Below are 144,179 nucleotides of genomic sequence, written 5' to 3' on the forward strand. Positions count from 1 at the left end.
AAAAATTATTGTCTGGCTGGGCGCAGCGACCGATGCCTGTAATCCCAGCACTCTGGGAGGCCAAGGTGGGAGGATAACTTAAGACCAGGTTGGCTGGGCGCGGTGGCTCAAGCCTGTAATCCTAGCACTTTGGGAGGCCGAGACAGGCGGATCACGAGATCAGGAGATCGAGACCATCCTGGCTAACACGGTGAAACCCCGTCTCTACTAAAAAAAATAAAAAATAAAAAATAAAAAAAACTAGCCGGGCGAAGTGGCGGGTGCCTGTAGTCCCAGCTACTCGGAAGGCTGAGGTAGGAGAATGGCCTGAACCCGAGAGGAGGAGCTTGCAGTGAGCTGAGATCCGGCCACTGCACTCCAGCCTGGGTGACAGAGCAAGACTCCGTCTCAAAAAAAAAAAAAAAAGACCAGGCGTTCGAGACCAGCCTGAGCAACATCATGAAACTCTGTCTTTATTATTTTTTAAAAAGTATATTTAAAATTTTTTTAAATCATTGTTTCCTTGTTCCCACCTTACAAAAATAAACTGTTCTGTCATGCCCAGCAGAGTGCCTTTTCTAAATTGTTAAATGAGATGCTCTCTTATTTGTGAATTGCTAATAAAAGCCAATTTGATCTTTAAACTAAATGTGTTGTAACTTTGTCTTTTGGCAGAGGTGATGAGAGTTTAGATGATGTCATGATAGTGGGGCCCTCATAATGGGATTAGTGCCCTTCTGAGAGAACAGCAGAGAACTTGCTTCCTCCCCACCACACCCCAGGCCCCATGTAAGGGAACAGGGAGAAGGTGGCTTTGCACTAGACAGGGAAAGAGCCCTCACCAGGGAACCAAATCACCTGCCTCCTTGATAGCTTGGATATCCCAGCCTCCAGAACTGTGAGAAACAAATTCCTATTGTCTAAGTCACCAAGTCTGTGGTATTTCGTTATGGCATCCCTAGCTGACTAAGCCAGAACCATACACCTAAAATCCCAATACAGAGATCTCTGGCTAATAGGCCCAAGTACACAGTTCAGGCTCTAAATGGGTTCTCTCCCTCCCCTTAAGCCCAAGCCCTGTTTTGGCATCTTCCTACACTAGTTAGCTTCTTGGGATAAGAGAAGAAAGTAAAAAATAGGCCGGGCGCGGTGGCTCAAGCCTGTAATCCCAGCACTTTGGGAGGCCGAGGCGGGCGGATCACGAGGTCAGGAGATCAAGACCATCCTGGCTAACACGGTGAAACCCCGTCTCTACTAAAAAAATACAAAGAATTAGCCGGGCGTGGCGGCGGGCGCCTGTAGTCCCAGCTACTCGGGAGGCTGAGGCAGGAGAATGGCGTAAACCCGGGAGGCGGAGTTTGCAGTGAGCTGAGATCCGGCCACTGCACTCCAGCCTTGGCGACAGAGCGAGACTCCATCTTAAAAAAAAAAAAAGAAAGTAAATAATAGCTAAACTGTGACCTGAAATATGACCTGGCAAAGCCTGAGAAAGAAGCTGAAAAGGGTGCAGTGGTGGCCTAAAAAAGAGTGATTTAATGATTACATCACCAACACTTTATTATAACATAGTTGATGATGAGTTCTCAAAATGTGATTTTAGGGAGCCACTACAGAAAGCAGGTGAAGAAAATATCAGAAAACCAAAAGTAATGTGGGATAAATCAATACAGTATTCCAATACCAGAACCCAAAAGGAACAAAAATGTTAGCAAGAACTTAAATATTAACATTGCTTTCTGGTCCATAAAATATAGAGGAGCAGCATTTTTTCTGGAACAAATCCATTTCTATAATTACTTAACTGACTAATCCAATAAGGTTAAATTTACTAAACTCCAAGTTTACAACCAAGAGTTTTTCTTTCTTCTGATGTATTTTAGAACATTTTAAAGTACTTTAAACTGTCATTTTATATAGTTATTATAATGCTAGTGGTATGTGATGTAGTAGTTTTAATTTATGTAGTATATGTAATGTTATAGTTTTAACAAATAAAATTAATGCAGTCTCTTAAATAGTGATGTAAAATGATTTATTGTTCTCCAAATTATAATATTCACTATGTATGTTAACTTGGAAAAAAGGAAAATATCCAACTGGGGCATGGTTTTCAAACTTTTTTGTACCCATGAAACCTTTTTCAAAAGCTGTGCTTGGCTGGGTGTGGTGTCTCATGTCTGTAATCCCAGCACTTTGGGAGCCCAAGCCGGTGGATCACTTGACATCAGGAGCATGAGACCAGCCTGGCCAACATGGTGAAACCCCATCTCTACTAAAAATACAAAAATTAGCCTGGCATGGTGGTACATGCCTGTAATCCCAGATACTCAGGAGGCTGAGGCAGGAGAATCACTTGAACCCAGGAGGCAGAGGTTGCAGTGAGCTGAGATTGCTCACTGCTGGACTGCCACTGCACTCCAGCCTGGGCAAGAGAAAGAGACTCCGTCTCAAAAAAAAAAAAAAAAAAAAAAAAAAAAAAAAAGCTATGCTTTACACAGACATTCCCTAGAAATACAAATAAAAGCAGATCTGGTAATAATTGCCTAGGAATAATAATTCCCTAGAAATAACAAATAAAAGCATCAGTTATGCTGGTAAATGTTTAACAAGGAGCTCTCTAAGAGAAATTGATTTGGAGGTTTGCTGCTTTCTATGGTGTAAATGCTCCCACCATGACCATCACACAGTGCAGAGTCAGGAAAGGAAGCATACATTCTAGTCTTGTAATCAGCACACCTCCACGCAGACCAGCAACCTCGGAATTCTTTCCCCCTGCTATCTTAATGCCCCAAGGGGCACAGTTTGAAAACTCATGGTAAGATAATTTTGTGCCGGGCGGGGTGGGGGGGACCTCTTTGATGGTTATCTCTAAAACTGATAAATTGCTGCTTATCAATAGTTGAAAATCCTGTTTTTCTAGTCTTACGATTTTAATGAAGATCTTATAAAATACGCAGTAGGAATTTAGTACGCCAATAGATTTTTCACGCTTATTTAAATAACCTTTTGACTTTCATGCCATGACATTCCCAATGTATACTTTAGACATATTTTTCCTCAAATTTAATGTAGTATGGAATTCTAAAAAGGGCACAGAAACTAATTCTTAGAAATTTGCTTTTAAAATTATACAGGGGCACACAGACATCTTAGTCCCTCCCCTCTTCTTCTGTCTCCTTTTCCTTTTCTCTCATCTTTCTCCCTCCCTTTCCTTCACTGTTTCTCTCTGAAAGTTATAATAAATTTGGAGAAGTTCAGCCTTGTTGAATGAGGAAGCAGAGTGAGTTTCAAGCCTTTACCATTCCCAGCCTTAGAATTGAAAGATACAGGCCTTTTGACTTGGGGGAGTCTAGAGAGAAGGCCAGAAGCAAGTGACCCTCCTTCTACTGTTTGTGTCTGAGAAAGCCCCGGGAGACGGAATGGTCTGCTATGGTCACATGACAGACAAATGCCCAGTCTGAGAATGCTGAGGAAAAGCGTGACAGTCACATATGGGAATAATCCTCAAAAGGATAAAAGGAGGAACTGATTAGGAAACTCAGCCTTTGCCACTTCTTGGCAATAGCTATGGTTTTTTTCCCTCTTTTTATGTGTTTGCTTTCTTGTTAGCAAATAACCACTCTGTTGGGGTTTTTTTTTTCTTCTTTTCAGGACTCTCTGTAGCCAACTTCTCGTTTTTTGGGTTTTGTTTTTGTTTTTGTTTTTGTAATATTATAGATTATGCAGTCAGTGAATTGGAAATTAACATTTCCTCACACCTGCTATGAATCCACAGTGAAATACTTGCAGGTCAGATCGTGCTAACCAAGCTAACCAAAGGTGGGAAGCCCAAACCGCAGTTAAGAGTAGAGCCCTAGGCTGTCCTTCCTAGCCTGCAGCCCCAGGCTGCCCTCGGTTTACAGAGTTTGTTTGTTTGTTTGTTTTTGTGAGAGCAAGAAGCCAAATGATCTATTCTCATTCCAGACAATATTTAGATACCACGCCCTGGCCGGGCATGGTGGCTCGTGCCTGTAATCCCAGCATTTTGGGAGGCCGAGGTAGGTGGATCACCTGAGGTCAGGAGTTCAAGACCAGCCTGGCCAACATGATGAAACCCCGTCTCTACTAAAAATACAAAAATTAGCCAGGTGTCATGGTGGGTGCCTGTAATCTCAGCTACTCGGGAGGCTGAGGCAGGAGAATCGCTTGAACCCAGGAGGCGGAGGTTGCAGTGAACCGAGATCGCACCATTGCACTGCAGCCTAGGTGCCAAGAGCAAAACTCCATCTTAAAAAAAAAAATACCACACCCTGCCTTCACCAAGCAGTGACTTATCTGACAATGTGCCCTCTGCTTGGGGGGCAGCTAGTGGCTCCAGGAAGAGAAGGCAGACAAGGGAGGAAGTGGAATGTGTCCTCTGAATCAGGCTGGGTATATTGAGGACTTGGGGAGAGGGGCTTCTGAAGGGCTTAAGATTTCAAGAGGAACCATAGGAGAGGTTCTAGAATGTACTAATTTAGGAAAGGAAGGTTCCAACAAAGAGCAAGCATAGGAGAGGACAGAAAGCCCAGGATACGCCGGTGTGCCAGTCAGGTGGCTGGGCAAAGAGTAGTGTCAATACTGGAAGGGAAATCTGGTGCAGTAGAGCACTCAGGCAAAAGCCCACTTAACCAGGAACAACAGAGCCAAAAGAGCCAATTCATCCTAAACCTGGGAATAGAAGAATGCTGGAATAACCAGCAGGGGAGGCTAAGGGGACAGGCTGGAAGAGCTAACATTCACACCATGTGCCAGGTACGATTCTAAACACTTTCATGTGTTTGCATGTTTAACCACCAGCAACAGCTCCGTGGCATGGAGGTTATTAGCATCCCCATTTTACAGAAAAAAAAAAAAAAAAAAAACTGAGAAACCAAGTGTATAGCTGGTAAGTAACATAATCTGGGTGCAAAACCACGAAGCCCATGCGCTTAGGAAGCATCCTATCACATAACCCAAAGAAGCAGCATACAGAACAAAACTGGGAAGAACAAGTTAATGTTTTCTAGTGAGTAACATGAGATTGTATTCTTACAATTTACCTCATCCATCAGTAGATTGTACTCTGAGATTCTTTCATATATAGCAAAGGCATTTGTTCACACGACAGATTTTGAGCACACTGTACAACAACCAACACATACATTGATTTGGCAAATATTTACTGGTCACCTCCTATTCCAGGCCTTAGGCTAGACAATAGGAATTCCTGGAATTTACAGTTAAATGCAAGAACTTCATGGTCACAAATTATTACTGGAGAATGCAAAATAAATAAGAACCCTCAAGTTTTAGCCAGGCATGGTGGTGCACACCTGTAATCCCAGCTACTTGGGAGGCAGAGGCACAAAAATCGCTTGAACCCAGGAGGTGAAGGTTGCAATAAGCCAAGATTGCACCACTGCACTGCAGCCTGGGTGACAGAGTGAGATCCTGTCTCAAAACAAAACAAAACAAAACCTCAGGTTTAAAAAAAAAAAATACTTTAAAACTTTAATTTTAAACACTATTACTGATTACTCATCATGTACCAAAAACTTCACATGTAATTACAATGTTGCTATACTAACCCTGCACCTATTTTAAGATGAAGAAAAGTAGGCACTGAAAAGTTAAATAAATTAGCTGTGGTCAGAGTAAATAAGTGGCAGAGATTTAAATCTAGATCCCACTGACAGGAAGGTTCATGCTCCCTTGTGGCTCTACACTGAAATACAGAAATCCTGTAAAAAGAATGAAAGTCAGTGATAGTGAACTAAAGCTCCATGGGCTTTCTAAATCATAATCACAATTTTTCTTATAGTTAGAATATGCAAATTTTTACAAAAAGTTCATATGTGTATTGGGCAGGGAGTGGATTTGGGAGCAGGGCCATGTTGGATCAAAGGCCTGCTAGTTCTGAAGTAGTCTTTAAAGAAAATACGTGGCCCAGTGTGGTGGCTCACGCCTGTAATCCCAGTACTTTGGGAGGCCCAGGTGGGCAGATCATCTGAGGTCAGGAGTTCGAGACCAGCCTGGCCAATACAGTGAAACCCCATCTCCACTAAAAATACAAAAAAAAAATTATCCATACGTGGTGGCAGATGCCTGTAATCCCAGCTACTGGGGAGGCTGAGGCAGGAGAATCACTTGAACCAGGACACCAAGGTTGCAGTGAGCTGAGATCACGCCACTGCACTCCAGCCTGGGCAACAAGAGCGAAACTCTGTCACAAAAACAAAAAACAAAAAACAAAAAAAAGTCCTGATGCCCAGGTCCCACCCACAAAGATTCTGATTTAATCTGATTTAATTGGTCTGGGATGTGGCCTAGACATCAGGACTTTTAAAAGCTCTCCAGTTGGTTCTAATGTGTAGTCAAGGTTGAAAATTGTTAATTTTAGAAACATAAGATGTTGTTTGGTTTTCATCTAACTATTTAAAAATACTTGGTGAATTGCTTGTGTCTAGGCAGGCCAGTCCCAGAATTCCTGCCCATCCAAGGGTTCAGAGTCTGAACTATAGCCCATTGACTGCATTAGATGGGGTCTCTGTTGGCCATCTCTTTCAGACTAAGGCAACAGGACACACCCTTGGGCTGTGTACTTCTGCTGCCCTGCGAAGCCCAAGTGTCAGAACTGCTACTGCCAAGCTGAGGGAAGTCACAGTTTACAGAGACCAGAACGGCCCTCCCACAACCCACTCCATGTCTGCTTTCATGTGCATACACCCTGCCTGGAAGGTTGAGAAACACTAATATTTAACTCTGGAGGGTCAGCCTCCTGGCTGGAAAGTCAAACTTGATTTTAACGCTGTTACACTCTAGTGTGGAAAGAGAGGCTGCCTACCCTTACTTGTGAAAATAGAACTTTTCTATAATGGCTACAGTTCCAAAGTTCCGTCCTTTCAAATATATCATCACCTTATCCATATGTTTTTGTATTACATTCTAAAAATGTTCTGTAAATTTTTTATCAGGAGAGGTTAACATCTTTTATTTTATTCAAAACATTTTCAAATGATTATACATTGTTCTAAGGGTGAATGCAAAAACCTTGGGAAAATTTTCTTCCTTGAATAAAGTTCACTGTACTTATTTCCACTCTCCAGATACACTGTACCTGTGGCATTTCTCTGTGTACCAGTTTTATTACTGTTGTACTTAATATGTGGGAAATGATTTGTTGTCTAGGAGACACCAATAAAAGCAAAAGAACTTAAGGCATGTATATTTTTAAATCAAAAAAAGTCAACAGGTTTTATACATATAGTGTCATAAATATATGTAACATTCATCAATTTCAAAGGCTTCAAGTTATTTGACTTATGTTGTTTGGTTAACGCCTACATTACTAGAAATGATCTCAGGATCATGAAAGCCTTTAAAAAGAGTGTTAGTATGTTAATATGACCTGAGGCTTGAAAAAGCATTTCCATTATGACTCAAAATAGAACATAAAAGAACGCTACAACACCAACGCTATATTATACAATTCAGGAGAATGAAGTCAGTGAGACCTAAGTTCCACAAAGGCAGGGACCACATGTGTTCTCCTCAATGTTGCATGTGCAGCACTTAGCACTACTGACTGACACAAGGTGAGTAATCAGTCAGTAAGGGTTTGTTTAGTGAGAATACATAGAAGGGGATATGTTATGGAAAGTGAATGGGTGAGCACTTCACAAATTCTAGTATGAATCCCTTTTTACAGTTTTGACCAAATTTATTACTCTTGCTATACTCTTTGCATAGCAAATAAAATATTTTAAAATAATGATGATTATTAAGACTGTGTAGTCATGTGTATATTGTCAGGACTCTTGGTTGCAAATGACAGAAACCCCACTCCACTTATTTTAGGCAAATAAGGAAAAGGTTTTTTGCTCACAAAACTATATACATATAAAATTCCAGTTTCTGGCCAGGCACAGTGACTCAGGCCCATAATCCTAGCACTTTGGGAGGCTAAGGCGGGCAAATTGCTTGAGTCCAGGAGTTCAAGACCAGCCTGGGCAACATGGCGAAACCCCATCTCTACAAAAAATACAAAAATTAGCTAGGTGTGGTGGCACACACCTATAGTCCCAGCTACTCCGGAGGCTGAGGTGGGAAGATCACTTGAGCCTGGGAGGCAGAGGTGGTAGTGAGCCCAGATTGTGCTACTGCACTCCAGCCTGGATAATGGAGACCCTATTTCAAAAACATAATAATAAAATAAAATTCCAGTTTCCAAGCTGGTTTTAGTATAGCTATTTCCAGATGCTCAAATGATGCCCTCAGGAATACTTTCTCTCTCTCCCTTTCTCTCTCTCTCTCTCTCTCTCTCTCTTGCTTCCCTTCCTGCATGCTTTCCTTATTAGTTTTATTCTCAGGCAGGTTTTCTGTGTATGATGGGAAATATGGCCCCTGCAGTTCACAGAGCTCTTATAGGGTCCCTCTTTGAATATCTGTATCAGCTGCTGAAAACATGGTTGGCCCTGTCCATGGTCACAAACTCATTCTTAGATCAATTTCTGTTTCCAAAAGAGTAGGGTACCATGACTGGCCATCCATAATCACTCAGAGCAAGGGAGAGGCAGTTCTCAAAATATAGGCTATGGAATAAACAACTAACATATCTATGAAGCTGTGCAAAGGACTTCAAATATAACACTAAGTTGTTTTAAAGGATGGAGAATCATGTATTTGTTAGGATGACATTTTTATTGATTCATAGCTTACCCAAGTTCAAAATTAAAGTCTTAACTTGCCAAAAAATATTATTCTACTTCCAAAATTATATGTTTTGTAATAAATCTAATTTTCCCAAATTTAAATAAGGAAATCAGAAAATTTCCAGGTCAGAAAAAAGAAGAAATCATCAATTGCTTGAAAATCAGATCAGGTCTTTAGAGGCCGGGTGCAGTGGCTCACACCTGTAATCCCAGCACTCTGGGAGGCTGAGGCATGTGGATCACGAGGTCAGGAGATCGAGACCATCCTGGCTAACACAGTGAAACCCCGTCTCTACTAAAAAATACAAAAGAAGTATCCGGGCATGGGGGCGGGTGCCTGTAGTCCCAGCCACTCGGGAGGCTGAGGCAGGAGAATGGTGTGAACCTGGGAGGCGGAGCTTGCAGTGAGCGGAGATCGTGCCACTGTACTCCAGCCTGGGCAACAAAAGCGAGAGACTCCATCTCAAAACAAAAAAAAAGGAAATTAGATGTTTAGAAAGACAGCTTAAAAGCAGGCAGATTAGGAGAGTGTGAAGAGAAAAAAAATTAAAGGGTAATCAATGCTAAAGATCTATGATTTTTATATAAATTCTCGGCAAAGGTCAATAGGACAATTAGTTAAACATGATTTGTGAGCATTTCCAAAAACATTGCTCATTCGCTCAGAATTATTATTGAGGCAAGAATTGCTGTGAAGTCTGATCCATATACCCACCTTGTTAACTCAGAGAAGGAACTCAATAAATACTTGTTTGATTGATCCATACCTTATAGTAGATCATGTACAAAATTGCTCTTTTATCCCACAGATCATCTACATTTCTCCTTTAAAAGTTTATCTTCAAACGTCCCAGTATCTTGGCTCATTAAAAAGAAAAAAGTTAAGGCATAAAATAGAATAAAATGGGCCGGGCGCAGTGGTTCACACCTATAATCCCAGCACTTTGGGAGGCCAAGGCGGGAGGATCACAAGGTCAGGAGATCGAGACCATCCTGGCGAACACGGTGAAACCCCGTTTCTACTAAAAATACAAAAAATTAGCCAGGCGTGGTGGCGGGTGCCTATAGTCCCAGCTACCGAGAGGCTGAGGCAGGAGAATGGTGTGAACCCGGGAGGCGGAGGTTGCAGTGAGCAGAGATCACGCCACTGCACTCCAGCCTGAGCGACAGAGCCAGACTTTGTCTCAAAAAAAAAAGACAAAAATAGAATAAAATGTAACTTGATTTGTTCTGTTTTGCTTCCTGATTATTTTATAATTAAATTTTATAGTAACTCAAAATGTCAGTAGAGTAATGCATATCTTACATTGGTATGTATTATTTGTGCCAAAGATAATGATTGTTTTAGGATCTGCCCTAGGTAAGATCCTAGGTACGCTTGTCTTCGGTACCCCCTTTTTTCCCTTTAGCATCCCTTTCCACCAGAGTTCCCTTTCCCCAAGCTTCTACTTGATGTTCAGGAATTGTCCTACCCTGGTTTGTCATTCCAACTTTATCCCTGGTACTGTCACCTAGAGGATTCCACCCTCACCAAAACTGTCTTGTACTCTGTTTCCTTATGTGTAGGTGAGTTGATGGTCTCTGCTTGTTTCTCCTAATTTCACTTCTTGCCTGTGCCCAACCTAACCCCCAAAGAAAAATGCTGATGATTGTTCTAAGCCAGAGACATTGAATTAGGCCCAGTTTGCTGTCAAGCAGATTCACTGTGTGGTTAAAGATCATGCTCCTCTCTCTCTTTCCCATGACACGAGATCAATCAGGAGCCTGATTCAGGTTCCCAGGCATCTCTCTCTCATCATCTTCTTTCATGTGGCCAATTAGATAAGGTCTCAAAGCCAGAACTGTCCACAACCTCAAAAGAATCTAAACTTCCTTAGCTTTAATTGAACCCTTAACCAGTGGTGTCTAAACAACTGCCAAAGTGGGGAAAACAAAAGAGCTATCTTTATTTTAGCAGTGATCTCTTTAGGGCAGCAGTAAAGTAACTTGTGGAAAACCCAGTAAAAACTAAAAAAAGCCAAATCAACCTGAAAGTAAAATTTTCTATTCTACCTAGAAATAACAAAGCAAATATTCACAAAAATCTTTCTCTGTAAGGAAGGCAGAAAAGGTACCTGGTTAGTGCTGGCAATTTGTCCTGAGAATGGAGAGGAAGCCACCATACATATATAGATAAATAAAAATAATCTACTGAAATTCCTTCATTTAACCTGCAAGATGATGGAGTGAACTGAAGGGAAATAAGCAGAGATGGACATTCTGTTACTGGAAAAATTCCATGAAGGTACATGGGAAGAGTAGGGACGGCTGAGCTCTGTCACTTGGAACTTAACTGAGAAACACTATGTGCAAGAATATGCTGCTTTCATTGATAGTTTATTATTTTGCAACAGCAGTGGAGATTTTTTGAAAGATAAAGCAAAGGCCGGGCGCGGTGGCTCAAGCCTGTAATCCCAGCACTTTGGGAGGCCGAGACGGGCGGATCACGAGGTCAGGAGATCGAGACCATCCTGGTTGACACGGTGAAACCCCGTCTCTACTAAAAAAAAAAAATACAAAAAACTAGCCGGGCGAGGTGGCGGCGCCTGTAGTCCCAGCTACTCGGGAGGCTGAGGCAGGAGAATGGCGAGAACCCGGGAGGCGGAGCTTGCACTGAGCTGAGATCCGGCCACTGCACTCCAGCCTGGGCGGCAGAGCGAGACTCCGTCTCAAAAAAAAAAAGATAAAGCAAATGGGATAAGGAATCAACATGCGGAGTTTTAACTTGGACTTTGCCTGTATTTAGCAGCTAGCATTTGGTCAAATTACTCAATCCACAACAAGGACAGTAATTATGACTGAGTTGGGAGGAAATGATAATAAACGGTTGTAAAGCACCCTGTTGCCAGATACCAATGTGATCAAGGCTTAGTAGTTTTAATTTTTGTTTTTGTGGTTATATGTAAATGAAATGTTTCTTAATCCTAAAAAGTTAACGTTTCCTCAGCAACATGATGTTAGCCAGGGTTCCCTGAGTCTTTCTGAGGCGGTCCATGGGAAGACTGTGCACACAAACCCATTTAAAGGAAGGACATCTTCTTATTCCTACATTCTCATCTGTTAATGGCGCCATTATCCACTCAGTTGCAGAAACTTCAACTCTTACCTCTCTTTATGCAATCAGTGGTTGACTCCTGTGAACTCTCTCTCTAGAAGCTTCTGTTTCTTATTTTTCCCTACATCTAAGGACTCTGCCCCCATCAGTCCTCCTACCAAATCTATCACTATCCCACTCCCCACCCCCAATAATGGCGCATGTATAGCCAAAATGAAATGATTAATATATATTTATAAACTTCTTGATGAAAACAGATTTATTTATTTATTTATTTATTTATTTTTGAGACAGGGTCTGTCTGTCTTGTCCAGGTTGGAGTGCAGTGGCACAATGTCAGCAAACTGTGGCCTTGATCTCCTGGACTCAAGTGATCCTCCCAACTCAGCCTGTGAAGTGTCTGGGACTACAGGCACTTGCCACCACGTAGGGCTAATTTCTTGTCTTTTTTGTAGAGATGGGGTCTTGCCATATTGCCCAGAATGGTACTGAATTCCTGGACTCAAGCCATCTGCCTTCCTCGACTTCCCAAAGTACTAGGATTACAGTCATGTGCCACTGCACCCAGCCAAAACCAGAAACTTTAGACCTGATTTATCAGTTATCATCTACAGAAACAATGTAGGATTTTATAAGAATTTTATATTATAAAAAATTCAGGCCGGGCGCGGTGGCTCAAGCCTGTAATCCCAGCACTTTGGGAGGCCGAGACGGGCGGATCACGAGGTCAGGAGATCGAGACCATCCTGGCTAACACGGTGAAACCCCGTCTCTACTAAAAAATACAAAAACTAGCCGGGCGAAGTGGCGGGCGCCTGTGGTCCCAGCTACTCGGGAGGCTGAGGCAGGAGAATGGCGTGAACCCGGGAGGCGGAGCTTGCAGTGAGCTGAGATCCGGCCACCGCACTCCAGCCTGGGCGACAGAGCCAGACTCAGTCTCAAAAAAAAAAAAAAAAAAAAAAAAAAAAAAAAAAAAATTCAAGTATGTACAAAAAAAAAAGAGAGTAATGAACCTCTATGACCTATCCCTTATATTCCTTCTCCTGACCGCTCCTTTCTCAGCTTTTTTTCTCGGAGTATATTGAGGCAAATTCTTCCATCCAGTACCTACCTCGTACACTGAATTTTTGAAATTTTCGTTGCATTCAGGAAAAGAGAGGAGAAGTTTGTAGCTGATAGTCTGGGAACACAATCTACCCCCTTAACAATAAGTTGTTCATGGAATCTTTAGGACTTTTTTTAAATGTTCTATTTTCCTTCCCTTCATTAATTGCTCTTTTAAGTTTCACAATTGTACTGAAATCAATGATTTAAATTCAAGTAAAACTTTTTTTTTTTTTTTTGAGACGGAGTCTCGCTCTGCTGCCCAGGCTGGAGTGCCTTGGTGCGATCTCGGCTCACTGCAAGCTCCGCCTCCCGGGTTCACGCCATTCTCCTGCCTCAGCCTCCTGAGTAGCTGAGACTAGAGGCGCCCGCCATCACGCCCAGTCAATTTTTTTTATTTTTAGTAGAGCTGGAGTCTCACCGTGTTAGCCAGGATGGTGTCGATCTCCTGACCTCGTGATCCGCCCGCCTCGGGCTCCCAAAGCGCTGGGATTACAGGCGTGAGTCACCGCACCTGGCCAAGTAAAACTTTTTATGCTGAATTGGGCGTTCTCAAATAAGCTGTCCTCAAATAAAAGTTAAAAAAATTTTTTTGAGACGGGGTCTTGCTTTGTCATCCAGGCTGGAGTGCAGTTATACAATCTCAGCTCACTGCAGCCTCAACCTCCCTGCCTCAAGGGATCCTCCCACCTCAGCATCCTGAGTGACTGGGACTACAGGCATGCAGGACCACAACCAGCTAATTTTTGTATTTTTTTGTGGAGACAGGGCTTTGCCATGTTGCCCAGGCTTGTCTCAAACTCCTAAACTCACGCGATCTGCCCACCTCTATCTCCCAAAATGCTGGGATCACAGGTGTGAGCCATCATGCCCCGCCAAAATTAAATTCTCTAATTTTACTCCCAAACTGTATTAGTCTCTTTTTACACTGCTACTAAGGACATACCCAAGTCTGGGCAATTTACAAAAGAAAGAGGTTTAATGGACTTACAGTTCCACGTGGCTGGGGAGGCCTCACAATCATGGCAGGAGGTGAAAAGCATGTCTCACATGGCAGCAGATAAGAGAGTTTGTGCAGGGAAACTTCCCTTTTTAAAACCATCAGATCTCGTGAGACTTATTCACTATCACGAGACCAGCATGGGAAAAACCTTCCCCCATGATTCAATTACCTCCCACAGGGTCTGTCCCACAACACGTGGGAAATCAAGATGAGATTTGGGTGGGGACACAGCCAAACCATATCACAGACCAACAAAACTTCATAGGTCATATACTGGAACATTGTTACTGTTTTAAGAAAATGATCAGATTGTGGCTTGGAGCCGTGGCTCATGCCTGTAATCCCAGCACTTTGGGAAGCCCAGGCCGGCAGATCACCTGAAGTCAGGCATTTGAGATCAGCCTGACCAACATGGTGAAACCCCGTCTCTACTAAAAATACAAAAAATTAGCCGGGCCTGGTGGCATGTGCCTGTAATCTCAGCTACTTGGGAGGCTGAGGCAGGAGAATCACCGGAAACTAAAAGGCTGAGGTTGCAATGGGCCGAGATTGTGCCACGACACTACAGCCTGGGTGACAGAGTAAGACTCTGTCTGAAAAAAAAAAAAGAAAAAGGAAATGATCATGAATCTTCCTTATATCATATAGATTAACCTAGATTCTACAGATGAGATTTAGGGGATCTGCAGCCCTCTGGGATGCTGTTACAAACAACCCAGAAATAGTGAGTCCGTCGCAAGTACCATATGCAATTTCATCTTCACATCTTCACGTGGACTTGAAACTCACCAGGAGCGCACCTTTCTGTTTCCCCTCTACCAATTCAGGTATTATTCATCCTTTAAAATTCCCTTTGAAAGTTTCATCTCCATCATGAAGTCTTCCTATATACTTGAGACCTTCATTTATTTCCCCATTTCTCTCTGCATCTCAGCACTTTAATGTAGACCATGCAAGTCATTACTTGTATGTGGTCTCTCTATAATAACTATATTATGAGGACAGGGGACAGAGAAAACGTCATAACCCCTTTTAGTGTTTTCAAGGCTTTGCATAGTGCTGCACCTATACTAAATTCTCAGTAAATTCTTGATTAATTATTATATAGGGGAGAGTCTTAGGAGTCAAAGGGAAAAGAAATGAAATTTATATCCAAGCACTATAGTGCCTCCAAAATAATATTGAAACAATTTTTATTATACATGCCACTTGAAGATACTGATTCAAAAATAGGTCTTTATCAGTTATGCCTAAGTCTACTTGAGTTTGTACTTTACACAGTCTCAGAATTTTATCTTTCTCAATTCATGTAGTAAGCCTTTTTGCCCAGTTTACTAGAAAACAAATTCTGAGGGAGATTGGGTGCTACTGCTTTATTTGTTTAGGGGTAAGCCCAGGAATGTGAGAGTGAGAAAAAGGGAGATGTGGCAGGAAAGGATGGGAAGCAATGCAGGGGTAGGCTACATGAAAAAACTGTTAACGAGAAGGCAGTCAATCAACAAGGAGGAAGTGAGGTGATGGATCTGTCATACTCCCAGCATCTCCTATTTCTATAGGCCAAAGTTCATCCCAAGTGTGGTTAACACCCAGCTTTCTGCATTGCATCATCGGGATCCCTCAGCAGTCATTTGGGAAGCCAGATACCATGCTCTTTAGTGTGGAGTTTCCTCCAAGTTTCAAGTGATGAAAGGAGCCAGAAACTCGAAATGCCTGACTGGCTCAGCAGCAGCCAAGAAGAGCCAATATCCTGGATAAGCAACTGGTCAGCCCCTCACAGCAAAACCATACAGGTCCCAAAGTGGTCAGATAGCTGAGCGTATGGCTGAGACAGCAGCTAGTCCTGTGAGGCCAGAGGGAATCTCAGGAAATGTAGATGATGTCTCTGATAAATATATGCCTGTCATAAAGTTCAGAGGACAGAAAGGCCATCTCCCATTTTCTCTGAGGAGAGTGCTTTCCTTGAATTTTCAAAGCAGTGTGATATGTTAATTATAGTAATCAAATGGAACACCCCAGCTTTCATTCTGTGCGTGTATAACAAGAATCTTTGCTCACTAAAATGGAATTACATTATAGTATGTCTGAGATAGAAAGCCATTCAGTCTGTCCATCTATATCTATAGGGGTAACAGTTGGAAATAGCTTTTCTAAATTCTATGTAAGACACGATATATAAATAACCTATGGTTTAAATAAAAATTTATTCTATGGCAATTGTATAAATTTACCAGAAGATTCAAATATGCCGTTTCACAAGGAAGTAGGCTAGTGGCAAACTGATCCTTACATGAACCCTAAAAAAGAACAACACATTTCAGTTTCTCTATGCAGTGACAACTTTCTATTCTAGGCCTAGCCCCTTGTGGGATGGAGTAAGCCCACTCCACTTCCATCCAGGGAAACAGGTAACATTTACGGGACCTGGGGCATGAGTACAAAAGGAAGCCACTGCCTACAGGTTGGCTCCACCTTCTCTTTTGACCTCCAGCTCACCCACACACCAGAAGGGGCCTCTCAAGTATTTGTGAGGACACTCCAGCACATCCATCTAAGGGGCGCACACAATGGGAGTGGTGCACCTTAGGGAGGACAGATATTGAGAAGGGATACTGAAGATTCTGATGCACGTTACACGTTGTTTGGGCAAAGAATTCGGGAGTCCCAAAAAGCCACAACAATGTCTACAAGGGGATTATCCTAATAAAAATCACAGAATTGCATATCTTGCTGTAGGTAGTTGAGGGCAATGGACTGACTATACTCCGTTTAGGCCTGGAGGCCTTTCCATGAGTTTCTAGGGACATTGTCAGTATTGCTTGTAGTTTGCTGATGACATACTGACGTTTGGAAGTGAGTGGCTGCATATATTTCTTATGAGAGATCAAAGGCTTTGTTTGTTGTAGAGCAATTTTTGTTTTGTTATTCTATCATGTAATCTTGCCAAGGAATTTATTGACATTCAACAGCTTATACTGCAGTGCTTATTTTGAGCAGAGAAAAGATAAAATCAAATGGTGTAAAGATGTTAGAAATTGGCCAGGCACAGTGGCTCACGCCTGTAATTCCAGCACTTTGGGAGGCTGAGGCAGGTGGATCATAAGGTCAGGAGTTTGAGACTAGCCTGGCCAAGATGGTGAAACCCTGTCTCTAATAAAAATATAAAAATTAGCCAGGAGTGGTAGTAGGTGCCTGTAATCCCAGCTACTTGGGGTGGGGGCGCTGAGGCAGAGAACCGCTTGAACTCGGGAGGTGGAGGTTGCAGTGAGCCGAGATTGCACCACTGCACTCCAGCCTGGGTGACAGAGTGGGACTCCATCTTGGGGGGGGGGGGGGGGGAAGATGTTATGAATTATACAGTGAGAGATTACTAGTTAATCATTATGGCTTCACCTTAAATTGTGTATTGTAAGATACCTGCTTAGCTTTTCTTGTGGAGGCACAGGTAGGATCTGAGGATTTAGCCAATCTCCCAATCTAATTTCTCAGGAGAGCCGTTGGAAATAATGTAATATATTCTTCTGGCATCATGACATGATATATATTATTTTGATTACAACTGATGCTATTTTGCTCTTCAATCTGATAGATTTATTGTATCTTGTAAGAAAGTAGCTAGTGGCTTATTTTATATTCCTTAACTCACACATCTAATTAGATGAGCAAAACACAATTAACATCTAAATTTCACACCAATTTTTTTTTTTTTTTTTTTTTTTTTTGACGGAGTTTCACTCTTCTTGCCCAGGCTACAGTGCAATGGTGTGATCTTGGCTCACCACAACCTCCGCCTCCTGGATTCACACGATTCTCCTGCCTCAGCCTCCCAAGTAGCTGGGATTACAGGCATGCACCAACATGCCCGGCTAATTTTGTATTTTTAGTAGAGATGGGGTTTCTCCCAGTTGGTCAGGCTGGTCTCGAACTCCCAACCTCAAGTGATCTGCCCGCCTCGGCCTCCCAAAGTACTGGGATTACAGGCGTGAACCACTGCGCCCAGCCTATTTCACACCAATTTGGAAAGAAAAAAATCTTTGCTTAAAGCCAGTTCTCAGTCTTTTTTTTTTTTTTTTTTTTTTTTTGAGACAGTGTCTTGCCCTGTTGCCCAGGCTGGAGTGCAGTGGCATGATCTCAGCTCACTGTAACCTCTGCTTCCCTGATTCAAGCAATTGTCATGCCTCAGTCTCCTGAGTAGGTGGGATTACAGGCGCTCACCACCATGCCCAGCTAATTTTTTGTATTTTTAGTAGAGACAGGATTTCACTATGTTGCCCAGGCTGGTCTCAAACTCCTGAGCTTAGGCAATCCGCCCACCTCAGCCTCCCAAAGTGGTGTGATTACAGGCATGAGCCAAGGTGCCTGGCTTTCAGTTCTGAGTCTTAAAAGAATTGTCCATTAACTGAAAGAACCAAATAGGAAAAGGGCACAATAATAAACCTATAAGATTTATTCAAGGTCACCAGAAGAGAAAGCAGCTCTTGTACAGGTGCCCAGCATTGCCATCTTAAGCAGTGGTAACTCCATTTGAAGAATTTTACTAAAAATTAAATAGAAAATAAAAGAAGACCAGGTGTGGCGGCAGGCACCTACAGTCCCAGCTGAGGCTGAGGTAGGAGGATCCGTGAGTCCAGGAGTTCAAGACTGCAGTGAGCTGTGCTCACATCACTGTACTCCAGCCTGGGCAACATAGTAAGACCCCATCTCTCTATTAAAAAAAAAAAAAGAAGAAGAAAAAGAAGAAGATGGACAAGGCCAGAAGGGGAAGAGATTGGTCAACAGGTACAAAGCTGCAGTTAGATATGAGGAATAAGTTCTGGTATCCTGATACATAGTAGGGAGACTAGCATTAACAATAATGTATGTTTGAGAATAGCTAGAAGAGAGGTTTTTGAATGTTCTCATCACAAAAAAATGGTAAATGTTTAAGGTGAAAGATATCTTAAGTACACAGATTTGATCATTATACAAGATATACATCGATCAAAACATCACATTATACCTCATAAATATGAATAATTAATATGTATCAGTAATAAATAAATAAAAAATACCACAGGTTAGTTGCTTACAGAGTGAGATATCTATCTCCCACAATCTCTATCTCTGGCCAGACCTAGCATTCTCTGCCAGTCTTTTATTAGCCATATGATCTTAGGCAAATTACTTAACTTCTCTTAACCAGCGCATCCTGGTCTCTTAGTGGAGATAATAAGCCTACCTATGGTCTATAAAGTAATGAATTGAAACAATGTAAACACTTCTGGCAGCTAGTGGGCTCTTAATCTATCTAAGTTTCCACACCACCTCTTATCTTCTTTTTTTTTTTCTTCGAGAGAGAATCTTGCTCTGTAGCCCAGGCTGCAGTGCAGTAGCATCACCTTGGCTCACTGCAAGCTCTGCCTCCCGGGTTCACACCATTCTCCTGCCTCAGCCTCCTGAGTAGTTGGGACTACAGGCGTCTGCCACCACACCCGGCTAATTTTTTCTATTTTTCAGTAGAGACAGGGTTTCACCTTGTTAGCCAGGATGGTCTCGATCTCCTGACCTCATGATCCACCCACCTCAGCCTCCCAAAGTGTTGGGATTACAGGCGTGAGCCACCGCGCCAGGCCTAATTTTTGTGTTTTCAGTAGAGAAAGGGTTTCACCACGTTGGCCAGGCTACGCTTTAACTCCTGACCTCGTGATCCACCTGCCTCGGCCTCCCAAAGTGCTGGGATTACTTTATTTATTAAATTTTTTTTGAGACAGAGTTTTACTCTTGTCACCCAGTCTGGAGTGCAATGGCACTATCTCGGCTCACTGCAACCTCCGCCTCCCGGGTTCAAGCGATTCTCCTGCTTCAGCCTTCTGAGTAGCTGGGATTACAGGCGCCTGCCACCACGCCCGGCTAATTTTTTGTTTTTTTAGAAGAGACGGGGTTTTGCCATGTTGTCCAGGCTGGTCTCAAACTCCTGACCTCAGGTGATCCACCTACCTCGGCCTCCCAAAGTGCTGGGATTACAGGCATGAGCCACTGCGCATGGCCTCACCTCCTACCTTTTAAATATAGATGAAAATGGGAAGACATACTATTCCTACCTTGTTCATCTTTGCTGCTTAGAAATTCAAACTAACAGCACAGGAAATAGCACAGAATCTAGTACTGGAATTGACAGAGAGCCAGGAATGGGAAGAAGGCTGTGCTGTTCTTACCTGAAAAATAGAAATAGGTTTTTAAAGGAATGAGAAAGAATTTTTTAAATTTTAGATACCTACTTTTAAAATTTTTTACTATTTAGGAATTTGGCTATTTGAATAATTTTTAGAAACAATCTTTGCTCCACACATTAAGGGATACTTTAATGACACCTGGGACTTGGCTCACACTATCATTTAAAAAAATGTATTGGCTAGAATGTGATGTTCTTGGCAAGTAAAAATAGCCTAGTTTCTGTCCTTTTCATCATTATGCTGTAAAGCTCCTTTCAGTTCTTAAAGTGTGTTGTCACTAAAACATAAACAAAACGGAAATGTTTGACAGAGAACTTTAGGCTTGAGGACTTCAGAACACCTATTCCTTATATCTGAGATGGTGCTTTGTTCATGAGAGCACTGTAAATATTTAATGAATATATTATAGAGAATGTTCAAAATGTATCATAAAACTTAAGATTTTTCTATGAGATTTTCTACAAGAGATTTTCTCTTGTAGAAAAACCTTAACATTAATGACATATTTAATGTCCATGTATATTTTATGCTCTACTAATTATCAATATAAGAGAATGACCTAGAACTTGGTTTTATTTCCTGCAATAAAAATCATAAACATGGTCACTTTCTTATTTTATATCTGTGAATATTACGATTTGGTTAATGCAAGTTAAAAATCTATTCTGTACGAATAGTCAAGAAATAATTATAGTGTAAGTAAATAAAGCTTCATTGACAAAGATGAGGCCTCATTTGAGTTTCATTTTCTCTACAGAGGTCAAAAGTAGTCATCCTGAAAGTGCTTCATATTCATAGTCTCAGATTCTTATTCCTTTTTGCCACCTCAGTAGTTTATCAATAATTAGAAGAATAAAATAAAATATGGTATAAGTCAATGAGGGAGTTTTGGACTATGTAATTCCTAAGGTTTCCTCCAGGTCTAATATTTTAAATTCTATTATAGTAAAATTTCATAAATAATATAGAGAGAGGAGAAAAATATAATCACAGTAACAACGAACTAATTGAAACACCTGAGGGGTAGAATCCTTTCTGGTAATCCAATCGGGCATGGAACTTCATTATTGTAAAGGGAATTATAGTAAATCAAAAGAACTGGAGATCCCTAGATAATAAGCAAAACACTCAAGGTTACATGTCAATCTAGTACGAATTTGTTAAAATGATCCCATATCAAGAGAGAGAAACCTTTAATAACCTTATTAGATTTTAATCATCCCTTCTCTTAATGTGAATTGTTTGCCAAGTAGTATTTTTTAATTAGAAGCATAATGACGGTGAATTTAGAAACATAATGACAGAAAGTGGAGTCCAGCTCCATCTCCAGTGAGCTGTGTGGCCTTGCATCACTTACTTCCCTTGCCTGTTCTTCCATTTATTTGTTTGTAAAATTATGGAATTGAACTAAATGAAGCTATAAAGCCCATATGAGCTTTAAAATACTCTCATCACCACTAATGAGGTTTTGATCCTTTTGAAAGTTCTAAATATTTTCAAAAGTTTTGGTTTATCAAATGCCTCTCTAGCAGATCTAGGATTATAATTAGAAATTCAGTGCTTATATTTGATTTAGTGAAAATAAAGGAAAAGATACACATAGAAACAGGTACATAGTATGAGAAAGTGATAGTCTATTTCTAAACTCTATCCACACTGCAATATTGCTCCACCAAATTGTTTATTTTAAGCTCTTGCCAACTGAATATCATAAAATCCAGCTAACCTTCTAAGAGAAAATGTCAAGGAGCGTAAAAATGTAATGATTGTTTTTTATCTTTCATTTCTTTGTTGTTGATGAACAAGATTGATCTTTAACATTTAACAGCTCTACAACCAAGGTTGACTGAATCATAGATACTTGAAGTAAAACGAAGTCCATCACTGGCTTTCCCACATGAAATCATATTCTCTCCTTCTTCCTCCACTCTCCCAGTCTCCATCTCTTGCTCTCCCTATTTCTCAAGATTTTAAACAGATGCCTAAAGCCTGAAGGTAATTATGCTAAAGGGTCACATAGACTTGCAGTCTGTTTGCCATTTTAAAAACAGTGCATCAATCTGCCAACTAAATGAAAAAGGAAAATGGAGTAAATGTGCTAAGAGAAAGGAAAAGGAGACACCAGTTGGCCCCAGGAAGACAAAAAAAAGGGAGAATACAGATTTCTTGGTCCCTGACAACTTCAGTGTACAGCCTTATTTCTCATGAAGGCTGACAATATTTGATTTTAATTACCAAAATTATTGCATATCCCCATCTCCTTTATTTGAACTAACGTGGGTAGATTTCTGTTCCTTATTCACAAAAAGAGCTGAGGCTGGTACAAAGAAGTGATTTATCTCAACTGATGGGTCACAGTCAGTTACAGATCAACTTCCTTGTTCTACTCTTTCCCCTCATCTCACTATTACATTTGACTAGTCTTTAAAAAAATAAAAAAATAAAAATAAAAAAAAAGAGCCGAGACTAAAATGGCTGGAAATACACTCCAAAGATTTCCTGTAGAGCTGCAATGATCTACGACAGCCAGCGAGTAGAAAGCAGCACTTGAAAAGACTTCATGGAAATGTCTAAGGTCTTGGTTTACAAGGCTCTATGTTGCTAGATTACTGGGAACAATGGTATTAGTGCCTATCCTGGAATTAATCAACCTAAAATGCTTCATGAGAGGCAAATGGGAAACCTAGGGGCATTGAAGGCTCTGATTCAGTGCAGTAGTAGGCACCCACCTGCAGGAGGTGTGCTAACCCACACCATTAACTACACCATGTAACTTCTATTTTACCCTTCAGTAAATAGTAGTACTCATTGAGAGAGAGTCAGTTTTCTAAATTTTAGAAACTTAACTCAGATTAACTAATAATATGGTATCTGTTATATGATACAGTCCTAATTTCAACAGTTATACCATGTGGTCAGTTTGTTACTTATTAGCTCTAGATTAAGGAATGTGTAATTTCAAAACTGAAAAAGTCATTTTTCAGCCAAAAGGAGAAAAAACTCAGTTTCCATTTGAGGCTGGCACAGTGGCTGACGCCTATAATCCTAGCACTTTGGGAGGCCGAGGTGGGTAGATCACTTGAGGTCAGGCATCCGAGAACAGCCTGGCCAATATGGTGAAATCCTGTCTCTACTAAAAATATAAAAATTAGCCAGGTATGGTGGCATGCACCTGTAGTCCCAGCTACTCAGGAGGCTAAGGCAGCAGAATTGCTTGAACCTGGGAGGTGGAGGTTGCAGTGAGCCAAGATCGCACCACTGCACTCCAGCCTGGGCAACAGAGTGAGACTCTGTCTCAAAAAAAAATTAAAAAATTATTTCAATTTGGAGGATCAAAATGTGTGATAACTCTCCCTCAGATACATGGAATCAAGTGTTTTGAATGTTCTGAACATGTAAGCACACTCTGAAAGACTCGATGCCAAATGATTTTTTATTAGGATGCTTGGGTCGCTGACTAGGTGTATTTGAACTTTCCTTCTCCTCTCCCCCCAACAAAAAACATTTTTATTGCTTTATTATTTAATAATAATATTTTCAGCTTTCACAATTGTCCTGTACCTAATAGTTAATGCTTAAGTTCAAATTTAAAATAATATGAATAAAGTAATACATATTTCCAGAACTAAAATTGCTTTAAATCTAAATCAGTACACCTACTACGTACCCACATTTTTAACAAATAAATAACTCCATATTAGAATATTTATAATGATTATTTTCACATGGTTCATATCTGATTTAAGGGACATTTCACCAAGAAATAATCTGCTGGAAAAAGTATTGCAGAAATATAGTTACAACATGTAGATAATTAAAATAATAAAAATTAATCCCAGCACTTTGAGAGGCCAAGGCGGGAGGATTGCCTGAGCTCAGGAGCTCGAGACTACTAAAACACAAAAAACGCCAGACACGGTGGCTCACGCCTGTAATCCCAACACTTTAGGAGGCCGAGGTGGGCGGATCGTGAGGTCAGGAGTCTGAGACCAGTCTGGCCAACATAGTAAAAGCCCATCTCTACTAAAATACAAAAAATTAGTCGGGTGTGGTGGTGTGCACCTATAATCCCAGCTACTCGAGAGGCTGAGGCAGGAGAACAGTGTTAACTTGGGAGGCAGAGGTTGCAGTGAGCCAAGATTGCGCCATTGCACTCTAGCCCGGTCGACAGTGCAAGACTCCGTCTCAAAAAAGAAAAAAAAAAAGGAAAAAAGAATTAGCCGGGTGTGGTGGTGGGTGCCTGTAGTCCCAGCTACTTTGGAGGTTTAGGCATGAGAATTGCTTGAACCGGGAAGCAGCGATTTCAGTGAGCTGAGATCATGCCGCGGCACGCTAGCCTGGGACATAGAGTGAGACTCCATCTAAAAAAAAAAAAAAAAAAAAAAAATTGTAGAAATTTGGAACATTTACTGAAAAGAATTACTCTGGCTTCATTCCTATACCCGATAATGTTTAAAATAATATATCTTTATATCTTTAAAAGACTATGACAGTCTTGAACTGAACAAAATTCACAGCTGATATTATCAGCTTGAAGTAAACACACAACATATGCTAGGTAGTATGCTCTACAAATAAGCTACAGGATGTAAACAAGGCCAGAAATGTGTTATTGTAAATTCAGCATGGTTAATCCTACCAAATGAAGATTGTCTGCCTATATTTTTCAAAAAGGAAAACAAGCTGGGTACGGTGGCTCACACCTGTAATCCCAGCACTTTGGGAGGCTGGGGCAGGCAGATCACTGGAGGTCAGGAGTTCGAGACCAGCCTGGCCAACATGGTGAAACCCCATCTCTACTAAAAATACAAAAAAAGGCTGGGCACAGTGGCTTACACCTGTAATCCCAGCACTTCAGGAGGCCGAGGCGGGCAGAACACCTGAGGTCAGGAGTTTGAGACGAGCCTGGCCAACATGGTAAAACACCATCTCTACTAAAAATATAAAAATTAGCTGGGCATGGTAGCGTGTGCCTGTAATCCCAGCTACTCAGGAGGCTGAGACAGGAGAATCACTTGAACCTAGGAGGTGGAGGGTGCAGTGAGCTGAGATTACACCACTGCACTCCAGCCTGTGCGGCAGAGCAAGACTCCGTCTCAAAAAAAATGTATATATATATATATCCAGCGTGGCGGCAGGTGCCTGTAATCTCTGCTACTTGGGAGGCTGAGGCAAGAGAATCACTTGAATCCAGGAGGTGGAGGTTGTAGTGAGCTGAAATTGCACCACTGCACTCCAGCCTGGGCTACAGAGGGATACTCCATCTCAAAAAAAAAAAAAAAGGAAAACAAAAAGACACTTAAGAGTTTTATCTGTTCTGTCCCTACAACCCTTTATATTGTTTCTCTTTGATATAATGGTACTGTTTTGGTCACATATATTTACTCCCAAGAAAATCTGAATTGAACTTTGCTTTTTACTTGGAGTTTTGTGATTTTCATAATTGCTGCAAGGGACTAACCAAAAGCATAGATCTGTTATATAAGCAACAGAGTAACATTTTTGGATTTAATACTGCTCAACTGTAAAAATAATTCATTAACTCAGTCTTTACCCCATTTGTGTCTGTCATTTCCTATAGATTTAAGGTTATTTCCATTGTATGAACTGATAACACAACTGAAAACCACCTATATTTATTCATCTATTAACTTCTAAAAGGATTATAGGTCATCACCATCTATCTATTTTCTGAACCTAAGTAGACTCCTTATAGTTTCATTTTTTCAGCCATTTTCTCTATTTTGTTCTATGGGCCCTAATATAATATTAATATATAATGGCTAACTTTGATTTTTTACTATGTATTGTGTTGCAATTAATTTAATACTTATAAGAACCTTATTAATAAGAAGAAGCTTCTCCACTTCTTCTGGAATCTCCACCTGGTTGTCTGCCTACTTCTACTCCTGCCTCCACCATGTCCATCAGGATGACCCAGAAGTCCTACAAGGTGTCTACCTCTGGTCCCCGGGCCTTCAGCAGCCATTCCTACGCTAGTGGGTCTGGTGCCCGCATCAGCTCCTCAAGCTTCTCCTGAGTGGGCAACAGCAGCTTCTGGGGTGGCCTGGGTAGAGGCTATGGTGGGGCCAGCAGCGTGGGAGGCATCACCACCGTCACAGTCAACCAGAGCCTGCTGAGCTCCCTTAACCTGGAGGTGGACCCCAACATCCAGGCCTTGTGCACCCAAGAGAAGGAGCAGATCAAGACTCTCAACAACAAGTTCGCCTCCTTCATAGACAAGGTATGGTTCCTGGAGCAGCAGAACAAGATGCCGGAGACCAAGTGGAGCCTCCTGCAGGAACAGAAGATGGCTCGGAGCAACACGGACAACATGTTTGAGAGTTACACCAACAACCTTAGGCGGCATAGACACTCTGGGTCAGAAGAAGCTGAAGCTGGAGGCAGAGCTTGGCAACATGCAAGACCTGGCGGAGGACTTTAAGTATAAGGATGAGATCAATAAGCACTCAGAGATGGAGAATGAATTTGTTCTCAAGAAGAATGTGGATAAAGCTTACATGAACAAGGTAGAGCTGGAGTCTTGCCTGGAAGGGCTGACTGACGAAATCAACTTCCTCAGGCAGCTGTATAAAGAGATCAGGAGCTGCAGTCCCAGATCTCAGACACGTCTGTGGTGCTGTCCATGGACAGCAGCCACTCCCTGGACATGGACAGCATCATCGCTGAGGTCAAGGCACAGTACAAGGAGATTGCCAACCACAGCCAGGCTGAGGCCAAGAGCATGTACCAGATCAAGTATGAGGAGCTGCAGATGCTGGCTGGGAAGCACAGGGATGACCTGCGGCATACAAAGACTGAGATTTCTGAGATGAACCCAAACACCAGCCAGCTCCAGGCTGAGACTGAGGGTCTCAAAGGCCAGAGGGCTTCCCTGGAGGCCGCCACTGAGATGCCGAGCAGTGTGGGGAGCTGGCCATTAAGGATGCCAACACCAAGCTGTCCGAGCTGTAGGCTGCCCTGCAGCGGGCCAAGCAGGACATGTGCAGCAGTTGCATGAGTACCAGGAGCTGATGAACGTCAAGCTGGCCCTAGACATGGAGATCGCCACCTACAGGAAGCTGCTGGAGGGCGAGGAGAGCTGGCTGGAGTCTGGGATGCAGAACATGAGTAACCATACGAAGACCATCAGCAGCTATGCAGGTGGTCTGAGCTTGGCCTATGGGGGCCTCACAAGCCCCGGCCTCAGCTATGGCCTGGGCTCCAGCTTTGGCTCCGGCGTGGGCTCCAGCTCCTTCAGCCGCACCAGCTCCACCAGGGCCGTGGTTGTGAAGAAGATAAAGAACCGCAATGGGAAGCTGGTGTCCGAGTCCTCTGACGTCCTGCCCATTGAACAGCTGCAGCAGTCCCTCCCAGCCTGCCCCACCTGCAGCTGCCCCAGAGCCCAGGAGGGAGGCCACTGTGCAGGGGAGCACAGGAAACAGGTGACCCACCTGAGGCTCAGCCCTAACCCTCAGCCCACCCACGGGAGGAGTTTACTGCCTGGGCACCCCCTTTACTCCATGCCTCCCGCTACAAAACAATTCAATTGCTTTTTTGGGGGGGTCCAAAATAAAACCTCAGCTAGCTCTGCCAAAAAAAAAAAAAAACCTTATTAAAACTTCGTAAAAAAAAACAAAATAGAACCACCAGTTAGAAATCTGACATAAGAGAAACAATATATAAGACTATAGGGACAAAGTAGATAAGAATCCCAAATAGCTATTTTTTTTTATTTTTGGAAGATACAAGTGAAAAATTTTCATTTGGTTTTACATTGTTTTTACAGTGCTTATATATTTCTGGTCTTGATTACATCTTGCAGTCTTGTAGTATGAGGAAAGTACTAGTATTATTATCTCTTTTCATGCATAGTAACTAAGTTACTTGTTCCAAGTTTCAGAGATATCAAGGAATAGTGCTGGAGTTCAAATCTGGCCAGTCTGGTTCCCAAATCCTTGCTGTAAACCACTATGTTATGTAGCCCCTGTGCCTATGTGGCATAAATTAAAGGCCAGAGGGAAGCAGAGTCCTTTCTAAAATGGAAGGCATCAGAGCCGCACATATCCCAGATTATATACCTCTACCTGCTACTACTCACCAGAGCCAAGTTCTTCCAAAGGCAACAGGGCCAGCTTGAGTATTAGAGCCTGCTTAAGGCCTTGCTTGACTCCCCTTATTCCTACTTCCTGGCTCTTCAAGGCAACATGGAGAGAGATGGTCATCAGGCTCCCTTCTCTTTAGGGACTCATTTTCTGAAGGAAAGTCATTTCCCACATAGTTTATGGCAAAGGCAGGACAGGACCAGTCTTAGCCACAGTTACAGAAAAGAGAAATTTTCTTTGTTACTTTCTTAGCCAGCAAAACCCATTTCCCAGCCTCTTGATGTACTCAGAGCCTAACCTGCTTTTTTTTTTTTTTTTTTTCGTGATAGAGTCTCACTCTGTTACCCAGGCTAGAGTGCAGTGGCACAATCTCGGCTCACTGCAGCCTTGGCCTCTCGGGTTCCAGCGATTATCCTGCCTCAGCCTCCCGGGTAGCTGGGATTATAGGCATGCACCACCACTCCTGGCTAATTTTTGTATTTTTAGTAGAGACGGGGTTTCACCATGTTGGCCAGGCTGGTCTCAAACTCCTGACCTCAGATGATCCCCCTGCCTCGGTCTCCCAAAGTGCTAGGATTATAGGCATGAGCCACTGTGCCCGACCCCTAACCTACTCTTGATACTCACTGCCCTCACGATGATTGCCTTTAACCTGTTCAGAAGCCTCCATTGTAGCCCTCCACTCCATAGTGCCATCTTGCAGTCTCATTCTTTAAACCACCTCCCCTTCTGTGGAAAAAGTGCTAGTTACTCTTTAGTATCTGTATGCCCCTTCTTCCATAATGATAGAGCACCTACTGTCTGGCTGCCTTGCAGTTAGTTATGGCCATATAACTAAGTTTTACCCAATGGGATGTAAACATACTGATGGGGTTCAGGATATGCTACCCTGAAATATGGCACGCTGACATTTGAGAAAACAGCGGAAGCAGGAAGTCACTCTCATTTTCCCTGACCTGTCTCCCCTGAAGCAGGTTATAAGACCCCCATTTGAGAGGTACTCCTCCTATACCTGAAGGAAAGGGAACATACTGAACCTGAACAAACAGGCCTTTCAAATTCCCATAAGGTCATCATCATCATATCCTACCCTCTCTGTTCAATCATACTTCTCTAAAATTGTCCACTTCTTCGTCAAACCTAAGCATAAAAAAAACCACACAAGCTTACCTGTTTCTTTGGTCTTCATTTCCTTAGGAAGGCTCCTATGTCACATAAAAGTCTTACTGAATAAATTTGTATGTTTTTCTTATTTGTTATTATAGAAGCCTCAGCCATGAACCTAGCAATGAGTTAGGAAAGAAATCTCTTCTCCCCAGCCCGGCACGGTGGCTTACAGTTGTAATTCCAGCACTTTGGGAAGCCAAGGCAGGAGGATCACTTTAGGTCAGGAGTTCAAGACCAGCCTGGTCAACATGGTGAAACCCCGTGTCTACTAAAAATTCAAAAAAAATTAGCCTGGCATGGTGTGCCTGCCTGTAGTACCAGCTAATCGGGAGGTTGAGGCAGGAGAATTGCTTGAACCCAGAAGACGGAGGTTGCACTGAGCCAAGGTTGCACGACTGCACTCCAGCCTGGGTGATACAGCAAGACCCTGTCTCAAAAAAAAGAAGAAATCTCTTCTTCTCTACCACACATTGTATATTTACGGGAAGTATGCTTAAGGAAAGGTGATATGCTCTCCTTTCTCCGTGTGTCTTCCTGCTGGCTGGAATGTAGATTTTATCTCTTCTGTGAGGCACAGCAGATAGCAAGATAGAAGGAACCTAAGTCCCCAACACGATGGAATGCCATAACAGACTTGGTCTGACAACCTGGTAGACTTCAGTTATTTTATTTTGTTATTATTATTATTTTTGAAATGGAGTCTCGCTGTGTCACCCAGGCTGGAGTGCAGTGGCACGATCTCGGCTCATTGCAGCCACTGCCTCCCGGGTTCCAGCAATTCTCCTGCCTCAGCCTCCCTGGTAGCTGGGATTACACGCATGTGCCACACCTGGCTAATTTTTGTATTTTTAGCAGAGACAGGGTTTCACCATGTTGGCCATGCTAGTCTCAAACTCCTGATCTCAGGTTATCCACCCGCCTCAGCATCCCAAAGTGCCAGGATTACAGGCGTGAGCCACTGCACCTGGTCAACTTCAGTTATTTTAATGAATTCTGGAATATAGCAGAGAAACAAACTTGTACCTTGAGGCTACTATTATCCTGTAGTATTTTTGTTACTGGCAGGCAAATTTAACGTGCCCAGCCGACCTCAGTTATTTTAATGAATTCCGGAATATGGCAAAGAAACAAACTCTTACCTTGAGGCTACTATTATCTGCAGTTATTTCTGTTACTTGCAGGCAAACTTAACCTATTTGCCCTCTAGTGTGTGTGTGTGTGTGTGTGTGTGTGGCAGGGTCTTGCTTTGTCACCCAGGCTGGGGTGCAGTGGTGCCATAACGGCTTGCTGCAACCTTGATCTCCTGGGCTCAAGGGATCCTCCCACCTCAGCCTCTGGAGTAGCTGGGACTACAGGCGTGCACCACCCACATCTGTAGTTCCAGATGGTGGGAGAATCGTTTGACCCCAGGAGGTCAAGGCTGCAGTGAGCTGTGATTGTAGTTTTTGTAGAGATTGAATTTCATCATGTTGCCCAGGCTGATCTCGAATTCCTGGGCTCAAGTGATCCTCCTGCCTTGGCCTCCCTAATATATAATGAAATAATTACATAAATTATTATGCTTAGATTCCAGGTGTGAGCCACCATGTCAGGCCTCTTTCTACCATTGATTAGCAAGACTTGTGGCTTTGCTAACATAAACAGAAGAATATCCTTTCAATAACATGAAACTTTGAGTTGGTCTCTCCTGATTCAGCAAGTGATATATTAAAGGGGGAAAAGGAATTTAGAAAAACCATCTCTTAAGATAAAAACTCAGCTTGTGGCCCGGTGAGGTGGCTCATGCCTATAATTCCAGCACTTTGGGAGGCTGAAGAGAGAGGATTGCTTGAGTCCAGGAATCCAAGATCAGCCTGGGCAATATAGTGAGACCTCATATCTGCAAATAATAATTTTTAAAAATTAGCTGGGTATGGTGGTGCGCATCTGTAGTCCCAGTTACTTAGGAGGTTGAGGTGGGAGAATAGCTTGACCACAGGAGGTCAAGGCTGCAGTGAGCTATGATTGGGCCACTGGGCTGCAGCCTGGGCAACACAGGCTGCAGCCTGGGTAACATGGTGAGACCTCAAAAGAAAAAAAAAAAGAAAAGAAAAAAAGGAAAACTCAGCTTGCTTGCAAGGCTACTGACATGCATAATACTATTTTGTTTTCAAAAGTTGAATACCATGTAGCATTTTCTTTTTGTACCCTTTCCATATCCCAGTTCTGCCAGCCTGATCATCATCTCTGCCAACTAGAGCAAAGATTGGGTTCTGAGAAAAGCAAAAAAGAAACTAACAAGAATAGTTTTCAAAACATTATGTTGTTACAATTACCTGAAGGAAAAGAGCTAAGTTTCATTCCTTTGCATTCCTTAGGCCAACAGTCCCCAATCATTTTGGCACCAGGGATGGGTTTCATCATAAGACAATCTTTCCATGGACTGGGACGGTGGTTGGGGAGATGGTTATCAGGATGATTCAAGCACACTACATTTATTGTGCACCTTATTTCTATTATTATATTGTACTATATAATGAAATAATTACATAAATCACCTTAATGTAGAATCAGTGGGAGCCCTGAGCTTGTTTTCCTACAACTAGATCATACCATATGGGAGTGATGGGAGACAGTGACAGATCATCAGGCATTAGATTCTCATAAGGAGCATGCAACCTAGGTCCCTTGCATGTGCAGTTCACAGTAAGGTTCAGGCTCCTGTGAGAATCTGCCGCCACTTCTGCTGCTGCTGATCTGACAGGAGGCGGAGCTCCAGCGGTAATGCACGCAATGGGGAGCAGCTGTAAATATAGATGAAGCTCCACTCTCGCTCTCAGAAATAATAATTCAGTCAAATACAGATGAACCTCCTGCTGTGCAGCTTGGTTCCTAACATGCCATGGACCAATACTGGTTTGTGGCATAGGGGTTGGGGACCCTGCCTTAGGCCATTTCCCATCCACACAGCTGCCAAAGCTCATCTTTTTAAAACGGCTGACAAATTTATAGAAACAGAAAGCAGAATAGAGGTTACTAGGGCTGGGAGAAAAAGAATGGAGAATTATTACTTAGTGGGTACAGAGTTTCTGTTTGTAGTGATGGAAAGGTTTTAGAAATAGAGAGTAGTGATAGTCACACAATATTGTGACTACAATTAATGACACTTAATTGTAATTCTAAAATACTGAAAATGGCACACTTAATATTACATATTTTTACCACAAAATAAATAAAAGCTAGAAAAAAAGTATGTTAAAAGAATACAGGAAAAGATGCCTACCCCAAAACCTTTCAATCATCTCTATTTCTATACCGACTTCTTATTCTAATTTTTATGAAAGCTTTTGGAGGCTGCAGAATGTGTCTAATATGTAACCAGCATATTTGTCTGCTTAGCTGAATAATTACAAATAAAAGCACTTTACTTGGAGACCGGGGGCAGTGGCTCAATCCTGTAATCTCAGCACTTTGGGAGGCCAAGGCAGGAGGATCACTTGAGGCCAGGAGGTCGGGACCACCCTGGCCAACATGGTGAAACCCAGTTCTCTACTAAAAAGGCAAAAATTAGCTGGGTGTAGTGGTGGGCGCCTGTAATCCCAGTTACTTGGGAGGCTGAGGCACGAGAAGCACTTGAACCTGGGAGGCAGAGTTTGCAGTAAGCCAAGAGCATGCCACTACACTGCAGCCTGGGCGACAGAGTGAGACCCCATCTCAAAAAAATAAAAAATAGTCGGGCGCAGTGACTCACACCTGTAATCCCAGCACTTTGGGAGGCTGAGGCGGGCGGATAACCTGAGGTCAGGAGTTTGAGACCATCCTGGCTAACACAGTGAAACCCCATCTGTACTAAAAATACAAAAAATTAGCTGGGCGTGGTGATAGGCGCCTGTAATCGTAGCTACTCGGGAGGCTGAGGCAGGAGAATCACTTGAACCCAGGAGGCGGAGGTTGCAGTGAGCCGAGATGGTGCCACTGCACTCCAGCCTGAGAGACAAGAGCGAAACTCTGTCTCAAATAAATAAAAAATAATAAATAAATAAAATAGCACTTTACTTGGTATACGTTTTTTTCCATTTAATGATGTGGGGGCAGAAGTAACTCCTTAGCAGCTCATACCCAGATTCCTTGTACAGAGAGAGAGAGATACCGTTTACTTGAGCAGAGCTCTAAGGTAAACAACAGTAACAAAAAGAATCTCAGCTAGGGAAGGACTCTGCTTAGATTAATCCAGGGGAGGAGGAATACCTGAATCACACTTAAGCTTGGCAAATCTAGATCCTTGATTAATTTTCAAATTATTTGCCATCTAAGATTGTGTATAATTTTGTATAAGATACAGGCTTAGCAGTGTCCCCTTCATATTTACTTAGTAAAGAAAACCAAAAGTTTATTGATTACAAAAACTGAAGTATATATTTAAAAAGTTGTTGGTGGGAAGAAAAATGATGCCAGAGCCCAAGAAATTAATTAAGTCAGTAATAGCAAGAGGACTAGATGAACCAGAAGAAAGGAAAATACAAAGAAATTAAAAACAGCAAATAAAGCAAAAGTATTCTAAAATCTAAATGGGAATTTAAGTAAACAGAATGAAACGGGGTTGAGAGGTTACTGAAAACATAGGCAACCTTAAATGTCTTGCATTCTTTAAGCCTTTACAGAGTGTTATTTTATTATTATTATTATGAGATAGAGTCTCGCTGTGTCACCCAGGCTGGAGTGCGGTGGCACAATCTCGGCTCACTGTAACCTCCGCCTTCCGGGTTCAAGCAATTCTCCTGCCTCAGCCTCCCAAGTAGCTGGGACTATAGATGCATGCCATCACACCCAGCTAATTTTTGTGTTTTTAGTAGAGATGGGGTTTCACTCTGTTGGCCAGGCTGGTCTCAAACTCCTGACCGCAGGTGATCCTCTCACCTCGGCCTCCCAAAATGCTGCGATTACAGGTATGAGCCACTGCGCCCAGCCCAGAGTGTTATTTAAATTTTGCACATTAAATATCTCTTGAGCATTACTATACTCACAGCAATATGAAAGCATTTGTCCTTGCTTCCACCAGAAAGGAGATTTCCTGTCATTCGGGTAATTTAATCTCCACGTTCTACCTTGTTTACAGCCATATAGCTGTTAAGATTGTAGCCTGGGCCAGAGATCAGTATAGCAGAATTGGAAGGAGCTATTATGGTGTGACTTGTTGAAAGAGTTTCTGTCTAAAATCAAATTCTTCCACTGACTTGCTTCACTGACTCTTATTCCCACCATTTGAAAATGTTTGCTTTGGGTTAAGGTATTATTGTCACAAGAAATTTTCTTAAGACATAGATCTCCCAGGGAGAGCTAAGATAACCCAAAGCTCTGGGCTTCATTTGTTTTTGTTTGTGTGTTTTTTTTTTGAGACAGAGTCTCACTCTGTCGCCCAGGCTGCAGTGCAGTGGTGTGATCTCGGCTCACTGCAAGCTCCACCTCCCGGGTTCACGCCATTCTCCTGCCTCAGCCTCCTGAGTAGCTGGGGCTACAGGCAACCGCCACCGCGCCCGGCTAATTTTTTGTAGTTTTTAGTACAGACAGGGTTTTACCGTGTTAGCCAGGATGGTCTCGATCTCCTCACCTTGTGATCTGCCTGCCTCGACCTCCCAAAGTGCTGGAATTACAAGCATGAGCCACTGTGCCTGGCCTGGGATTCATTTGTTAATGTGAACTCAGCAGGACACGAAGGAACAAGGCGCAGAACAGCTAAGTTTGTGTGTGTGGAAGGTCCCGTGGATCTGTTTTCTCTCAGACATCTCAGTCAGAAGTCTCATGTCACTACATACTAACATATTTTCCTCATTTAATATCCGATATTGCTACTGATGAGTATTTCCCTTTAATGAATTACATTTGGGTTATAGTTATCTTCACCATTCCTACATAGGTAAGCAGGCAGTTCTTAATTTACAAATGAGCCAAACATTCATACAGCAATTTTGGTCTCCCATTGCCAATTAATTATGGAAAACGATGCAGCTTTTTTGTAAATCTGGGGCTTAAATGTGAAGGAAGAAAAGACTCCCAGGTCGAGATGTGCTTACACTGGCTGACTCCAAGGACAATCTTGCTGGCAGTGATACCCTACCTATTTAGAAGCCACTCTCTCCCTTTCCTCTTCCCCAAATCTCTTCCAAATGTTGCCTAAATTCCACCATATAGAGTTTGTTTTGATTAATAAAATTCAAATGCACCTGAGAATTCAAAAGGACACAGAGGCCAAATTTGGGGCAATTTAAATTTCAAAAGGAATAATGACTGCAATTGATTATAAAACAGTGATAAGTAAAAACCCATGAATCTATAGTGATACTCAGAGAGAAAAAAGATAATTTGCCACCTTTGAAGGTGACTGTTATACTAACTTCTTATTCTGAAAATTGGTAATTAAAGCACCTACCCCATCTTTTAAGGAGGAATTGTAGTTCATTCCCAGCTGAAGAAACGTTGTGTGTGTGCGTGTGTGTGTGTATTTATAAATGCTAGCTAATAAATGTAGAAGAAATGATATAATTAGAAAAGTCATCATTCTGTCATCCCTAATGAAATAATTCAGTCAAGGGTGATCAAGAATGCTAACACATAATGGGAAAGGTTGTTTTGGGGTCCGATATTTGCATGGGACTAAAGTACCACCTCACAGATGACCTTCTAATTACAAAGGAGGGCTTTACCACTTTGATGACATTTAACATCACAAATAGCGGGACAATCTGATATTGTGTGCCGCCTGATGTGACACAACAATCTAAAGTACACATCATTACCTCTGATATATTCTTGCTCAACCTGATTAATTTGAAGTTAATAAGAGTTTGAATTTAACCTTCCAATTTATAGGAAATGAAGGAGATAGAGAATCAAGTTAAATCGCACCTGGAGAAAACAATCAAATAAACCCAAAATGTAAAGCATCCTACAAATTAATTTGTCCTGATCTCTTCAAAAGGTCAATTTTATGGGGAAAAAAGTGGAGGTGTGACACCTTTCCTTACCCATTGTAAAGGTCATGGCCAACACTCTTATAACAGAAGACAAGTTAGTAAAAGTGTAACTAATTTATTTAATCAAAGTTTTATGTGAAAGTCTTTTGTAAAGCACCTACCAAAAAGATTTCAGCCTTTTCAGACTTCCAAATTGGGATTTGTCTGAAAGAGAACATAGTCCCTGTGAATGACTCCTTGATACTTCTTGTATCAAATTACCTCCTCAGTCTCTAAATCACTCAACTGTGGGGGGTGTGTTGGGGGGGGGAGGTGAGTGTGTGTTGGGAGAAGGAAGTGATATATCTTGTCATCTTAACACACTAATCAGGCCTAACCTCTTCTTTAGCTTCCCACTAGGCATGTACAAATTCCCTGAGAGTTCTCACGCACTTACACCACCTCATACTTTTCCCAGGGAAAGTGGTCACTCCTAGGAGAACAATGGGTGCATTTCACAAAGTTTCTCAGGAAGTTCCATACCTCAGTGTGACAAAACCTTATGGAAACAAGAGGAGAGAGAAAATGAAAAAGGGAAGGATCCAGAAGGAAGCAATGATGAACTAAAGGGAAGAATCAATGTCCTTAATAAAGACAAAAAATGAAAACATCGAAAAGAAGGAACAGGGCCGGGTGTGGTGGCTCACACCTGTAATCCCTGCACTTTGGGAGGCCAAGGCAGGTGGATCACCTGAGGTCAGGTGTTTGAGACTAACCTGGCCCACATGATGAAACCCTGTCTCTACTAAAAATACAAAAAATTAGCTGGGCATGGTGGGATTACGCGCCTGTAATCCCAGCTACTCAGGAGGCTGAGGCAGGAGAATCACTTGAACCTGGCAGGCGGAGGTTGTAGTGAGCCGAGATCGTGCCACTGCAATCCAGCCTGGGCAACGAAAGCAAAACTCCAACTCAAAAAATGAAAAATAAAAATAAATAAAACTTAGCCAGGTATGCTGGTACATGCCTGTAATCCCAGCTACTTGGGATGTCGACGCAGGAGAATCGCTTAAATCCAGTAGGTAGAGGTTGCAGTGAGCCAAGATCATGCTGCTGCACTTCAGCCTGAGCAGCAGAGCGAGATTCTGTCTAAAAAAAAAAAAAAAAAAAGAAAAAGAATAAAAAGGAGGAACAGGCAGTAATGTTAATCCCTAGGTCAGGGAGGATTAACATTTAAGAACAGGGAAATTAATTTGACAGTTAGATAATCGCTTGTGACCTTGGAAAAACAATTTCTATAGCCTGTGGCAGAAACTAGGAGCACTTAAGAAATGAGTGGCAGCCTGAGGCAGAAACTAGATTATGAACACTTAAGAAATGAGTGGCTGATGAGAAAGCGGAAGTAAATACAAGATGGCAAGTGAATAAATTTCTGGAAAGAGATCAGGTACCTGCTCTAGACAGGGCACTATGCAGACTTCACGGGCATATGACCTTTGCAGTTGCACAGAGTCCAGTACTTATAAGGGTCCTGGCTTGGCTTAATACTTTGATGTCATGTCTTGAAATTCTTAATAAGTTTTGAACATGGCACCCTGCATTTTCATTTTGCACAAGTCTCCACAAATCATGCAGTAGGTCTGTATTAGTCCGTTCTCATGCTGCTATGAATACCCAAGACTGGGCAATTTACAAAGAAAAAGGTTTAATTAGCTCACAGTTCCACAAGGCAGGGGAGGCCTCAGGAAACTTACAATCAAGGCAGAAGGCACCTCTTCATAGGGTGGAAGGAGAGAGAATGAGTGCAAGCAGGGGAAATGCCAGATGCTTCTAAAACCATCAGGTCTCCTGAGACTCACAAATTATCATGAGAACAGCATGGGGGAAACTACCCCCCATGATTCGATTACCTCAACCTGGTCCCATCCTTGACATGTGGGGACTACGGGGATTACAATTCAAGGTGAGATTTGGATGGGAACACAGAGCCAAACCATATCAAGGTCCAACAGGGCATTGAAGGGGACCCAAAATATGTCATCCATCATTCATTCATCTAATGTTGAATGTTTACTCCACAAATAAGTGAATTGCCTACTACAGAGCCAATCTCTGTAGTGGTCTCTGGAAACATAAGAAACATAGTGAACAACACAAATGTATGAATACATTTTTAAAGAAAAGGTTGTTAACTTCAAGAATATTAAAATGTAAATACAGTGATTATATGACATTCTCATTCAGCACTTTAGTTGTAGAACCTATATAATTTTAGTCAATGTATTCAACTTCCCTACATCCCAGATTAGGGAGAATTTACCCTCCTAAGTTTATTAGGGGAATGAGACCAGGAACATAAAGTACTTGGCCCATTACAAGGTATACAGTAGTATTCAATAATGTGAGTGACTATGATGAATTTCCAGCACCTAGCATTGCCTGGCACATAGTAAGAGTTTGGTAAATAACTTTGTTAAGCGGGAAAGAAAGGAAATTTCAAATCAATCTGGATAGTTAGACATACATTTGCAAAAATAAAACAAAATACGTTTGTTTCATATATATAAGCATTGATTAGGCCAAGAAGAAAATGTGAGAGGATATATAATAAGTTGTTGATCATGGTCAAATCTATGTAATAGGATTTTGTGGAGAAAGATTTTTTTGTGTGTGTTTTACTTCATAAACTCCTTATTTAAAAATCAAGATTTTAGAAAATAAAGCTTTGGTATATTCTGAATATAACGGCAGATAACAAAGCTTATAGTTTATTACAATTCCTCCCTTTTAAGAGTTACCTTCTTCCTTCACGCCTGTAATCCCAGCACTTTGGGAGGCTGAGGTGGGTGGATCACGAGGTCAAGAGATGGAGACCATCCTGGCCAACATGGTGAAACCCCGTCTCTACTAAAAATACAAAAAATTAGCCAGGCATGGTGGCGGGTGCCTGTAGTTCCAGCTACTTGAGAGGCTGAGGTAGGGGACTCACTTGAACCCGGTGAGGCAGAGGTTGCAGTGAGCCGAAATTGCGCCACTGCACTCCAGCATGGTGACAGAGCGAGACTCCGTCTCAAAAATAAATAAATAAATAAAAAATAAACAAACAAAAAGAATGAGTTACCTTCTTCCAGCTGGGCACAGTGGCTCACGCCTATAATCCCAGCACCTTGGGATGCCAAGGCGGGCGGATCACTTAAAATCAGGAATTCCAGACTGGCCTAGCCAACATGGTGAAATCCCGACTCCACTAAAAATACAAAAATTAGCCAGGCATGGTGGTGCACGCTTGTAGTCCTAACTACTTGAGAGGCTAAGGCAGGAGAATCGCTTGAACCCAGGAGGCAGAGGTTGCAGTGAGCAGAGATCGTGCCACTGCACTCCAGCCTGGGCAACAGAGCGAGACTCTGTAACAAAATTAGCTGGGCATGGTAGCATGGGTCTGTAATCTCAGTTACTTGGGTGGCTGAGGCACAAGAATTGTTTGAACTCAGGAGTGGTAGGTTGCAATGAGCTGAGATCATGCCACTGCACTCCAGCCCGGGTGACAGAGTGAGACTGTCTCAAGAAAAAAAAAAGTCTAGATCAGAAACTGCATAAAGCCACTTCAACCATAAAATCTAATATCAAAATATATTCACAGGAGTTGATCACTAAAAAACATGGGAAATTTTAATTTGAAAGTTTTTTGCAAATTTAATATTTAATATCATTCCTAATACTTTGTATTTTATCAAAATTAGATACTTAGAAGAAAACATTACCACCATTTAGATGCCTCCAAATATTTTCTATTTTACCCCAGTACGCTGCACAACAATGATCATTTTCTGTATGTCATGATATAAAGGAGAGGGTCTGATACAGATTATAAAGTTTGTCTGCCACCCATCTAACCCTAGGACCCTCACTCCCTCCTCCCATCCTATACACTCCCTTTCTCATTTCAAAGAATCAGGGCTGCAAGTGTAGACCATTGCCAAGTTTCAAGTCTGTGCCCTACAGGGTCAAGGACTTTCGGAAAAGTGCTTTTTGTACCTGAGACACAACTGGACCTTAAGTTTGTTTATTTTTTGAGATGGAGTCACCCAGGCAGGAGTGCAATGGTGTGATCTCAGCTCACTGCAACCTCCGCTTCCCGGGTTCAAGCAATTCTCCAGCCTCCACCTCCAGAGTAGCTGGGACTACAGGCACCCACTACCACACCCGACCAATTCTGTATTTTAAGACGGGGTTTCACAATGTTGGCCAGGCTGTTCTCGAACTCCTGACCTCAGATGATCCGCCCGCCTTGGCCTCCCAAAGTACTGGGATTACAGGCTTGAACCACTGCGCCCGGCCTTTGTTTTGGTGGGGGAGGGGGCGGAGTCTCGCTCTGTCACCCAGGCTGGAGTGCACCGGGGCAATTTCCGCTCACTGCAACCTCCGCCTTCTGAGTTCAAGTGATTCTCGTGCCACAGCCTCCCAAGCAGCTGGGATTACAGACGTGTGCCTCCATGCCCGGCTAACTTTTGTATTTTTTAAAAGTAGAGATGGTGTTTTACCATGTTGGCAAAGCTGATCTCAAACTCTCCACCTCAGGTGACCCGCCTGCCTCGGTCTACCAAAATCCTGGGATTACAGGTGTGAGCCATGGCGCCCGGCCAGAGCTTAAGTTTAGACAAAAGCATAAAAAATAACGTCTAAAAACAGCACACAGTCAGGATGAACAACAAATCTGGACCAATACAATGGGGAGGACAAAAAGATGTGAATAAATGGACTGACATTTCATGTTCCTGGAGAGAACTTAGTATCCCATCCCACATTGTTTCGCGATTTAACATTAACATTTATACAAAAGTTATTAATTAGAACAAGTTATTGATTAGAATTAACTTGATTAGAAAAACCTGGAAAAACATACCCTAAAGTGCAGCCAGGTGATCACTCTTCTTGATCACCTATGTAGTGTTTCATAGGGTACTCTGGTGTGAATACCACTTTCCAAAGGTCTTTCACTTTGCATTTTTCTTTGTATCCAGAATTGATAAAATTACCAGGACTATTTCACAGTAATCAGACTTAGAAAATCTTAACACTAACTAGACGCTAAGGCCATACATTCTTACAATGTCTCAAGTCTATTGCTGGCCATCACGAGCACCTGGATACGCAGAATACGTGAAAGTTTGCGAAAAAGGAATCAAAGCAACAGGAGGAGTCTGGTTTGAACGGTTATTTCATCCAAATTACATTAAGGACTGCTAACTGGTTTCTGCCCCACAAAACTACCCTTTGTGCATGTTTCCAAACTATAACGCAGGTCCTCCTGGGGCAACGGTTAGATAAATTAACAAATTCTTAGACTTTGCGCTCCCTTTTCCAAACTCGAAGTCGACCACTCCCCATTTGTTAACAGAAACTTTTAATGTAACTGATTAGATTTCTAACCTTTCCTAGGGAGAACCAGTTCAATTCTAAAAGAGTTGGTCACATGGGTTGCTAAATTAAAATATAAAGCATTTCCTAACAGGGAAGGGAGGCTCGTCAATTGTGGTTATTTTTATCAGTAACTTTAAATATGGATTCATAGATTATCAATTTATGGCTGGCCTGGGTGTTAGAAGATGACCTAATCCCATCCCCATTTTCATGTAAAAAACTGAAACTACAGCTCTGTAAAGTCAAATGATTTAAAATCATCTGACTAGGCTGAGAAAGGATTAGATCTCTAGAGCATTACGGTAACAATCTTTCGCAAACTGGTAGCATTATCTGGCGACCCTGCTTTTCTGAAAATCTTGTCAATTATTCAGTTCCTTAAATTCCGTCAGCTACAACAGATGCATCAGCTCTTTCCACACTAACTTGCAAGAAGCACATTAGAAAATAGTCCTGACTTGTTTCTTGAGATCAGTAACTAATGAACTGACCTCCACCAGTCCTGCCTCAGGTCGTTAATGGTAAAAATTCTGTATGTCGGCCGCGTTTTGAGGCCTGTCCAGGGTGCCTGTGATTCCTACACGTCGGAGCCGCAGAGATTTTCAGTACATGCCCTCAGGTGGGCGCCGCAGTCACAGACACTGGTCCCTGGCATTTGGAAACAGGACAGGTGGTCCGAAGGGCTAAGGGGTTTTTCCTGCAACCTTTAAATTACAAGCAAGAAAAACGTAGGTTTTATTTCGGGCACAGGAATGGAATGAATTCGGAAAAGGAAAACTAGAGGCCTGCGGGGGTAGGAGGCACAAGCGCGAGAAGAAAGGGAAAGGCCTTTCTGTCTGGTGACGCGCGATCACGAGGCGTTTTCTCTACGTGGACACTCACCATTGGCGGAGACCGAACTGACGTCCCGGAACTCGTCCGGACGCGAACGGCGCCAAGGCGGTCCTGCCCTGAAAGTCGGCGAGGCGCGCGCGCTCCCGCAGCACGCCGCGCCTCCGCCCTCCTCCCGCCAACCCGCTGGTCCAGTCGTTCTTCGCGCCCGCTTGGCTCCGCCCCCTTCCCAGCTCGCTCCTCCCCCACCAGACTGGCGGCGCGCGGAAAACGCGTCACGTGACGACTGGCCCCGCCTCTTCCTCTCGGTCCCATATTGAACTCGAGTTGGAAGAGGCGAGTCCGGTCTCAAAATGGAGGTAAAACCGCCGCCCGGTCGCCCCCAGCCCGACTCCGGCCGTCGCCGTCGCCGCCGGGGGGAGGAGGTATTAGGGGGAGAGCGGGGGGTTGGTGGGGAATGGCCGGCGTGGGGGGCCTGGTTCGGTGGGAGCGGGGAGGCCGGGTGAACCGGGGCGGCCGTCCCGCGCTCTTGCGTTGAGACGGGCGGTGGGAGGGGGAGGGGAGCGGGCCTTGGAGACCTCCTCGGGGCCCCTCACCCGCCTCGCCTTCATCTTCGGCTGCACAGGCGGCCCCTTGGAGGCGCGGCGTGGTCGGGGAGGTCCCCGGAGGGAAGCCGGCCTGCCGGTTGCGCGGCCTCCGAAGCGAGGCCGAGGGCGGCATGGCGGGCCCCGGCGGGAGCGGTTGGGAAGAGGTTGTGGGGGAGGGGAAGGGACGAGCAGGCACATCCGGGCGAGCGAGCAGGCGGGCGGCGGCCACATTGACATTGATTCGCCGCCGCGTTACGAAATGGCGCATTGGCCCGCAATGGCCGCCGCCTCGCTCTGCCGCCGGGAAAGAGAGCCTGGGATTGGAGAGAAGAGGGCGGAGGCGGCCCGGCAGAAAATGCCGCAAATGGCCTCGAAGCACGAGAAGGTAGTGCTTTCGCTGAAGTTCGGCGGACGCTTTTCTGGGCATTTTACCGGTTCTCTCCGCGAGGAGAAGTCGATAATTGGCCTGTTCTTTTCTTCGCAGCATCCTGTTGGAAATACGAGATTGTTAAAAACTTTGCTGCTTTAGAATACTTCCTGTTTTTGCTGAAGTAGTTACATTACACTTCTCAGACCGCCATGTGGGCGAAGAACTTAGTGTTTGAGAACTTGAGTGCAGATGTGAAAAACAACCCAGCCAGCTTTTTACCGACCCCGGCCGTTGGGGAGGGTGGGTGGAGAAGAATTTGAGTGTAGATGTTAAGGAAGAATTTTAAAATGTTTTTTATCTTCATGTTTTCCCATTCTTTGAGTCGGCTCTGCTTGTAGTTTCCTGGAATTTTATTTAGAGGACTGCAACCAAAGTTGAAATTTTCACTTGTTTGCAGTACATTTAATGTGGATCCTGAATATTTTTGTCGATTTCGTTATTGTCAATCGAATACATTTATCCAAGACTTGAAAAGATGAGACTACATGAATTAATGCTTTAGGCTCTTAACATTTTTTCTAGCATGTGACAATCTCTTCACATTAAATGCCTTAACATCTCTACCTCTAGAAGACACTTGACATGAGAATGTAAATGTGAGCCCCCTTATTTAAGGACTTCGGGTGAAGGAAACCTTAATGCATGCATTAAATGACAGTTCATGCAATGTGTTAAGAAGTCTGACTGAAGTATAAAACAATTTCAAGACATCCTAATTCTTAAAAATCTCAATTTTTGTTTTGCTGTGCTCCGTTCTTATAGTCAGACAATACATGCCATTCCTAACGTAAGTTCAACTTGGCAGTTTGTTGTGACTCTTAAAATTGAGTCATAAAATGAAGATTTTTGCAGCATATAACAAACATGGGTTATAGAAAGCTATTTGGTCGGCTTTTTTTTTTTCCTCTTAGTTTTTTTGGGAGATGCTGGTTTGGCTTAGGAATGCCTATTTTAAATTAATTTGCTTGAAAGCAGTGAGTTTCTGTAAGTTTGACATTTAGAACTTTTAGATTGTTCATCACAGTTTGGAGTTTAAAATTAAAAGCATGTTGGGATGTAGACTGAGAAGAGTTGAAGTGGGATAGATGCAACACTGCTTCTCCAGCAGTTTAGTGCCTTAGAAAATGACTTCTCATTAGCAGCTTCTAAAGTAAAGGTTTTCAGACAATTGCAGCTTTTAAAAAATGAAGGGTTTTTAGATTCTGGATTTGTCTTGGATTTCAGTTTAGTTGAAGTGATGTTGGCATTTGAAAGGCTGGTTATACGTTTCCTTGACAGAGTTAGCCCTTTTAACAGTTGAAGTCTGTATTTCTGGTCAAAGTTTTTGTTGTTTATTTTTTTGTTGTTTTGTTTTTGTTGAGACGGAGTATCGCTCCTGTCGCCCAGGCTGGAGTGTAATGACACGATCTTGGCTCACTGCATCCTCCTGGCTTCAAGCGATTCTCCTGCCTCAGCTTCCCGAGTAGCTGAGGATTACTGATGCCTGCCACCGCACCCAGCTAGTTTTTGTGTTTTTAGTAGAGATGAGGTTTCGCCCTGTTGGCCAGGCTGGTCTTGAACTCCTGATCTCAGGTGATCCACCTGCCTCGGCCTCCCAACGTGTTGGGATTACAGGCATGAGCCACCGCGCCCAGTGTCTGGTCAAAGTTTTAACTGGACAAAGTGTTAATTGTCACAGGAATTTGATGTTGATTTTATTACTTACAGTACATTAAAAGCTCTTCGTGCATCTTAATCCATCTACTGTAAGATAATTTAAGAGTATTGGTTCTTTCTCTCAGGGCCATGATCCAAAGGAACCAGAGCAGTTGAGAAAACTGTTTATTGGTGGTCTGAGCTTTGAAACTACAGATGATAGTTTAAGAGAACATTTTGAGAAATGGGGCACACTCACAGATTGTGTGGTAAGTTACACTAAGGGAATAGAAGGGTTCTAAGTGTTGAAGAGAATCCGTGGAGATGTTTTCAACGTTATAAAACTTTTCTTTTGTAGGTAATGAGAGACCCCCAAACAAAACGTTCCAGGGGCTTTGGTTTTGTGACTTATTCTTGTGTTGAAGAGGTGGATGCAGCAATGTGTGCTCGACCACACAAGGTTGATGGGCGTGTAGTGGAACCAAAGAGAGCTGTTTCTAGAGAGGTATTTTAATAATATATTGTGTAATATATGAAATTGTTGTGAAAGTTTGTTTCTTGACTTAATATATTACTTTATTTATAGGATTCTGTAAAGCCTGGTGCCCATCTAACAGTGAAGAAAATTTTTGTTGGTGGTATTAAAGAAGATACAGAAGAATATAATTTGAGAGACTACTTCGAAAAGTATGGCAAAATTGAAACCATAGAAGTTATGGAAGACAGGCAGAGTGGAAAAAAGAGAGGATTTGCTTTTGTAACTTTTGATGATCATGATACAGTTGATAAAATTGTTGGTAAGTAACAATTTATGGTAACTCGAATGAGAAAGTAGACGTGGGTTTTCTGTCTTGAACTAAATTTGCTAAATTGCTTGTAATTTTCTGTTGCGTGTAATGGCATTTATAGTGTATAGTCAGTTTTTATTGTGTCTATACCTGTGTAATCAGTATCCAGATCAAAAAAATAAACATTAACATCTCAGAATGCTCCTTCATTCCCAGAGTAACTACCTGATTATGTCTTAATGGGTTACATAATGACAGAGGGTATCTCGTATATGTGCTTTTCCAAACATAAAATAACTTTCTGTTTTGTTTGATTAAAAAAAAATTTAGTTCAGAAATACCACACTATTAATGGGCATAATTGTGAAGTGAAAAAGGCCCTTTCTAAACAAGAGATGCAGTCTGCTGGATCACAGAGAGGTGAGTAGGACCATACACATGTACACAGTGGACGTGAGTCATGTTTGTAAGGTTCTTAAAAATCTCCCTTGCCTGTGTTAAAGGTCGTGGAGGTGGATCTGGCAATTTTATGGGTCGTGGAGGAAACTTTGGAGGTGGTGGAGGTAATTTTGGCCGTGGTGGAAACTTTGGTGGAAGAGGTAGGCTGTTTATCTTCTGAGTACATGCACACCTAACATTTCAGTAAGTTGAATATATGATTTTAATTGATTTCTTGTTTTTCCTCAGGAGGCTATGGTGGTGGAGGTGGTGGTAGCAGAGGTAGTTATGGAGGAGGTGATGGTGGATATAATGGATTTGGAGGTGATGGTACGTGGCTTATTTTCGATTGATATTTTAACTTCCTGAAAATTATTACACTTTTCTAATTTTAGTCAAAGCTTGAATGGCTTAATGGTTAAGGTGTATTTCCAAACTAATGCCATAGAAGAGCAGGAACCCTTTTTCCCCTAAAGATACATCAGCTGCTCTTTTTCAGCAAGTAGTAGGGGTTGAGCCAGATTGTTTTATTAAGTCTGAGACTGTATTTTTCTTAGTGAAATTTTATAAAAGGAAAACTGATTTTTTTTTTTTAACTATCACAAGATGGTTAAACACTTACTTTCATTCTTACTAGCGCAGATACTTGATATTCTATTATTATTAGCTATCACCAGGCTTCAGAGTGTTAAATCAACTCACTGGCTTATTTGCCAGTGGCTTAAATGTAATATAAAACCATAGTTGAGTAATCCTAGCTGTTCAGGAGGCTGAGGCAGAGGGGTTGCTTAAGGTGAGGCTTTTGAGACCAGTTTGAGCAACATAAGGAGAGACCGTGTCTCTAGAAAAATAAAATAGGGGAACGTGGTGGTACATGCCCATAGTCTAGCTACTCAGCAGGCTGAGGTGGGAGAATGACTTGAGCCCAGGAGTTCAAGGCTCCATTGCTGTGGTTGCACAACTGTACTTGAGCCCGGGCAACAGAGCAAGACTCAGTCTCTTACACACACCAGAATTGAATAACTTGACTATACACTTGAAACGTTTTTGTGTGGTCTTGTTTTTTGTTTTTTTTTTTTAGGTGGCAACTATGGCGGTGGTCCTGGTTATAGTAGTAGAGGGGGCTATGGTGGTGGTGGACCAGGATATGGAAACCAAGGTGGTGGATATGGTGGCGGTGGTGGAGGATATGATGGTTACAATGAAGGAGGAAATTTTGGCGGTAAGCATTCACTTGTTTTATTTAAATGTTAAATATTCAGTGTTGCTAATAGTTGGCATGACACATATTTGAAAAGTGTTAAAAGTTAGCATTTTATCAAATTTTATGTTTTGTAATATTAAAAAATACTAAAATGGTGAGTAGTTCAAACCAAATTTTCTTGACTTTGCTGGTTATTTAGTAAAATGTATTCAACTCCTTTTTTTTTTTGGTGAGATGGAGTTTCGCTCTGTTGCCCAGGCTGGAGTGTAGTGGCGTGATCTCAGCTCATTGCAGTTTCCGCCTCCCGGGTTCAAGCGATTTTCCTGCCTCGGCCCCCCAAGTAGCCGGGAGTACAGGTGCATGCCAGTACGCCCGGTTATTTTTTTGTGTTTTTAGTAGAGACAGCGTTTCACCATGTTAGCCAGGATGGTCTCGATCTCCTGACCTTGTGATCTGCCCGCCTCTGTCTCCCATAGTGCTGGGATTACAGGCGTGAGCCACCACGCTCAGTCAGATGTACTCAACTCTTAATTGAGTAGTTAAAAATGAACATTTAGCAGTATTTAATACATGTTTTACATGTAAAAGATTGGGAGTTTATTTATTGCCAAAATGTTACTTAACTCTTAGGTACATTTAAACTGGACAATTTGGAATAAAATGTTTGAATACTGCAGACATGTTGAAGTGTGCAGATTGCCATCTAGGGCTTAGGTTAACAAAGTACTTTGGGTCTTAATATGTCACAGGTAGTTGCAGACTTTAAGCAAGCAAGTATAGGTCATTAATCCAGAATACTGTTAAAAGCTTTCTTAGGAATGGACTGTTTTGTTGGACCTAATTAACATGTCAGTGACAGATGAGTGAAGTTTTAACAAGTTATAATGCCTCAGAATCATAGGGAATGGAACACTGACAATTTTAATGGTGTTAATGGTAGAGAGAACATGGGCCTAGAGGATAGCATCTAATATAGAAAAAATGTTGATTGTGTTTTAATACCCTGACATCAGTTATCCCAAGTGGTGCTACCAAAGTGATGTGTATAATCATGCTATCATAATTCTTAAAAGATAATAATTACATACATTAAAAGGGGAAAATGATTCTTGTGTAGATAAACCACACATAAAACCTTTCTGATTTCAGGTAACTATGGTGGTGGTGGGAACTATAATGATTTTGGAAATTATAGTGGACAACAGCAGTCAAATTATGGACCCATGAAAGGGGGCAGTTTTGGTGGAAGAAGCTCGGGCAGTCCCTATGGTGGTAAGTACTTTCTTAAATCAATTCTTTAGAGCCTTTTTAATTAAAGAAATGTGTATACTACTTTTAAAATACTATGTCTATTTTTAGGTGGTTATGGATCTGGTGGTGGAAGTGGTGGATATGGTAGCAGAAGGTTCTAAAAACAGCAGAAAAGGGTAGGTATCTTTAAATTTTTATTATGATGATAAAAGAATATGTGGAACTGTTCACTGAGTGTAATAATTTTTTTATCCTGTATTATTCAACAGGCTACAGTTCTTAGCAGGAGAGAGAGCGAGGAGTTGTCAGGAAAGCTGCAGGTTACTTTGAGACAGTCGTCCCAAATGCATTAGAGGAACTGTAAAAATCTGCCACAGAAGGAACGATGATCCATAGTCAGAAAAGTTACTGCAGCTTAAACAGGAAACCCTTCTTGTTCAGGACTGTCATAGCCACAGTTTGCAAAAAGTGCAGCTATTGATTAATGCAATGTAGTGTCAATTAGATGTACATTCCTGAGGTCTTTTATCTGTTGTAGCTTTGTCTTTTTCTTTTTCTTTTCATTACATCAGGTATATTGCCCTGTAAATTGTGGTAGTGGTACCAGGAATAAAAAATTAAGGAATTTTTAACTTTTCAATATTTGTGTAGTTCAGTTTTTCTACATTTTAGTACAGAAACTTTAACAAAATGCAGTTTTGAAGGTGTTTCCTTGTGAGTTAACAAGTAAAGAAGATCATTGTTAATTACTATTTTGTATGAATTTTGCTAAAGTTAACTGTAAAGAAACACCTGCTGACTTGCAGTATAAGGGGAATCTATAGTCTCCCCATTTCCAAACCATGATATGAATGGGCGCTGACATGTGGAGAGAATAGATAATTTGTGTGTTTGCAATGTGTGTTTTAGATAAATAGGATTGGGTATTTAAATTAGCATTTGTGAATTTAATAGCATTAAGATTACCTTCAAATGAAAAAAATCTCAAAATTTCTATTTGGTTTTTGTGCATTTTCTTTTAAAATGTAATCATATGATTTTAGTGTGTTAGACTTGCTGAGTCCTAGCTGTGTTTAGAACATCTCCATACATTTACCTTGGTCAAATTTGAACTGCTGCCATAGGTTTTGGGTGTAAAGAATGTTTACTGCCCTCCATTTAAATTCTGAAAAGGGATAGTGGATGTTTTCCCTCTCCTATGTTAGAAACTATTCTTAAAAACTTTTCAAAATATAGAACCATTAAGCCTGCTATATCTGAGCAAATTAGTGGGTACCTTTTATTTTTCTTTTTTTAAAGCACAAGAGGCCCATAAATCTTGAGTTATTTTCCTTAGTTTAATTTTTTTTTGATACAAGTTTTCAGAGCAAGAGAATAAAAATGATGCGTTATTAAACCCCTAACTGGCTGGCATGCTTTCCTGTTTGTATTCTATACATTTTGCTGGATGAAACCAAGGATAGTTTAGGTATAATTGTCCAAAATAACCTAACTGCAGCAGAAATGTAGCACAGTTGCTTAGTACAGGCTTCTCACTTCCTACAGACCTGAATTCAAATTTGAATAGTCTTGAGTTCTTAAATGCCCAAAGAACACACTGTTATTTCTTGTGTATATTTCAACATAAATCATGTTGTTACCAATTGGTTCGGAAGGCCCTGGTTGAGAAGACTTTTAGATAATAAGGTCATATATATATATAGTAATATAAGCCAATGTCTACTGTTTTGCGCCAGCTAGTGCTTACAATTTCATTTGAGCCCTGAGTATGTGCCCTGCTGTTACTCTTTCTTTGGTAGTTGAACGTTGAATTCAAGTCTTTCTTTTTGTTTTAAGAAGTACTAAGCAAACAAGCAATAAAAAGGGGAATGGGGCGTGCTAGTGTTTGAATATGCTCTCTTGTTGCTCTAATTCTGTGCCTCTGTGCATTAATATTTGGATGCATGCAATGCCAGCATGGAAATTGGTCTTCACACATACTGCAGTTTTCCAGAAACATTCACAAAACAATGTAACAGACATTCCATTTGTTAATGGGCATATATGTGAAAAGCAGTGTAGAAAATAGGCTAATATTAGAAAATGGTTAAGTCCTTAATAACTTCAAGTGTGGTTATATAATGGACACTGTCAATGTTCATAACTTAAACCTGGGTACCTGGTCAAAATAATGCTTGGGAAACATTAAAATTGAGCTAAATTGTCTCAAGTTCTTTTATTCATATAAATAAAGTTTAAAGGAATGGGGGAGATTAACATTTCCTGTTTTATGTTTGTGAAATTGTTTGACACAACCTTGACAGTATCCTTTAATGGCATGAGGTTAATTGTACTGTTAACCAACTTTCTATGTTCTGGAACTAGTATTATAGTGAAAACATTTGCAGTAAGTTGATGTTTACAACCTATAAGCAGGTGAAATCTGTGTATGTGACCTGTTTATAAGTTGTATTAGCTTAGATCTTGTGAACAGTGTGGAAAAGTAAGCCATGAGGAGAGCGATTTAACCAGCTTTAAAGGACCTAAGATGTGCTTTTTAAGCACAGTGTGGATCAAAGGAAACTCACTAAGACAGGACTTCAGCAGCCTTTTGTGTTTGGACAAGTCAGCATAAATAAAGAATGACAAGGCAGCAGCAAGAGCTTCAACTACAGAGAAGTGAAGGCATAAGATACTATGATGATAGTGAGCAACTTTCCAAAAGCTAGTTAAATCTGCTTATTACAACTGAAATATCGAAGAAAGTCTAGCAGGAAGGAGCTCTTCGCCTTTTGGAACATCAATGAGAGATAGTTGCCACAGTCACTAGGTCTAGCATTTAGACCTGCAAGGAAGGGCAATAAGCATTAGGTAAGGCTTGAATTTGAATTTTTTCACTAATTAAAGAGTAATTTTTTGTAAAGCAAGGTAAGAGTAATCTTTTTGATTTGCAGGTTGAATGAGAACCCTACTTGCCTAAATGAGGAATGTCTTTCCTACCATCTAAAATACGAAGGTTTCTGGCTGGGTAAGGTTTGTAGTTGACAGTAAAACCTGATGACACCATTTGTTTCCCTGCAAGTCTACATTACATATTTCACAACTTTGTCCCTCTCTAGTAGGCACATTGATAAAATTCTTCGACTGAAAACTACCTGGGTACCATGTCCAACACATTTTAAACCTTAGTTTTAAAAATTCTCCTGCAAAATAGCCATAAGTATTAATATCAAGTCAGTTGTGACCCCTCGTGTATGCAATTCATTATTAGTGTCTTCAGGGTAAACTCAATTTTTGGTAAGAGAAAGTAGCTTCAGCTTTTGTGAAAACCATTTTTGTAATAAGCATGACACACAACACACTAAGCTGCCAATCCTCATACTAGGAAAACACCTTCAGAGGAACATTAAAAGTTACCAGGGCCGGGCACAATGGCTCACGCCTGTAATCCCAGCACTTTGGGAGGCCGAGGCAGATGGATCCCGAGTCCAGGAGTTTGATACTAGCCTGGGCAACATAACGAGACCCTGTCAACAAAAAATACAAAAATTAGCTGGGCCTGGTGGTACACATCTGTAGTCCCAGCTACTTGGGAGGCTGAGGTGGGAGGATGCCTTGATCCCAGGTGGTTAAGGCTGCTGTGAGCTGACTGCCCCACTGTATTCCAGCCTGGGTGACAGACCCCATCTCAAGAAAAGTTACCAGATGTCATGGATGAAGGTTGGTCTTCAAGTGGCCTCATACGTTCTCTTGCATATAAATTCAGGGAATTCATTGGACCAATAGGTTACATTTTGCTTCCTTTTTTGTTTTGGTTCATGTTAGGCAGTGGGGGCCTAATTAGTGCTCCTTTGTAAAAAGACATTTCCTGAAGAATACTGAATTATTGTTCAGACTGGTTGTTGGGTAATAAGGGCTGTTTTTGCTGCCCCAAAAGGGCTTAACCATTTAGGTGGTTAGTTTACTTTAAAAAACAAAAATCCTTTGGAGACAGATAGTGAAAATGCAAACTAGTTTCTAAATTACCAGTTCCCTACAGGAAGATGCAGTTTGCCAGTGTTTAGTCTCAGAAAATGACTGGTTGGCTCTGTATCTAAATCAGAACCCAATTTCTACACGTGTTGAATAAGGTAACAGCCTTTGATGAATTTCCCTCACAACATGGTTTTAGTGAAGCAGACAATTTTATTTTTTAAGGGCATTGTTCTTTCTAGTTCATTTCTTTTTATGAAATAAAATTATTTTGTTTAAACATAGTTCCATTGTCGTTTCTGAAAAATACAGTATTCTCATAAGTTGTAGCAGCAGTAAAAAAAAAAAAAAAATTGTTATATAAGTGGTTGGGGCAGATTTAACTGATTTTGTTAAACCAATTTGTAGGTTACTGCTTCTAATATTACACTCCTAAAAAGCTGAATTTATACTCATGTCCTAAAGGAGAATATGTGATAATGAAGTACATTTGTTAAGTAACTAATTGAAATAGGCTTGGTTTTAAGAGTTCCGGTATATAATAGTCAAAAGTTGAAACCTAATTGACAGTATCTCTTGGAGTTCCAGTAATGTCACAAATTAGTGAATAAGCATGCCAGTGTGCAAGGGTAATGTAAGGATTGTTAGCCTATCTAAATATTCAAAATTACTTTAAAACTTCAGTATGTTTTCTGATTTTTAAGAATTCAGAAGTGTTCTGTAATGGATTCAGATGTTTCATTTGTAGTATAATGAAATGTTTACAGAAAGATAACTTTTTCATTAAAATATTTTTAGAAATGTGTGTGTTGTTTTGTCACTTCACAATGTTCATGTGACTTAAACACTATAGGTGAATATTTTGAGTTATTTTACCAGTAAGTAATAAAACAACAGGAAACTTGGAGTGAGCCTTTATCAGTTATTTTAAAAGATGTGAATTCTATTATATGGGAAATAAGCATGGAAGAAAAAATATTTTTTAAAGTTATCAGCACTTGTTGCCTAAAATAGTTTAGGTCTTGACAATGTATTAGGTATTTGGGTGATACATGTGAGGCATCTGAACCTTTGAGGGAAAAAAGGATAAACGAGTGAGTGAATAGAAACAAACTAGGAGAAAAAGTTTGGTTGCTAGGAGGGAAAGGGCATTTCAGATGTTGGAATTCCCTAGTTTCTTGTGAGAGGCAGTGGAGTGGTTCAGTACTATATGGTGAAAGTAAGTTGGGGAAAACCTTTCAGGAAATTTTGTAGTCTCAAACTACACTGATGTTTAACCGAAGAGGAAAAGGGTAAGGATGATGTGGGTAATGATCATCTTTTGCTGGATTCATTTATGGGGTTAGGTCTTTGATGATTTTTTTTTTTTTTTTTTTTTGAAATTACAACATGTGTATTTGGATTTCTAGCCTTAATAGCTATTAAGCATTTTCCCAATATAATTTTTTCAAGTGAAATACTTTATAAGTTGAAGCCAGATGAGGGTTCTTGGCTAGCTGTTAGACTAAATGCAAACTCATTTTGCTTGTATTCAAACACTGGTTTCATATTCTGTGCAGTTAAGTAATCTTAAAGAGTGGCATGTCTAGACCAGGCATGGTGGCTCACACCTGTAATCCCAGTACTTCAGGACACCAAGGCAGACAGATCACAAGGTCAGGAGATTGAGACCATCCTAGCTAACATGATGAAACCCCATCTCTACTAAAAAATACAAAATATTAGCTGGGCGTGGTGGTGGGCACCTTGTAGTCTCACTACCCAGGAGGCTGAGGCAGGAGACGGGCGTGAATCCAGAAGGTGGAACATGCAGTGAGCAGAGATCACACCACTGCACTCCAACTTGATAGCGAGTGATAGCGAGATTCCGTCTCAAAAAAGAATGGCGTGTCTAATAATTTCAGTTTAATACTTAGGTCCTGGAATAATAAAGGACGAGTGTGGACTTATTTCCAACAAAAGTATATTTACCCTTGTTTTCTCACAGTAAAGGGATATTGTTATATAAACGGCAAAATAGGAAATGAGATAAAATTTGAGTTTGCATGTGTGCGTCACAAACATAGTAAATGTAAAGATTGTTTTCTTTTGCAAAAATTGGATACACTGGGTTGATTTTTAACTTTGGATTGAATACACTACAATGCCAAGGTTTAGGGGGATGTAAGGTGGTAATAGGTAAAAGCCATTTTAAGCTTAACACATTTTCAGAGACCCTAACACCAGGTAATGGCAAGGGTGCGTTGAAGTGTACATTGTGCACAGTTCTGAACGTTTGCTAGGAAATGGGAATTAACCCATACTGTTCAACTTTTATTGGTAAAGAAATAGTAACTGGGTGAAGGGTATACACAAGAATGTTGACAGCTTAAAAATACCTTAAAATATATGGAAGAGTTTCATTGACTACATCCATATATATAGCCACTAATTAAAGGACTTGTCATGGTAAAGGAATTGTGTAAAATGTTTAGCTGTATCTGGAGGCTCCAGGTAACTTAATTTTTAAATTGTATTAACTATGCTGTTCGGTAAATGCTGAGTAAACTTACATCCTTTATATCAAAAGAATTCTGATGGATTGTCTATTTGAAGTCAGTGGTCTTACTCTCAATAGGTACTGAAAGAAAATGTAATTCGTAGTTTTTTGTTACTCTGATTCTTGGGTCAGATTTTATCAGTAAGAAATGTAAATACAGAATGTAAAAGCAGTTTTGTGAGCTTGGGCAGGTTACTTGGTTCCTTTTAATGCCATGCTCTCTGGCAGATTGGTATTCCAGCAGGCCCCTTAGAATGTTGATTTTTACATGGCATGAGATGCAGGTGAGATTACTCAAATGTTACATGAAAATAATTACCAAAATATTAAGTTTATGACTTAATGTACTTGAAACACTAAATTAGGCCTAATGGTGGGTCTGATTTCTAACATTGAAGTTCTGATGCATAATTGATAATGTGGTTTAAATTGTACTTTAAGCCAAGTACAGTGAAATACCAGTAGTTTGTTGCCTGGAATATTGAAGGAAATGAAGTAAAAATGAAGAAGAAAGTTTCTTCCCATCAAAATTCTCAGACCTAAAAACTATACAGGTTAAGAACTCCTGTTTTTAACCTGATTCCCCCACACACACACTTAGACACACTTTTTTCTTTTTCTTTTTCTTTTTTTTTTTTTTTGGTAAAATGGATTTATAATCCTCTCCCTCAATCAGAAAGTTAAATTCAATAGCTTAAAGAACTTAACCTAGCACCTGTCTTATGGACCCTAAAGATAGTATTTTGGTAATGCTGGGATACTGTCTACAAGGATATCCTGAAGCATACCTAAAATTCTAATGGGTGATAAAAGTTATGCCAATGTCTTCCCCCCTCCGCCACCCCAATATAGGATTGAAGTTTTCTAGTCTTTAATTTTTTTCCAGTTCTCAGGTGTTAAACAGCATCAACTGAAGACAAAGCACCCTGGTAGGTATGTTTAAATGTATGTATTCTGAAGCTTAGTCACAAATAGGGATATGGCAAACATTTGAGCAGTGCCCCCCTCAAAAACAGGAACTTGGGAAATCTTGGCAAGAAGATAGGTTTTCATATAAAGTGTTGTGCAATTACAGTTTAATAGTCAAATTTGAGCACAGGTATAAAGCTCTCAACGCAAATGCAAATTAAGAGAAATGAACACTTGGTTTTATTAGTCATGGCATAGTTGGGATTTGTTATTTGAAATTTATAATTTCTCACAATGTTTTATACTTCACTGTAGTATTTTTAGGTACCATAAGTTTCTATGGCCAGTTACTTTGTATGAATTGGTCAGAATACTTTGAAGTTTACTGCCAAAGAATGTCTGTTTTTGTCTGCCCAGCAATGCTCTTCTCCCTTCAAATACCAGTCAGTGTTAGGTGCTCCAGATAGGGCTGCTGCTGAGATTCTTGCCACCATCTCCCCACTCACAATTTGGTGTAAGAATATAGTTTGTTCGAGACTTGGGATTATCTGAGTTTGGAAAAGTGATGTCTTCTCCCAACATTCCCCATCACCACACCATCAGAGGAAGGAAGTTCCTTGATAGCACGTGAAAAATATTCAGGACCCAAAATGTTCACATTTGGCTTGGTGTGGTGGCTCGCGTGTAATCCTAGCACTTTGGGAGGCCAAGGAGGATCACTTGAGGTCAGGAGTTCCATACCATCCTGGTCGTCATGGTGAAAACCTGTATCCACTAAAAATGCAAAAAAAAAAAAAAAAAAAAAAAAAAAAAACCAGCGGGTGGCGGATACCTGTAATCCCAGCTACTTGGGAGGCTGAGGCAGGAGAATCACTTGAACCTGAGAGGTGGAGGTTGCAGTGAGCCGAGATTGTGCCACTGCACTCCATTGTGGGCAACAGAGTGGGACTCCATCTCAAGAAGAAGAACACAAAATCTTCACATTTGAACCCTTAGATCCATTAGTCCTTGAAGTCATTTTCAATCCCAGCAGTGAAATTCTCTTGTAAGCTAATTTGGATTCACTTGTAGCCAAAAAGCATAATACAAGACTAAAGGAAACTGACACACCTATCATTTATGCAATGTTTACTATGAGCTAGGCGCAGTGCTTTTTGTGGGGGTGACCCACTAAGTACCACTCTGCTTTATAAATGAGAAAATACGCTTAAGAGGAGGCAGAAGAATGGCCTGAACCCAGGAGGCAGAGCTTGCAGTGAGCCGAGATAGCGCCATTGCACTCCAGCCTGGGTGACAGAGCCAGACTGTCTCAAAAAAAAAAAAAACAAAAACAAAAAAAAAAAAACTAAAGTGAATTACTAAAGGTCATTCTAGGAATTAGCAGCAAGCCCATGCAGTCTGGTTCCAGGGACAGGATTTCTAACACTACATCGCTCCTAATGGGTTTCTAGGAGTCTTCACTGAATAGTTAACACATGCAGTGCTTATTTTAAACATACTTAAATGAATCTCCATTTCCTCACTTTAAAAAGGCAAAACAATATGAACAAGTGAAACGTGCTTAGGTGAGGAAATAATCGATAACTGAATGATTCATTAGCATGCAGATTTTCAAAGGGTTTTGAGGGAACTTATTTTTGTGCACTCTAGTTTAAACGTCTAATAGATCTCTCAGTATGTCCAAAAAGGAACTGATTTTCCCACCTGGGTCTCCCTCTATCCTGTCTTCTCCATCTTTGGACAACTCAATTCTTAAAGATGTTAACCTTCCTGACTCAAATCCATTCTACCAGAAAATCTTTTTAGTTCTCTGAGACGTGGCAGAATCCGATGTCCCTGACTACCCACTTCTATCACCCTGGACCAAACCACCATCACAATGCATGAACCTCTCAATCGGTTTCCCTACTCCCATCCTTACCCTCTATACTGTTCTCAACATACAAGCCAGAGGAAACTTTAAAAGTTGTAGCTCTGAGGCATTTTATAGAACGTTGATACTCAACCGGGGCGCGGTGGCTCAACGCCTGTAATCCCAGCACTTTGGGAGGCCGAAGCGGACGGATCACGAGGTCAGAAGTTTGAGACCAGCCTGACCAACATGGTGAAACCTCATCTCTACTAAAAAATGCAAAAATTAGCTGGGCGTGGAGGCACGCGCCTGTAATCCCAGCTACTCAGGAGGCTGGGGCAGGAGAATCGCTTGAACCCGGGAGGTGGAGGTTGCAGTGAGCTGAGATTGCACCACTGCACTTCAGCCTGGGCGACAGGGCAAGACTCCGTCAAAAAAAAAAAAAAAAAAAAACGGTTGATATTTATATACATAAAAAGTAGTAGGAAGCTAAAATTCATCATACATTTCTTTTTTTGGGGCTTGACCTAGTAAATCCTTAGCTTCATTGATTTGCGTTGCTATATAAGGAGATCCTTCTTTGGGCGATTTAAGATCATACTTGTTACCGAGCATCTCTTTTATTTTCCCTTCGTGGCAGTAAGGCTTACAGGTAATATTGCTGCTTCCCATTTTGTCATTTTGGGTTCAAACCCACCTTTCTAATAGCCACCGCTGAAGGCAGATTTTGGTAGACTTTGAAAATCCTCATTTACTTCAGGCTATATGTGCTTCCTGGCTTGCAAAACCTGCAGCAGAAATGGTCAGTCCAGCTGCCACCACTGTACTGACCAGCCCAGCTTCTTTCTCCTCCATCCGGATTGGTACAGCCACCTGCCACTAACTGCACTCCTTTACCAGAAAGCTAGGCAGCCACTGCCAGCAGTCACAAACCCCAGAGGGAACTTTAAAAAAAGTTGAATGTTACTGCTGAACAGCACCATTAGCTCCCCACCTCACTTATGTAGACTTACAAGGCTGTCATATTCCACCACCATCCCTTTCTTCGGCCACATTGTCCTTGTTTTTTCTCAAATGTGGTTCCACCTTTGGACCCGCTGTGTCTTGTCTACAGTGTTCTTGGCTATGAGAACGGCTTCTCCCCCCTCCATCGTCAAATGTTGCCACTTCAGTAACGCTCTTCCCATTTACAGCCTTAAGTTGTGATGCTTTTTACTGGTTTTCCCCATCCAATTCCTTCTAACATAGTGGAGTATGCTTGTTACCTCCCCTTCACTAGAATGCAAGTTCCAGGGCAGGGATATTGGTTTTGTCCTTTCTACTTCAAACTGTGCCTAGTGTATAGTGGGCGTATATCTACTGATGGAAATAAATGAATCAATGCTTTCACGTCAGTGTATAACATTTTCTTGGGTTTAGATGTACTTGCTATTGAAGAGGCAAAGTATCCTCTTGATATACTTTATTTTTCTGTAACCCTGGTACTAGAAATTTAGTATAAAATGATTTTTATATTTTCAAATAAAACATTGTGAAAATGCAAAACATCTAAATTAAAAGGATGATTATCTTATGGAAAATACTACTTGTGAATAAACTCAAAGGAATCCCAAACAAATAATTTAACAGTCATAATAATCCTTTATTAGTACCAGCTCTTAAAATTGTTTTTTGCCAGAGCTAAACAATTTAATATAAAAAATGCCATTTTTTTGTCCATACAGTATTTATAAAAAAGTACATAGTGGTTAGTTTTGCAATAATTTGCTTTTAGCCAGATGTCATATCATCATATAAATCTATGAATATAACAAATGACATAAGAACAGTATAAATAAGTTTTTGTAGTATTTACACTTAACACAGAAACTAGCCCAAATGTGTCCTACGAAATTGTTTATAGTTAAAGTGAAACTACTGATTCAACGTACTGACACTCCAATGCTTTTTAAAGTTTCATATTATTTTCTATACTAGTTTTGGCTATAATTTTGCATAGAATTACTTATAAAGTATGAGCATTTCACATCACAGTAGGAGCTTTTAGTATAATAGTACAAAAAAACTAGCTCAGAAAAGGTCAAATCCTCCTAAATCTAGTTTTTCTTAACATCTGGCTTCTTACTTTTGGGAACAAGGAAAACATTGCCATCTCTTGTTTGCTGCAGGGAGTATTCACTAGGAGAATAAGGTTTTCCATCTTCATCACGTAGCATGCTGAAAACTTCGAGATACAAGGTGCTGAGTTGTTTTTTCAGTAGGTGAAGGCTTTTGTCATTTTCTCCTTTTTCTTTGAGCAATTTTTCTTTTTCATCTTTCAAATGATCTAAATCTTGCTCTAGTTCTACTATATTTTCCAGTTTTCTTTTTCTACAATTCTGAGCAGCCACTTTATTCTTACCCCTCCTACGTATATCTCGAATTAATGCAAGTTGAGCTTCATTGAACTGCTCTTTGGACATCATTTCGTTGAAGTCAACAACAGGGAGGTTAATGATTTTTTCTACGGGGAATGGGATATGGAGAGCTTTTGCCCTAAGTTCATCTCTTGTGAGATGAGCCTCCAAGCGGCTTGAATGTTTGTCTTTTGTGAATGGGGTTTTTCCATGACCAGGACTTACAGGCAATTCTTTCTCTGGTGTGTTCTCACATTGGGCATCATGCACGGGAGTGCTCTGCCCCTGAGATGGTGGCAAGGGTTGTACCGTATCCCCAGAAGAATGTACTCGTTGTGTTTTAGGACCATTCTGTTTGACACTTCCAGGGGCACTATCTAGCTCTTCCACTTCAGAATCACTGAGGCCAAGTAGTGTGTCTCCAGAGCTGGAAGATTCCACTGAGTGTTCTGGTGATGCCACACTGGGACTTGTGTTCAGTGAAATGCCAGAGTCAGAATCATTGAATTCTGTTGTGCTTTCAGGGTGGTTTTGGTTAAAAGCTTTGCAAAGTGATAGATCAGAAACATCAATGGGCCCATTTAGAAGTTCAGAGAGTGAATGGCTTAAAGTAGCAGGTGAAGGCATGCTGTTGCTGATACTGGGCTCAGCTATGAAAGCAGAATAAAATTCATCACCAAAATCTGTGTTGACTGTGGCATCTGAATTTAATGAGTTCACTGTCAACTGGTTGGGGTCTTCTGTGGAGAGGATGCTGCTGAAGGAATCCTCAAAAGCATTAAGAAAATGTGGACTACAGTTACCTACTTCTTTTTCCATTGAGGATATAGATGAGTAAAAATGATAATTGTCAACTTCTGTCAGTTTGGCTTCTGGACTTGGAACCATGGTAGTCTCAACCAGCTTGTCATTTTCAATATTAAGACACTGCATGGGAAAGAAGTTTATACTATATAAATCAAAGTTAATCCATGATAATACGTGATAAATTTAGATAAACTCCCTACCCACATTATCTTCAGGCTTATCTCTATAATTTATTCTCTCTATAATTTAGAGATAATTCTCACTTCCAATATGTATTTATGCCTAAGCATATGTATTATTTTCAGAGTTCCCAGATCAGACATCAGGTTTATAACATTCTATCCTCAAGATATCCAACCCATTTAACTAGTATGGGCAGTACTCATGACTAATTTAATAGCACCCTCCAATCCTTCCTATAAATAGGTGGCATATAAATAATCAGAATGACTAAAGGCACTGAATATAAAATAATATCTTCAGTATTACATTCTATTTTAGTTACCTGTAACTCAGGAATGGATAATAGCTCCTCCCAAACTTGCTCAATGTCCTGCTGCATACCGTCTAAATCAACAGGGGCTACCTGAGCAACAGAAGTTTCAGGCGACTGAGCCTGATTAGTAGCAATGAAGACTGGGCTCTCGATGTGGCCGGGAATATCAGGAACAAGTGACTGAAACGTAGCCGAAGAAACCTAAAATTGATAAGGCATTGATTTATGAGTCTTCCACCAACAGGGGATAAGTAAGCTCTAAGGCACCACCACAATACAAAATGGAATCAGCTGCAGTTCCGTGTCTCGCTACTTACTAACCAGTCATGACCCTTTGTAAATAATGAAACAGATCTTTTTTTCCTACCACACTGACTCAAATTTACTATTTGCTGGCCTAATTGTTTCAGCCTACGCATTTGAAAGTAAACTTTAAAATGAGTACGCACAATCTTTAGGATTTAGTTTATATAATATCTAGCACAGTGGTACCAGATAAAACCGATTTATTAAAACTGTTAACTGAAGAAGTCTTCGTTTATTGCCCAGCTGGCTTTTTACTCACCAAGACCTCTTAGATACTTGCAGCAAATGAGTTATTTGTTTCCATGGTTATGCTGTCCATGTTTCTGGCTATGCAATAGTAAATGGTTTTGGTTTTGTATTGTGTGAAGGTTTTTTATTATTTTTTTCTTAATTGTAAAGTTATCTATAGGCTAAGGTTTCCTTGACAGAGTATTTCCTTGGTTAAAAAATTTCCTCCTAAAACTGTTTTTATTCTTTTAAATGGAGACTCATTGACGGGAGTTACGTAGAATATGATTGTTATTTTATAGTTAGGGAGTTTTGCTCCTAACCAGGTTATTTTATACCTCACCTCATTGTCATCTACAAACGGGAATGTCTGCGCCAAAAGCTGCATGCAGTCATCAAAGTACAAAGCATCTGATTTGGGAATGTGGGCAACCTGATAAAAGGGAATGACACAAAGGAAGACAAAAATGGTTAAATATTCCATTGCCAAGCAAAATATTCAATACTTGATGTTCATAAAATATAATCAAGTTAGGTAAATATTTATCTTATTGCAGAGATCACTTTGGTACACAATTTGAACCAGACCACGTGGGTTCAAATCTTAGCTCCTCCAATTTTCTGAGTGATCTGGGCAAATTATTTAACCTTTTTTCAGCTTCAGTTGCTCATCGCAGATAAAATAGGGATAATGGTACCTAATTAATATACTTGTGTTGATTAAATCAGTCAGTATATGTTAAGTTCTTAAAACAGTGCTTGCCACACACAGTAACGCCAGTAATTCCCACTACTTGGTTCTCCTGCCACTACTTCTGTTGCTGCTACTTGATCCTTACAGGATGTTTCTATACTTTACAAAACTCTTTTGTGTAACTTATGTCTTCCCAATCCTCACAATAACTCTGTTAAGATTAGTAGGTTGGGTACTGGACTCATCAGGAGGCTGAGGTTGGAAGGTAGATTTGACAAGGTTAAGTAAAAGAAAGGCAAAGCTGGAACTCAAATCCAGATACTTTAATTCCTTGGTCAGTGTTTCCTTAAACCCTGCCATAACTTTCCCAAGAATGGAGTACTCTACCTGGGAGTAGTTGGCAGATCCACTGGTTTCTGACTGGATGTGCTGGGCTGGCTGAATTGGGAGAAATTCACCTGTCTCTTCATCTAGTTGTAACTGAGCGAAAAAGGCTTTCTCTTGCTCCTTTTGGAGTTGTTCTTGTCTTTCCTTTTCAAGTTTTTTCTGTTTTTCCAGCTCATACTCTTTCCGTCGCTGACTGAAGTCAAATACTTCTCGACTTACTCCAAGATCTATATCTTGCCTCCAAAGTATGTCAATCAAATCCATGTCCTATGTTTAAGACAAAAAAAGGAAGGAGAGAGATCATGGTTTTTAAATGGCAGATACCACATATATTAATTCACATTATGCCACTGTTGATGGTGGGGAGTGGGGAGATTACAAATACAATCTAAATGAGAACACAGATCCAATGTTCTAGAAGAGCACAGTTAATTCCATTCAATGAATCTATTCATTAAAGACAACAAACAACCTACAAACACATAGCCATCCATTCTAATCACTTGGATCATTAATGATAGGGTGATGGTAGAGGTCACTAAAGGGCAAAGTCACAAATGGTTTGAATGAAAAGAAATCCCACCCTTGTTTAACGCAATATAGAAATTAGAGCAAGCACTCTAAGCCACTGACTTATGAGAAGTGGGGTTTGGAAAACATTACTGAATACATGGAGCTTTCTTTAAACTTTGCTCAGCAAATATCCAGTTTATAGAGGGATAACTCCCAAGTTAAAGTGTCAATCTAGCAGTTGTGAAATGTCACCATTCTTTCCATCTTTCCTACACTACATTGATTATCTTCTCCTCATCACTGCTTGCTACTCTTATCTCTGGGGCTCACCTATATGCCTGTAATCCAGCATTTTGGGAGGCCGAGGTGGGTGGATCACCTGAGGTCTGGAGTTCAAGACCAGCCTGGGCAACATGGTGAAACCCCATCTCTACTAAAAATACAAAAGTCAGCCGGGCGTGGTGGTACATGCCTGTAATCCCAGCTACTTGGGAGACTGAGGCAGGAGAATCGGCTTGAACCTGAGAGGTGGAGGTTGCAATGTGCCGAGATCACACCACTGCACTCCAGCCTGGGCAACAGAACAAGACTCCATCTCAAAAAAAAAAAAAAAAAGAGCAGACAGGGACAGGTGCGGTGGCTCACGCCTACAAGCCCAGTACTTTGGGAGGCTGAGGCGGGTGGATTGCTTGAGCCCAGGAGTTCGCAACCAGCCTGGGCAACATGGAGAGACCCTGTTTCTACCAAAACAAAAACAAACAACAACAACAAAACTGGTGTGGTGGTGCACACCTGTAGTCCCAGCTACTCAGGAGGCTGAGGTGGGAGGATCACTTGAGTCCAGGAGGTCAAGGCTGCAGTGAGCCTATGATTGTGCCACTGCACTCCAGCCTGGGCAACAAAGTGAGACCCTGCCTCATAAATCAATCAATCAATCAATCAATCAATCAATCAATCTATGGCTCCAGGGAAGGATTAAAGGTATTAAGTTTTAAGACATAGGAAGAATCTTGCAAAGAGGGAATGGTTTTGATGAGGAGAGGCTAGGCTTGGTGACTCATGCCTGTAATCCCAGGAGTTTGGGAGGCCAAGGCAGGAGGACTGCTGGAGCCCAGGAGTTACTAGCCTGGGCACAATAGTGACACCTGTCTCTACCAAAAATCAAAACAAATTAGTTGCATGTGGTGATGTGAGCCTGTAGTCCCTACTATTAGGGAGGCTGAAGTGAGAGGATTGCTTGAGCCCAGGAAGTCAAGACCATGGTGAGCTGTGATTGCACCACTGCACTCCAGCCTGGGTGACAAGACCCTGTTTCACACACACACAGAGATACATGAGGAGAGAATTTATATGACTAGGCTAGGCATAGGAACCACATCCAGATTTTCCTAACCAAAAATGTGTCAATAGCAGTTTTTCTGCTTTGTAATTTTAGTATGGAAAAAATCTAAATAGGTAGGAAATCTAAATCTGTTTCTATTCTACAGTCACCTATAGGGGAAATAATGAATTTGAGAATGGAAAAAAATCAAGATGGGGGAATGGGAGTTGCGACCTGGAGGCCAGTGGGTACAGTGTAGACACATGTCGCACTTTGCATTTCAGTTCTGCTGACAGCTGGCAATGCCAGACTTAGAGCTCTATTACTTTCAGCTTCCCAAGGACACAAATAACATGGTGGTGGTTTCAGTGAAGAGTCAGGCTATTTTTATCCAATGGAGGAGGAGCAGGCCACTCAGTCTGGAGGCAGCACAGCTAGCTGGATGGCACAGGCCACCTGTACCCATGACTGAAGGCTGGTGTTGGAATCTTACATGCTATGAAACCCTGCTCATGGGGCTCATTATTCTAGCCTTGAACAATATATAGTGTAAAGCACACAGAGTAGGCATAGTTAAAACAGCACTTGTAGTTAGGTATACCTCACTAGGAAATACCTAATTATTTTTAAGGCAGTATCTATTAAGGGCTTCCTAGATGCCACGCACTTTTTTTTTTTTTTTTTTTTTTTTTTTTTTTTTTTTTTGAGACGGAGTCTCGCTCTGTCGCCCAGGCTGGAGTGCAGTGGCGGGATCTTGGCTCACTGCAAGCTCCGCCTCCCGGGTTCACGCCATTCTCCTGCCTCAGCCTCCTGAGTAGCTGGGACTACAGGCACCCGCCACCACTCCCAGCTAATTTTCTGTATATTCAGTGGAGACGGGGTTTCACCGTGTTAGCCAGGATGGTCTCGATCTCCCAACCTCGTGATCCGCCCGCCGCGGCCTCCCAAAGAGCTGGGATTACAGGCGTGAGCCACTGCACCCGGCCCATATGCTACGCACTGTTCTAAGTACTTTACATATAGAAACTATTCCTCAAAACAGCCTTATACAGAGAAAACATCCCTGTTATAAGAATACTGAGGTTAAGAAAAAAGAGATACTACCAGAAAGTGGCTGAACAAGGACACATACCCAGGCAGCTTCAGTCGGGTTCATGCTTTATTAGCCATGAGCCTACACTAATATAAAATGGCATGGCATTTGCACATAACCTGTGCATATCCCCTTATATACTTTAAATCATCCCTGGATTACTTACAATACCTAATAAGGTGTAAATGCTGTGTAAATAGTTGTTATACTGTATTTTATTTGTGTATTGTTTTTTCATTTTTTTCCACTTTTTTTTTTTTTTTTTTTTTTTTTGAAATTTTGTTATTTAGTTACTCATTTTGAGATAGGGTCTCGCTCTGTCACCCAGGCTGGAGTGTGGTGATGCAATCATGGCTCACTGCAGCCTTCACTTGGGCTCAAATGATCCTCCCACCTCAGCCTCCCAAGTAGCTGGGACTACAGGCACACGCCACCAAGCCCAGCTAATTACTTTTTGTAGAGATGAGGTCTTGCCATTTTGCCCAGGCTGGTCTTGAATTCCTGGGCTCCAGTGATTTTCCTGCCTCAGCTTCCCAAAGTGCTAGGATTACAGGCATGAACCACTCCACTGTGCTTGGCCTTTTTCCAAATATTTTTCAACCAATCTGCCATTGGTTGCATCATGGAACCAGAGGCTACATGGGGCCGACTGTATATATACTTTGCTTTGGAATCTTGGTAGTATGAAGTGGCCAGTCTGCAGGTCAGATTAAGTATGTCACCTAGATCAGTTTCCTGGCCAAGAACAACAAAATAGCAACCACAGAGCATTCAGTCATACATGGCTATCTTCTCAGGGGGATTCCCACTAAAATAGACATGAGAATAATTTCTATTTTAAAAATTGATTTGTTTCCATTTTGATGGACATGTTTACCCAAAGGTTATCGTGGGAGATAGAAAATTCCAAGGTATAGAGAAACCTACTTTATTTTATTGATTTTTTTGAGACAGAGTCTCACTCTGTTGCCCAGGCTGGGGTGCAGTGGCGCAAGCTCAGCTCACTACAACTTCTGCCTCCCGGGTTCAAGCAGTTCTCTCACCTCAGCCCCCCCAATAGCTGAGATGACAGGTGCGTGCCACCATGCCTGGCTGATTTTTGTATTTTTAGTAGAGACAGGGTTTCGCCATGTTGGCCAGGCTGGTCACAAACTCCTGACCTCAAGTGATCTGCCTCCCTCGGCCTCCCAAAGTGCTGGGATCACAGGTGTGAGCCACCACGCCAGGCTGAGAAACCGACTTTAAAATTCTTTAAAAATAGCTTGGGCCCTTTCTTCTCAGTAAAACTAGATATATAGCAGAGTATCCTATCTAGACTTTCTGCAAACTGGAGCTACCTCCCCAAGCAAAGTATTAAGTGTTCAATATATTCCCATCTTCTAGGTACTAGCACCAAAAATGAAAGGAATGCATGATCCTGCAATCTTAATTGAACTCCATAAAGCAGGCAGTCCATGTTCCCACCCGTCTCAAGAACTGATGTGCAAAGTGTGCAAAGCTCTTTGCAAGGTCAATAAAAGAAACTCAAATACTTGTCCCTGCACCTGGGGAAAAGTGCACTTTGACACATCCCTGCCTCACTTACCCCAGACTTCCTGGGCCTGAGGTTTTTCCTTGTTAAAGAGATCCCAGGATGAAAATCAGTAAAAGGTTGTGACTTTTTCATGCAACTGAAGCAATTTAGGTTGCAAACATCTGCCCACAAATCTGACTTGCAAAGTATCCTTACAGCCAACCCTCATGAGCTGGAAGAAAATACTGAATGGAATTTACTCTTTAATTGTCAGTGTCAATCATGCCAAGAATTGAAATAACTATATTTAATTTCCTCTTTCCCCCTTTTCCTTCCCATCAGATGATAATATTTGAAGGGTTTAGATGGTTTTAGCTATACATAGTTTAATTATTCCATCGTCCAAGCATACAGATGTTAGTGGATCAAATGAGACATGTGAAAAGTATCTCTATAAATGTAAAATATGCAAATGTTTACATGTCGACAGTGATAGGCTCTACTACTTGCTGTATAAGTGAGACCAAAGTCCAGGCCAATAGATAATAATGAGGTAGTGGACCTAACTAGGAGGAGCCTAAAATAGTACTGGGACTATCTAGATGGTCAGAAAGAATAAGTCAATTAACTTCTAAAATCATGGACGGCTTCATTGCTTGGTTCTTCCTCAGGGCAGGTCTGAATTAGACTACTATTAACATGTTGTAATAAAAAAGGATTTTGATCTCAGAGAGATTCTGAATTATTTACAAATAATAAAGCAAATTAATAAGCAAATTAGAAGTTTTGGTGGATATTGCTATTGATGGTTTTGTTACTGTTGGTGGGGGGGTGGTGACGGCAGTGGGCACCCCATATACATTAGCATATACTCTAACATAAATGTTTATATACATACACACACACGCTCAATTGCCACTCAATTCCTGCTGTGAGCACCCTTCAATGGACAACTCCAAACCAATTCAATGTTTTTTATTTGAATTTCTCCTGACATGACCAGAAAAGGACACCTTTATGAATCCTTATCAACAAACAGGAAAAATAAGCCATGAAGCATTATTTAGACTAGCTCTTGAGCATCCTGTTCACGTTATCTGAAACAATGCTGGACCCTGGGAGACTAAGCAGCTCCTGTGGCCCTAGCTTACTGTCTCCACCAAGAATGTCACCAAATGACAACATCTAATTGCTCTTCATTAGGCTGTGGGGCATTCAGTGCAATTGTAATAGGACCAAAATAGGTTTCAAAGTGTTCTGAAAGGTTTTCCTGTGTATTTTTAAGTTTATATTTATGTGGCCAGGCACGGTGGCTCACACCTGTAATCTTAGCACTTTGGGAGGCCAAGACTGGCAGATCTGGAGCTTGAGCTCAGGAGTTCGAGGCCAGCCTGGGCAACGTGGAGAAACCCTGTCTCTACTAAAAATACAAAAATTAGCCGGGCGTAGTGGCACATGCCTGTAGTCCCGGCTACTTGGGGGCGCGAAGGTGGGAGGACTGCTTGAGCCCAGGAGGTCGAGGCTGCAGTGAGCCAAGATCGTGCCACTGCACTCCAGCCTGGGTAACAAAGTGAGACCTTGTCTCAAAAAAAAAAAAGTTTATGTAATGTTTTTTCTTGCTATGAGAGATCCCCAAAAAAAACTGCTTCATAAAAGAAAAAAGCTAAATTTGAAGCAACTGTTTTGGGTTCCCAAAAACAGACATCTTGATCAAATTTAGAACGTAGCAACAATGGGTTTATTGTTATGGCCTTAATGTCAAACTCTGTGCTACTCAGATTTTCACATCTGTTTCAGCGGGCAAAATCCTGCAGAGATTTGATACTGTACGAAACATTCAAAGCTTTATGTTAAAAAAAAAAAAAAAAAAAAAAAAAAAAACAGCAGAAGTTAACTGAAGACTCACTGTTGGGGAGGCCCACAAGTTCACTACTGTGTTTTGTGCTAACCTAATATGCAGCGACCATTTCCTGTAAGGAGCCGTGTGACTGGGCACATGATTTATTCCACAAATGACCCAGCTCTCTGCAAGGCTCACACATCATCTAAGAGGAAATAATCGTCTGGGTGGAGCCCATAACAAACAAGAACATGACACCGGACAGGAGGAAAGGAAGTGCCTAAGGAAGAACCAAAACTGCTCTTCTGCACAGAAATCCAGGGCTTTGAGGAAGTGCAAGTCCCCCAAGGAGGAAGGCCACAGTACCAAGTGTTAGATAAGTAGGGTTTGAGTAGAGAGAGGAAAGCAGGTGGATGGGCTACACAGCACTCCACAGATACTTCCTTACAATGGGTGAGAAAGCTTCCCAAGGGCCAGGCGAGCACTGGCCGGGAGCCTTTGCATCGCATATGGAGCAAATGCCGTCTGCCACTTGGTGTCTGAATTTTTTTGGCTCTTGTTCTTTAGTGATTCCTGAGTGTGTTCCAAATTATGTTGCTAGCTTGGCTTAGACAAAAGAAGACAATTTGATAAGAAACACAAATGTTGGACAATTCATGTTAAATCACCATCTGGCCTAACGGAAATATTCATGTTTAAAAAATATATATCATCATTTGCCAACTGCGTAATCTGTTACACATTTAGGGAAATCTGAAGTTGGACAATTAACTCATACCACTTTAAAACAAACATCTTTGTACCAGGATAAACAAAGAAGAAAGGACTTGAACGCAGACTCCATATAAATATGTCTTTTGCAAGTCAATTTTAGTGCCTTGAATAAACCAGCATTTATCATGCTTAGATGATCCAAAATATCAGAAAAGATAACACAATCCCTGTCCTAAATTAAAGCTATTCAGTAAACTGAGACAAAGTATTTGAAATGAAAAGTAAAACGGTTTCTTTTAAACACTCAAATGTCTAATTAAGGCTTGCACCTCCCATTTCCCCCGAGTCTCCCTTCCCTCTCCTACCCTCTGCCTTGCCCTGAGAATGACAGGAAGGTGGTGGGAGATTTCCTTCTAAAAATAAATTTCATCAATAAACTGTTAAAAAAATTAATTATACACACTACTCTCAACAGTAAGTGAAACTGAGCCTTGCTCCAAAGAGAAAACTGATCCTTGCTCTTTTTACTTTAATGTAGTATAAAGTTGGAATGTCTTAAGTTATTCCTTCTTAAAATCATGTATTTCCATTAAAAAAAAATCTTAACGTTATTCCCCTGAGATCCCTCCTTCATCCCAAATCTTAGTTACCAGCATTCAGAGTCTAAGTTACACTCGATTATATTTTTCTTTCTTTCATTTCATTCTTCATATTATTCCCAGGTGATTACATTATTTACCTGAAAGCTAAATCTGGTTCAATGTTTTTTTTCCATAGACATTGCCCAAGTATTTCTAACAAAACCAGGCGGAACATGAAACATATCCTACCATCTGGATGAATATAAACCAAATTAAGAGCTATATGAGGCTGCAAAAACATTTGAGGGCATGCTTGAATTTTGAGGAATTGATAAAATAACAGCCAGTCACGGTGGCTCACACCTGTAATCCCAGTTCTTTGGGAGGCTGAGGTGGGAAAATCACTTGAGTCTACGAGTTTGAGACCAGCCTGGGCAACATAGTGAGACCTCAACTCTACAAAAAAATTAAAAAATTAGCCAGGCATGATGGGACACTCCTGTAGTCCCAGCTACTTGGGAAACTGATGTGGGAGGATCACTTGAGCCCAGGAGATGAAGGTTGCAGTGAGCCATGATCACATACTGCCCTCCAGCCCTGTCTTAAAACAAAAGCACAAACAAAACAAAACAACAGAGATCTTCATTTACAAATTTCTACCTTGCAGTCATAATCCTTATTAAATAAAGCAAAATGACACCAAGCAGATGTGTTTTTAAAATACATCTTGCTGATGACTATTACATTTCATAAACATTTACCTGCCTATTTACTTCTGTGGCTTCTCTCACACTGCATTAGAAGAATATAGCAACGCCAACTGTTTTCTCAGCAAGAATTCTAGGTCATTCTTTCTATTTGCCCACATTCCAGTACTTTTGGTTTTACTAGACTGATTTGCTATCTTGATTGTGTTGCTACAATAATTGTAAAGTAAGTGATTAAAATACAGAACCACAGAATACTGGAGACAAAAGGGGCCTTACAGTCGTCTAGGCCAAATGGAAATGTTGCCAGGTTTATTTCTATGTAACTACAGTGCCTTAAAAAAAAAAACAAACTGGCCGAGCAACATGTTTTATACATCAGCAGAGACACTTAAGAGGTAGCAACAGTTACCACGAATCCAAGTTTTCCTTTCCCTTATCTTGAAAAACTAGAGACTTTTAACAGCATAAAAAAGCCCAAATACACACAAAGACGAATTATTCAACAAGTTAAAACCCTAGTTCACAAAATTACCATTCCCTGAGTTATAGAACCATTTTTCTACCCTTTTATCCTTCCACTAAAAGTGGTCCAGTTTCTTCAATCTGGCAGGTTACTATGTGCAGACGTTTTCATGGGCTGCTTCCTGTTCCCAAACAAGTTCCTCAGTCATGACTCAGTCTAAGAAATATGATCCAGCCAATTTACTGGAACTCTTACCCATTATGCTTGTCTGTAAACTGCAGAGCATGATGCAAAGATAAAGCAAAACTGGAAAGTGAAGAAAGCAAGAATTTGGATTATTTTCTCAAGAGGCACATGCAGAGTTCAGTCAAAAATATGTCAGAAAAAAAGTTAATTTCCAAAACAGCAGGTGATCCTACCTGCTACAAAGAGCACATGGTGCTGAATTTTCCATGAGAGAGGTTTCACATCTGGGTCCCCAAGGAGGTTTTTTTTTTTTTTTTTTTTTTTTTTTGGTGGTTTGTGTTTGAGTAGGATACTGCTGCTAGGCTTCAAAGGACTTACGTTAGGGTTTCACTACTTTGCTGATAGAATGGCTGGGTTTGACAAGCAAACATTAGGATAAATTTTTCTAATCTCCTCCCCATTTCTGAACCAGCCATGTATGTACTGAGTTCTAAATGCTGTCCTCCACAGGAGAGGAAATTCTCACCCTTGGGATTAGGTCTTCTACTGCCCTTAGAATGATCCAACCCTCCCCACTCCTGACCTGACTGACCCTGCCATATTACCAACAGAACCTTCAGGAACATTGGATCCAACTCCCTAACCTACTTTACCAAACCTCCATAGAAATTAACTGGGCATGGGACTAACCAGGTGGCTCGGATCTCCACCTTGAGGTCAAACAGCTTTGCTGCCCATGCTGGCGTACCCTCCTCCTCCAAGGGAGTCCCCCGTGAGGATGGGCACACATACTCTAGCACATTCACACCGTAGGGCTTCTCCAGAGACTTCTGCCACTTCTAAACTCCCCAGCTGATCCTTGACCCTCTCTTTTGGTCCTGCATTTGTAAAGATAAATTATTAGTTCAATCCTTGGGGTCCTTTTCAGATTTTTTTTTAAAGAGATAAGAGTCTTGCTCTGTGGCCCAGGCTGGAGTGCAGTGGCACCTTCCTAGCTCACTGTAGCTTCTAACTCCTAGGCTCAAGTGATCCTCCCACCTTGGCCTCCCAAGTAGCATGCATCACCATGCCTGGTTAATCTTTAGTTTTTGTAGATGTGGTTCTTGTTATGTTGCTCATGCTGGTCTCAAATTCTTGGCCCCAACTGATCCTCCTGCCTTGGTCTCCCAAAGTGCTGAGATTACAGGCATGGGCCACTGTGCCTGGGTCAATTTTCAGATGTAACTACCCACAAATAGCTAAAAGTAATAAGTCAGTACAGTCAGTCATCCAGGTTTGGGGGCTAAGAAAGTACTAAATGCCATTTACTGCTGCTAGCTAGAGACCGTGTGTGCTGGTGGTATGAATTTTAGATACATTTTATTAACAATATTATTACATGTATAAAACACTTAGCTTAAAAAAAAAAAAATAGATCTTTGCTGGGTGTGGTGGCTCACGCCTGTAATCCCAGCACTTTGGGAGGCTGAGACGGGTGGATCACAAGGTCAGAAGATAAGACCATCCTAGCTAACACGGTGAAACCCCGTCTCTACTAAAAACACAAAAAAATTAGCCAGGCATGGTGGCACACACCTGTAGTCCCAGCTACTCGTGAGGCTGAGGCAGGAGAATCGCTTGAACCAGGGAGGCAGAGGTTGCAGTGAGCCAAGATCGCACCATTGCACTCCAGCCTGGGTGACAAGGGCAAAACTGTCTCAAAAAAAAAAAAAAAGAAAAAGTTAAAACTTCTAGAATGGTGGTGGTTATAAAGGTGGTGGTCAAGATCAACAAGATTAGTGTAAATACCCTAAATGGATCACTAATCCATCTAACCATCTAATACCACTCCTCAGGTGCCAGGGATACAAAGATGAGTAAGAGACAGTCTCTGATCTGAGTTATCAGACAAAGTGATGAGAAGTAGAAGCCCAGGCAGCATGGAGGAGATGCCACTAAATCTGCACAGAAAGACCTCACAAAGGAGGTAACAACTGCCATAAAGTGTATAACTGGCCTACTGTGTGAATATCCTTCCAATAAACAAGGGTTAAATCTATTTTCCAAAGGCCCAGCCCAAGTGGGCATTTGAAAGCAAAGGAGGCTATGGAGGTGGCAAGAACACACAAAAAGTAAATACATCTCGCCTGGGCACGGTGGCTCACGCCTGTAATCCCAGCACTTTGGAAGGCCAAGGTGGGCGGATCACGAGGTCAGAAGATCGAGACCATCCTGGCTAACACAGTGAAACCCTGTCTCTACTAAAAATACAAAAAATTAGCCAGGCGTGGTGGCAGGCACCTGTGTCCCAGCTACTCAGGAGGCTGAGGCAGGAGAATGATGTGAACCTGGGAGGCGGAGCTTGCAGTGAGCCAAGATTGCGCCACTGCACTCCAGCCAGAGCGACAGAGTGAGACACCGTCTCAAAAAAAAAAAAAAAGTAAATACATCTCTATTCTCTTTATACATCCTTCGTCTCCCTTCTTGGTGGTGGCAATGTTTTCTCTCATCTCCCCTCCAGAGGCTCTGAGTCTCTAGCTCAAGGAAAATTCTCATACGTAAAGAGACTTCCTCCTCATATTTTGACTTTTCAGTTAGTATGACTCATCCATCTCAGCCAAGATGGGAATTACTGTTAATGCCACACTGTCACGGAATGCTACAACTGGAAGGGACCACAGGAATCACCCAGAGAGCCCCTCTCATTTTGCAAATAAGAGAACGGGTCTAAAGGGTGAGATCATTTGTGCAGGGTCAGAGGATTAGCAAACTACTAAGGGTCTACTTTTCTAATTTTACAATTCTTGCCAAGTTATTTGGCAGAGGGAAAAGATCTTTGCTTCACCTTAATTCTTTTTTAATTAGCATCTCTTGCTCTAGCCTGCTGGTCTCACAGGTACCTAACAGCGTCTATTACACCTGGTGTTTGTATACTTCATGGTTTACAGGAGTGTTCATGGGCACTATCTCATTTGAGCCTCACTACAGTGAGGCTGTAGCATGAGGGAGGTGGGCCAGGTACTGTAATCTTTTTTTTTTTTTTTTTTAAGACAGAGTCTTGCTCTGTTGCCTAGGCTAGAGTGCAGTGGCACAATCTCAGCTCACTGCAACTTCCACCTCCTGGGTTCAAGTGATTCTCCTGCCTCAGCCTCCCAAGTGGCTGGGATTACAGTTGCCTGCCACCACACCTGGCTAATTTTTGTATTTTTAGTAGAGATGGGGTTTTGCCATGTTGGCCAAGCTGGTCTCGAACTCCTGACCTCAGGTGATCTGCCCACCTCGGCCTCCCAAAGTACTGGGATTACAGGCATGAGCCACTGCGTCCGGCCTGTAATGTTCATTTCTAGATGAACACGTTGAGGCTTCAGGGATTAAGCAACCTGCCCCAAATCACATATTTGGCAAGTAGCAGGGGCAGGACTCCAACCCAGACCTTCTGACCTTGAGCCTGGGAAGCTCACCCACAGCTCCTTGGTGTTCATGCCACAACAGACACGTTCTGGAAACCACTTTAGCTCCGTGCCTTCTCCCTAGGCGGGAAACTAAGAGTTGAAGGTCTGCCTTCTGGACACTCAGATTTGCCTGCCCCATACAACTTAACAGGCAAATCAGGCCAACTTACTTGCCTGAAGAGAGCTTAGCATTGCAATCAGGACAGTTCACTTGCATACAGAGAGTTTCGCATTGAAATCAATCTTCCCATAAAGCCAGTAATTACCCCATATTTGGTATGTCTTACAAGGTTTTCTTACTAGGGCCTGACTAAACTCGTCTAGGGCATGACAATGGCTTTTTAAAAATAGATACCAGGTGTACGTGGTATAAAATTTAAAAGTTGCAAAAGTAATCTCCCAGTTACCCTCCTCCAAGGCAATCACTAGTATCAGTTTTTTCCTTTTTTCTTAGGAAGCCATTAAATACACACAATTGCATATAAGCATAGTATGCCACACTCATTTAACATATTTTGAAGATGGTTCTACATCAGGGCATAGAGTTGTGAGTTGTCCTTTTTTTTTCCTTTCTTTCTAAGATAGGGTCTTGTTCTGTTGCCCAGGCTGGAGTGCAGTGGCACAATCACAGCTCGCTGCAGCCTCAACCTCCTGGGCTCAAGCAATCTTCCCACCTCAGCCTCCTGAATAGCTGAGATTACAGGCACGTGCCACTATGCCTGGCTAATATTTTACTTTTTTTTTTGTAGAGACAGGGTCTCACTGTGTTGCCCAGGCTGGTCTCAAGCAGTCCTCCGGCTTCAGCCTCCCAAAGTGCTGGGATTACAGGGGTGAGCCACTGCACCCAGACTTTGTCTCACTATTTTTAATGACTGGACATTATTTCATTACACACGTGTACTAAAACAGTATTACTTAATAACATAATTATTTAATCCCCCATCTAACTTTTGTTTCTTTTTGCCATTACAAATATTGCTATAATGAATATCTTGTATATAAATCATTTCATACATGTGTGAGGGTATCTGTAAGATAAATACTTAAAAGTGGAGTTGCTGGGTCAAAGAGTATATACTGCCAAATAGCACTACAAAGAGGTTGTACCTTTTACACTCGCACCAGCAGTGTGAGCATGCATTTCCCCACGCCTTTCCCAACTCATGTGTCCTTCACATCTTGTATCATATTGGCACATGGTACCCACTCAATAAATACATATGAACTGCTTATACAAGGCCTCCTACCTTAATTCCAGGATGATTTCAAAATCAGGCCCTTCCCACTATCTTTTAACAATAAAATTGAGGCCAAAGAAAGGAATAAAGGCTGGGCGCCGTGGCTCAAGACTGTAATCCCAGCACTTTGCGAGGCCGAGGCAGGTGGATCACAAGCTCAGGAGTTCAAGACCAGCCTTGCCAACATGGTGAAACCCTGTCTCTACTAAAAATACAAAATATTAGCCGGGCGTGGTGGCGGAAGCCTATAATCTTAAGGCAAGAGAATCGCTTGAATCCAGGAGACGGAGGTTGTGGTGACCCGAGATCGCGCCAAGCCAAGATGGCGCCAAGCCATTGCACTCCAGCCTGGGCACCAAAAGCGAAACTCTGCCCTACCCCACCAAAAAAAAAAAAAAAAAAGAAAAGAAAAAGGAATCAACTTCCACTCCAGAAGTGTCAGCCAGCAAACAGCATTTATTTAATCACTGGTGTGTGCCTAGCCATGCTCCAGCCAAGCTAATTTTCATTTGTGCCTTTGGTACTTGCAACACATTTTGTAGGGGCAAGGAATGCAGAGGCTGGGGTACCCGCAGATAAGACCGAGGTTGGGCAAAGTCTCAGGAACACTCAAATGTAACAGGCAAAATCAGCAAGCTTGGCCTTTCTAATAGACAAGGCAGACTTGAAAAAGCAAGTCCAGCCAGGTTGACCCATCTACTGGCTCCTTAAAGACCAGGAAAAGGCTTTCTTTCTAAAGATGTATCACTCAGGAACAGGTGTTTACTGGCAATTAAACTACATTTAGAACAACCAACTGACTAAGGAGAGCTGACAGTGATCATGGAGACTGCAGTCCAAACTCCAGGTTTATAAATGAGGATCCTGAGGCCTGAGATGCTAAATGGGCAACTGGCCCCAGGTCTCAGCTAACTGAGCAGAATCCAGGGGTGGTTGGTTGTCACCTGGTCAACCTAACACAAATTAGATTTCAAGCTAGACTTTCCTATTGCAATTTCTATTACTTAAAAATTCATTAAATATTAGGAATTACTTTGAAAACAGACCCTTAGAGAACTGTTGTGTGCTATTCAAGTCTGTAACCAAATTAATGGCCTATGAAATTCTGCTATGAGAAAATTGCCCAATGTCTGACCTGTACTGTTTCTTTCTTTTTCTTCTTTTTTTTTTTTTTTTTTGAGACAGAGTTTCGCTCTTGTTGCTCAGGCTGATCTCAGCTCACCGCAACCGCCACCTCCCGGGTTCAAGCAATTATCTTGCCTCAGCCTCCTGAGTAGCTCGGATTACAGGCATGCGCCACCACGCCTGGCCATGTTTGCATTTTTAGTAGAGACAGGGTTTCTCCATGTTGGTCAGGCTGGTCTCGAACTCCTCACCTCAGGTGATCCACCTGCCTCGGCCTCCCAAAGTGCTGGGATTATAGGCATGAGCCACTGCCCCCGGCCCCCATACTCTTTATTTTTTAGAGGACTTTCCTTCTCCAACCCGCAAGCTCTGAATATTGTGTGGTTCTCTAAGACTGTGCCTTTGCTCAAGACTATAGGAATAAGAGCCTCCCAGTTCTCAGCCCTTTCAGGCAGATCATCTCCCCTGCCCAGCCTCTAGCATTACATTATTAAGTGCAGACCTGTCTCAAAATTAGTGTGGGCCCCTAAAAACTGCCAAAACAGGCATGGTGGCTTACACCTGTTATCCCAGCACTTTGGGGGACCAAGGTAGGAGGACCACTTGAGCCCAGGAGTTTTGATATCAGCCTGGCCAACATGGAAGACGCAGTCTCTACAAAAGAGAGAAAAAAAAAATTAGCCAGGCGTGGTGGCCCGTACCTGTGGCTCTGGCTACTCCAGAGATTGAGGCGTGAGGATCCTGGAGCCCAGTAGGTTGAGGCTGCAGTGAGCCATGTTTCTGCCACTGTATTGCAGCCTAGGCAACAGAGCAAGACCCAGTCTCCATAAATAAGTAAATAAATGAATAAATAAGGCATTTTCTTCACTCTGGATCTGGTAGAAGTTCTCTGCAGCTCTGATGTCTGCTATGTTTCCAAGTAAAACCAGGATCCAACACAAAAGCTATAAAGCCACTGGATCCAGTCCCCATCTGGGAGGAGGTCAATCATCTTATAGTAGCCTCTGGTCTTGGTCTTATCACTTGCAAAAGGTTGGAGCTGAGTGAGGTGACCCCTAAGATCCCTTCCTCTAAATACCTCTGATTCTATGAAGTCCAAATGTAAGTCTGAAAATAATGATTTTTTTTTTTTTAAATAGGCTACTTTCAGCTAAAGCAGCACTAACAGAAATATAATGCAATCCACACGGGTAATTTTAAATTTTTTAGTATCCTAGCCTCATCAACAAAAAAAGAAACAAGTGAATTTAATTTTAACAATATATTTATTTAACCCAATATATCCAAAATTATTTTAACATGCAACCAAAATAAGAAAATTATTAACGAGGTGACAAAACACAATACACGCTACAAGAAATCTTACCCAACATGGTAACACAAAACGTAGTCTTACCAAAACTACAAGGACTATTTAACAGAAAAATATTTTATACTACTTCTGTTTTAAAATTTAAATCAAAATTTAACAAAATTAAAAATTCAGTTCCTCGGTTGCATGAGCCAAATTTCAAGCGCGAGAGGCAGTGCAGAGTAAACCTACAATGTGGCCCTCCACACTCCTTAGGGGTGAGTTCGCCTGAACCAAACTCTTCTGTTTTGCAAATTACTTCCTAAAGATACACTGAAATCAATGGGAAAATTCACTCTTCCAAAATACCCGAGACAGTATTTGTACTGTTAGCAATTATTTATAAAAGCTACCTCAATAACCTGAAAGAGCTGGTGTGCGTCTGAATTACTAGGAGGGCTCATGATGGCTAAACAGATCATTTTGATGCTATTCAACAATGTTATGGTGCAGATGCTACTCAATTACCATGATTATTGCAAAGGTCATTTGAAGAACGGATAGAAGTGAGGGGCTTTAGGTGCTGGGAGAGTACTACCTGTTCCAACTAAGGATATATATTAACCTTGAGTTCAGAAATTGTATTTCAACTGCTTTCACATGTATGAACCCACTAAATAATTATATTGGGGCAGTGGTTACCTGGTAAGCCTTCATATTAAGATCTGAGAATGAAAGATCACAGTGTCAAGATTCTAAGCCCAGCTAAAGACAAGTATGATATAGTCTAACTAGTAACACAATGGCCACCATTTATCTTGTACTTTCTATGTGCTCAACACTCTTCCAACCACTTGCCCCCGTGACTTCCTTCATACGCACAACAATCCACCCAGGTGGGTAGTCGTATGATCATTGCCATTTTGGAGTAAGGAAACAGAAACAAGAGAGGTTAAGTACTTTTGCCTGAAGACACCCCCCTCCATCTGATAAATGGTGACAGTGAGATCCAACTCAGGGTCATCTTAAAGAACCAGAGTTCCTATCCACTCTAGGATTCCTCAGGGAGGCTGCACAGTGCGATGGGCTTAGGAAGCCAGGTGGGTGCCAGGTGGGGTCTCTGCTGCTACCTAGCTGTGTGGGTAACTGTGGCCTAGCCACCGAAACTTCCTGTGCTGTTCCTGCAATGGAAGGCCAAGATGATACCAGCCCTTATGGAAAGTTTTCCATATGAAAAACAAAGTATGCAAATGCCCCTTAAAAATATCGGACAACTCAAGGATGAGGTATTAGTACTATTAATAAATTCAGCTCCTGTTGCAAATGCCAAATGACCATGAGAAGCATCTACATTTTAGGGTTCTGGGTCCAACCGGTATATAAAAAAATAGAAGATGAAGCCATTGCTTGTTTATGTATCAGCTGTGCATGGCAACAACAAAGGTAGTAAAAATGTAAAACAGTCGGCTGTCATCTCCCTCAAGGGTCTTAGATTTTCTTTCCCTTCACAGCTCTGGCCAAATTTAGTTAGGGGTAGTTATTACAAAAGAAGTATCTTAAAGCCTTTAAAGGGTTACAAGGATGGCAAAAGGACAAGGCCACCCAGGCCAGCTCAGTTCATCTTTGGATTCAGCCTTCCACTGATGCACTCCCACTCTCTATAAACTCTCTCTGTCCCTAGACCTTTGGACACTGGGTTTCTAGGCCCAGAACCTCAGAGTAAGAAATGCTGCTACAAGTGAAGGGCCGAGTCTGGAAAGGAATCCTATGAGATGGTTTAACAATCCCTGTAAGGACAAGAAATCCAGCAGACAGGCTGGAGGGTCTTCCAGGGAAGCCAGGGCAGCGTGTGGGGCCTCTGCCATTCTAGGGCACACATCAGGCCTTGCTACGGGTTGGTTTTCTGTTTCAGAAGACCTCGGTCTCCACAACAACCAGGCCCTCACACAAGGCCAAGAAGACCAAGGAGAATGAGAGGACAATAGCAAACAGCAAAAAAGGGCATGAGTGTTTACGCTGAAATTCAAGGAGGGATTTTTGCCAGGCGCGGTGGCTCATGCCTGTAATCCCAGCACTTTGGGAGGCTGAGGCAGGCAGATCACGAGGGCAGGAGTTCCAGACCATCCTGGCTAACACGACGAAACTCCTTCTCCACTAAAAATACAAAAAATTAGCCGGGCTTGGCGGCGGGCACCTGTAGTCCCAGCTACTGGGGAGGCTGAGGCAGGAGAATGGTGTGAACCTGGGAGGCAGAGCTTGCAGTGAGCCGAGATCGCGCCACTGTACTCCAGCCTGGGTGACAGAGCGAGACCCTGTCTCAAAAAAAAAAAAAAAAAAAAAATAAGGAGGGATTTTTTTTCAAGAAATGGAATGATGATAATGATCATAGCCACCGTTTGCTGAAGGTATGCCATGTGCTATTTCCTGTGCCCAGTTTACTTAGTTAATTCTAGGAAGACGATGTCACAGTAATATCAATCTAAAGATGATGAAACGGAAGCACACCCTATTGTAAAATCTAATGACATAACCTCTCTTTGCCTCAGCTCTTCACCTATAAAACAGGGAGAATGCTCCTCACCTCACAGGGTGTAGTAAGGATTGCGAAGGGCAGAAGAGTTTGTCAGAGCACTTTGTACCGTGCCCAGTGTTGCAGAGTCCAACAGACACAGCTGTTGTTAACAGCATTGCTAGACATCCACATCTGTCTGCTTGGAGCTCACAGGAAAAGCTCATAGGAGAGAAAAGAGAGGAAATTGTTTTTTCTTTTCTTGGGCAAATATTGCTAATCATTGTAATTGGAAGTCAAGGATCAGACTGTTAGAATTTACTGAAAATAGTAGATCAATCTTAGAGTAGGGCAAAAAGAGAGAAACCCTCTGTGCCACCTTAAGGAAGAAAGGAAACCATTCTTTAAGCAAAATGGCAACTTCTGGCTAGTTTTTCCTCTCCTTTCATCCATGACCACACTGGTGGATGAGTTTCTGTTAAAGCACAGGAACAGCACAGCATGCAAGCTTGAGCACAACCCACTTCCCTCCTTAAAAAAGGAGGCTCCAAGAAGTTCTTTTTACATGTTTAGCAAGGATACAATTTAGAGTTACAGTGACAGATTCTCAATATGTGTGCTGATGCCAAACCAACTAAGCCATCACAACAATGCTCAGACCTACACCTTGGCAGGAGCCTGCTCACATCTCCCTGACTCCAACCTGTCCATCTTCCAATTTACCCGCCACAATAACTTCCTATCCATATCCAGTTTACGTGCCTTGCCCTTTCCAGAACCTTCTTCCATGGTTTCCAGATGCCCTGTACAAACTTGAAACAGTGCACATGAGCACTGAAGACCCTCTATGGCAACCCCCAAGTTAGCCTTGTCACCCCCACTGGCCCAATATCCTGTCATAGTCCAGCTCATACCTGCACCATTGCTTGGGCTTCCAGCTGAAGCCTGAACCAAACAAAATTTACCGGCTTAAAAGAAAAGTCTAGTTAAAATGCTAGTTCCTCCAGGATATCCTCTCTGAGCACCCCAGTTAGAAGTCACATTTTCTCATCTGCACTGTCACAGCCTTGTCATGTATCACAGACTAGTTTATATAAAATATCAAGTTCTTAGAGGCAGTTAATGGACTTACCCTCACACTGACTGAGCAACTATTAAGTAAGCACCAGGCATGGCGCTAGACATTAGAACTACACAAAAGATTAAAATACAGTCTTTACTTAGAAGAACTCATATCCGAAGCAGAGGAGACAGAGAGGAGCAATTTGAAAAACAAATGTCCCTCAAGGGGGATACGTGCTGCATTATCTTGGAAGATTAAAACAGTTTCATGCCCTGAAAGTTTCCTAGGGTGTATATATACCTAATAAATATTTGTGGAATGAGTAAGTGTATATTATTTAGACTCACAATTCAGTATTTTCATTGTCTACCTAAGATATATGGGGTTAGAGTTCAAATTACTTAAGTAACAAAGATACCATGTTTTATATCATATATGACCCAACTACTAGTCATAGAAAAACTATTTAACATCATTCCCATTAACAATACTTCTAAATTATTTCTTGGATATGCTACTGGAAATAAAGTATGATATCTTAAGAACTATTAACACACATCCCTTCAAATAAACAATAAAATAGATTGTAAGAGAACAAATGTGATAATATCTTCAAATATCCTTTAAAGAATTTTGCAGTGTGGACATTATAACAATCAACTGATTAATTGCTGATTAAGTGAATTTCCTTAGTGGACTCTAGTTACTGCCCTCAGGCTGATGGTCAGAAACAGGATGAGAAGTGGGCAAACTTACTTTCCCCCCTTTACTCTCTTACCTCAGTATTCAGACTTCTTCAAAAAGTGCCTAGCAGGAAAGGTGGTTAAGCCCCAGAGAGATATGACATACATGATTTTAACTTTATCTCTCTGAAAATTAATAACAATGTTTAGTTTATCCTTTTGTTACCAATTCCTTGCAGTCATAGGTCTGAGAAATGGCAAACTTCAGCAGTAACAATTACCATATCAAATGTTGCTCTGCGTGAAGGAATCTGGACAAGCCACTCTACCTGAGTAAATAAAATATACCCAGAATCTACCTTTGTGGCGCTTTCATTATATTCCATGACCTCTGTCTCATCACCTGCTTCAGGTGAGGATAAAAGGTATAAAGAGGCTGCCACCTGGGGAGATGGCAGGCTTCCCTACCAAAAACAAGGAAGTAATATTCTGAGATTTCCTAAGAACAAGCAGCAAAGTCCTGGCTTCAAATGGTCCCTAGAAGTCCATGCACCACCATGGTTCCACTGGGGCAGGTGTATCACCCAGGAGCATTAGGAATTGTATGGAGGTGAGGTGGGGTGCTTTCTGCTTGTCACAACGATCCTGTAAGGTGGAACAGGCCTCCGCTCCAAAGAGAAGTCCAGCCCATGCGTCAACCGTGCCCCCACTGGTCCACATGGAATGAGCTCTTTGAGTAGTGGCACTGTCCTGTCAATCTTTATAAAGGAGTCCCTCATCCTTTAGCAGCTGACAGAATGTCTGTAGGTCATCAGACAAAGCAAAAAGAAAGACGAGAGGGAAGGAGTAAAACAAGCAGAGAATAGGGATTATGGACAGTCAAAATCCCAGTTCTGCTACCTGCAAGCAGTGTGGTCCTGGCCAAATGACTTAACGTCTTTGAAAATGTTCATTTATTTTCCCCTTTCTTCCCCGTAATATTGCCAGTTCTGTCTGTATTCAGATGACTCCTAACTCCAAAGGCTGGTTCTTTTCACACCATAGGAAGTGAGCTGGTAACATGAATCAAGATGAAAGACTAATTGTTTCCTCAGTCTCCATTATTGCACAATTTACAGCACAATTGTACTGTTATCAAGTGAACTTTGGAAACCTGTAGCACAGAGCAAGAGCTGCGTGCTCACGGGGCCCCAGACTTCCAAGAGTCCTGCAGGGGCAGAAGGGAGGGAGACGAATGAGTTTCTGTCTAAGCGAGTCATGTCTACCCGCATCTCTCTGAGGAAGAAAGACTTTACTTTTCAGGATCAATAAGATATGAGGTTCCCCCAACTTTTCTTAAGATGCATTCCCCCTCCTTCCTGATCCTCCCACCAAGGGGTGGCCCCTGGATCACAATTTGGAAGTCACTACCCTAAGGATTTCACCAAACAGGCAGTGTGGTAAAGAAGTTTCTAACAGAGGGTGAAGTGCTGTTTCCGGAGGATAAGATACAACCTGCACCACAGGATGATTCCCATCCTTGGTCCTGGTCTCTGCTTGGGAACCAGCAGGAGAAGAACATGTGGGTTGGTGAGTGGGGGCACTGCAGCTGACACAAAGTAAACCAGCCCTGTTCCAGGCCATTAGGGTTGGTTTTTCTTTTTTCTATTAAGGCAGGATCTTACTCTGTTGCCTAGGCTAGAGTACAGTGGCATGATCATGGCTCACTGCATGTTCAAACTCCTGGGCTCAAGCCACCTTAGCCTCCCAAGTAGCTACAACTGCAGGTGTGCACCACCAGACCCGGCTAATTTTTTAATTTTTTGAGGAGACAGCGTCTCAATATGCTGCCCAGGCTCATCTCAAACTCCTGGTCTCTAATGATCCTCCCACCTCGACTTCCCAAAGTGTTGGGATTACAGGTGTGAGCCACCACACCGGGCCTAGGGTTGTTTTTTCTATGTATATTCTCTATGTCTCATTGAGAATCATCAAGAATAAAAAATAACTTGAAAAATTGGCAAGTTTTCCTATTGCAAGTAAAAAACTCTCATTTTCCTTAAAAAATGAGTTTTTTACTTGCAAGAGGAAGTCACTACCAGCACTTTTAATGGTTAAAATTTTTTTTTTCTTTTTGTGAAATATTCATGGTTCTTCAATACTCTCTAGATGCAACAGCAAGGCTCCCTGGCCCCAGCACTGCAAAACAAACAAACAAAAAAAAAAGTACAGGTCCTTAGTTAGCCCTCAAGCACCTGAAGAAAAGGTATATAATTCCATCATGCATCATACCTCTGTGCCTGTTACCTTCACAAAAGGCAACAAACAACTATAATCATTCTTCCCTCTATTCTAGTCCCTTAGGCAAGGAATAGATTGGGTTTTACATCCATGTGCAGTATTATAATTTTATGCGGAAGCAGAACAGACAAGAGATTGTCAGGTCTGAAATAAAGCAAAATTCTATACACCTTATCAGTGGGCCCGCTACATACACAGTCAATACTGTCCTCATATTAAGGTCATTTCTTTCACACAGACATTGAAGGTACTAATCTACTCTGAATGTCCGCCACATTCCTGCAAAATAAATAAATAAACAAATAAATAAATAAATAAGGAAAGGACATTGAATGAGAAAATTCAAGAAGTGTATGCTGCATACAGCCTAAATCTTAACTGAAGTCCTTCTGTTTTGAGGTACATGAATCACATTATGTACATCATTCAATACGAAACTCCTAAGAACAAGTAAAATAACAGGATACCATTTTCTAAATCTTAAAGCAACAAACTACGGATGATTAGAATTAGAAAAGCATGCTTCCAGAAAGGTGACAAATCCACCTCCCCCCTCCCAAAGGGGCAATGGTCAAAGACAAGACTGGAATTGGGCCTTGAGAGCTCTGCCTGGCAACCTTGGCTGTGGAGGCCACAGTGGACAGTTACCCACTCTCTTCTGGGCCTGTTTGCACCATCTGTGGGGTGGGTGTATAGGGCTGGGGCTAAACCAGCTTCACAAGCCCCCAACCACCATACCGTCAAGTCTGTCAAGTGGGAACGCTGCGCTGTGGCACGCACACCCACACACAATTTGGCAACAGTTTGGAAGCTAGCCCCAGTTTCCAAATACGTCAACCCAAAAGCCATTCAGGTAAACATAAGTGGGAGTCACTACAAAGTGGGACTTTATCAGGTAGATACAGAGAACCAAAAAATGAAGTTGCTAAAAGTTGCTATAGAGATTTAAGTCTTTGTTTTTAATGGAGGAAGATAATGAGGCCCAGGAACACGGATTCCTAGAGTAAGACGGTGTTCCATCCTGGCCTCCAGGATGTCCAACACCTATCCCAAGCTTCTGAGCATTCTGTCCTCACTGGCTTCTCTCAGTGCTATTTCCAAATAACCTAGATTGCAAGTTATCACAGGCCACATTCCTGAAAAAACACGGAACAATCCTACTGACCCACTTCAGAGAAGCCCTTTCATAACAAAGTTACCCAAATCTTCTGGAGGGGTTTAATGAGCTCAGGTTATATATACTAAGTGAGTTTCAAACACTCGCCAGGCACCTTGAAACACAGTTCCTGAATGTAGGTGTTAAATGTAAGGCTGTGAAGGGCAATGATCAAAGACAAAAGCACTTGCTTTCATGATTTAAATAAGACATCCTAACCAGTTTTCTAAATCACTATATACTTCAATGGGTACCAAGCATTGAGGTGGGTCTCCTAGGGCAGGGGTCCCCACCTGCTGGCTACAGACGGGTCAGTGGCCTGTTAGGAACCAGGCCGCAGAGCAGGAGGTGAGTTGTAGGCCAGCATTCCCACCTGAGCTCCACCTCCTGTCAGATTAGCAGCAGCAGATTATCAGAGAAGCCCCAACCCTGTTGTGAACTGAGCATGCAAGGGATGTAGGTTGCTGGCTCCTTAGGAGAATCTAATGCCTGATGATCTGAGGTGGAACAGTTTCATCCTGAAACCGTCCTCTACCTCCTTTTATGGAAAAACTATCTTCCACAAAACCCGTCCCTGGTGCTAAAAACACTGCGGACTGCTGCCCTAGGGCACTGGCTCTCAAACCTGACTGCTCATTGGACTCCCCTCAGAACCTTAAAAAAATAGTGATGCCTGGGCCCCACCCCCAGAGATTTTGATCTCATGAGGGATATGGCCTGGGCATTAGTTTTTAAAATACTGATGGTGAGTCTAATATACAACAGCTTGAGAACCACTACCGTAAGAAACAAACGGAAATATAAAAAGTGGAAACAACTCAAATGATCATCAACTGGATAAATAAAATGTGGTATAGCCATACAATGGAATAGTATGCAGCCATAAAAAGGAATGATGCTATTGATACAAGTTGCAACATTTTTAAACCTTGAAAACATTGCTGTAAAAGAAGCCAGCAGCAGAAGGATAAATATTGTATGATTACATTTACATGCCATTCCATTTACATCATACGTCCGGAATAGGCAAATTCACAGATAGAGAAAATAACTGAGTAGTTACCAGGGGTCAGGAGAGTTGAGAGGAAATGGGAAGTGACTGCTAATGGATATGGGGTTCCTTTTGAGGGTGTTGAAAATTGATTACAGTGATGGTTGCATAACCCTATGAATAAACCACTAAATTCATAGGGTTCATAGGGTTGCATAACCCTGAATTAGATTAAATGGGTGAACTGTATGGTAGGTAAATTGTATCTTACTTTAAAATACATATATATCTATAAATTCTATGCACAGCTCTCAAGGAGCTATCTACTTAGAGAAAAAAAAAGATAGATAAGTAAGACAAGTATCAAGAAAGATTTAAAATGCCATTAGAGAGGATCACCTAAGTAATACAGAAGGTAAAAACTATAAACTCAGAGGAGGCCTCAAAGCCAAAGTGATCCATATTTTTCTTTTCTTTTTTCTCTTTTTCTTTTTTGAGACAGAGTCTCGCTCTGTTGCCCAGGCTGGAGTGCAGTGGCACCATCTCGGCTCACTGCAAGCTCTGCCTCCCAGGTTCACGCTATTCTCCTGCCTCAGCCTCCTGAGTGGCTGTGACTACAGGCGCCCACCACCACGCCCGGCTAATTTTTTGTATTTTTAGTAGAGATGGGGTTTCACTGTGTTAGCCAAGATGGTCTCGATCTCCTGACCTCGTGATCCGCCCACCTCAGCCTCCCAAAGTGCTGGGATTACAGGCGTGAGTCACCGCGCCGGGCCTATTTTTCTTTTCTTACTCATTTTTCTTCTCTGATTTGAAAAAGCAATAGAGTTCAGAGCTTGTCAGTGTACAACTGATAATACAGGCCCTAAAGTCTCAGTTCTAACCTTATTTGGAATGGCTACTTAGCATTGCCTTAGAATTTAAAAATATATATATATATATTCAGAATATAGGCTGTTGATGGACTGTAATGACTCTCAAGAGTCAATTATCAACAGGGCCTTTGAAAGATGGACTTGGAGGCCAGGTACAGTGGCTCATGCCTATAATCCCAGCACTTTTGGAGGCCAAGGCAGGCGGATCATCTGAGGTCGGGAGTTCGAGACCAGCCTGGCCAACACAGTGAAACTCCATCTCTACTAAAAATACAAAAATTAACCCGGCGTGGCGGCGCACACTTGTAATCCCAGCTACTCGGGAGGCTGAGGCAGGAAAATCGCTTGAACTCGGGAGGCAGAGCTTGCAGTGAGCCGAGATTGTACCAATGCACTCTAGCCTAGGTGACCGAATGAGACTCTGTCTCAAAAAAAAAAAAAGAAAGACGAACTTGGTGCTGTAAGTCCAAGTCCTACTTAATGCCCTGAACTTGTCTTTACTAGTACCAACAGTTTGGGCCAAATAAACTTACATGCTCAAATACACAAAAAGACTTTTAAACACCAGGATTTGCAACACACAGGTATTACAGTACATATGCCATAAAAACGAATGATTAAAAGTGCCTCCCCTACTCAAAGTTCTTAATATACTTAATAGTCATAGTTCAAAGTTATTATGGCAGAAGCTGATACATAGAAGGCTCAAACTTTAGGTAGCACAGGATGTTGTTTAACAGTCTTGTTTTCATGTCTGGGGTATAGTCTGGTATAAGAAAGCCATATATATTTCTCCAACAGTTTCTGAATGTTAATATTTAATATTATATACTTGAACATATTTTTGCTTTCATTTACAGAAAACATACCATTAGCAATTGAATAAATTTTGGCCTATACCTTAAAGCCCTTTCAATAAATGTTTGTTGGTGCTTATTTAAAAGCAGGTAGCAGTGAAATTTCAATAGCTCCTAGAAATTAAATGATCAAAAAATAAACTCTGTTCTCTATTTATGGCAGACTTACAATGAATAAACATTTCTACAGTCAGAGATGAAGACAAGCAGGTTAAAAATGACATCTAGTAAACTTGTCCTCCTCTACCCTGGTGTGCAACATATTTCAGTCAACTTTCAGAAAGTGGCTGGACCAAGCACTTAAATGCCCTAAGGCTGACCTGGACTTTTAGGCAAATCATCCATCAGATCCTATAAGTCCTGCAGCACACTTAATTCAGACAAATAAGACAATAATTCCAAAAACAACTTGTTTAACAATAAGGACTAAGAAAGTGTTTAATTTTGAGATGTACTATTCTCAAAGACCCAAGTTAGCTTCAACTAGATAAGACTTGAGCCCTTATGCTTGCTATAGTTCAAAAGTGCCAAAACATGAGATTAGGGTTGAATTTGCGCCATCAGGTTTCTGCTAGCTGTTTTCAACTCAAATTTTCCCCATTCTGCTCTTTCCTTCAACCTGGTTTAACCCTGTTCGTCACAGTCTTCACCATATTCTTACTACCAAACTTATTTTTGAGCACTACTTCAAAACAAAAAGCGCCAATGGAACAGAAGAAATGTACCAACTAGCAAGGCGAACAAAGGCAAAGACTCCAGTAGCAAAGAGATTTAATTAAGAACAAAGGGAAACAGTTCCTGAAAACTGTGAGGCAGAATCTTAGACATTGCCAAGACCCCAGGAATTTAAAAAACTTATTATATTAAGAAACAGGCTGGCGCAGTGGTTCACACCTGTAATCCCAACACTTTGGGAGGCCGCGGCGGGTGGATCACCTGAGGTCAGGAGTTCGAGACCAGCCCAGCCTGGCCAACATGGTGAAACCCCATCTCTACGAAAAATACAAAAAATTATCCGGGAGGTGACTGCCTATAATCCCAGCTACTCTGGAGGCTGAAGCAGTAGAATCACTTGAACCCGGGAAGTGGAGGTTGCAGTGAGCCAAGATTAGGCCACTGCATTCCAGCCTGGGCAACAGAACAAGATTCCATCTCAAAAACAAAACAAAACAAAACAAAACAAAACAAAAAAACAGTCCTGCCTCTCTAAATTGAACCCACCGAGGCCTCTGTGTCTTCCTGAAAAGGACCACAGTGGGTAATCCCATTGATGGGTTGTATTCACTCTCCCAGCATTTAACAAGGTCCACCTCCCCCAGTCATACAGTGATTAAGTGTCTTGCTAAATGGAAAAGCTGCAAACATCAATCTTTTACATTCCAGCCTCTCCTTCCCCCAGAATAGGCAAATCTCAACTTACTCACCTTTTGAAGTGTGAGTTTTTCTTCCTATTTAAAGTTTAAGGAGTTTTGGTAGTCTGGAAGTGGTGATTAGGAGTCCCCAGGAGTCAAACCTGTTTGAATGCTACCTTGGCCACTCAATAGTTTGGTTACCTTAGCAGGTCTTGGCCTTTCTCTGTGCCTCTTTCCTAACCTAATGCCTGATCTAACTATTATCTCTGGTTTTCCCAACCTGGAAACCAGGGATAATAGTATTTCCCATGAGGTTACTGTAAAATTATGCATGTGAAGCAATTATGTTTGGACCCAGGGAAGTGCCCAGTAACTTATTTATTATTATCTTAGTGCCAAATTCTTCCTGCATACTGAAAAGATAACCCAGGTTCAAGGAACAGTTAAGGAGGAAATACTGACACAAAACCCCCTTTTAATGTCTTCAGTCAGGACAGAGGAAATTCCCAGAAAAAAAAATGTACTTGTTGTGTTCCTTTTTTTCACGCAGCTTTGTTAAACATGATTTATCCTCAATAAAAACAAATCTTAAGAAAAATGATGCATTTGGCTTTCAACTTTTCCTGGTAATCCTAAAGACAGAGTCGGTTTTCCCCCTAACGTTGCTTATAACAACCCAGGGCAAGAAAGAAAGATTTCAAAATGGCCCAAGTTATTTTTAATGCGGAAAAGACTGATGTGAGTTATGCATTTATCCTCCTACATGCTGCTTCCACAACCTCTCAAGAGATTTTTCACATATCTAAATCAAGTTGGTCTTTGCTTAACATTCATTCAGGAGATGAGAGGCCTGTCCTATTTTTCTTTTGTTTGACTTAAACATAATCTCATCGGTCTATTTCAATATCAGCTTCATCCCTCATCCAGGAAAGTACTTTATCTCTCCAAGACACCCTTGAAAAGAGTAATGGATGTTCCTTCCACCTAATGGAGATACTGAATCTAAGGCTCTCCTTACTGCCCTGTTTATCAACACATCCTCTGCACAGAAGGTGAAAAACTACATCCTACTACCACTTCACACCTGGAGAGTTTTTTTGACAAAAGATCAAGAAAATGTTTGACTCTGTTCAAATCTTTATGGATGACAACAATCTAATATGAATCATAAACGAAATCAATTCTAAATTTTCTTGTTCTTTTTGTTTTCAAATATGCAAATCGATATCTGATTACAAAGGTAGAAAAGCAGTTATTTTTATCAAACGTAATTGAAAAATACACACTTAATGCAGTACATATGTTTTATGCATTTTTGTATATGGAATGTTATATTACACAGCAAAGAAAGAAAAATTTAATAGAGGGTTGTAGACAATTCGGGAAATTAGAAAAACCAAAGTTCATTTTTATGATATATCCTTCGGTCAAACAAGCATTCCTATAGATAACTCTTGAACAGCAGCTATTAAATAAATCGTAAAGTACAATTTACTTCTTCCCTAGTTGGAACCAGAAGAATATAATCCCAATCAAGATTGGGGAAAAGTTCAAGACAACTTTAAAGGGGGAAAAAAAGGCACAATTAATACATTGTCTATAACTTAAAACTTTACAATAGATCTTTGGAATTAACCTAAGACTTTACATTTAACAGCATAAACGAATTTACCGTACATCAAGTACACGTTTCCTTGAATTCCAATTTTTTTCCTAAAATTCATTTACAAAAGAAAATTAGAAATATAAATATCTACTTTTAAAGTTTCTACAAAGGATGAGCTGAAACTTCTTTTCACTTTTATAACAATTTACAGAAATTAGCATGTGTTTTGAAACGCAAGCGTTCCACTCTGCCCCTGCAGAAGAGGGTGGACATGTTAAGAAACTGAGGCAAATTCTCAACTGAAAAGGAAAAATATATAAAGTACTCAGGGGAGAAATAACAGCTGAAAGCAAAAAATTATTAACAAACTAAAAGCAATAGAAATTCTAATCTACACTCGCAACTCTTACCCTTGACAGCACAGAAGAGAATCTCCTGTCTTACACATTTTGGAATTGCAATTCTGAAACTCTAAATCCAAAGACAAAGCCGCTCTGGGGAAAATAACAATTGCGCAACAGATCAACAGCTCCAACTTGTCCCTTGGCCCTGGCGCGGCGAGGTTTGCACGCTATAAAGCAGGAAAGGGCCAACCGAGGGCTGCTGTGACGGCCAACAGACCGCTGTCACGGAGGCCAAAGCCACGCGCGCGGTGCGCGCCACCAGGGGGCACCGCGTCCGAACTAGACGCCCCGGGTGCCGCCGACTCCGGCCTCAGAGTCCGCTGCCCTCGCCCGCACTTTCCCGCGGCATTGCGAGAGGCCAACTCCGGGTGCCCGGGCCCGAACCCCTCCCCGGCCGAGAAAGTGCGCGGGGCCCGGCTCAGCCGCCACACGTCGGGGCTTCTGGGCCCGCTGGGCACTTCAGGCGCTCCTCCCTCGTCCCGGGGTTGAGCTTTCAAGAAAGCTCAAGGCTGCCAGAGAGTGATCCGACAGATGGATGACTTCGCAAAGCAGCGCCCACAGACGGCCCAGCGGGGTGAGCGCGCCGCAGCCCGCACACACGGAGGTCTTGGGGCGCGGCGAAGGGGCTCTGGGTCCCAGCCCGAAGGCGACCTCAGTTCCCCCGAGAGTGGCCCCGTGACTAGGCACATTTTTGCCGGCTCTGAGGCGGGGGAGCCGCGCAGCCCCGGAAGGGCCGGGCCGCGCCGGCTCAGACGGCCAGCGTCCGCCCCCTCTTGCCCCGCCGCCCGCCGGGCCGCTCAAACTTAGGGGCTCCGAAGCCCAGCTCTGGGGACCGGGGACGCGGCTGGATTCGCCCACCACTGCCCACGCCCGCGGGCTCAGTCCCCAGACCTTCCCGCAACTTCCCACCCGTTCGCCCTCGGGCTCGTGGTCGGTCGGACCACCCGGCCGCGTCCCCGCTGCCCCTCCCCACCCTGCCCCAGCGCAAGCGCGGCGGCTCCAGCCAGCGCTGCGGTCCTGGCTCTGGCCGGACGTGGAGGAAGCCGGCTGCGGCTATCCCTCCCGGGCCGCAGTTCCCTAGCTCCCCCGCCCCCGTCCCGGCACCACCGCAGGGCCCAGAGGGCCGAGGCAGCACCTGCTGGGACGGGAGTCCCGGCGGCGGCAGCTCCAACTCCATCATGCTGAGCTGGGGACCGTGTGTTGGGGCTCCCCGACGGCGGCCCCGATCCGGCTGCCAAGGCGCGGCGCGGACAGGGCGGCTCTGGTGGCGGCGGCGGCGTCGGTGGCTCCTCCGGGCTCCCCGGCACTCGCTGATCGGCGACACGCCGGCGGGCCCCTGCCCCGCTCCGCCTCCCGCCCCAGAAGGGCGGGGCAAGAGCCTGGGCCCTTCCTTCCCCCGCCGGCCGCGCGGGCTGAGCTTCCGAAAATCCCCCACCCGCGCCTGGGCTGACGCAAGAAGCTCGCGGTCCGGGGGCGGGAAGGGACTGCCAGCTGGGGTCCCAGCAGGCGGGGGATCGAGAGGAGGCCACAGTTAGCGCCCCGGTGCCGGCGTTCAGTTGCCCTCCCCCGCAAATAAGGGCAGCGCTCTCGCCCGCGAGATAAAGAGTTATTTGCGAAGGTCGCTGGAGTTCGGACGCTTTGAAACAGTTTAAACAGTTGGAACAAACACACCCGGAGCCCCGGAAAGGCGTTGGTGTAGGAGCTGCGCCTCCCTGATTTGGAGTTACAGAACCTTGCCCTGCTTTTATCTCACTTTACCGCCCGAGAGTGGCGCCAGCCGGGGTGGGGGGCTAAAGGTTTGGACCCAGGCCGTGCCACTGCCAACTGCCCTCCCGCCCTTGCTCCCCTCCCGGGCTGGGGCCAGTGGGCCCTGCCCAGGGGAGATGTGGACAGCGCCGGGAGCTCGTGTTCGCAGTCACCCTGAACGCTCTCCTCTGAACTCCCACGTGTCTCCGTCAAGGGCAAACGGAGAAGTCCCTTTAGGTCGGAGAGTGGTCAGTATTGCCTACCCGGAGCTGGGAGAAAAACGGGAACCGCAAGAGAACCTCTTTCCACTAAAGCACAGCCACCACGCCACAGATGGCGCCCTTCAACAGTGTGTAATACCACAACATGCTATGATCTTTTAATCTTTACAAATTTCTTTTTCACGTACTCACAAAATAGTACAAATTTTAAAAAGTTACAAAAACGTTTGTATAGTATTGGCTCATTTTATAAAAACATGTGCCCAGAAAAAAATTGAAGGATAGTTACCAATATATTAAATGCTGTGGAATCAATGATTTTTATCTTTTTCCTTGCTACTTCCAAGTATGCTTTAAATCTGCAATGCGTATGTGTTATGTCTTACATTAAAAACAATTATTTAAACATTAATTATTGCCCAGAGAAAACTTCAAGTATTTGAAACCAGGAATATTGTGAACTCTTATACGGGTTCAAAGAGGATAGATAAATGGTTTTGTTTTGTTTTTTTCTTTCCTCTTACGCATTTACAGTCTTTCTAACTCTTTAACAAGACTGGTTTTCAGTTTCTACCTTCCTGGAATTATTCAGCACCAGGTGAAGTAGATAATACTGGCAGTGGTTTTACTATTTCATTCAAAAACCACACACACACACACACACCCCTGACTATAGCGATCAATGCCCAAAAAACTGCAGAGCTTACTTTCTCTCTGTTGCATAATTTGACACTCCCAGGATTTATGTGTAAATTTGTATATTCAGATATTCCTTGAGATAAGTGAAGCCTACATTAATTACTTGTAATTGAAGCAAGCTTCTTCAATTCCTATTAATTCCTTTGAGCTGTTATGTGAAAACCCTGCAACATTATCTGCACAATGAAAACAAGTTAGGAGAAATTGTTTGCAAAGGACCTCACATGAAAGATGCAGAGACATAATAATAAAATAACATTTCTGAGTCCAAGAGAAAGACAAGAGTAAATTGTTAACAATTCAAGTTACTTATTAAAATTACGACATCAGAGAAGGTAGACAATGAACCTAGCAGGTAGGAGATACCAGAGTCATATGACATGGTTACTGCTCTAAAGGAGTTTATAATTTGGTGTTTCCTTGTTAAGCCACAAAATTTCCATTGAGTTTAGACTGAATGAAATAACCTTCACTTTTCCAATGCTGCAATTTGCTGAGAGTATGTTATTTCAGGCACCTGCAGAGTACATATTTTCAAAGGGAGGAGAGCAATATGATAAGAGTTTGAACATGTTTAAGAAAAACAAACAGTAAGGAAAAGCTGTTTGGCATTTGGTTTTGTCAAATAAAGGGAACCCCATTCTCAAGACCACCCATGTCACGGAGGTGCCCAGTCTTGGCAGACTCTGGAATGTGATTGTCTTCATATGAAAGCCTGAGCCCTTGCTTTGCCCTCCAAACCTGCCTATTGTGTTAGGAGGGCACAGATACTGCATATTGAGAAGCTCCAGAGGAGCAAGAAAGAGCGAGAAAGAGGAGGTGCTGGTTTTTCTCAGCTGTCTTGCTGCCATGGGATCCTTTTTTGCTGCCAGGCTCTCCTAGCTACTATCTGGAAAAAATACCCTTCAATTGGTTTTGTGTTCTATTGACTCTTGTACCTTTTCATTGATGTCTGAATTATTTGCTGTATTTGGGAAGACAGCCCTCCCTACATGCTTCAGATGTGTCCATTGTAATACCTTACTCCAGATTTCTCATAAAAAATTAGTATCCTCGGCTGGGCGCGCTGGCTCATGCCTATAATCCCAGCACTTTGGGAGGCCGAGGCTGCGGATCACGAGGTCAAGAGATCAAGACCATCCTGGCCAACATGGTGAAACCCTGTCTCTACTAAAAATACAAAAATTAACTGGGTGTGGTGGCACGCACCTGTAGTCCCAGCTACTCAAAGAGAGGCTGAGGCAGGAGAATTGCTTGAACCCAGGAGACAGAGGTTGCAGTGAGCCGAGATCACACCACTGCACTCCAGCCTGGTGACAGAGCGAGACTCCATCTAAAAAAAAAAAAGGTATCAAGAAGTCTGGATAATGGTGATGCATCAACCCATTAATTCCACCTTCTTTGTGCTCTAATCTGCCAAGTTGCAAGGCACAAGAAAGTACCGATTGTTTCAAAATCTTCCATCACTTTGAGGCTTCTTCCTCTTTCTGTCACTTCCTCTCAATTGTTCTCCATGTTTAAGCCAGAAAATATTCAGGATCTTTTAGAATTGTAGTTGAAATTCTACTCTGTCCAGCACAAAGTATAGAAAGCTTCTAAAAATGGCACCCAGTAAACCACCCCTCCTGATATTGAGGCATTTGTCTAGTCCCCTCATATTGAACTAAGCATGGCTGGCCCTGCAACTTGCTTTAAGTTATGGAAAGAGGCCAGAAGTGACATTATGCCAGGTTTTAACCTAAGCTTGAAAAAGGCCTGACAGCTTTTAATTTTATATTCTTGGAAGTCAGCCATTATGCTTAGAGGTCTGACTACCTTGATGGAAAGAGAGGCCATGGGTAAAGTCATGGAAGATGAAACTCTAAATGGAGAGAGAGAGACTATGTGAACCAACACACCAGACATATGAATGAAGAAACCATCTTGGACCTTCGAGTCCACCTAGTCAAGCCCCCAGAGAACTCCAGCCCCAGCTGCTGTATGACTGCAGTCACATACAAGAGACTGTAAGCAAGACCAGCAGAAGACTGCCTGGCTAAGCCGAGTCAACACAAAGAACTGTGAGAAATTATAATACATTGCTTTCAGCCATTAAATTTGGGGGTGGTTTGTTTCATAGCAATTGATAACAAAAACAGCATACTGTATGGTGACTATCAAAGGCAGGGTTTCCCCCGGCTGCTTTTTGTTAATCAACATTGGGAGCACAAACAGGGAGTTGGTATTTGGTGATTTAATAAAGACTCAGACTCTCAGAAGAAAATTGACTTCCCTGGGAATGAGGAAGCTGTCTTTCCCATAACATATGTTTGTTGCTACATACAAGGTAAAAAACTTCATCACACCATGCATCAGTTTCATTTTATTAGGTAGATGGTGGACAGATATTCTTATCAAAATACACTTCAGGAACACAGACATTTCATCAATGAAGTAGATGGAGGGATAAACGCATAGAGGTTCTGACCTTGATATGACCTCGTGTGTACCAGTTATGTAAGATACTCACTGAATATCTGCTTAGGGAGTTTGAACTTGAGAAGCAACCTGCCCAGTGGATAAACTAAACTCCAGTATAGGCCAGGCGCGGTGGCTCTCACCTGTAATCCCAGGGAGGCCAAGGTGGGCGGATTACCTGAGGTCGGGAGTTGGAGATCAGCCTGACCAACATGGAGAAACCCTGTCTCTATTAAAAATACAAAATTAGCTTGACGTGGTGGCGCATGCCTGTAATCCTAGCTACTCGGGAGGCTGAGGCAGGAGAATTGCTTGAACCCGGGAGGCGGAGGTTGTGGTGAGCCAAGATTGCGCCATCGCACTCCAGCCTGGGCAACGAGAGTGAAACTCCATCTCAAAAATAAATAAGTAATAAACTCCAGTATAGCAGTGTTCAAAATAATTGGTGTATTAGTTTCAAAACATACCCATATCCTTGGTTCCCTGGAGTGTACACCTGACTGTGCAAATTACTGGTACAATGAACTGTACATCTCCAAAGCCAGTTTTAACTCGTGTAGTTTCCTGCTCATAAGAGAAAAAGTATCTTGCAGCAACAGCAATTCAGTGAGTAAACAGAAGAAAGTTTGAAAGAGTCCTTTGAATTTTATGTGTTGATACCTATATAAATATATATGCACAGGAAAAAAGACAGAATGCACATACTCCAAAATGTTAACCATAATTATTCTGACTAGATGGAGACTGATGACTTGTTTTCTCATTTTTCCGTGTTTGCATTGTTCTAAAGAAATAAACATGCATTACTTTTTTTTTTTTTTTTTTTTTGGAGACAGGGTCTTGCTCTGTTACCCAGGCTGGAATGCAGCCGTGCATTCGTGGCTCATTGCAGCCTAGACCTTCTGGGATCAAGTAATCTTCCCACCTCGGCCTCCTGAGTAGCTGGGACGACAAGCATGCACCACCATGCCCAGTTAATTGTAAAATTTTTTGTAGAGGGGGCAGTCTCACTATGTTGACAAGGCTGGTCTCAAACTCCTGGCCTCAAGCAGTCCTCCTGCCTCAGCCTCCCCAAATGCTGGGATTACAGGCGTGAGTTATTGTGATTGGCCAAAATACATTACTTTTATAAGAAGAAGAAAAAAGGTGGGAGTAGGGTGTGGGAGTAAGGAAAGAACACTTGCTTTTCTCCTGTGCCACTGAATCTGTTTTATTTCCAAATTGAATTTTAACCACAAGCTTTGCAAATCTTTCCATTTTGTATTTATTTGAGTGGAGCCTGGAGAATTTTACCACATCTTTAAGTGTAGTTGTTGTAAGGTTCTAAATATCCTTTCTCTTTCAGTTTACTGCTATATTTGCAAAGTTTAACTCAGCAGAACATGAGTTATCAAAGACAAAATATTATGAATAGAGATTAAGAACTACAGCCTCTCAATAATATGCAAAGTGGCCCAAACATAACATTGCTTTGTGGGGAAAATAAAATACAGAAAAACATTATGCCTAGAGCTATGTCTTCAAGGCCAGTTCTCAAATATTAATAATAGGAGTAGAATATCAGATAATTTTCATTTCCATCTTTGTATTTTTCCGTATTATTCAAATCTTTACAGAAAGCATTTTTAGAATTAAAGGATAAAAACAATTAAACCATTTCCACTTTGAAGAAACAAAAAATAGACTACAATGAATGGAAGAGCAGAGCATCCTCATAAACAGACCTTACAGACCATCTATAACATTCTTGGAGGCTGGAAAATAAAAAAGGGAAATGAGGTTTGCCAACATAATTGTCTTCTGATACTTTCTATTCCAGGGACTGTCATGCCCTTTGAGTAATATGAGAATTTAAAAAAACCTTAGAAATCTTCTGGCCCGGAGATGGGAAGTAAATTTCACTTTGATTGCCAATTCTGATGCATTGGTAGTGACTGCCTACAAGGCTTTGGTGAAAAGTATTCAGAAACAGCTTCCCAATTTGGTAGAAAAAGTTCAATGATTGATTAACAATGTCTGCCAAGGGCACAGAATTATGAGAGTGGTGGCGCATATCAGGTATGTTTCTTCCTTGATATAGTCCAAACTCCTACTTTTACATTTGAGGAAACTGAAGAGTGAAGTGGTTACTAATGACCACAGAGGTAATTACTGGCAGAACCAGAAACAGAATAACATTTCCTGACTCCTGGCATTATGTTCTTTGCATACAACGAATTGATTTTTTTTTTTTTTTGGTTGCTTTTTTGTTGTTTTTTGATACGGAGTCTTGCTCTGTTGCCCAGGCTGCAGTGTAGTGGTATGACCTCGGCTCACTGCCACTTCCGCCTCCCAGGTTCAAGCGACACTCCTGCCTCAGTCCCTGAGTAGCTGGGATTACAGGCACGTGACACTATGCCCAGCTAATTTTTGTATTTTTTAGTGAGATGGGGTTTCACCATGTTGGCCAGGCTGGTCTCAAACTCCTGACCTCAGGTGACCCACTTGCCTCAGCCTCCCAAAGTGTTGGGATTACAGGCGTGAGCCATGGCGCCTGGCCAACTTGGACTTTTAAAGGCAAATCTAGTACTGGGCCAGACCTAAAGGATAAGGCATAAATTTTGTTGACATGTTAGCACATTATTTTTGGAGGGGATTAACAATCTAGCTTAATGATAATAATTATTGTATATATTTTATAAACACTCCCTACAAATCAGGGAGATGCGATTAGGCCCAATATTACAAATCAGAGGTGACAAAACAATTACGTGACTGGCTCAAAGCTCAAGGAAATGACTATCTGACAATGGCCCAGGTTTCATCTACTCTAGGTCAGGTCTCTGTAGAGTCTCTTGGCTTGTGCTGTATTTATTGAGAGTACTCACAGCAAAACTCCCTAAAGATGACATTTTTCCATATTCTATTTAATTAATTCCCCAAGGACAAAATGATGAAGTATTTTTCACTAGAGAGAAAACTTGCAAACAAATAGGAGAACAGGATTTCTACATTTAAGAACTTCAGTGTGAAGTGTAGGGAGAAAGTAAATGAGCTGTTTGCAACTTCAGTCTCTCTACCTACCGGCAGATTTTTAATTTTTCTTTTTTAATGAAAAGGTCTAAGAACAAGAATCAAAATGTCCTGAGAAGACTATAAGGTATTAAAACTCTTTTGCTTCTTCCAATAAATTAAATTCCTCTAACTGTGTGATTCTAAAAAGCCTAACATGCAGATTAATGTCGGTTTAGAGCTATCCCTCCTGTAAGATTCAGGTAACTTGTTCATCACGTTTTCTTTCTCCTGATGAAAGATGGAATATTTTAGTCTTCAGAGTTCATAAACTGTCAAAACTTTGTAATGGTGAATGTGTAAATTCACTTGCCTTTTTCCCTGCTAACAGTTCTTGTGTGCTTACTATGCATAATAACCCGAAATTTTAGATTCTTGATTTCTCTACAACATATTAGGGATATGGAAAGCAATAACAACACAACAAAAACAACAAGTATTTATTGTGTGCTAAATATGGCCCATGTACTTTATATGGGTTGTATCATTTAATCCTCTAAGAAAACCCAAGACATAGGTCCTTTACTGTCCCACTTTAGAAATGAGGAAACTGAGACCTGAAGAGGCAAGATAATTTTATCTATGGTCAAGCGGTTAGTAAGTAGCTGAACAAGTCACTGACTTTAAAGTTCTTAAGCATGAAGATATGCTGCGTCCCATGCGTAGTTCAAAAAATCATAAGGGTTCATTAGGGAATTTGGGTAGAAATGTTTTCTGAAATGAGTCACCAAAAACGATCCAAGCAATTTATGTTTCATTTTAAAAACAACAGTTGAATACTTAGTGAGAGAGTTTGAGGGAAGACTCTGTTGAGTTAAACATGGATTCTACGCTGAAGGTCCTTATAGTCCAGTAATAAAACATCACACTTGCCCAGAGCCAGGAAGTAGCTGATGATGCAAAAGAGGCAAACAGTTGATGTAGCCAACCTGATAGCTGAGGTCAGGGGGTTCTCTTTTCATTTTCTGCAAAATCCACATAATATTTTAAAAATACCTTTAATGAGGTCTAATTGATACAAAATAAATTACGTATATATAAAGTATACAATTTGATAAGTATACACACACAATTGTAGTTACAATTTGCATTTTCCTGATGACTAAAGATGTTGACCATCTTGTCATGGCACCGTGGTTTTAATACACAATGTAATATTTTCTATACATTGACTGAGAGGAAGGTATATACTCCTAAAATATGCTTTATTGTTAAAAACTTTACTGATTACATAATCAAAGAGGAGTTATGGTGAAACAAGATTATTAACTATTGATAAAATGACACAAAAATTCCAGAAAATATAAATATGCAACTTAACACAAACTTGAGTTCTTACAAAAGGAAACTATAAAATACCAAACTTTTACTTTCAACTGGTGCCTCAGAATTTTTTCTACTACCACGCGCTGGTGGACCTACTAATGTTTTCTGAACTGCATTGAGATGCAACAACTATTACCTGTTTCTTTCTTTTTCTTGACTGTTCTTCCCTTAAATTCCCAGGTGACACCATTAACAATTTAAATCAAATTGGTTAAAATATCTATTATCTATCCTAAAAAAGTCACTGTAATTTTTTTATTTTTTATTTTTAAAAAAGCTCTAAACACTGAATAGATGTTTTGTGACAATACGGATTCATAAGCTAGAGGGAGATTTTTTTGTACACTATATATGGAGACATTTCTTCCTAAAGTTTGCCCAATCTAGCCTCCTGGGAAAGTAAGTGCTATATTAGCAGGAAATACATCTTTTCAATTGCCCACTCTGGTTGGAAGATTAGATAATACCAACACTTGCTCTCCTTATAATCAATTCAATTTAATTTAAGAACACTGTTGTGTACTGTGTGAAGTGCCTCAGGTAAAACTTGAGTTTATTGAGCATTATGTACAAAGCTCTCCTTCCAAACACTTTATATGTGTCATTACTGATACTAGCAATAACCATTTTACAGGTGATAAAGCTGAGTTCAATCTGATTCAGTAACTTGGCCAAGATTCCATGGAAGAGCTCATGTGAAATTCTAGATTTGGCTGTTTCAAAACCTTTGCTCTTTTCACTGGGCCAGGCCCCAAGATACCTCCCAATGCTTTGTGAATAATTAAACATTGTGGGGATCATGATCTATATGACAGTATTTGCCATAGACCTCATTTAATTGTATGACATTATTTGCAGGGTGAAGTATAATTTTATGCAACTGGGATATCATAAAGCTGTATAAACTGTGCCGTAATTTTCATGTTGGAATTCAATTTAAGATTTCCATGTATTTGTTTTTGCTTTCTTGATTAAGGCTTACTAACCCTCTGCTCTTGATCCAAATCTGTAAATACATAAAACAGAAAATACGAGGACTCCTAGAAACCTCTATCTGATTGCTAGTGGCTCACTAGAAGAATATCACTCTAAGATTTTGTAGTCTGATTCTGTAGTCTGAGGTCTTCAAAGCAGACAATCAGCACCAGATTCTATCAGATTATCATATTCAACTCAAGTTGTGTCTTTTACTACAGATCACCTTCATAATTTCAAAAATGTGTACCCTGCTCTGAGCAAGCTATGCATTGATCATTCACTGCGAGTGAATGCCTTATTTTTCAGAAGGCTTATGTAGAAAGAGTGTGTTAGGAGAAGAGTCACACCAATGTGACTAGAAGAAGAAAGATCAAGTATCTTTTAAAAACATAATAATATAATATAAAAATATTATGGTACCTTTAAAGATATAATAAACAACATGGATAGTCAAAAGATGTATAGGAAAGCAGTTCAAATGAACAAAAGATAAGGCTGTAGGAAGGTTTGATGATAAAGGGTAAAGAAATACGATCAAAATAGTAACTTCACTTATGTGTTTATCATTTTAATGTACAATATTGTAATGACGGAAACTAATGGTTACCCAGTATCATTTCATGGTCTTATGAACCTCAGAAACACATTGTGTTTACTATCATAGTACACTTTTCTCTAAGAAATTATCTGTGAAGCAGCTGAGGTTTTAACAAATGACAATCATGTAATTAATAGAAATTACAATTTCTCTAGCCTACATTTCTACAAATCCTGCTGTTTACTATTGTGTAGAGAATATAAGTGCGAGACAGGCAGACCTGAGTTTAGATACTAGCTGTGAGAGTCTGAGAAAGTAATTCAGCATGACTGACAAAAGTTTCCTAGTCTGTAAAATGAGGGTTGTTGTGAGGCTAACTGGCATAATATATTTAAAGTTATTAATGAAGATGAAGAGCAGTCAGATCCTCTGAAATAATCATCTGAAAGCAAAAAATGACTATGTGAACAACATTGATGGAAGAATAGACGACTGCCAACCTACAAATATAAAATATTTAGTTCTTTTTATAAATGCATGATATTTGACATAATGAAGAGTTCTGGTCTGAACTTGAGAAACCTAGAGATTCTTTGATATAAAAATAAAAGAATTGGCTTAGACTTAAATTCAAGAGCCGGAGATGGTGCTATTCATCTTATCTCTGTTACTTTTTACTTGACCTGCTATGTGGAGATACTCGGTAAACGTTCCTTAATTGAATGAACAATTGCATGACTAAACTTTCTAAGGTTTGTTCCAACATCAACAGACTGCTTTTATAAGACGACGGGAAAGAGTGTTGCATAAACACTGTTTTGTTGCATTAGGGCACATGTATTAAAATATCAACTGCTGGTTTGGCAAGAGACCTCAGTATTTATGTTGAAATGGGAAGGCTGTGTATTTCATTTTGTATATATTTTTGTTAATAAATATTTATAACATTCATATTCTACTCATCCAGGAATTTTCTGAGGCAAAGGAACAGGATTGTGAGGAGGTCTCAGTAATGTGAGGCTCGCTTTATTGCACTAGTGAACTAGCAGGCTCCATCTAGAATATATTTTTAAAAATTTTTAATATTAGCAGTGGAAAATAAAGAATAATTCTTTGTGTTCTTTGGGACTCTTCATGTTTGTAACTTAGGAGCCCTTACTGGCTGAATTCTGTGGTACTACTGCCAAGAATTTGCAGACTACACGAGCATTTTCATTTACTGAAATGCTAATGTCTTAATTTAAAATCTACCATAATACTTAATTTGGTAGAGTTAATGGCCTCTACTATTCACTTTTAAAATGCCAGCCTAATTCAGAATTATTTTCTAACTTCTTATTTTACATATGACTGAACTCCCGTAGGATTGGGTGAAGTCTCTTGAGAGTAGCTCACTGTGGGCCTGCAGCAAGAGATCGACATTTATCTCAGCTGCTTATATGTGGTCTAAGTGGATTTGGCAGTGCCAGAACAACGTGACTGCCAGGACCCAGAAACTAATGCTTTCCTTGCCTAATAAATAATTTTTTGGAGTCTCCTATCTGTTTCTCAATGACTAAATCCCGTAAGGTATGTAACAGACTATTCATGTTGGTTTTCTCTGAGTGGCAGGTTTAAGGGTAGGGGAACGTTACTTCTCACCTTACATATTTCCGTATTGTTTGATTTTTTAATAAGCACTGTTTATATATTTAATATACATTTAATATTTAATCCTCATGATTTCAATATGTAAAAAATATAAAAAGTAAAAAGTTAATCTCCCTACTCTATCTTCCATTCATTAAATCTCTTCACTTTTCCCCAGGAATGTATGTATAAGCAAATATATACTCTCTATATACTAAATACTATTGTATTATATATACAATAATATATACTATCTATACTCATATGTATATATAAGCAAATATATACTCATATTATATATATAATCATATTATATATACTATAATATATACTCTGTATAAATATACTCATATGTGTATATATATATAAGCAAATATATACTCTATTTTTCTCATTTTTCAAACAAAAGTTAGCAAACAGTGCATATGGTTCTACATCTTGTGTCTTTCATTAAAAATGTCTTGGAGGTTTGTACAGTTTATCAATATACTATGTGGTACATCTTCATTCTTTATGTATTTCTTTCTTTTTTTTTTTTTTTTTTTTTTTTTGAGACGGAGTCTCACTGTGTCACCAGGGGTGGACTACAGTGGCGCGATCTCTGCTCACTGCAACATCTGCCTCCTGGGTTCAAGCGATTCTCCTGTCTCAGTCTCCTGAGTAGCTGGGATTACCGTGCCTACCACCACGCCCAGCTAATTTTTTGTACTTTTAGTAGAGACAGGGTTTCATCATGTTGGCCAGGCTGGTCTCCATCTCCTGACCTCATGATTCGCCAACCGCGGCCTCCCAAAGTGCTGGGATTACAGGCATGAGCTGCTGCACCTCTATGTATTTCTTTCTAAAGCTGCATAATATTCAATTACATGGATGCATCATGATTTATTTAACTAGTTTCATATTGATGAACACTGGATTGTTTCTAATCTTGCTTTTACAAGTAATGCTGCAATAAGTTACCTTGACCTAGGTGATTTTTAAATTTTTTTTTTTTTGAGACAGTTTCACTCTGTCACCCAGGCTGGAGTGCAGTGGTGCGATCTCGACTCACCACAACCTCCACCTCCCGGTTCAAGTGATTCTCATGCCTCAGCCTTCTGAGTAGCTCCGACTACAGGCGCTATAGAGCCACCACGCCTGGCTAATTTTTGTATTATTAGTAGAAATGGGGTTTTACCATGTTGGCCGGGCTGGTCTCGAATTCCTAATCTCAGGTGATCCGCCCATGTTGGCCTCCCAAAATGCTGGGATTACAGGTGTGAGCCACCGTGGCTGGCCATTTTTTAAATGATTTTTAAAATTTTATTTTAATTGACAAATGATAATTGTATATATTGATGGGGTACAATGTGATGTTATGATATATATATACACACACACACATTATGAAATGATTAAATAAATTTAATTATTAATAATAGGTCATTTTATGTGTCAAGTATATTCACAGGATAAAGTCATTGAAAAGTGCCTCTTGGGTCAAGGATATGTGCACTTATAAGACTGAGAGATCTTGCCAAATTATGGAGTTGTACTGATGTATAATACCATGAGTTAGATTGTCAAACTTTTAGATTTTTGAAAATGTGACAAACATATTCATATTACTGCCCATTTTTCTATCGGGTTGTTGATTTTTAAAATCTTATTTATTTCTAGTAGTGTTTTGTATATAAGGGATATTTGTACTTTGTGATATGAGTTGAAAATACTTTTCCCAGTTTGTCATTTGTCTTTTAACTTTGATTATGGTGATTTTGTTTCTTTGCCACACAGACATTTTTTATTTTTACATAATTGATCAATTTTTAATGGCTTATATATTTTAAGTCACATTTACAAGGACCTTTCAAGGTTATAATGGCATTTTCTCATATTTTCCTCTAGTAATTTTAATTTGGTTTTTCACATTTAAATATATGATGTCTTTGTAATTTAGTGTATAGTATAAAGTAGAGATCCGGTTTTATTCCAGATGGCTACCTAGTTACAGCCTGCCTAGAACTAGGCTAACTTGTTACAACTAGTTCAATACCATATATTGAATAGTCAGTCTCTCTTTTCCCTAGTGATTTGCAATATCACCTTCATCGTATACAAATTCCTGTGTGTATCTGGATTTATGTCAGAACATTTTCATTTATTCTGTTGATCTGTATGTCCATTTATGGACCAGTCCCACACTGTTTTAACTACTGAGGCTTTATAATGTTTTTTAATATCCGGTAGGGCTAACCAGTCCACATTCTCCCTCACACATACACATTTGAAAACTCTCTTGTCAAATTTGAAAGGGGAAAAAATGGTACTTTTTATTGGAATTGTGTTAAAATGTTAAATTAACTTAGGGAGATATGACATTTTAACAATTTTTAGTTTTCCTACCCAGGTATGTCTTTCTATTTATTCTAACCTTGTTTGGGTTCCTTGGTTTTATTTTAAAGTTCTCTACATATAGGACATGCCCATTTCTTGTTAAATTTGTTCCTAAGTATTTTATTTTTTCTATTGCTACTTTAAATAAGGTCATTCATCCTTATATCCTCCAGTAGGTTATTATTTGCACATATAAGATTGATTGGTTTCTTTATATTAATTTTCCACCTTTATACTTTACTGAATTGTCTTATTGTTTATAATAATTTTTCAGTTGAGTCTCTTGGGTTTGAAATCAGAGTCACATCATCTACAAATAGTGAAAATATTTTTCTTACATTCCTATTTTTATACTTGAAGTTTTTATAAAGCCAAGTCATGATGGCTAGTACCTTCAGTAAAATTTTACATAGTAATTATGATAGTGAGCACCCCGTCTATTCCTATCTTTATTGGGGCTACCTCTAGCCTTTCCCCATCAAGCAGAATGCCGGCTAGATGTGTTGTATCATGTTAAAGAAGTATGAATCTGCTTCTATTTTATTGAGTGCTTTTTACCAGGTTGTTGAAACCATGAGCATTTTAATAAATATCAACAAGAATAAAGCTACTCTTCTGATCTTTCTGTCTTCCCACCATCTGATCTCTTATTGTTGTTTCCCACTAGCTGGCCCCAATCAGAATCCAGAAGGGGGCTGGGCGCGGTGGCTCAAGCCTGTAATCCCAGCACTTTGGGAGGCCGAGGCGGGCGGATCACGAGGTCAGGAGATCGAGACCATCCTGGCTAACACGGTGAAACCCCGTCTCTACTAAAAAATACAAAAAAACTAGCCGGGTGAGGTGGCGGGCGCCTGTAATCCCAGCTGCTCGGGAGGCTGAGGCAGGAGAATGGCGTAAACCCGGGAGGCGGAGCTTGCAGTGAGCTGAGATCTGGCCACTGCACTCCAGCCTGGGCGACAGAGCGAGACTTCGTCTCAAAAAAAAAAAAAAAAGAATCCAGAAGGGAAAGAAGTCCATAAGGGGTCAGCTTCCCAGAGGATAGAGCAAGACAGAGAAGGGTAGAGAGTAGATCTGGACGTGTAGACAGGGTATAACTGTAGGCTATATATGGAAACTAATAGCAGACAACAAAATAGCCTCTGTCTTTATTACTTGAAAACAAAACATTATGGGTGGTAAAGGCAATTTTCCTAAAGCTGGTAGCATTACCTTTGTTCATTAAAAAAAGCGAAAGAAAAGTCTTAGGTATTTATTTATTTATTTATTTATTTTTGAGACACAGTCTCACTCTGTCACCCGGGCTGGAGTACAGTGGTACGACTTTGGCTCACTGCAACCTCTACTTCCCGGGTTCAGTCAATTCTCGTGCCTCAGCCTCCCAAGTAGCTAGGACTACAGATGCGTACCACCACGTCTGGCTAATTTTTTTTCTTTTTTGGCAGAGATGGTGTTTCACCACGTTGGCCAGGCTGGTCTTGAACTCCTGGCCTCAAGTGATTCTGCCCACCTTGGCCTCCCAAAGTGCTGGGATTACAGATGTGAGCCACCATGCATGGTCAGTGTTAGGTATTTATATATGGAAAGCTACTTGTACTAACCTTTGCTAGATCTAATATATTGCATTTCCTGGTCTTAAACTCACATTCAGGATTGAGCTTCTTGAATGTAATTTCCCTATATCTACTACCTTATTTTTAAAATCTTGCACTCCTTCCTCAGACCTAAAAATAGTGTGCTAGTGTGGTGGATATTAGGTCAATTGTCAGCACCAGAACTAGACACTTTACGTTCTTGGAAGGATCTGGCAGAACACACCCACTTTACTGGCACCTTGGCCAGTCTCCGGGCATGTTCCATTCAGGCCTGCCTTGGATGCCCGCAGGCATCAGCAGGGTTGGCTGTGGGGGCAGTAATTTCACTTGACTATATCGTGCAATGCCCTCCCTGAAGGGGTGGTTGCCTTCTGCCAGAATTTGGAAACTTCTGAACTCCACAGCAATCCTGCCCCTCTACTGCACAGGCTGCACATTTAGGAGCCATCACAGGTCACAGATAGAATTGCCAGGTAAAATACAGGATGCCCCGTTAAATTTGAATTTCAGATAAGAAATAATTTTTGGTATATGTATATCCCAAATATTGCATGGAGCATATTTATACCAAAAAATTATTTGTTGTTTATGTGAAATTCAAATCCAACTGGGCATCCTGTATTTTTCTTTGTTAAAAAGAAAAAAAGAGCTCATCACAGAGCTCTTCCGAAAATAATCCTCCACTATGCTTCCTGCCACTACCTGCCCTCCCAGCGCCACAGTTCCTCCATAAGAACTACATTTATTAAAGTGTTAAGATAGCCTCGACAGGATATTAACTATAAAGATCAAAGTTAAGATTCACTTCTGAGGGCTGCACCTCTAACTTTAACCCCCATCATCAGGGATTCGTTTACCAGATCAGTAAATTTGTTATTTGGGCACTAAGGCCATTTTAGTGATGGTTGAGAGCAAGCGTGGATCGTGGAAAGTTTAGATGCTCGTAGATGTGTGTAGAGGTAGGGATGGAAGTGGAGGTGGGTTTGGGGGTATGTTAAAACAATGCATGCAGGAAAGAGAATATTGAAGAGAACTTGCACTAACAATTTTGCCTGGCTGGGATTCTTGTGTTATTCCTTCCTTGTCTCCTGATTTCCTTCTTTTTTTTTTTTTTTTTTGAGACAGAGTCTCGCTCTGTCGCCCAGGCTGGAGTGTGGTGGCGTGATCTCAGCTCACTGCAACCTCCGACTCCCTGGTTCAAGTTATTCTCCTACCTCAGCCTCCCAAGTAGCTGGGATTACAGGCATGCACCACCATGCCCAGCTAATTTTTGTATTTTTAGTAGAGACAGGGTTTCACCACATTGGCCAGGATGGTCTCGATCTCCTGACCTCGTGATCCGCCCACCTCACCCTCCCAAAGTGCTGGGATTACAGGCGTGAGCCACCACGCCCAGCCTCCTTCCCTTCTTTAGTTTACACACATAGGCCCCAGGTATAGGGCATGAGCTAGAGCTGGATCCCAGCTGAACAGAAAGCAGGAGGCGCTATATTGGAAACAACTGCCAAGCAACCAAGGACTGAGGACAAAATAGCCTGGGAGGAGAAGTAAAACCAGGAAAAAGTTTAAAATTAGGTGGCTGACATTTAAGGGAAAAAGTCCAAAGTTAATCAAGGATGACCGCTTATTGCAAGATTCAAAACCTCTAAATGACAAAACTTCTAAAAAGGGAAATGATAATAGCACGGGGAACCCTGCTGATCCATCTCCCTGCCCAAATACTTCTCCATTCCCAACCTCTGTGCAGCCATGTGCAGCAGAGACAAACAGCAGCAGCACTCCACCCACAGGCTTTGAGAACAACAGAGCTGTGACTGACACAGTGGCCCTATCTCTATGAAGTACATAAACCATACCACAGTCTTATTTTCTGAGACCATCTCTATGAAACCAGCTTCCCTAAATGCTGTGGCCCAAGAGGCCAACACTTTGGTCAGTCATGGGGCAATATGGCTGCTCCCGCATGGCATCCAAGTCCATGCTTAGAGACTGAAGGGGATCCAGCCTTGGTAAACCAGGTTAGTGGTCATTTACCCACCTGGCATTTTTGAGCTGTACCAAGCAGCCTGGGGAGTCTTACTGCAAGGGCGCGCTCAAACCTGACTTGTCCTGACAAGTGGAAAAGTTTTGGGCTCCCAAATAAGCACGGTGGTCAGTCTGTTCCAGTTTGTCTGGGACTTTCCAGGTTTGAACACTGAAAGTTCTACAGCCAGGAAATTCCTCAGTCCCAGGCAAACTGGGATGGTTGGTCACCCTGAAGTCAAGACACCTAGGCTTTGGCACCTAAACATCAGTTTCCTCGTCTGTAAAATGCTGGGACTGGCCAGTGCAGCTTCTAATGTTACTGCCACATCTAATGGTCCATGATTCACTCTCATGCACCTGACCTTACCCATCTGTAGCTCAAGGCCCAAACAAACTTCACTTGATCCAAGATCGAGTTCATGTAACCTGATAAACTAATCATTAGTGTGTTAACAGGAGAGGATTATAGGGTTCACAGTTGAATTTTAACAATGGCTTGGGTGGAAGGCATGTGGGCAGCTGAGTCGTTCTAATGGTGGGAAGCTCAGCTGGGGAGATGGAGTGTATGGTTGTGTGCCATCTGAGAGAAAGATATTTTTAGGCAGGCAGGTTTTGAGGCAGCCAGCCTGAAAGAGCTGGTTTGATGAGCCGCTTTTAGTTGCGCAGCAGGAACAGGCCACAGGCAGGGCAGTCTTGTCTGACTTGAGCCAACTTTCACACTATGACCTGAATAAAATCAGCAGTTGAAGCCACAGACTGGAGAAGAAAGGACACAATTTACTAATTACTGATAAATATATATATATATATATATAAAATAAAATAGTGCATTTGCTTTGAGCCTGGGTCTGTCATCTATAATATAGATATGTAGCTATGATCCTGGGTAGTTAAGAGTTCAAACTCTGGGGTCACCACCTACCAACTCTGTGATATTGAGCAAGTTGTAGGTTGAATAATATGCATTTGCTGATATTTAACCTTTTTGATCTACACAAACAGGAATTCCACGTAGTTCAACCTAATAGCTTACTCTCCCTTTTCCTTGGTTTCCTCATGTGTGAAACGCAGATAGCCACCAAACTTTTCAGGACACTGTGAGGACCAAATGAGAGGGACACATAAGGTGGTCAGAACAGTCCCAGCCCCACAGTCCATGTCAGTGATGTCAGCCACCACTATCCTACTGGTGAAGAGGCATACAGGGCCATTAGACTCCATCAGCTGAACCTAGGGTAGCCCAGACTCTTCCTGTCTTCCTGAGACATGGAACATGCATGAACCAAAGTGAATTGGTCACTTTAGCTGAACTGTAGAACTTCATTCTAATACCAGGGTGAGGAAAGGGGAGTAGGTTCATACCATAGGTTTTTCAGGTCATTCCAAGACTGAATGTTTTTCTTCCTGATACAATCAGGTCCTAAGTATAGCAAAGAGCTTTTTATGATGGGGTTTTGCTCTAACACCATGGAGCCCCTTCTTTAGCCTTACATCTGTCTGTAGCGACCACACATGGCCATCTTCTTCAACTTAACTATATACACACACATACGCATACATTGTGAAGCACATACAGAATACATGAGACAGCCTCATCATTATCAGAATACAAAAAAGTTACACTGAATTTCTTCTCTCAATAATTAACAGGAAGCAATTAAAAAAGAGGAAACAAAACATATGCTGTGGTATTATCATTATAATTCAATCACATTTATTAACTGAAGCAAATTCACTTGAGCTTTTTATAGGATTCTAGGAAATAGGTTCCTTACATATAATGAGGAAGTGCATCTTTAGGTCTTTTCATATTTTTCTTCCCTGTAACCATCCTATGTTTGGTCTTTTCTCTTCAGGTTCATTCCCTTGACGCTAACAGAGAACACTGTAATTCTAAATTAAAAATGAAAGCTGGGGAACCATGGATTCCAAGGCCAGCACCTCCCCACTGTGTGAATCCCACAGATATGATGTCAGAAATCTAAAAAGAAGGAAAAGAAAAAAAATCTTGAACCTGGCTTGGTTTAAACTCTCTTTAAGCAGCCCTCTTTCATTCAAATGTGAGAAAGTTCAGCTTTCAACATGTATTAACAAAAGATGTTTACAACAGAATACCTGGTTGTGCCTAATAATGGCTTTGCTCTTTGAATTAATTTTTTCCTGGTAACAAAGGCCGAGCTTTTGAACTTCTGGGTAAGGCTAGGCTGGGCATTTTTGCTTGGCTTGGCTCTCTTAAATGGTTAGAAAAGGGTTGGTCTGGCACCTGGTATTTTGCGGCCGGTAATTACACTACAGTTGTTACTATGCATTACCGAAACTTCATTTTTTGACCAAAAGCCAACAGTATTCTTTAAACAAACATCTTTTGAAAGCCGAATGTGCTTTGAAATGATTTTAAAATCCATTTAATGAATAGGATTCTATTGAATTTCACAAATATAAGTCAGAATTTTTTTTTCTTTTTTTTTGATGCTTCATGTTTTATTTCCCCCTGCCCTCCCGTCCCACCCTGGTGATGGTTGTACCCATTTGAGCATTTCCGAGCACATGACAAGTCAGAATTTTTTTAAATGACGTTTTGCTTTAGCATGGTGTCTCTCTAGTACAAGCCGTGTGTGGCCTTTCCACTTAAACCGTCTTAATGTTTCCTTTCCCTTTATCAGTGTACCGTGACAAGCCCCTTCTAGTTCCGCCCCCAGGGAACAGATTTACTCTAGGGCGTGTGTTGATAACTGAGGCAGGATGAGGCAGTGTTGATAACTGAGGCAGGTGAGACTTAAATAGCCAGAGAAAGGAATAATCTGTTCCATATTTAGAAGGCTAGTAAATCTATGGCCAGCCTTTCACAGCTGTGGGACTTCTGAGCCCAGATCCTAATTCTTTTTTTTTTTTTTTTAAATTGGATTAACTAGCTCAAGATCACCCAATTCTTAACTGAAAGCTTAATCACCAAGACTGCAGGATCAAGACATGGGGATTGAGGTGGGTGGGTTGGGATGGTACATTTAAAGACCAATCAGGCAGGAGAGGCCCTCACCTGCGAGTTCCCAAATATATTGTAAGAACTCCCATCAATGCTTCGTCCCCTCACTGTTAGTTTCAGAACAATGACATACAGATGCTCACCTCACAAGGATCTGATAAAGTTAAATGTGATACACATGTGATCAATAATTTTTTTTTTTTTCTTAGTATTCCCCTACCCCTTCCTCCCTGCCTCCATGCCTTGGACAGCAAGCCCTTGTCCTATTGCCTCAAGGTAGGGAAATAATGTGACTTTAAACAGCAAAACAACAGCACAACTTTTGTAAGTTGTGTTTTGTGTTATAAAAAAATCTCAGAGGACTAGAGAGGATTTGGAATAAAGCCAAAGTATTTGGAAGAAAATGGTGAGGAGAGAGGGGCTTCCCTGGAAGACTAGAAACACATCCCTCCACCAGTGGGAAGAAGGATGGATGAAAAGTGAGAGGGCAAAGGCCTGGGTAGGGTGGGTCCTTTCCTACTTCTCTACCTCTGTGTCTTAGGGAGGCAGCAAGCTGGAGAGAAGAAAGACTGTATGTTGTAAGCCTATAGAACTTCCCAGACCCTGGAGTGGCCCCAAAATAGCAGGGAGATGCTGGGCACAAATGGGCCATGCAAAGAGGAAGGAGGCACAGGTGCAGCAGTATTGGTAAAGGAAGGCCAGAAGGAACTGTGGACATCTGGGTTGGTGCCTCCTCAAACAGCTGACATGAGGAACAAATGGATTTCCCAATACCTTGGCACAACCTAACCACCCACCCCTCCACCAAGCCTTCATCCCACCCCAAATGTAAACATATCTTTAAAGGTAGAGAAATACCAAAATGATGAAATTCATTGCTGACACCTTCCAACATAGAGTGGAGGCTTTAAAATATAAATTAGGTAGATTAATAAAAGAATAAAGATATATTTCTTGTATACCTGAATTTGTACACTGAGAGCTGGGCATCCAGTTTGAGCCTCTGGGGAAGACAATGTGGCAAGGGAGAGAGACCAGTAACCTCAGAGTGAAAGAAGAAAAGTTCTGTCACTTAGCAGTGTAAACTAAAAATAAATCCCAAGGCCCCCACTGACTAAATGGACCCCCTTGTGGCCAAAAGGACCCCAGAAAAAAAAATTTAAGTCTAGTTCCCAGCTATGATGGGAGGTCAGACATGTCTAATGATACTCCCCCTCTCTTCTATGGTTTAGACACAACAACTAAGCAGCATTAATGTTCCAGTAGAGATCACATGACTCACAGAACAGATTCTTTGTGGCAATAAGATACCAAATTATAAACAGGACCTAAGGCTATGCCAGGTGAGGGGAAGTCATGCACTCCTACACCTAAGGAAGAAACTGTGCTCTAACTGCCACAAGGATTTTCTTTTTCTCTAGCGGCTAAACAAGCAGTGGCCTCAAGATAAGCAATATTTAAACAATTGCAAATCATCCTGCTCATAGACTGCCCAACTGAACCCCCGTTCCACCAGCCATAACTACATCTTTCATTGGATGAGAGACTAATTTTAATAACTTTTTCCTGATAAGACCACCAACCATCGACTGATTCTGACTAGTTTACAGAGATTGTGTACTTGTGAGCTTTTGTGTCCTGAAACGACCTTTGGATGTGTAGGGCCTAACTGTAATACATTGAAATGTTAAATCTCCATCCCAAAGTGAACATGGGTCATGTGTTACATGCATGTTTGTTCAATACGCATGTGTCAGGACCACCTTCATTCATATTCACAGCTCCTCCTGTAACCTGTTAAATATTATATTTGGTCAACCTGTTCAGCATAAAGCTCTATCCCAACCCCTCTGTCTTCAAAGTGCTTGTCTCTGGGCTTCTGCTGAAAGCTGTGCTTCCCAGCCTGTGGGATAGCCACCTTGAAGGTTATAACCCTTTATAAGAAATCAAGTCTCCTCTTTCTTTGTCTAAATTTATAAATTGTGTGTGTTTTTAAGTTAACAGTGGTATGTAACTTTGGACAAGCCATGTAACTGCTCTGGGCCTCAGGGTTTCCATCCATAAAGTGGGTGATAAAACTTCTCATGACCACTCCTAGTCCTGTTGTGAGGAATGGGATGCTGCATGTGGATGTTATGAAATACAGTGGGACTCAACAAGGCAGTCTACATAGTATCAAATGCTAAGCATAATCAGAAGAAAAATATAGATAATAATTTCAACATGTAGAAACTTGTAGCAAAGACTGGCTACATACTTGCCAATTTCATTTTCTCTTCCTGGCATACAAGAAGACCTTTCCCAGGCTTCCCTTGCAGTTCGGATGGGGCCATATGATTGGGTTCTGGCTAACGGGATTTGGCAGATGTGATAGCAGTGCTTGCAGACCTACCACAGATCCTGCAGTGTGATCTTATACATACTCTCTTCTCCTTCTCTGGCAACTGTTGAGGCCAAATGCTGAAGATGATGGCATTTCAAGATGAAAGGAGCCTGAACCTCCAAGTCACCACTTAGAGATGTTGCCGAGGAGAGCCCCTGCACTGGCTTATGATGCATAATATAAACTTCTATTTGGGGGTTAATTGCAGCCTGTGTAGCCTATCCTAACATTGTGCTATAATAAAAAGATAATAATAGAATATGTTATTATGACAGAATATATATATTCATGTATGTATCCATATAAATATATATGAGATGTCTTGAGGCTTAAAGGAGTGGCTCAGTCGATACCTTTCCTTCCATATTATGAAGAACGTGAAAGTTCAATTTGTGCTGTTCTTGGGGAAATATGTCACAGGCACAAATTGTGATGACATTCAAGTCTATGTCTGGCTTGCCCAGTGGAAGCACAGTTACATAGAAAGCTGGGGGAAATCTTCCACTTGGAGTTGACAGACACCCAGGCCCTCTGCTCTATTTCATCAAAGCTGCTGAGGTTTTACTTTGCATGATCTGCTGCACCAGTTTCAGCTGGGAGACAGCCGTCGTCTTCCTCATCTTAAACTCTCCATGGACATTCAGCATTCTAACAGGAAGAACCCAGGAGATGCTCTTGGATCCAGGCAATAAGAGAATGTAAACATGATGAGCTTGCCATAAAGCACAGCTTAAGACAAGTCCCCGAGCTTCTCATTTCCAACCAGATTAGCACCCCAAGCCTCTGGAGAGGACTGAATCCATCTACACTGGGACTTTAGTAAAGCACTTAACTCACATATGCAAGTCAAGTTCTGATGGTTAAAAAATGGTGTTCTAGGCTGAGTGCAGTGGCTCATGCCTATAATCCCAGCACTTTGGGAGGTCAAGGCTGGAGAATTGCTTGAGCCCAGGAGTTTGAGACCAGCCTGGAAAACCTAGTGAGACCCTATCTCTACACAAATCAAAAAAAAAAAGCTGGGCATAGTGCAGTGTGCCTGTAGTCCCAGCCAATCAAGAGGCTGAGCCCAGGATGTTAGCACTACAGTGAGCTATGATCACGCCACCGCACTCTAGCCTGGACAACGAAGCGAGACCCTATCTCAAAAAAAAAAAAAAAAAGTTCTAAAACTGGAGGCACAATTAAATCTGCATAAACCAATATAGTTATCCTAAACTCGGATCAATTTGAGACCAAAGCCACCTCCACCATTCCTGAGTGTTGAGAATTCCACCCTGTACTCCCTGCCACTCTGACCAGCCCTCAGTCCCTCCTTCTCCCCCTACAACACTCAGCTCTCTTCCCTGCCATCAGGCCTGTTGTAGGTTGAATTTTGTCCCCTCAGTGAGATATGTTGAAGTCCTAGCCCTCAGTACCTTAGAATGTGAGCTTATTGGGGGAAATAGTGTCATTGTAGATGTAATTAATTAAGATGAGGTCATACTAGAGTAGAGTGGGCCCTTAATCCAACAAGACTAATGTCCATGTGAAGAAGGCCATGTAAAGATGCAAAGAGACAGCAAAACATCATGTGAAGATGGAGACAGAGATGTGAGTGATGCATCTACAAGACAAGGAATACCAGAAATTGCCACCATCAGAAGCTGGCAAAGAAGCATGAAACAGATTCTCCTTTGGAGACCGCAGAAGAAACCAATCACGCCAATCCCTTAGTCTTGGACTCCTAGCTTCCAGAACTGTGAAAGTATACATTTCTGTTGTTTGAAGCCGCCCAGTGGTACATTTTTATGGCAGCCTAGGAAGGGCTGCAGAAGGCTGGACAGCCCCTTCTGAGCCTGGGCTCCATGGGGAGACATTTAGCAAAGGCTTTGACCAGCATGCTGGTTTCATCATCCCTGCCCCATGAGCCAGTCTTGCCAATCCCAACTCTGAATAGGACACACCATCTAATTTCCTTGCTCCTGGACCTAGGCTGTCAAGGTAATAGCAAAATTAGATGAATTGATTATGTTGCAAAGTCATTGTCTCCAATCATAACTTGCCCCTCTCTGAGCCTGAGCAATCTTTCATCACATTGAATAAGTATCATAGAGATTCTCAACTAGTGGGGAGAGAAGGGTTCATGGTTTGAAATAAAAACTTTGCCTCATTGCTTTACTTCATTTAAAATTTATTTTGAATTTCTACAAACATCAGAGGAGGATAGAAAATTTTTCTTTTTTGCAGAGTAGTGTAAAGGTGGATCGGTATTTCCCTTTGCTTGAAATTAGCACAAACGTGCATACGTGGTGGAGTTGAGGTTCAAATGAATAAAGCAACCTGCCTCCAGAGTCCACACTTCTAACCACCAATATACAAGACACTCTTATGGTTTACTAGCTTGGAAGCTCCTGAATGACAAAAACCCTTCCCTTGTATGTTCCCTCTTTGCATCTTCCCAACTCCCTAATACCATTCATCGCACTTTAAAGACATTCAGTAAAAAGAGGCACAGACGGCCGGGTGCGGTGGCTCACGTCTGTAATCCTAGCACTTTGGGAGGCCAAGGCGGGCAGATCACGAGGTCAGGAGATGGAGACTATCCTGGCTAACACGGTGAAACTCCGTCTCTATTAAAAATACAAAACATTAGCTGGGCGTGGTGGCGGGTGCCTGTAGTCCCAGCTACTTGGGAGGCTGAGGCAGGAGAATGGCGTGAACCCGGGAGAGGGAGCTTGCAATGAGCCCAGATCCCGCCACTGCACTCCAGCCTGGGCGACAGAGCGAGACTCCGTCTCAAAAAAAAGGCACAGACTTGGGCAGAGTTTCCTTTTCTCTCAGCAGTAGGTGGATAAATTCATGAATTAGTGACTAATATATGGTATTTGATGCAAATACTGCAGTTCCATTTCCTCACTGCTCCCTTTCCCCTCTTTTTCTCGTTTGTTCCTTTTTTTGCCCTCATCTTATAGAGAAGGAAGGGCACAGGGGCCTCTTTTTACACTAAGGAAATCTCAGAGTTATCCCAGGTCCATAGAGACTTCCTGAGTAGCACTCAAGCTGCAGTCCTCCTCAGCTGGCAACTGTTCTATAGTTTGCAACCTCAGGTCATTCCAAAGAACGAACCACTTGAAATAAACACAGAGAAATGGGGCCTTTTATTATCTCCAGATGGGATTGTGCGGCCTTGGACGCTGTTGAAATAATTCTTCTGTGCCTGGATCAAACTTTTGTTATCTTCCAAAAGGAAAGAAAGACAGGAGTGGTAAATTGTGTTAACTAGAAAGCCAACTCGGGTTAAATTCTGCTGGTAGGTCCCCTTCCCCTACTAAAACCCAGGTTTTTAAATTTGCTTTTTATTGATTTTTGCATCCCTTTTCCCCTTTTACAATCAGATATTAAGCTGGGTTGGAATACACACACACACACACACACACACACAAAAGGACAAAATTGTAAAACCGTTGTTTTTGTGTTGTTATCCAAGATTCAGATGTTGTTTTTTTAAAATGGGGATGAAATATGAAAGTGGAAATACATGTGTTTTAGGGTATTACTAGAAAAGAAAGTATGATAAAGCGTGTCTGTAATACTTTTATTTTTACTCTGTTAGTAACGGTGAGCTGAGCAGTTTCTACATACATGGAGTCCAATAAACGTCCATTGAACAAACACCATAAATACAATTTTGGGCTATAAACAATAGAAAATATAATTTTAAAATTGATGGTGCCACCTATTGGTGATGATACAAAGTATAAAATGATCACTTAATAAGTTATTTCATGTTTTCCAATCATGTTACTTATTCCCACAGAGATTCTGTGAGGAGCTAGAAGGTAAGCTTGGTTCATGCAGACATGAGGCACTAATGTTTTCAACTGGGTTGCTCTCCACTGGATGCCTATTAAATGCTCAGCACTTTGGAGTATGCCAGAGAAGTAAAGACATGGCCCCTGCCTTTAAGGAGAATTTTATCCAGTTGGTAAGAGACCTACCTACCAATATAACAAAATAATAAATATCCTTGGGAGGATGAGGCCGGGAGGATCCCTTGAGGCCAGGAGTTCAAGGCTGTAGGGCACTATGATCGCGCCTAGGCATAGACACTGAACTCCAACCTGGGCAACATAATAAGACCTTGTCTCTACAAAATAAAGAAATAAAACAAAATAATAAATAGCTGACATTAAAATGTATAATCTTCCTTCTATATATATGGCTATATTTTATATAGTATACGGTAATCATCCTTTCTAAATCCTCAGCGCAGTGTCAGGACTCAGGACGTGTTACCCCAAAGTATGGTACCTCACTTGGCTGAGTACTTTACTTACTTATTTATTTATTTTACTTATTTATTTATTTATTTATTGAGAGAGAGTCTCACTCTGTCACCCAGGTGGGAGTGCAGTAGTGCGATCTCAGCTCACTGCAACCTCTGCCTCCTGAGTTCAAGCAATTCTCCTGCCTCAGCCTCCCAAGTAGCTGAGATTACAGGCACCCACCACCATGCCTGGCTAATTTTTGTGTGTTAGTAGACGGGGTTTCACCGTGTTGGTAAGGCTGGTTTCAAACTTCTGACCTCAATTGATCTGCCCGCCTCAGCCTCCCAAAGTAATGGGGTTACAGGTGTGAGACACCACGGTCGGCCCTTGGCGTAGTACTTTAAACTGAAGGACACTGGAAGGACCTCAGAAGCCAGTGTTCTCTGACCTTCTGCTCTCCTGTCACTTGCCCCTTTTTCTCCTCTAAAGCAAGGAGAGAAATCCTCTTCCCTATGGCAGGTCCTAGAAACTAGGACCCCTCTTCTGCAAAGCAAGTCATAAAACCTCCAGGTCACGCTCTCCATTTTATCCTGAAGACTTTCATTCCAGAGGGGTCCTATCCATACTCAGGAGGAAGGAATGCTACATGAAGAGACCCCCGGAAGAACCTAAACAGAAAGGCAGGCCTTGCTGGGTTTCTTCCTCAGCCTATTACAGTAAGATCATACTCTTGTCCAATCACATTTCTACATGGCTGTCCATTCTTCATCAAGCCTCAGCATAAAAACACAGTTTTCCTTCCATCTTTGGATATTCATTTCTTTTTTGGGGGGGTGTGGGGGAGCTATTCATTTCTAAAGGCTCCCATGTCATGTAAAACTTTGGTTAAATAAATTTATTATGCTTTTATCTTGTTAATCTGTCTTTTGTTACAGGAGTGTCAACTGTGACGCTTATGATGGATGAAGAAAGGTACTACACCTTTCTGCTCCTATAGCAGGAAAAAGTCTGTTTTGCTCACCACTTACCCTAGGCCTAGTACACCACAGTTCCTGGCACTTAGTAGGCAATTGATAGAATAGTTGAATTAAGTTGGGTCTCATGGTTAGATATATGTGGCTTATAGAATATTTTATTTTATTTTATTTTATTTTATTTTAGAGACAGAGTCTCATTCTGTTGCCCAGGCTGGAGTGCAGTGGCACGATCTTGGCTCACTGCAACCTCTACCTCCCAGGTTCAAGCGATTCTCCTGCCTTAGCCTCCCTAGTAGCTGGGACTACAGGTGTGTGCCACCACCCCCAGCTAATTTTTGGTATTTTCAGTAGAGACAGGGTTTCACTGTGTTAGCCAGGATGGTCTCGATCTCTGGACCTCGTGATCCGCCTGCCTCAGCCTCCCAAAGTGCTGGGATTACAGACGTGATTACAGGTACCTGCCACCCGCCCCAGCGCCTGGCCAGAATTTTTTTTTTTTGAGATGGAGTCTCATTCTGTTGCCCAGGCTAGAGTGCAGTGGCAGGATCTTGGCTCACTGCAACCTCCACCTCCCGGGTTCAAGTGATTCTCCTGCCTCACCCTACCTAGTAGCTGGGACTACAGGCACACACCACCACGCCCGGCTAATTTTTGTATTTTTAGTAGAGACAGGGTTTCACCAGGTTGGCCAAGATGGTCTTGATCTCTTGACCTCATGATCCACCCGCCTCAGCCTCCCAAAGCGCTGGGATTACAGGCGTGAGCCACCACGCCTGGCTGCCAGAATATTTTAAATCAAGACTGGCAAAGCAGATCAGAAAATATGTGTAAACACGGGAAGCAGGGTTTGAATTGGGTCCTAGAAAATTCCTCAAGGGATTTATAACCTAATACAGATGAAGCCATCAGTGCAGGGAAGCCTCTTGTAGCCTTAAATTTGGTTAGAACTTGAGATTTTTGTGGTTTGCTGTGCCAACCCACACTTTTTCCTTAGGCAAGTACTGGGTTTTTGCTCAAAGTCCAAAAGCAAAGGAAGAGAAAAAAGCAGATGGTGGGTAGTTATAAAACTATAAACATATTTTACTCCTGCAAGTCTTACAGACAGGAGTAATTCTGGGAGTATGAAAGTAGCTTAGAAAGATTTTTGCTTCCTCTCACCCTCCAACCTAATTATGTGCTGCAAAGTATTCCTATAATACTCGGCAATATAAGGCTGGGCACAGTGTCTCATACTTGTAATCCCAGCACTTTGGAAGACTGAGGCATGTGGATCACTTGAGGTCAGGAGTTCGAGACTATGGCCCACATGGTGAAACCCCATCTTTACTAAAATACAAAAATTAGCCAGGTGTGGTGGTGCACACCTGTAGTCCCAACTGCTCAGGAGGCTGAGGCAGGAGAATCACTTGAAACCGGAGGCAAAGGTTACAGTGAGCTGAGATTGCGCCACTGCACTCCAGCCTGGGCAACAGAGCGAGACTCTGTCTCAAAAACAGCAACAACAACAACAACCACAACAACTTGGCAATATGTATCAAGAGTCTTAAAAATGGTCATATCTTTTGATCCAATACTTTTCCTTCTAAGAAAATATGTTAAGAAAATAACCAGAAATGTGAACAGAGGCTTTTTAGAACACAGGGGAAAAAAACCTCTGTACTCAGTATGAAAAGTTGTTTTCAAAAAATTTTAATTAAGTAATTTTGCTCTAGATATAAGACAATTCTTATGTAATATTTAAAACTATGGCACAAAATTGTGCATATATAGATTAGCGCTGAATAGAGGGATTACAGGTTGTTTTGATTTTACCGTATTGTAAGAAAAAATGTTAAAGCCTTTGAAATTTAGTGGGTGTCCTGATTAGTTCATTCATTCATTTCTGCTTTCGTTGTCTTTGACTAGTCTTTGATTAGACTATTTTACAACTCTGAAGAGAAAGAGGTTAAGATGTAGAAAATTGACATTAATACAAATGTTTCCTGTTATAACTGCAAATGATCTCTGTTCGTGTCAATGCAAATAAATTTTGTCTGGCAGGTAATATAGATCTCTGTAAATCAAATCCATTTGAACCAGCTATAACACCTTACTGGTTTTCTCATTAATTAATGAGTTAAATAAAACCTTTGATGTGCTCATTTTATATTTATATGACAGTCATAATGTTTCCTTATTTTGAAAACTGTTTTTTAATACTATATACTTTCTGTTTTCTAGATTTCCTATCATAAGGATGTACAAGTAATTTAGTAAATTTTATAAGGATAAAAATATGCATGCAGAAAAGTAGGTAAGTTTACAGTTCAATGAATTTTCACAAAATCAACACCTATGTAACCTATGTGAGTATGATCAAGGAAAAGAACAATATTACCACCCCAAAGTTGCTCTTGTGCCTTACTCTTGGTCACTACTATCTCCACCATCCCAACAGGTAAACACCATCCTGACTTCCAACATCACTGATTTATTTTGTCTAATTTTCAGTTTTATATAAGTGGAATCATATAATGTGTTCTCATTTGTGCCTGGCTTACTTTGCTCACAATTATGTTTGTGAGATTCATACATGTGACTGCACAAAGTTGTAGTTCCTTCGTTGTCCTTGTTGTGTAATGTCTGTTGTATGAATAGGTCACAATTTTTCCATTCTTCTGTTGATGAACATTCAGATTGTTTCTAGTTCAGGGCTATTCTGAATAGTGCACCTATGACAATTTTTGTATGTATATTTATGTGAAAATATGAATATATATCTGCTGATTATAGCATGTATTAATTTAAAATCAGAAAAAAATAAACTGCATAAAAATTGTTTCTCTAAGTTTCTACAAATCTTTCTGTAAATATGAAATACTTTTAATTAACAAACTCTTGGATTTCTTCATGGTTCAATCTTGGTAAGTGGTATGTGTCTAATAATGTATCTGATTCTTCTAGGTTTTCCAACTTATTGGCATATAGTTGCTTGTAGTAGTCTTTAATGATCCATTGATTTTCTGTGGTATTAGTTGTCACCATTTTTGTCTCTGATTTTATTTATTTGAATCTTCTTTATTCTTAGTCTGACTAAAGATTTGTCAATTTTGTTTATTTTTTCAAAAAGCCAATATTTTGTTTCATTGATCTTTTGTATTGTTTTCTTCATTTCAATTTCATTGGCTTCTGCTCTGATCTTTATTATTTTTTTCTACTAACTTGGGTTTGGTTTGCTCTTGCTTTTCTAGTTCTTTAAGATGCACTATTAGGTTGTTTATTTGAAGTTTTTCTTCTTTTTTGATGTGGTCACTGATAGCCATAAACCTCCCTATTAGTACTGCTTTCACTGTATTCCTCAGGTTTTGGTATGTTGTGTTTCTATTTTCATTTGTTTCAAGAAAGTTTAAATTTTCTTTCTTAATTTCTTCATTAACCTACTGATTATTCAGGAGCATATAATTTAATTTCCAAGCGTTTGTATAGTTTCCAAAATTCCACGTTACTGATTTCTAGTTTTAGTCCATTGTGGTCCGAGAAGATACTTGATATGATTTCAATTTTTTTTTTTTTTTTTTTTTTTTTTGAGACGTAGTCTCGCTCTGTCACCCAGGCTGGAGTGCAGCGGCGTGATCTCGATTCAATACAACTTCCGCCTCCCAGGTTCAAGCAATTCTCCTGCCTCAGTCTCCTGAGTAGCTAGGATTACAGGTACCTGCCACTGCACCCAGCTAATTTTTCTTGTATTTTTAGTAGAGATGGGGTTTCACCATGTTGGCCAGACTGGTCTCAAACTCCTCACTCAGGTGATCCACTCACCTCAGCCTCCTGAAATACTAGAATTACAGGCATGAGCTACCATGCCTGGCCTGATTTTAATTAAAAACATTTTTTTTGAAGACTTGTTTTGTGGCCTAGCATATGGTCTATCCTCAAGAATGATCCATGTGCTGAGGAGAAGATTGTGTATTCTGCAGTTATTGGATGAAATATTCTGTAAATATCAATTAGGTCTATTTGGTTTACAGTGCAGATTAAATTGGATGTTTGTTGATTTTCTGTCTGGACGATCTGCCCAACGTTGAAAGTGTGGTGCTAGAGTCTCCAGTTATCATTGTATTGGGGTCTAACTCTCTCTTTAGTTCTAATAACATTTGCTTTTCTTATCTGGGTACTCCAGTGTTGGGTGCATATACAATTATAATTGTTATATCCTCTTGCTGTGTTGACCTCTTTATCATTATATAATAATCTTTGTCTCTTTTTATATTTTTCTCTTGAAATCTATTTTGTCTGATAGAAACATAGCAACTCCTACTCTTTTTTGGTTTCCATTTGTGTGGAATATCTTTTTCCATCCCTTTATTTTAGGCATATGTATATATTTATAGGTGAAGAGTGTTTCTTGTAGGCAACAGATTGTTGGGTCTTGTTTTCTCACTTTTTTTTTAATTTTTTTTTTCTTTATAGAGACAGAGTCTTACTGTGTTGCGCAGGCTGGTCTCAAACTCCTGGGCTCAAGCAATCCTCTTTCCTTGGCCTCCCAAAGTGCTGGGATTACAGGCACGAGCCACCATGCCTGGCTGGGTTTTGTATTTTAAATCCATTTAACCACTATATTTCTTTTGATTAGAGAATTTAGCCCATTTACATTCAATGTTATTATTGATAAGTAAGGACTTACTGCTGCCATATTGTTATTTGTTTTCAGATTATTTGTTGTCTGTCCTCCCCTCCCTCTCCTCGCTTCCTTCATCCCTCCCTTCTTCCCAAAAAAAAAAAATGACAACTTAACACTAATTGCAAAAACAAAGTAGAGAAAGTTAATAAAAACTCCACACTACATTGTCCCAACTTTTTTTTTTTTTAGTTTTTATTTTTGAGACGGAGTCTCGCTCTGTCGCCCAGGCTGGAGTGCAGTGGCCGGATCTCGGCTCACTGCAAGCTCCGCCTCCCGGGTTTACGCCATTCTCCTGCCTCAGCCTCCCGAGTAGCTGGGACTACAGGCACCCGCCACCTCGCTCGGCTAGTTTTTTGTATTTTTTAGTAGAGACGGGGTTTCACCGTGTTAACCAGGATGGTCTCGATCTCCTGACCTCGTGATCCGCCCGTCTCGGCCTCCCAAAGTGTTGGGATTATAGCCTTGAGCCACCGCGCCGGGTCACCCCCACTTTTTAACATTTTATTGTTTCTATTTATGTCTTATTCTACTCTCTATGTCTTGAAAAGTTGTTGTAGTTATTATTTTTGATAGATTCACCTTTTAGACTTTCTGCTCAAGATATGAGTAGTTTACACACCACTATAATTGTGTCATGATATTCTGTGCTCGTCTGTGTACTTAATATTATCAGAGTTTTATACCTTCAGATAATTTCTTTCTTTTTTCTTTTTTTTTTTTGAGACAGAGTCTCACTCAGTTGCCTGGGCTGGAGGGCGGTGGTACAATCTCGGCTCACTACAACCTCTGCCTCCCAGGTTGAAGTGATTCTCCTGCCTCAGCCTCCCAAGTAGCTGGGATTACAGGCATGCACTACTACGCTCGGCTAATTTTTTTTTTTTTTTTCTTGTATTTTCAGTAGAGACAGGATTTCGCCATGTTGGCCAGGCTGGTCTTGAACTTCTGACCTCAGGTCATCCACCCGCCTTGGCCTCCCAAAGTGCTGGGATTACAGGGGTGAGTCACTGCACCAGGTCCCTTCAGATAATTTCTTTTTGCTCCTCAACATCATTTTCTTTCAAATTGCAGAACTCCCTTTAGCATTTCTTGTAGGAGAAGTCAAGTGTTGATGAAATCCCTCAACTTTTGTTTGGTTGGGAATCTTTATTTCTCCTTCATCTTTGAAGGATATTTTCCCTGGATATATTATTCTGGGATTAAAGTTTTTTTTTTTTCTTTCCTTCAGCACTTTAAATATGTCATGCCACTTTCACCTGGCCTGTAAGGTTTCCACTGAGAAGTCTGCTGCCAGATATGTTGGAGCTTCATTGTATGTTATTTATTTCTTTTCTCTTGCTGCTTTTAGGATCCTTTCTTTATCTTTGACCTTTGGGAGTTTGATTATTAAATGCCTTCAGTTAGTCTTCTTTGGGCTAAATCTGCTTGATGTTTTATAATCTTCTTGTACTTGACTATGAATATCTTTCTCTAGGTTTGGAAAGTTCCCTGTTATTATCCCTTTGAATAAACTTTCTACCCTTAACTTCCTATTTAAGGCCAATAACTCTTAGATTTGTCCTTTCGAGACTATTTTCTAGATGTTGCAGGCATGCTTCATTCTGTTTTCTTTTGTCTCCTCTCTGTATTTTCAAAACGGTCTGTCTTCAAGCTCACTCGTTCTTTCTTCCGCTTGATCAGTTCTGTTGACTGTGATGCAGTCTTCAGCATATCAACTGAGTTTTTCAGCTCCAAGATTTCTGCTTTCTTTTTAAAAATTATTTCAAACTCTTTATTACACTTATCTGATAGGATTCTGAATTTCCTCCTCTGTGTTATCCTGAATTTCATTGAGCTTCCTCAAAACTGCTATTTTGAATTCTCTGTCTGAAAGGTCACATATCTGTCACTCCAGGATTGGTCACTTGTGCCTTATTTCGCTTGTTTGGTGAGGTGATGTTTTCCTAGATGGTCCTGAGGTTTGTGAATGTTTGTTGATGTCTAAGCATTGAAGAGTTAGTTATTTATTATATTCTTTGCAGTCTGGGCTTACTTGTACCTGTCCTTCTTGGAAAGGTTTTCCAGGTATTCAAAGGGAATTTAGTGTTGTGATCTATGTCTTTGGTCACTACAGTCATATCTGCATTAGGGGGCACCCCAAGCCCGGTACCACTGTGACTCTTACAGACTCATAGAGGTACAGCCTTGGTGGTCTTGGGTAAGATCTGAGAGAATTCTCTGGATTACCAGGCAGAGATTCTTGTTCCCTTCCCTTACTTTCCCCCAAACAAATGGAGTCTCTCTGTGCTGAGCTGCCTAAAGCTGGGGAAGGGGTGATACAGGTACCACTGTGGCCACCACCACTGTGACCATGCTTGGTCAGACCCAAAGCCAGCACAGCACTGGGTTTTGCTGAAGGCCCTTGGTAAATACCGTTTAGCTACTGCCAATGTTCACTCAAGGCCCAAAGGCTCTTCAGTCAGAATCCAGACAGGCTTGTGTCTTTCCCTTCAGGGCAGCAAGCTCTATCCTTCCCCTCCTGTCCTCAACCCAGGGCATATCCAGAAATATCATCTGAAAGCCAGGGCTTGGAGTTGGGAACATTAGGAATTTACTTGGTGCTCTATTCTACTGTGACTGAGCTGGCACCAATGCCGCAAGACAAAGTCCTTCCCACTCTTCCCTCTCCACTCCTCAAGCAGAAGGAGTCTTTTCTGGTGGCCACCACTATCTGGCTACTGCAGATGTCAACAAACTCTTTTAAAATGTAAATATATTTCAGAAGAATTAATCCTCATTCATGCCTTATTGTGAATTCCTATAATCTGACAATGAGATCAACAGTTAGTTGAGAAGCTTCCACTGGGGCAGGGAGAGTATAAAGAAATCTGGGGTGAGGAAAGGGGAGCACAGTAGTGAGTGTTAGGGCTTTGGGGGTGGAGCCCGGAAGAAGAAGGAAAGAGGTGGGAGACTACTGGCTTTTCTTTTCTTTTTTTGAGACAGGGTCTCGCTCTGTCACCCAGATTGGAGTGCAGTGGCATGATCAGCTCACTGTAACCTTCAACTCCTGGGCTCAGGCAATCCTCTCACCTCAGACTCCCAAGGAGCTGGGACTACAGGTATGCACCGCCATGCCTGGTTAATTAAAAATTTTTTTTTTTGTAGAGACAGTGTCTTACTGTGTTGCCCAGGCTGGTCTTGAACTCCTGACCTCAAGCAATCATTCTGCCTGGCTTTCCAAAATGCTGGGATTACAGGTATGAACCATGGTTCCCAGCCAGAGTTTAAAATTGGATATGACAGTTGGACTGGTGGGTTAGGATTCCAGTTCTCCCCACTGAGGCCAGGCTCCATAATCTGAGCACATCTGGTTCATCTTCTCCAGAACAATTTGGTGACTCCCTACTCAGTCTCCATCTCAGAAGTAGGGACAGAAGGACGAATCTGAAAGCAGGAGGAGCAGAAAATATGCCTTCAATACCTCTTTTCCTATCAAATATGGTAGATTCTAAGGGACACGTTAAAGGTCTATCATGTGTGATTAAAGACCAAAAAGAGTAGAAATGACTAGCAGGGTTTACACTTCATTTTCTGCAAGTGAGCACTGATCCAACAAAGATGGTGAGGTAGGGTGGAGTGGGTGAGGGTGGTATGGAGATTCAGTACAGGGCCAACCCAGCAGACTTAGTGGGGGTGAGGCAAGGGAATAGTGGTGAGGATAGTATTGGAGTTACTGTGCACAATCCAAGCTGGAACAAAATTTTAGTACACCTAAGAATTTTGGGTAAAATGGTCCAATGGAGAGAATATCCTGAGAAGTTGTGTTGAGTTTGGGGGTATAAGTGGGACATCAGGTAAGGAGGCTGCTGCAGTGGCTTAGCAGCCAGCCTGAGATCTTGGAGATAATGAACAAAGAGGCCAGGCTGGCATGTATCAGACAGCTTGGTGGATCTGGGGAGAGACGTTTTCGTCTCAAGAAGGATTTTCAGAATTTATATCTGGACTTGTGCTATTTGAGATCTCCTGAGTTTGGTTCAACAGAGCTTTCTGTAAAGCAACCTTAGCAGCCCTGATGTCAGGTGACAGGGGAGGTGGCTGTGATCTCTGAATAGCCAGGCAGAGTGGAATTCCTGTGAGAACCCCTGACAAGTACTCTCCTATGTCCTTTGTTTCAGTGCCCTGAGGAAGGATCAAAGCTGATCCATGCCAACTCTGTCAATGGGCTTACTCCGACTTGCTGGCTTATTTGTTGTTGACAGCTTCCAGGTGTATGTTTTCTTAGAGATGGATTCCACGCAAGAAAAATGCTCTTCTTGTTGCCTAGGCGTTAGTTTAATAAGTAAACAAGTTACAAAATACTAAAGTAGAACACGAAGGTCTTTCCAGGCTTCCCACTGGGCTGATCAGGAACTGCTTGTCTACCACTTTCCACACTAAAAAAGACACAACAACTGTACTATAGACAGAATGTATTTTATCCTTTTTATCTTAATAAATGTTTTAAAGCTTGTTCTTATCCATTAGGACCTCAGCACTGTATACCTATAGGGAGCCTCTCATTTAATTTGCAGAATAAACAATACCATTTCCATTTCAAATCTATAAAAATAAGAGTTCATGAGATTAAAGAAATTGTTCTGCATCACATAAGGTATTAAAAGTGGGTCCCTAGCTTGGCATGTTGGCAGGCACCTGTAATCCCAGCTATTCAGAAGGCCGAGCCAGGAGAGTCGCTTGAACCTGGGAGGTGGAGATTGCAGTGAGCTGAGATGGCGTCACTGCACTCCAGCCTGGGTGATAGAGCGAGACTCCGTCTCAAAAAAAACCAAAACCAACCAAACAAACAAAAATTGGGTCCCTAACTCGTAATTAAGTATCTACCCAAGTGTCTATCTTCCAAGAGAACACACAGTTTTGGAGTCTCACTTTCTACTGATCAGGACCATTAACCCTGCAACCTGGTTAGGCTACCAGGTTGGGCAGATTTCCATAGGACCTGGCCCCCTAAAGAGTAAAAATCCCTCAACTGCTCCTTACCCCCTAACTTCAAAAGGATCCAAAGGATTTACCATAGGCCTGAGATAAAGGCTTGATTGTCCTTCCAGGATTTCAAACTTGTTCTTTGGGGATGGCCCAACCCCAGTTGTTCAGTTTTGCAGCCAGAAGCACGGATTAATCATCAGTATGTGAGTTCCTCATCTACACTATCTGAAGTTTCTTGGCTGACTTTTAATTTATATCATAAAATAGTAATCTATCCAATCTGTCACTGATGGACATTTGGGTTGATTGGTTGTGGCACATATACACCATGGAATACTATGCAGCCATAAAAAAGGATGAGTTTGCGTCCTTTGTAGGGACATGGATGCAGCTGGAAACCATCATTCTTAGCAAACTATCACAAGAACAGAAAACCAAACACCGCATGTTCTCACTCATAGGTGGGAACTGAACAATGAGATCACTTGGACTCAGGAAGGGGAACATCACACACCGGGGCCTATCATGGGGAGGGGGCAGGGGGGAGGGATTGCATTGTGAGTTATACCTGATGTAAATGACGAGTTGATGGGTGCAGCAGACCAACATGGCACAAGTATACATATGTAACAAACTTGCACGTTATGCACATGTACCCTACAACTTAAAGTATAATAATAATAAATAAATTTAAAAAAAACAACAACAACAACAACAACAAAAACAACAATAACAACCACCACCACCAACGCAGAAACGGCAACTTGCTACAAATATTGTTCTGCACCTTGCTTTTCCACTTAACAATATATTTTGGAGGTCTTCCCTATCAGTCAGTAAATAACTGCTTTATTATTTTAGGGGACTGCACAATATTCCACTGTAGGGATGGACCATAATTCATGTAACCAGCCCCTACTGAGGGACATTGAGGTTGATGCCAACCTTTTGATATTACAGTGAAACAGCAAATAATCTTGTACTCATGTTTTCTGGCACATGTATGCCTCTCTCAGTAAAGATTCTTGAATCAAAAAAAAAAAAATAGTAATCTATTTAACATTTTTGCTACAAAAACATTTTTCTATGTATATTTCAAATTCTGAAGAAAAAATCTTACTGATTAATATAAATTTGAGTTTCTTATAATTTCAGGAAGCACTTTACAGAAGGAAAAAGAGAAAATCAATTAAGGGGCTAGTTATAGATACTATTTGACACAGATTGAGACTCAGTGAGTTTTTTAACTGGATGGATAGCAGGTGCAAAATTGTGATGCTATGATTTCTTGTCACTGAAAAGTGCTTCACTTGGGGCAGCAGAAGGAAATGAGATGCCTATGAGAATAGAGTTGAGTCATGAAAAGAGAGGAGAGTCCCTGGATGCCCATCATCCAGGTGAAGGTGGAGTAAGAGCTATAGCTATCATTTCAAAAAATTTTTAAAAATACAGTTTTCTGGCCCAGTGCAGTGGTTAACACCTGTAATCCCAACAATTTGGGAGGCCAAGGCGGGAGGATCACTTGGGGCCAGGAGTTCAAGACCAGCCGGGGCAACATAGTGAGACCCTGTCTCTACAAAAATAAAAATAAAAAATTAGCCAGGCATGGTGGTACACACCTGCAGTCCCAGCTACTCAGGAGGCTGAGGTAGGAAGATTGCTTGAGCCCAGGAGTTCCAGTCTGCAGTGAGCTGTGATCACACCACTGTACTCCAGCCAGGCTGACAGAGTAAGACCATGTCTCTAAATAAATAATAAATAGATAGATAAATAGATACAGATATAATGTTCTTTTCTTTCTTTCTTCCCCCCCCCCCCCCCCCCGCCAAGATGGTGTCTTGCTCTGTTGCCCAGAGCTGGAGTGCAATGGCGTGATCTTGGCTCACTGCAATCTCTGCCTCCTGGGTTCAAGCAATTCTCCTGCCTCAGCCTCCTGACTAGCTGGGATTACAGGCGTATGCCACCATGCCAGGCTAATTTTTGTATTTTTAGTAGAGACTGGGTTTTACCATGTTGGCCAGGCTGAGTCTCAAACTCCTGACCTCATGATCCACCCACCTCAACTTACCAAAGTGCTAGGATTACAGGCGTGAGCCACCATGCCCAGCCTAGTTTTCTTACTACAAAAGGAATACTTATTGTCCAAATTGAAAATACAACTAAAGAGAGAGGGGAAGAAAATTAAAAACACCTGAATTCCACCACCGATTACTAATTTCTGCACTGGCTTTCCATCTTCTTGAGAGTTAACCACTAAATTAAGAGGGGAATGGGATTACCCCTGAAAATACCGTAAATCATTCAGTTTGGAATAGAACCTTGTAGCATGTAGAAAACCCAACACATGTGCATGACATCAGCTTTGTTAGTTGAGCAACTAATGAAGTAGTTGTATTTATAAGCCATGCTATTTAAATGTATATAAACAAATAAAAATACAAGGACCTGTTAACAATAGAATCACACTTAGCATGACAAGATACTCAACCTATGAAGAGCACACAGGACCAGAAATAGATCAAATTCACATCAGCTCTTTCAGATTTATTTTGGGTTAGGTCCAAGTTAATTGAAAAGATCAGATCTTATTGCCTTGGGAGGCCAAGGTGGGAGGACTGCTTGAGACCAAGAGTTCGAGACCAGCTTGGGCAACATAGCAAGACCCCCGTGTCTGCAAAAATAAAAACAAATTAGCCAGGTGTGGTGGGCCAGTAGGTAGTCCCACCTACTCAGGAGGCTGAGGTGGGAGGATGGCTTGAACCCAGGAATTTGAGGCTGCAGTGAGCTATGATCATGCCACTGCACTTCAGCCTGAGTGACAGAGAGAGATACTGTATTTTAAAGGGAGAGGGAGAGGGAGAGAGAGAGAGAGAGAGAAAGAAGAAAGAAGAAAGGTCAGGCAGAAATCACAACACCATTTAAAATGTTCTCTTTTGTACTCCCCTTCTTCCTCTTTCTCTCCCTTTTTTCTTTCCTTTATTCTTTCTCATTTGCCCTCCACCCTTCCCAAATTTAGGTGAACCCTAGTTAAGCTAAATGCAAAATGCTGTGATGCTACTGTATTACCACTTTTAAATCTAGCCTTCAATAACTTTTAAAGTTACAGAAATACACAGTACTAATGAAAACAACAAATAGTACAGAAAGTATAAAAACAAAAAGTCAAAATCTCCTTTTCCCATTCTTTTGTCTTACTCCTCAGCATTCTTCCCATTTCTAGAGATGGAGGCAAGACCTAGAGTTGGGATGGGGAGTAAAATCAGGGGGAGTTTCTTTTTGTACTTTTATACAAACTGTGTTCTTTGTGACTGTGTGTGTATTTTTATATCATGTTAGTGAGATTTAGAGAGCAAGGGGAAGTTAAATGCATGCAGTCAATCCACCACCTTGAACCAGAAACCCTTTAAGAGCTCTTTTTTTTTTTTTTTTTTTTGAGATGGAATCTTGCTGTGTTGCCCAGGCTGGAGTGCAATGGCACGATTTCAGCTCACTGAAAGCTCTGCCTCCCGGGTTCACACCATTCTCCTGCCTCAGCCTCCCAAGTAGCTGGGACTACAGGCGTCCGCCACCATGCCTGGGTAACTTTTTGTATTTTTAGTAGAGACGGGGTTTCACTGTGTTAGCCAGGACGGTCTCGATCTCCTGACCTCATGATCTGCCTGCCTCATCCTCCCAAAGTGCTGGGATTACAGGCGTGAGCCACCGCACCCGGCCTTAAGAGCTTTTAAAACCATATGCATATACTCACACATGTATTTATTTTACTGAAATGGAATCATCAAGTACATATGTGTTGGTCACCTGTGTTTGTCCTTAATATATTTTAGACACCTTATCCATTAATAAATATGTATCTATAACATTATTTTAAATATGAAAAATATAACATTATATGGATGTATTTAATAAAACTCTTATTGTTGGACACTTAGGTTGGCTTTCTATTTTTTTTTTTTTTTTTTTTTGAGACGGAGTCTCGCTCTGTCGCCCAGGCTGGAGTGCAGTGGCCAGATCTCAGCTCACTGCAAGCTCCGCCTCCCGGGTTTACGCCATTCTCCTGCCTCAGCCTCCCGAGTAGCTGGGACTACAGGCGCCTGCCACCTCGCCCGGCTAGTTTTTTGTATTTTTTAGTAGAGACGGGGTTTCACCATGTTAGCCAGGATGGTCTTGATCTCCTGACCTCGTGATCCGCCCGTCTCGGCCTCCCAAAGTGCTGGGATTACAGGCTTGAGCCACCGCGCCCGGCCTGGTTTTCTATTTTTTTATGATAAACCCAGTTTAGATGATCTGCCTAGTAGTTTAATCTTTGCACACATGCTTAATAACTTTCTAAAGATAGAGTTATAAATTTGACACTGGTCACCGAACAAAATGTGCATTTTTAAGGCTTTTGAATATAGTGGACACTTGTGTTTCTTACATTTTAGCTGTGCAGTCTCAAATCTACCAATGAATTTAACTTCTTTTCTAGGGTGGGACGCTACTTCAGACTGCTTTCATGTCAAGATCTGCCTCATCTTCCAAAGTGGGAGTTCCCAGCATCAGGCTTGTAGGGGTGGAAGCTTAATCCGCCTCCTTCCAAAAACTGAAGTGAGTCACTACCAACTTTGTTTCTCCACCCTTGACTGGGTCCATACACATCCCTGCCTTTATTTTAAGGAGGTAGAATCCAGCCTAAAGTCTCCATTCATGTAGAATTGAGAAAGGGCATCTGTTCTGGGTCATTCTTACTTCCAGACTAGAATTTATCTCAGCTCTTAAGACACAGCTATCGTAAGATAAGTTCTTAAGAGCTAACTTAAGAAATCTTAAACAGTTTTACAGAAGTGGGTAAAATCTCTGCAAGTCTTTGAAGAGTATTAGCAATGAAAATGGTTATTTTTTCAAAAAATAATAACATGAACTTGGAATGGATAGTTATTTTGGGCAGATTCCCCATCTGATCTGTGCTCCTTCCCATTTGAACCCTGGATACCTTTGAGAAACATTCTTGGAGCATGTAGAAAAGCCAGTACATGGGCATGGACATACACATACCCCACCCTTACACTTTTCTTTTTGTTTCTTTTGCTATTGCTACTATCATACCACCACCACTGAAATCTAGCAATGGTTTTAAAATGTGTAACATGGTCATTTTTGCTGGTCAGAGTACTTTCTAGGCTAAAAAGCAAAGGAAATATAAAGACAAATTTTCAACAACCTGCAGTGGTATATGCTGCTTTAAAGTTTATAAAGCAAGGCCGGGTGCTATGGCTCATGCCTGTAATCCTAGCACTTTGGGAAGCCGAGGTGGGTGGATCACTTGAGCTCAGGAGTTTGAGACCAGCATGGGCAACATGGCAAAACCCTGTCTCTACAAAGAAAACAAAAATTAGCCAGGTGTGGTGGTGCCAGCTATTTGGGAGGCTGAGGTGAGAGTACCACTTAAGCCCAGGAGGTCGAGGCTGCAGTGAACCGTGTTCACTGCAAAGTGAGACCCTGTCTCATAAACAAACAAAAACATTTATAAAGCCCCTTCACATATCCTGCAGGTGCTGTGCCCAGGGAACTCATTCTACTAAAATTGCTCTTAGTCTAAAGGGGAAGCAATGAGATGAGCTGATTACTCTCTGGGGTTAGGGATTCTATGTTTCTTGTTATGAAGCCCAGATATTCTGCTATCAGAATGATGGACTGTTTGACTAGACCTACCTGACAGAGTAGAGGAAATATTTCTGATTTTCTCCTCTCCAGGAAGTAAGAATGACATAGAACAGATATCCTCTAGGGGAGGAGACACACATTGTCACAAAAATCTAGGACAAAATGTTTCAGTAAAACTAGCTCCCACAGTAAGTTATCTTACATTCAGCGAATTAGGGATTAATTTTCAAAAGATTCCAGATAAGCACAGGTAATTTGAACTTTGTAAAACATTGTTATAAACTCTTCAACGGTCCCTTCCAGAGAGCTCTGTCTGCCCTTGAGTAGCTAGAAGCACGGCTTTGCTCAAGTCAAGAGCTGCTATCAGGGCAGAAACATCTACTGCCGTCTAGAAGAGTAAAAAGTAGAGAAAATGCTAGAAGTTCCACTGTAAAGTGGCCAGGTTTTTAATGATTAAGGTACCAATAATAAGGAATATAACATGGTTCTTAATTAAGGAATATAACCAGACTGGGTTTCAAATTGTTTTTTTAGGGACATGGACATAGATTCCTTTAAAAGCCTTATATTTAGTGGTTAGGTACCAGGTTCATCCCTAAAACCTACTAAAACTATATTGACTCTGAAATGGCACTTTCAATATCCTTAAGATTCCATCCTCATCCTACTCCCAGTGGAAACGTTCAATTTATTAGATAATTGGAAAATTGAGACTTGAGGCCTAGTGAACCAAGGGGGAGTGAGTGGTGGGTGAAGGTGGGCCCTTCTGGGTTTAGTAGCACTCACATTAGCATAAGAATATGTTACTTCTGGGAGATGACCCAGAAAATATGGCCATCAAAAGCAACAATGTTCATATGTCTGAGTCCCAAGTATTAAATCTATGGGTTAGTGACTGAAGGACTTAGGTTTCTTTCTAATTAAGTTAAATTCCATTAGATAAGATTGATAACTTGGACAAAATTTGCTTTTAAGATTTCGATGAAAGGGACTCTTGTACTACTGTTGCTCCTTATCCCATTCTGTCATCAGAACTTGTGCTGGGCATATAGCCAGTCCCTAGAAATACTTGCTTCATGAATTGAATATGAAGATTAACTAGGATGACTGGCACGCCTTGGTGTAATGGGTCTTTGCAAAGATGAATTCTTCAAGGTGATGACAAGAGGTTTGTCTAAGATTTGAGAAGCACAGTGAGTGTGCCAATGGATTATTAATGAGCACTCACACTTTTAAAAGTAGAGAGTCAATCCCACAGCAAAAACTTCAGCACTAATGAGATATAAGGGCTTTGGGCATATTACCTAACCTCAATGTCGTTATCTATAAAATGTAAATAATAATAGCAACAACCATCATATAGGGTTATTATGAGGATTAAATGAGACAATGCACATGGAATAATTAGAAGAGTGCCTGGCAAGTAGGAATTAGGGGAATGACTATGCAGATGCATTTATGCAGATGAGCAGACCTCTAGGGTAACTCAGAAAAAATAGAAGGTCCTAGACATAAAGGGGCCACGGGACCCCTACAATGTATATGAATCTTGGCTGAATCATTGTGAACTAGATAAGGACCAGCTAAGATACCTGCCCCATTCCAGAAGGCTTGGCACTGTGTAAGATCCTGCTACTGTGTGGTGCGAGTTGAAAATATATCCTAAAATGACTTTTCCTAACAGCCCAGAGATATGTGGCCATGGAATAGAAAGTGGGCTGAATAATAAAAAAGTCATATTTCACAACCCATTTCAGCTATTATTATTAGGGAACCAAATGATATATCCAAATATCAAAGGAGAGAGCGGGGATAAGGCACAAAGGGGTTGAGAAGAATCTTGCTCTAGATACATTTTACTGTTCCAGTAGCTATGCCATAATTTCTAGAGGAGCCTATGGGGAAAAATCTGATTGTGAGGAAGGTAGGGAACTTGTTTGAAACTTCTTTTGCGTAATTTTTTTTTTTTTTTTTTGAGATGGAGTCTTGCTTTGTCACCCAGACTGGAGTGCAGTGGTGCGATCTCGGCTCACTGCAACCTCCGCTTCCCAGGTTCAGCTTCCTGAGTAGCTGTGATCACAGGTGTATGCCACCATGCCCAGCTAATTTTTTTTTTTTTTTTTGTATTTTAGTAGAGACGGGGTTTCACCATGTTGGCCAGACTGGTCTCAAACTGCTGACTTCAGGTGATCCGCTCACCTCGCCTCCCAGAGTGCTGGGATTACAGGTGTGAACCACTACGCCTGGCCTTGTATAACATCTTATATAAGACTTAGAAAACATCAATTGTTCCACATGAAAAAAATGCAGGAAGTGGTTGTGCCTGCAAGTGAGGAGAGGCAGGGTTAAGAGCTTGTTTAACCTCTTAGGAGAAACAACTTTTCCTCAACCTTTTAGAACAATGCCTTGTACTTGATCACACCGTCTTAGATTATGTGGTAAAACTATATTTCTTTAAAAGAATTCTAATATTCACATTTTCCTACCAATTCTAATCCTGGTCTTCTTTTCATTTATTTGAAAGCAGATCTGGCCGGATGTGGTGGCTGATGCCTGTAATCTCAGCACTTTGGGAGGCTGAGGCAAGTGGATCATGAGATCAGGAGATCGAGACCAGCCTGGCCAAAATGGTGAAACCCCATCTCTACTAAAAATACAAAAATTAGCCAGGCATGGTCGCGTGTGCCTGTAATCCCAGCTACTTGGGAGGCTAAGGTGAGAGAATTGCTTGAACCCGGGAGGCAGAGGTTGCAGTGAGCCGAGATCACGCCATTGCACTCCAGCCTGGGTGACAGAGCGAGATTCTGTCTCATTAAAAAAAAAAAGAAAAGAAAAGAAAAAAAAAAGCCGACCAATTCTTGCTGTAACTTCTGAAAAAGAACACAGTGCTCTGGCAGCAACGATGATGACATTCTTCCAAGGGGCAGGATAAGAAAGAGGCAAAACAGCTGCTGGAGGTGGATTTTTGGCATTAGGGAAGTGTGAAATGTGAAAAATCACTATCACAGAAGATCATACTTGAAAAGGAGTTAAGAAAAACTCACAATTTAGAGCTACTTGTTTGTGTTAGTCTGTTTTTATACCGCTATGAAGATACTACCTGAGACTGGGTAATTTATAAAGAAAAGAGATTTAATTGACTCACAGTTCCAAATGTCTGGGGAGGCCTTAGGAAACTTACAATCATGGTAGAAGGTGAAGGGGAAGCAGGCACCTTCTTCACAAGACAGCAGGAGGGAGTGAGAGAGAAGCAAAGCAGGAAGAGCCCCTTATAAAACCATCAGATCTATGAGAACTCACTATCGTAAGAACAGCATGGGGGAACCTCCCCCATGATCCAGTCACCTCCCACCAGGTCTCTCCCTCAACACCTGGGAATTACAATTCAAGATGAGAAGCCGGGCGTGCGCCTGTAATCCTAGCACTTTGGGAGGCCGAGGCAGGCAGACTGCCTGAGTTCAGGAGTTTGAGACTAGCCTGGGCAACATGGTGAAACCCCATCTCTACTAAAATACAAACAACAACAACAAAAATTAGCCGGGTATGGCAGCATGTGCTTGTAGTCCCAGGTACTCGGGAGGCTGAGGCAGGAGAAGTGCTTGAATCCCGGAAGCGGAGGTTGCAGTGAGCCGAGATTGTGCCACTGCACTCTAGCCTGGCGACAAAGCGAGATTCTTGTCTCAAAAAACAAAAACAAAAACAAAAACAATTCAAGATGAGATTTGAGTGGGGACACAAAGCCTAACCATATCACTGTTTTACAGTGTAAACAGTCACCTAACTGTGTTAGATATGGCTTCTCGCATACATTTTCACTACCTTCTCTATACGCTCCATCTCTACTCTATAGAATTATAGAAACTGGAAGGCTCAAAACTATATTTTCCACTTTTCACCATCCATAAAAATACTAGATTAACTGTAAATCTAAGTGAAACAATAACAGTTTCACAAGAAAACAGAAGAATACTCTTATGACTTTGGAGTCCACAAAGATTTCTTAAACTGGAGACACACAAAATAAATAAGCCATAAAGGAAAACATCTGATAAACTAAACTAATTATAAATTATGAATGTCTTCATCAAAATACATTATTAAAACAGTGAATAAAATAAGCCACAGAGTGGACTGGGCGCAGTGGCTCATGCCTGTAATCCCAGCACTTTGGGAGGCCAAGGCAGGCGGATCACAAGGTCAGGAGATTGAGACCATCCTGGCTAACACAGTGAAACCCCGTCACTACTAAAAATACAAAAAATTAGCTGGGCGTGGTGGTAGGCGCCTGTAGTCCCAGCTACTCGGGAGGCTGAGGCAGGAGAATGATGTGAACCCAGGAGGTGGACCTTTCAGTGAGCCGAGATCACACCACTGCACTCCAGCCTGGGTGACAGAGCAAGACTCCGTCTCAAAAAAAAAAAAAAAAAAAAAAAGCCACATAGTGGCAAAAGATCAGATCTATGAGATCAATACATATACCCAACAAAGGACTCATGTCCAGAATAAAGGACTACAAAGAACAAGAAAAGGCAGACAAGCCCATAGAAAATCATACAAAATACATGAATAGGCATTTCACGGAAGAGGATACCCAAGTGACCAATAAACAATTAAAAAGGTGTTTAATTTATTTGATGTCAGAAAAATGAAAACAACAATGAGATTCAATACACTGCATTGGTCTTTAAAGAGAATGGCTAAAATTTAAAAGATGGAAAAGACCATGAAGATGTGAAAAACTGTTGGGCAGTATCTACTCAAGCTGAACCCCATGCATCAGAGAAATTCGACTTTTATATATCCAACTGAAATATATGTGTGTGTGTGTGTTCACCAACGTTCATAGTGGCACTAGTTGCAATAATCTCAAACTGGAAACAACCCAAATGTCCATCTTTCGTAGAATGTATAAATTGAGTTATATTCATACAATGGAATACTACACAGCAATGAAAATGAAGATACTATTACTACACACAACATGAATGAATCTCACAAATAGTTGAGTAGGAAAAACCAGTAATAAAATAATACACACTATATCATTCCATTTTGTCTAATGTTTAAAAATAGGCCAAATTGGTCTAGGGTATTAGAAGCCAAGATTACAGTCAATTTGAGGGAGGATAACATCTAGAAAAGATAATGAAGGGAGCTTCTAGTATAGTAGTAGTTTCTCCCTCCCAATCTGGGTGCTAGCTATATGTAGGTGTGTTTACTTTATGAAAATTCATCAAGCTCTCTGATTATAATTTGTACATTTTTCTGTCTGTATGCGATACTTCAAGAAAGATGGACTTATACTGAGTTAAAACAAAGCTCAATAACTATAATTCTAGTCTGAGCTGCTAATAGGATTTGTTATACAATTTAAATTGTGCCAATCAGATATAATGACGCGAAATTTGAAAGGTAAAAGGAAGAGAGAGGCTATTTCCCCTGCCTATTAGCCTGCCTTCCTTCCTTCCTTCCTTCCTTCCTTCCTTCCTTCCTTCCTTCCTTCCTTCCTTCCTTCCTTCCTTCCTTCCTTCCTTCCTTCCCTCCTTCCTTCCATCCTTCCTTCTTCTCTTTTTACCTTCCCCTTCCCCTCCCTGCTTCTCTCTCTCTCTCTCTCTATTTATTTATTTTTTGAGAAAGATTCTTGCTCTGTCCAGGCTGCAGTGCAGTGGCACAATCACAGCTCACTGCAGCTGAGACCTCCTGGGCTCAAGGATCCTCCCACCTCCGCGTCCCAAATGTTTGGGGCTTCAGGCATGCACCAATATGTCTGGCTGCCTATTAGTTTTCACTGGTAGTTGTTGATGTACATGCAACATTAAATGTGATTTTTAGTGACCAGACTTTCTGTGCCCAGTGTATTGCCACTAACTTCATCGGTGAGAAATGACTGTGATGTCAGCAGTGAACTCTGTAGCTTCCTGACCTCTAGATTGTAGCTGTATGGACTGAACTGCAAGCCCAACAGCAGCCCTCTTAATGCTCTTACCATTAGAAGAGCTGGAAGAAGGCTTCTCCCTCAGCCTTCTTCCAGCCCTTCTAATGGTAAGAGCATATAATTTTTAAGCATATAATTCCTAGCATTCAGTACCTAGAGAAGTGTCTGCACTGAACCCCAACTGATATATCAGTTAATAACACAACTGATAGGTTATGTAGTAGGTTTATGGTTGGTTGTAAGAATCTTTGGGAAAGAAAATTACCATTGGCAATCCTACCACCTAGGATCATCATTATCATGGGAAAGTTCTGCTTCAGAGGCAACCTAAATCTATGTTGATGTCCTGAAAAGCCATTTACTTCAGAGGATATGCTGGTTTCTGCTGCCATTCAAAAATTATTCTTAAGGCATTCTTTGTTCTCCCTTCACTAGCTAAATAATGCCATGCTTTTAACTTTTCTTTATGTGTTCAGCAGCTTTTCCCTGTTGTGGATATTTGAAA

The 144,179-nt window shown here is 41.5% G+C and overlaps 3 protein-coding genes, 1 long non-coding RNA gene and 2 pseudogenes across 13 annotated transcripts; 2 read left to right on the forward strand and 4 right to left on the reverse strand.

Annotated features, from left to right (window-relative positions):
• The first annotated feature begins 26,008 nt into the window (after positions 1-26,008).
• On the forward strand, positions 26,009-36,928 carry LOC112635851 (annotated as a pseudogene).
• A 3,898-nt stretch (positions 36,929-40,826) lies between these two features.
• HNRNPA3 (heterogeneous nuclear ribonucleoprotein A3) lies at positions 40,827-53,640 on the forward strand. Of its 3 annotated transcripts, none has more exons than XM_025405408.1 (11): positions 40,827-42,978; positions 45,352-45,474; positions 45,564-45,710; positions 45,792-46,002; positions 46,324-46,413; positions 46,497-46,592; positions 46,681-46,761; positions 47,513-47,653; positions 48,785-48,907; positions 48,995-49,062; positions 49,156-53,640. In XM_025405408.1, the coding sequence occupies exons 1-10, from the start codon at positions 42,907-42,909 to the stop codon at positions 49,045-49,047; spliced, it is 1,137 nt and encodes a 378-aa protein (XP_025261193.1). In that variant the 5' UTR covers positions 40,827-42,906; the 3' UTR covers positions 49,048-49,062; positions 49,156-53,640. The 3 variants fall into 3 exon arrangements, with proteins under 3 accessions (XP_025261193.1, XP_025261194.1, XP_025261195.1); XM_025405409.1 differs by having other exon boundaries at positions 40,827-42,912; XM_025405410.1 differs by lacking the exon at positions 47,513-47,653.
• A 4,986-nt stretch (positions 53,641-58,626) lies between these two features.
• Positions 58,627-58,992, reverse strand: LOC112635852 (annotated as a pseudogene).
• Positions 58,993-59,755: 763 nt separating this feature from the next.
• NFE2L2 (nuclear factor, erythroid 2 like 2) lies at positions 59,756-95,438 on the reverse strand. Of its 8 annotated transcripts, none has more exons than XM_025405406.1 (5): positions 94,382-95,438; positions 63,671-63,718; positions 62,714-62,803; positions 61,846-62,037; positions 59,756-61,460 (listed from the first exon to the last, which is right to left on the reverse strand). In XM_025405406.1, exons 1-5 carry the CDS (start codon positions 94,424-94,426, stop codon positions 60,234-60,236), a joined length of 1,602 nt encoding a protein of 533 aa, XP_025261191.1. In that variant the 5' UTR covers positions 94,427-95,438; the 3' UTR covers positions 59,756-60,233. The 8 variants fall into 8 exon arrangements, with proteins under 8 accessions (XP_025261191.1, XP_025261185.1, XP_025261188.1 ...); XM_025405400.1 differs by having other exon boundaries at positions 63,452-63,718; XM_025405403.1 differs by having other exon boundaries at positions 63,452-63,718; positions 93,379-94,564.
• An 18,147-nt stretch (positions 95,439-113,585) lies between these two features.
• Positions 113,586-117,947, reverse strand: LOC112636622. Its single transcript, XR_003122205.1, has 2 exons — positions 117,730-117,947; positions 113,586-113,865 (listed from the first exon to the last, which is right to left on the reverse strand). It is a non-coding gene; the product is annotated as an uncharacterized LOC112636622 (long non-coding RNA).
• On the reverse strand, positions 114,771-115,762 carry LOC112636621 (putative uncharacterized protein FLJ44553). Its single transcript, XM_025405411.1, is given in 2 exon segments — positions 114,771-115,276; positions 115,278-115,762. Coding segments are annotated over 2 exon segments (540 nt in total). The 3' UTR covers positions 114,771-115,221.
• Positions 117,948-144,179: the final 26,232 nt, after the last annotated feature.

The sequence above is a fragment of the Theropithecus gelada genome, chromosome 12, assembly GCF_003255815.1.
Source record: "Theropithecus gelada isolate Dixy chromosome 12, Tgel_1.0, whole genome shotgun sequence".
NCBI lineage: Eukaryota > Metazoa > Chordata > Mammalia > Primates > Cercopithecidae > Theropithecus > Theropithecus gelada.

What these genes read in the sequence shown, in the direction of transcription:
- NFE2L2 (XM_025405400.1), bottom strand. Translation starts at nt 94,426, where the DNA reads ATGATGGAGTTGGAGCTGCCGCCGCCGGGACTCCCGTCCCAGCAG. An exon ending in CGTTTGTAGATGACAATGAG is followed by an intron (nt 62,038 to 62,713) that starts GTGAGGTATAAA and finishes TATCAATTTTAG; the next exon opens with GTTTCTTCGGCTACGTTTCA. An exon ending in TATCCATTCCTGAGTTACAG is followed by an intron (nt 61,461 to 61,845) that starts GTAACTAAAATA and finishes TTTCCCATGCAG; the next exon opens with TGTCTTAATATTGAAAATGA.
- HNRNPA3 (XM_025405408.1), top strand. Translation starts at nt 42,907, where the DNA reads ATGGAGGTAAAACCGCCGCCCGGTCGCCCCCAGCCCGACTCCGGCCGT. An exon ending in GTCGCCGCCGGGGGGAGGAG is followed by an intron (nt 42,979 to 45,351) that starts GTATTAGGGGGA and finishes TCTTTCTCTCAG; the next exon opens with GGCCATGATCCAAAGGAACC. An exon ending in GCACACTCACAGATTGTGTG is followed by an intron (nt 45,475 to 45,563) that starts GTAAGTTACACT and finishes TTTCTTTTGTAG; the next exon opens with GTAATGAGAGACCCCCAAAC.